The sequence below is a fragment of the Arachis hypogaea genome, chromosome 6 (assembly GCF_003086295.3).
Source record: "Arachis hypogaea cultivar Tifrunner chromosome 6, arahy.Tifrunner.gnm2.J5K5, whole genome shotgun sequence".
Classification (NCBI taxonomy): Eukaryota; Viridiplantae; Streptophyta; class Magnoliopsida; order Fabales; family Fabaceae; genus Arachis; species Arachis hypogaea.
Window position 1 is genome coordinate 6,670,553 of NC_092041.1, and position 124,852 is coordinate 6,795,404.

A 124,852-nucleotide genomic window follows, 5' to 3' on the forward strand; every position below is an offset into this window, starting at 1 on the left:
GGACTACTATAAATGATGCAACATAGAGGGAGACCAAGTGGGATTGGTTCTGCTTTCCCACTTTCACGTGAAACTCACGTGCCCCTTCATCCTCTTGTCTGTACTTTGAATAATCCTGAATGCAACACCACACACAATCACTCACTCACAGTCTTCTTCCGACACCGTATGGACTTTTGTCATATTATTTTATCTATCATTAATTTCTAAATGACTCGTCAACTGTTTCACTACTCAAAGTCATCGTCATAACATGCACCCAAATCTCATGTAACCTTATCTCCTTCCTCTCTTTTTCTTTTCTTTCTTTTTCTTGTTTTTCTCCTCAGCCATACTTCATCAACAATGCATTTTTTCCCCCTTTTTTTTTTTTATTCGTTTGCTACAATTGGCAGAAACGTGCTTCTATTAGTCAGGAAAAAAAAAATATAAAGAATCAACTTTTAGTGCTTGTTTGTGTATTATTAAATTGATAAAAAATATTTTTTTAATATTTTTTTATTTTTTAGTATATTTAGTAAATTTTTAGTGAATTTTGCTAGATAAATAATGATTTTTGTAAATAATGTGAATTTTAAAATTGGCCTAATAAAGTAAAAACACATTACACTCCCAAATTACCCACCTAAATCTTAATATTATGATAACTATTCGCACACGGAAATGGATCCTCTCCATTTTTTTAAATACTTGAGAGAATAAAGTGTGATCTCTCACCTTTAATTCTATAAGTGAGACCAAAATTAGATAGGAGAGAGAGCAATGAATGGTGGAATTAAACACTCAGTTTTTTTTCACTGGAGAGAATCTACTCCCATTCGCACACCTAGTGAATTGAATATCCGATATATTTATTGTTCACAGTAGTAAAAGTATTAGAAAAATAAAAAAAAGGTTTTGCTAGTTAGACAATGATTTTTATGAATAATGTGAACAATGAGTTCTAGAATTAGTGCAATAAAATAAAAAAACGCTCCATTCTCAAATTATCCTCTAAATCCTAATATTAGGATAACCATCCACACACCTAATGAATTGAACATCCACCCATTATTAATTTTGCATGAGTAAACTGAATCAAAAGGAATAACCATTCAATTAAAAATAATGAACATAATCATCTGTATACCTATTAAGTTGAATATCTGACATATCCATTATTCACATTGTTTAGTATTTTCATTTTTTACTTATACTTTTTCATAAAAGAAAATATCTTTTGTGAGAAGCTATAATTTACATATATTTTTTTAAAAAAATATTTTTCACATAATAAATAAATAAAAAAGTACTTTATATAGTTATATCCAAATATAATTGATAAATAAAAAAATTTATTACATAAAATATCTAAACATAAAATTATTTTTATTTATTTTTAAGATCATTAAAAAAAACTTAAAAATATTTTTTTTAAAAAATTAACGTAAACAAATTCTTAGTTAATTAATATTATATAATTTTAGAGTTTAAATTTATAATCTATAATTTAGAATTAATATATTATAATATAAGATCTAAAATTTAAAATAAATAAAATAATTTAAAAAAATTAATTCGCTAACATTACTCTAGTCATATATATGTCCTGCGGTCCTGGTGAAATGATAGGTTAAATTTATAAATTTTGAAGAATTTACATAACGTATTTATATATGATTAGGCTTTTAGGAAAAGAAATTGATGACAACATTATTTAGTTTGTTACTTTGCAAGTTTCCATGCATGTCATGAGTGTATACATTTTTGTGTGCGTTTGTTTTGGTACGATAATAAATTTATACCTATAGATATAATAAAAATATAGATAAATTATAACACGACATATGAATTATATTTTCTACATCAGTAATTAAGTTTTTTTATTTAAATACATATCATATCAATACTTCTACTAAATTATCCTTATACTTTAATAAAAATAAAAAATAATTTTTATTAATTTTTATAAAAAAATTTAAATATCTTTTTTTTATATTGGACAAAAACTACCCTAATCCTTTTAATTTAGTCAAAATTCAATTAACTTTGGTTTTATATTTTTAAATTTCAAACAATTTAAAAATTAAAAGTTCAAAACAAAATCATATAGAAAAAATATAAAAAAATAAAAAAGTATTTTTTTTCTTTAGATTTCGATGTTCTTTTTCTTTTGCTTCACCTCACTGCTCTTCTTTTTCTGATCAAACTCTGTTCGTCTCGTCTCTAGCTAAGAAGAACACAAAATTCTGCTCGAATCGTCTCCCTTTTGCGCATATTTAATGTTTGGTTTATATTTAGAATTGTTAGTTTAATCTCTTTTATTATTTAATATTTATATTGCTTGCTTTCTCTAAAATGTTTAAATCTATACTAGCTATTCATTATCTTTTGTTTTTTCCCATTAGTACTTATTATAATTCATAACTCGTGACTTTTCCATGCCAAGACAAACGTATATTTTTTTGAAAATTATTATCAGTTAGAATCCTTGTCAAATGATATATGCTCGTAAATTATTATACAATTTAAAACCAACTTTACTGGTATTTGTTAAATTAATTAATGATATTTGAAAGTCTCGGATATTTAACTAAATTTATTATTTATTTTGTTCTTTCTCAAACTTCTGATGCTCCAGCATAATTCAAGATTTAATTTTAGTAATATATTCCTTAAAAATTAAACTAAATGCATAATTCTTTTCATGAAAATCAATAACTCTATTTGTTTCAGTCTTACAAGTGATAATATGGAAATGTTAAATAAAAGTCTCACCCAAAATTCTAAACTAGCTAGAATGGATACAAACAGCAAGTAAAAAAAAATAGATATTATCTCCAGAGTAAAATTAAATTTTAATAGAGGGCCACCATTAGTTCTCAATAGTATGATATCATTTTCAAGAAAAAATTAGAGCTCTCTCAGCAACTTGGTCAAGATCCCTTCGTCTGTTTGAAGTTATTCTCCTATGCTTGAATTACAAAAGGAAAAAAAAGAAAAAATTAGCATACAATTAACCAAAGTATCATGGTTTCTCATGCCAACGTCATTTTAAATAACTACACTTCGAGTCGCGTAAAACCAAATTTCCAAATAAAATATACATAAATAAATAAGAATTTTAAAAGTAGTAGCTATCCAATAACTGCTACTACTTTGGTTTGCTCAGTGGCTCAGTGCAGTGAATGAAGTAGCATAATAATAATAATAATAATAATAATAATAATAATAATAATAATAATAATAATAATAATAATAAGACTGCATTCATGAGATTCGATTCTCTTTGAAAATTGAACTTGTAGCATTATTTTATATAATTATGTATTTATTTTAAGTCGTTTAGTCTATGTAATAAGGTTTTATTGTTGTTTGTTAACATTTGTAAATAGTTTTTATGCCCCCTAATTTATTTTGTACTCTCAAGTATTTTTTAATTGATAAGAACTAAGAAGAGAAGAAACTGAACCTCAATGAACCTGTGAAACTAGTCATCTTGCCGAACTTAGTTAATTTTGGCAAAAAAATGCAAGAGTTAAGCATGAACATGTGTTTATCATAAAAATGTACTCAACTTGGTAGAGTCACAAGACTATATGGTAATTATAGATTTTTAATTTTTGTTTGAATCTTCTTGCTTATACTTATTGTAATTTCTGGTAGCAAGGTCAATGACATTTTGCAACATCAATTTGTGAGGCTTTAGAATCATATCCGATGCAAGTCGCATCCTTGTAGTATCATTAACGTACAAAATATAAATATTTTAAGTTATCAATAAAACCATGCACACTAGCATATGAGGTACTATTTATCTTTTTTTTCTAGCAAAAGAAAATTATATTTATTGTATAACTATATATCTTCGTGTAATTTGTCATCCAAGTTGTCACCCATACCTCACAGTCATTATTGTGTTAAATAAGATGCAGTTAATTAGCTTATGCAGATAAACATTTTAGAGAGAAAAACACAAATATAGATATTCTTTACGAGTCAGGAGCTTGTTCTCCTATTTCTGCCATATCCACAAATGCAAATTCAAGTATCTGCGGCTTAAATAGAGTGTTTTATTTATAGAACGACTTATACTTGAGCATATCTTTCAGATATTTAGCCTATTCATGTAGGAAAAAAATTAAATAAATGATGAAATTTGAAACTTTTAAAAAATATCATAATTTAAAAAAATGAGAAAAGTTAATTTACCAGTTTTATAATAGTGATCTCTTTCCCTCTTTATTTGAAACAATCGGTAGGGAGTCTAGCAGAATTGTTTATTTGATGATTGCATGCAAATAAAAAAAGTTTAATTACTGTGTTGGTCCCTATAGTTTTGTGAAATTTTCAATTAGGTCCCTATACTTTTTTTCTTTTTAATTGGATCCCTGCACTAATTTTTTTTCAATTAAGTCCCTCTTAGTAATAATTAGCTTAATTTTATAGGGACCCAACTAAAAAAAAAGAATTGGTATAGGGACCTAAATAAAAGGAAAAAAAAGTGTAGGGACCAATTAAACAAAATTTTGGTGCAAGGACTCAATTAAAAAGAAAAAAAGTATAGGGACCTAATTGAAAATTTCGCGAAACTATGGGGACCAATAGAGTAATTAAACCAATAAAAAACAACTAGATACCAATGCATGTTGTTCTCGTTGACAGATAAAAAGATCTAGTACCAACTTTCACATATTAAGATATTACTAGATACAAAAATTTTAAAAACAAAAAGTATAGCTCAGTTCATAAAGATAAAAGCCATTAAACAATGAAAAAATAAAAAATACAATAAATTATATACCTTTTCTAGACTTTCGTCAACTTTTTTTATGAATTCTTTTTTATAATATTTCAACAAAACTTCAATTTTAGTATTACATTCCAGTATGAATTGTTGTATTTAATAGTTAGGGACTAAGTCAGTGACAATAATTATACAATAAGATAAAATAAATAAAAATAGTAACAAACCTAAAAAGGAGATGGTGTACCGAAAACATAACTGGCAAATACCAATGTGTTTGATATCCTATTCTTTTCTCTTGTATAGTTAGCATAGTAGCCACAAAATCCAACACTTATGTGGTAATTAATAAATTTATTAAGAATTGAAAGTATATTAGAGATAATAACTTAATTATGCACTTACATTCCCATGCACTCATTCCTTGGGAATTAATGACTTGAAATTGTCACAAGTTCCGCTAAACTTGTTTGTTGTCGCCAATACCTCATCACTACAAACATGAAACACATTAATATTGTATCATTTTGTAAAGCTTTAATATTAGATAATGAGATACGTAACCTTCTTTTATTTGGTGAAAACACATTGTCATTTTAATATCTAGGTCATTCAAATCTATGTATGCAAGAGGCTTAAATAAAATTGGGATCTACTGCAAAATAAAAAAATGGTAAGATTACTAAGTTATGTAACCTTAGATGATTGATGCGAATTCTTGTGATATAAAAACTTACAGATGGCCATTCAATTCTCTATTTATTGTGCTCGGCCATTTTGTTGTATAGGGAACGCATGCTAATAGAATATCCACTTGGTGTACTCTTTTTTAAGAGTGTCTTTGGCTCTTTGGTTAGAGATTTGTGTGAGGCCCTCAGTTTAGTTTTTTTATTTTTTAAAAATTTGTCTTTAATGGAGACAGTATTCACACCAATCATATTTTCAGACAAATATGAATTCCAGACAATTCTTCTCTTGGCCGTAGATACCTTCTTATCGTGTACACTTGTATGCTTTGATGCTTTCTTATTTGTACCAGAGTCAAACTGATGATGTTGTGAAGACTTTAGCAGTTTAAGAATTTCATCTGAATCTCTTGGATTAGTAGATTGAAAAAGATATAAGAGAGTAGGAGGCCAAAATTTTGTGACAGTTGAATCTACGATAAATGATGGTGGGAATAGGTTGTATAGCGATGGATGCATGGTTGTCGGAGATATATTGCAGCAGTATAAAAATCGTGGTACCTTAAATAGAAATATTGGGGTATGTGAGGTATGTGGTTGAAATATAGATGATGTAAGAGTTGGTGACCAATAACATTAATGCTAACCTCTCGTGTCTCTTTTTTTCTCGCTACGTTGAGGTTGTCCGAATAATTTTCCTTATCCATGTCAAGCACCCAAGCATATATGTAACACAATTAGAATAATATTGTGAATATAATTTACTAACGACATGTTAAAATATGTCTTTATATATAGTTTAAAGTTTTGCTTGCTCATTCTTTATTTTTGAGAAATTATCTTTTAAAAAGATTTTATTATTGCATATTTATATCATATCATATAATTATAAAGTATGTGCACCTTTTATGAGTGTAATTTGAAAAAAAAATTACTATTTAAAGTAGATATTATTTTTATTTAAAAATTATTCAAAGTAAATATTATTTTTATAATTTATTATTACTCTTTGTGATAATAAATATATAATTTTTAGTAATAAATATATTATTTTTTAACATTATATATTATTGAAAACTTATTATTTTTATTGAGACATTATTCATAGTATATATTATTATTATTCAAATTTACCTTATAATAAAAATATAATTTCTAATAATAAATATATATTTTTTAAATTATATATAACTAAAAGCTTATTATTTTTTTCTAGAAATTATTTATGATATATATCAATAATCAAACTTATTACTACTCTAGTGATATTATCATTTAAACTTGTAATTTTTATATATAATATTGATTTTGATTGAATATATTATTTATTTAAAAATAAAATATGTGTGATTTATTTTGATTATAATAATAATAAGATTGTCAATAATTAGATTGAATTTATATTTAATATAGATTTACCTTAAATTGATATATAATAGTGACTCTCTTTTATCATTGTTATGTATTTTTTCTAAAAGACATAAAATTATTAGCTAATTATAATGGTAAAAACATGTAGAAATAATCAGACTGCTTCTGTTGAGGTAAGTTTTATTCCTAATATGAAGAACCATCAAGAATTAATAGAAATTTTCACTACTAGAAAACTAATTATTACAGATGGATATTTTCGATAGATTTTATCCCACTGAAATACAGACAGAATTTCAGAGGGATTTTTTTGTCGAAAAACAAAAAAAATAGATTAGCATAAATTACAGACAGAAAAGAGAATCCGTCTATAATTCCGTCGAAAAAATTAATTTTTTTCTGTGAAATGGTTACAGATAGATTTCTCGTCTGTAATTAAGTAGACGAAACACGCGTTTTATTAAATCCGTCGGTAATTTCGTAGGTAACCAAAAATTCATCTGTAATAAAGACTAAATCTGTCTATAAATCTGTCTGTATTTATCCATTTTCTAGTTGTGATTTGAACATAAATAATGTAATAATTATTATTTTTATTGTTCTTATTTTATGAATTTGTTCTCAATATTCTTCTATTTTCTTTTAATAATGAGCCTTTTCATTCACTTCTTCAATTAAAAAAATATGAATTATATCGTAATATTAATTAATTTAGTTAAATAAATTTATCTAAAAAAAACGGGGAAACATTTTTTGTCGTTCATAAACCTATCCAAATTCTTGTTATTCTAATCAATCCCATTTTTTGGCATTATTAACATGTTTCTCTTCTTGTTATTTAAATCCAGCATATAAGAATTTTTGGATTTGATTCATGTATGGCCTTTGTTACCATCTCTCTCTTCCTTTGACTTACACGAAAATTCTTTGATTTAAAAATATATGTGCATGGTATTATTTTTTACCTATAAAAAAATATAAAAAAAGAGGATGCCTAAAAATTATAAAATAAAAATATCAGCATACATGATATGATTATGCATTTTGGCAAAAAATAAAAAATAAAAAGGGTTTAGGGTTTGGTCACTCACTCTTTGCCGTCGTGACTCACTCACTCTCACTCTATCACTGTTCTGCCTTCTGCGCCTTTGCCGTTTGTCCTACGCCACCGTTCTCTCTGCTGGTTGCCTGCGTATTCTTCGTCTGATCGGCTTCACGCATAGCTGCACATAATTATGCTATTTCCGTTGCTTCTCTTTATTCTTGCGAATTCGTTCTCTTTTTTGCCTTGCTGTCTTGCCATAGTTTGTTGCATTGTCACCATTCATCGTGTCCTTAACAATTTGCCCTACTGCGCACACATTCGCACACGTCCTTGGGTCTGTTCCAAAGGGGTGACAATGACACATCTCTTATATCTAGACTCTGGTTACGGTAAATTTAGATTTATAATTTGATGAATAATTTTTTATGTTCTAGATTTGGGTGTTTATTGTGAATTTCAATTTGTCATTTGATTAATATCTCACTATTATCTTTATATTTACATTCTTGTTAACCTTTTTTTTTTAACGTTACAGTGAACATTATCCATTGAAGGACAAAGTGACTTTGGATTCATTAGCCAATTCAACTGGTCAATTGATTTAACTAATCCAATCTCTTGTTCAACATTTGGAAAATAATACAAGCTCTCCCTCTAAGGTGTTTAAGGTCTTTGGTTCCAATTCTAATACTCTTACTCAACAAGGTAGTGCGTCGAGTAATCCATTGTTGCTATGTTCTATTAAGAAGGCAAAGACGGATTTGTCTATTGCTAAAGAAAGAAGAGACTCACTTGCTCCAATTAATGTTCCTGAACTAGAGCTACTTATTGTGAGTACTAAGTAATAAGTAGTTTAGTTTTATTATTATTATTATTATTATTATTATTATTATTATTATTATTATTATTATTATTATTATTTCAATAGTAATAGGTTTTTTTATATTTAGTGGGTGCATATATCTTTTAGACCAACAGCTTTGATGGGTTTGGACGATACTGAACTTGCAATTACAGCATACTTATATGGTGATTTATTGGTGGATAAGTAAGTAAACTTAATCAGCATATTGTTTTTGAACAGTGTTGTGGATTTGTTTAACTATTTTTATTTATGTTAATTTATCTTTGGCAGTAATGAGAAAGATATAGTATTTTCAAGGGGTTACAGCTCGCAGAGATGTATTCAGGAATTTGATGCCAAGCAAGCCAATTGATTCTTTTGTGCTACTTTTAGTAGCAGATATGATGACCACATAGTTAAAAAGAGAAAGTGGTTATTGGTTTGTACCTCCATCTTTTGCGGTAAGTATATAGGAGTGTATGTTAAAATAATACTGGTATTTTTTTTTTGTATTGTGCAAATAAACAAGTGATAAAATTAACATAGGCGACAACGAAGACCAAGATAGATCCTAGCTGCTTGGAGTATTATATCACTGATATTTATTTGGAAAAAGTTGAATGCTTAAAAAGAGTAAGGACTGTTGCATAAATCATATACCATAACATAATGCATGTATTTTTAATATACATAAAAACTATAATAAATAACATGACTTTCTCTTGATTAGGTGTTTATCCTTGTATCTGAAACTACTGACGAAGGTCATGAACATTGGTACTTCGTAGTGATCAATCATGTTAAAAAACAAATCATTTTGCTAAATTCGTTTCCCATTGAGAAACAGTTCAAGCGAAAGAGGAAAGCCTTGAAATTAGTAAATATATTTTCTGTTTTTTTGTTAATTATCTAGATATATGACTAAAAAAACAAACTCTGACATACACATAAACATGCCATTTTTTTAGACGAAATATTGGAAAATCGTTCATTCTACGACTTTAAGAGCACTCTAAATCTGATTTCTTCACAATTTGAATTTTAAAAACCAGAAGGCCTTCCCACCCTCGAAGCTGGATCGTAAGATAATATAATTAGTAGTTATTGGTATGAACTTATGCAATTATATAGTGTTCTCTAATATATTTTGCTCGATATGTAGGAATGACACAGGTGTGTGGGTTGCGAGTTGGATGATAGCTTGTTTTGAAGATGATAATTTTAACATAAAAGTAATATTATACACTAATTTTTTTCTCATTATTTCTTTGATATTTAGGTAGTTAAGCCTAATTTTTAAATGTTAATATTTTATTAGGTTGGATATGGGAATCAAATGAAAATTGCAGTCTCATTCATGTCGAAGAATCATAATATGATCGAGTATAAGGTACAAAAATGCCTTTGAAAATCTTAGAAAGCTAAATGATAATTACCATCGTCATGATCATGAATTCCTACAAGATTAGATTTATAACATTCCATTATTTTGTTATTTTTGTTTTTATTATTTTCTTGTAGGCATATAAACCTTCTAGTGACATACGCATTATATTTTGTTCACGTTTGTGTTCTTTTTTGTTTGTTGGATTACTTATTGTTTCGACTTGATTAGAGATATAATATTATTCTCAAAGGTAGGTTTTCTTGGCCATCATTATTACTTCTGGGTTTTATGATCTTTTATGATTTTTCTTCTAGTGGAGCTCGTTATTATGCCATTTTGATATTAGGATTGATTTTATCATAATCAGTAGATTCAGAATAATACATATTAGTAAATAGTAGTTTCTTTGATATATGAGTTGGTTTTTAGGGAGTTAATTTACCCTATGCACTAGGATTTCGAAAAGCTTCATCAAGGGTACCTGACATGGAAATTCTGGTGCCAAACATTGTTTATACTTCATGTTTCATGTTATTCCTATTCCCCCTTTAAGCATTATTTTTTACAAATCTGAAAATGCACAACTAGAAAAACTTTTCACTACAGAACGAAGAATAGAAGAGGAACGTGCAGCGCATAATGCTACCAAGATAGTTTGTATCTTGGTTGCTTAATTCTTTTGATTGTTATCTGAAGTTTTGCTTGCTAAACTACAGGAGTGCATGCTTTACACAATAACTTGTTTACACCCCAAGCTGTTTCTATGCACTCACATGTGCAGACTCTTCTCTCCACTCTGTCCTCAAGACAGGTTTGTTCCCTATACAATTTTCATTTAGATAATGTATTATACATTCTCGTTTTCTGTTTAATCTTTTCTTTGATGCAACCAAAATTATGGCATCTTGCTATGTCAACACTAAGGAAATTAGTGGAGAAATACCCGGTTGGTTCCCGCTCCTTAGTGGTGTTCTCAATATAAAGTATTAGCATACCATATTTTTGTATTGACAGCTAATTTTAATCATTATAGGTTTCCATTATTGTTGAGCAGATTGAAGATAAGTTGTTCTTTATGCTAGATGAAGAAACTGATTCTGAGTATGTATCTTTCGTACTCTTTACAACAAACATGATCCCACTAAGCATTGTTAGTAACATGAATTAATCATCATTATTAGTATTTACAATTTCAATTTCTCATAACATTTTTGAAGCTTTTCCACTTCTCTCTGCCCTTTTTAACATAACTATGAGAATACCTAGCAATTTTTGCAATTGACTGGATATAACTAATATGATTATAAGGTAGTACAAATAGTGCAACCACTTGGATCAAGAAAGAAGCAAGCAGTGTAACAAGGACTATAAGCTTTTGTCTTTTAATTATAATAACGAATATTCTTGTGTACCATGTGATGTGTACTCAGGTGCCACATATCCCAAAGTTTCCGACATCTTCATGTTCTTGTGTTGCATTACAGAAGAGATAGCAATATAGCATGTCCAAAATCTGATAGCTGAACCATAAAACTCAGTGTAGGAACATAAATCAGAAATTAACATGTATGATTAAATTGTCATGTATTGTCTAACCTTAACATTAAAGTTAGAATCGAGAAGAACATTGGAAGATTTTATATCCCTATGAACTACAGGGGGGATTGGAGTGTTCGTGAAGATATTCTAATGCTCTAACAATGTCAAATATGTCAGTCATTAATCATTATAGTATGTATAAAAGACAAGGAATACTTTACTAGCAATTTTTGACAGAATAAGTGTGATAAAATCACCTGGCAACATCAACTGCAATTCTTAAATGGAGATACCAAGTTAAAGATGATCCACGATTATGCCTTACAATTATGGTTAATATAAACAAACAATATAAGACACTTTAGTTCCCAACTATAGATAATTTTTATGTATTTCTTCTGAATCAACATGAATGAAATGAAATCAATGTACCATGCAATTGAGTTTCCAATGATCCATTCTCCATCAATTCATAAATAGGGAATCTTGATTCACCATAAATATAATAGCCCGTGAGTTTTATGATATTTTGATGCCGAATCTTGCTCAGCCAACTCACTTCATTCTGCAGTTTGATGTAACCATCAAAGGCAAATGAGTGCAACAAACCTAGATATTAAATATTGATATGGATATCTTCTAATTTTTAATAGTAACCTCTCATCAAATTTTTCAGTACACCTTTCAAAGAACAAAGATAGACTAACCTAACAGAAAAGATGAATATTAGCACCATCTCTTGACAAGAATCTACAGCAGCAATATTCAACCAAATTACAGGCATCACCATATACAGATTCCGAGACAAGTGCCTAAAAAATTTTCCGAATTTTTTTCCCAGTCAATCCATTCATCCTGAAATCTTATTTCCATTGTGTCAAATAATAATTTCTGTATATCAGCACGAAAGAAATTCCTCAACTAGGTCATAACTTAAATCATAGCTAGCACAAAAGCTACTCATATATTTTCACATCTACTCAAATAATTTGAACACATCCATGTAAATGACCATAATAAATAGTCTCTTATGTCATGTCTATTTCTTTCAACGTCACAAAAGAATATGATTAGAAATTGAACTTGTAAAAGTACAAAAAAATCTATAATTCAAGATCATATACCCTAAAAAATATAGAAAATTTAAAATATAATATATAGATCCTATGGCTTTTTGTTATTGATGACATCATTCAAAAGTCCAACACATGCATTCATATCACTGGGTCCACTAGAATATGGCGAGACATAGGAAAACTGATGATATGATGTAATTCCGGCAGTAGAAGGATAATGGTTGAAGTATGTTGTGCCATGTTAAACTGAATAAAAGGGAATGGGGAGGGCTCCACCATAAGGTTGATAAGGATAGACCACTGGATAATAATGCATAGGATATTGTGGCAATCCTAGTTTCTTGGTTATGGTTGCACCTACAACTTTTGACACTTCTATTCCTAACGTGTTGGTCTTTTCTTTTAATGTTCCTTGGGTTAGAGTGATCTCTTCAGTCTGAACATAAATCAGAATTTTCAAACAATTACGATACAATATTCAAAAAAGAAACTAGTAAGACAAGCTAGAGTTAAGTAAGACTTTTTCAAAGTCTTGATCTCACTCTCCCTTGTTTTCTCAGTTGCACTTATGCTATTGGATTAAAACAATCTAAAGTCAAAATAAGACTATAATTTTTCTTCTTGAACATCCTAATATAAATGATTAGATATGCAAAATATTACATTTTGTCCATCTTTTTTTGCCATTTGCTCTAATCTTCGGTGTAGCTTTCAAATTAGATATAAACTTCTTGCTTTCACTACCTTTGAATCTTTTGTTACAGACAAAAGAAGAAATAATATAAGCACTACGAAAAAAAGAAAAACTTAATCAAAATATAGCATCTTTTAGTAGTTCTATAAAAGATACTAAAATAATAGATAAGCATAAAGTAATTAATAAAAAAAGCATTATATTAATACTGTTAGTTCATCTTCTTTATTTGAGTATTCAACAGGTGAGTCCTCGTTGACGAGGACTAGACATGTCCTAATGAAATGCCTTCTTGACTTACAATGTGAACATCTTCGCCTCTTTTGGCCTTTCGAAACTTTTCTTGGAACACCTTTTGATTTCACAACAGCTGGATCACTTATTAACGTTGACGTGGGGGAAGTGTCGCTTGCGCATCACTTTTTTTTCTACCTTTGAAATTAGCTTAAGTAACTCATTTGAGATTTCTCTATAGTCGGATGAATTTTTTGAAGAAATATCATAAAGCTTCCAACAAATTGATGCCATTGTACTGCATCTAAGTGTGTGCACTATATCATTAGCGGAGTCTTGCTCTCCAATTGAGCATATAAAATTACTCTTTGCATCTCTTGTCCATCTTTTCAGGATAAGAGATGAAGGTATGCATTTTGTGTTGCGATGCTTCAAGACCCAAAAAATGTGGGAGCACGGTAATCCACGAGTCTCAAATAGCCTGCACTCACACACAAACAGATCTTTGTCTTTATTGTAAAATACTTTAAATAGCCATTGCTTGTTGGGAATAAGGAGTATGACCACAATCCAATCAATCATGTGTCAAATAATATGTTATTGTTAACAACAGAGGTTGGTCTCGGTGTGGATACGCATAGAGTCTTCGTACAATCGAAGAATAAAATTTTTACTAAAGCGTCTAAAGTTTTTATTAATATAATAACATAACAAATTATTTGACACATGATTGAATGGATTGTGGTCATACTCCTTATTCCCAACAATCTCCCGCTTGCACAAGAGCCAATCATGATAGATTGGATCTTGGGCATACTATTATCTCAATAATCTCTCACTTGCACTAGAGCCAATCAATCATGTGTATAATTTTTTAATGTACATTTGTGTTTATCAAAACTCTTTTGACCTTAAACACCTTTGCTCTTGAGCATGTTTGCTTGACCTTTTTGTAAAATACACCTAGTGCATAATAAATATCACATTTTCTCAAAACATGAAATCTCTCACTAGAGTAGTGCATAATTTTATTTTAAGGACAATCCTTATTGAACATGATTATAAAAAAGCTAAGTAACCATTAGATCTATCTTTATAAAATTGTATCATGATACAAATAGGCTACTTTTTCGAAAAGTTAGTTTGACGATCAAACCTTTTATACTTTTAGGAGAAAGTATATCCTCTATTGAGTGGTATAGAATTCTAAGAAAAGTAATTGTACTCCCACTCTTTCTTTGTAAATACAAAGTTTCTCTTGACATTGTATAAATCAAACTTTTTGATTGTCTTGACTCTATCAAGTTCTATTTGTTCACCTTATATTTCTTTGGGAGGGAATCTTTTTTTTTTCTAAAAAAGAACTCAACCTCTTATCACAAACACTTTATTTTAAGAAAGGTGATAGAAATAATACTCATTATTTCTTTAGGGTAACCAATAAATCTCATTTATCAGATCTAATATTAATTCTATTATTGTGCAACCTCTTAACACATATAAGACATCTCCAAACTCTAATGTTCTTGAGTTTCGACTTATGCACTTTCCATATCTTATATAGGTAAAAAATTGATTTAGTAAAAAATTTGTTAATTTACCAATATTTCTAAAACATAGTCCAAATATTTAACAAACAGTGATACTCAATCAAATCAAATTCCATGTTTCTTAAACATAATGGAGTACATAGAGAACTAGTATTTGTGCATGGAGAGAATCTCGTCCTCTATTCAATAGAATATCAATTAGATATTAGAGATTTTACTTTTAGCTCTTATAATAAAAATACTCAATATCTTTATTATTGGTCAAACCGATCTTTAAGAGCAATTTTGATTCGTATCCTCAATACTCATATTGAGTTTTTCCAAAAAGATCACAAACCTTAATCATATTAAGGCCAATTATAAATTGTTTGTAACAAAATAAATCCCAAAAAATGCTTGCAAGAACAATTCTCGCAAAAGCCATTTGTCTAATGGCATTCCAACTTCTAAAGTTGTTTAATTCAAAATATATTGTCCAATACTCTCACTAGTTTAAATAAAATCTTTGATAGCCATACTATTTTGCTTTGGGTATCATACATCTTCTCAAGATGTTTAATAATAAATAGTAAGTTGTCTTTAAAATTGGAACTCATGGTTGTCACCTTATTCTATTAACATTTTAATATAATAACAATAACAAATTATTTGACACATGATTGATTGGATTGTGGTCATACTCCTTATTCCCAACATTGCTGATTAAAATACTCACTCGTGCTGTACTCAATAATATCTCCACTGTTTGGACATTCAGTTACATTTAAAGCACCTTCTGCTTCTATCTCATCTTTTACAAGTTTGAAAATATTTATAGTATAAACTTCAGTAGCTTGTTTCTCAAAACTTTTCAAGCACATAGTTAAAACAGGAAACTTAAAGTTTATCAAAGTCAGCAGTAAGATGGTTGTTTCGGTAATGCCTTAATACTTCACTGAATTTATGCATGAATTCAAGGAGACTGGTTTTACTGTCAATATAGTTCTTCAATAATGAATAAATTTGCTCACACTATGATGTAGTTCTTATGCGGTCAAAGAAGTGCTCGCTCAAATATGCGATAGTCCACTTCATTTTGTCATTACAAATGCCCTGGACCTATTTATTCTCAACAAGTCCATATTTCGATATGATCTCGCTCCATCTCTGTTCAAATATTTCTGCAGTAAACTGTACATACAATAATATATTAAAGTCATCCCAAAAATATTTGTTTTTTATATTCTGTACCACATTACGATGGAGATGCCATACACAAAGGCGGTGTGGTATACCAGAAAATACTTCTAAGATGGCATCTCTCATAGCGGATCCCTGTTTGTCATATTGCCTCCAGATAGTTTGTCTGACATGATTTCCAAAAATTCTTTCAGTGCCCACTTGAAAGTTTTTGACTTTTCATCCGAAAGCAAGGCGCATCCAAAGATAGTTGTTTGACCATGGTGGTTGGTCCCTGAAAATATGACCAAGGGCTTGTTGTAGGCATTTTTCTTGTAAGTGGTGTCAAAAGCCAATACATCACCAAAATATTCGTAATCAACAACGATTGCTCTATCAGTCCACACCAAATTATCTAACTTACCATCTTTTAAGGCGAACTTTCCTAGAAATAATGGGTCACTGTCTGCTTTGCACAACAGATAAGCCAATGCAGTAAAAGCATCATCGTCTTTCACTTGGCCATGCCTAGTCTTACTAATGTGGTTATGTAGGTCTTTGCTGGTAAAACCAACTTTATCATATCCACCCTTTTGGAAAATCATGTAACTCATGTGATAGGTTTTAACACCATATGCTCGCAAGCTACCTGCTTGTGTTTTATCAGCATCATTAAGCCCATGATTGTAGCAATAAGATGTCTGTACTTAAGTGGACACAGTGGATGATTGTATTCACTCTCAAAGACGCTGACTTTCCACTTACCCGTCCTATAGTGACGAATGAAACGAATCCTAGCTTTGCAATTAACACGAGTAATTTTCCTATGCTCCCCTTGCCGATTGTCCCTTTTAAGGTGCTTCCAATGTCTTTCTCCTGCTTTATTACAAACCAATTGTCATGTATTAATGTTGTCATTGATATCTACCGTCTTCAAGTCTTTTCGGGACAAAAATCTTTATCACTTGGCATATTTGGCATAAAACTCACAAACTTGAGATTTCATATCAAACACCAATTTCCATATGTTTTCGATGGTCAAATTAGTTATCAACTTTTCAAAACCATCAACATTAATTGTATCAGCCTCTGCCTTATCTACAGTTACATCCATCATATCATCACTTTCATCGGAACTACACTCATACTCAAATTTAAATCCTCAGAGTGATCACCATTCTTATGACTCTTTGCCATCATCCTCCATAACTGAACTTAAATTTTTAACATGTTAGCTACTAAATAAATGCTAAGAGAATGGAATAAGCAAAATAAACTCAATTTTTTATGACTAAAATTATTGGTCAATCAAATTTTATGAAAGCTAGGAATTATTACTGCATAAGAATGTTATTTTTATGACAGTCAAGAGTTACAGAAAAAAATTCTTTGACTTATTAACTTTCTACATTCTTTCTTTTGAAAACAAGAATACAATACATTTAAATAAAAATGATTTGACTTATTAGCTAGGAGAATCATCTTTATCTATATAATTAGGGGACTCATCTTTATCTATAAAATAGATATATATGTCTAATAAAGAAATAATTAGCAGTCTACTCTCATAGTTTCTAGTATATCAAAATATACATGAATGTGCAGTCTTAATGTACATAATACTAACATGCTGATAAGAAAGAGGGCGTATCACTACCCACTGAAAAGAAATAATTAGGAATAATAAAGTATAAATCTTGCACCTGAGATGAAAATGAGAGGAAGGAAAAGGAAGGAAAAGAAACTGGAAGGAAAATAGTTATTTTCCCTTGTTTGGTTGAGGAGAGAAATGGGAGAGGAAGGAAAATGGATGGAAAAATATTGATTGGGCCCACCAATTTTTTTCCCTTCGACAATGAAGAGAAAATGGAGAGAAAACTAATTTTCTCTCTCTATTTCCAATATTACCCATTTACTTTTTTCAATATATTTTATAATATAAGGATAAACTTGTCTTTTTATACCATTTCTTTCCTTCTTATTTTCCTTTCATCCAAACACATCTAAAGAAAATAAAAATTCACTCAATTTCTTTCCTTTCCTTTCTTTCCTTTCTATTTATTTCCTCTCTATTTCTTTCCTTTCAACCAAACATAGCCTAAAAAGAGAAAAAAATTAGCAGACAATTAAGCAATAAATTGAGTTTAATTAATTCAAATTATTAGCTAAATCATAGGTATTAATTTAAATAGATTAAATGTCTATTTACAAAATGTAAATAGTAGGTCATAAAATGCTTCTTAAAGGGGAATATGTAATAATTTACTCTCAAACAAATTGAAAAATAATAGGATTCCATATGGAGTATTTGCATTCATTACGGAGAGGGGTAAAATTTAAGAGGCCTCGTTTAAGTCAACCAACAAAAGAGAAAATTTTTCTAAACTTTCACTATATACGTGCAGAGGTTACAATGAATGGACTGAATTTTCTATATAATTTTCACAAACAAGAAAAAAAATACAGTAATGATTAATGAATAAGTTTATCATCTATCCACACTATAGATCCCAACTAAGCAGAATCAGCATTGATTCCAGCACCCTCCTCTTTTTAAGAAATAAATCAAAATACCAATGGAGACAACACTGCTAGTCCAAACAACTTGCCTCCAAAAGAATATGCATACAGCTCAAAAATCTCGTACCAACCAAACTCCAAACTCCTATTTTCAAATTCTACACATCTATTCTTGCTATACTTTCCTCCTTTCTATGACTATCAGTGCCTAGTGCTAATTCAAGCTTCATTGTTCCCGTTCTTGTCACGTGCAAACCTCTCCATGACTAGTGTGTCTAGAGCCTCTAGCACCACTCGACTTGACTCAGATTCAATAGATGAACAGGTTTCATCCAACAATAACATAGGTGCATTTTTCAAAATTACTGTAGCAATTGCAATTCTTTATTTTTGTCCTAGAGTTAAGTTAGCACTTCTCATCCCAACATGTGTGTCGTAACCATGAGAAAAACTGCTAATGAAATAATGAGCATTTGCTATTCTTGCGGCCTCTTTCACCTGATTTTTACTGGCATTGTGCCTGGCATATAGGATGTTTTCCCTTAAGGTGGTTGAGAAAATAATAGGTTTCTGTTGAACCAGACCAAGATGGCTTCTCAACCATCTCAAATTATATAGTTTTAAATCTCTCTCGTCTAAAAAAATTTGTCCAACAAGTGGATCATAAAACTCAAAAAATTATAACATTAATTTCAGAACTTCAATAAATGTAATTTTATAAGTTCCCCAACAGACGCATACTAATAATAGAAATATGTATCTATGTACATATATACCATAATAAAAATATAGACAACCAAAATATTTTATCACCAATAGAAGTAATTAAATGATTAGACATGAAACTTGGCAAATGACCAAAGTTGAAATCCATAAACAATGCATAAATAAGTAGTACAATCATAAGTAAAGGTAGTATGCTGATTTGTGAATGTAGAATGTTCCAATTTTACTAAACTGAATGCACAATTGTTAAGAAATTTTATGTAAATTGATAATCCTACTTTACTCATGATTTATAGCAACATTTAGATCATCAACAAGGTAAATTAATTTATTAGCAATTTAGCATCATCTTAAAATACAAGGAGAAGATAAATCTGGAAAAGACAGAACAAGAAAAGCGATGATATAGGAACTCACCAACTATCCACTGTGACTTAGTGACGGCGAGGACCCGAAACCAGAAGATGACGAGGAGCTCTGGAAAGGTCGGGAGACGTTGAAATGCCGGCAACAAGACAAGACGAATGAAAAGACGCCGGCGAGTGTGAAGGAGACGAGACTCGAGTGAGACCGAGAGAGACTCTAGTGGGCTAGTGGCATTGAGAGAGAAGAGAGAGTTTTAGTCGAAAAATTGAGAGTGAGAGAGACGTTCTTTGAGAGGGTGAAGGGGAGACGAGAAAATCCAGAAGATAAAGAATTTTTAAATTTTTTTTTTAAATTTTTTAGATGTGTGTTTTTTTTAAATTTGTATAAATAACTACGAGAGATTAGGCTTTATGAGAAGCACCGATAAGATTGAAACAATTATTTTTAGTGTGGATAAATAATTAAATGTATTTTTATTTTATTTTTAAATTATTTAAAGTTAAAATTATAAGATTAAAATTACTTAAATTTTAAAATTTTTTAATTTAAATAGTTAGTTTTGTCTAATAAAAAAGGGATATTTAGATTTTTTTATAAAATTAAATAAAACTATATTTTTATTTTTATTAAATTATAAAGATATTTTAGTAAAAATATTGATATTATATATATTTTAAAAAAATACTGACATAAATATTATAATTCACGTGTTATTTTATTATTTGTCTATATTTTTATTTTGTATAGATACATATAAATTTATTATTGTATCAAAACAAACACCTAATCAAATAATCTGTCTCAAAACTACTTAAGTTGAGTTCCTAACTAAGAATACGAAAAAAAAACTTAATTGAGTGGAGTTTTTCTTTTCTTTTCTTTTTGCGGAATATAAAAAAACGGTTCTGCTACGTTACCAATAACATATCTGCCAACTTCTGCCAACTCTTATTTATAATTGTGTTTCATGAAAGTGTGTTCGTGGATGTGTCTAATAAAAACGTTTTTTTATAACTGTGTTTAATAGAAGTGTCTTTATAGATATATTTTCTGGATGTGTCTCTTTATATATGTATTTAAATATATTAATTACTAGACACATCTACGAACACACTTCCATGAAACACAAATATAAATAAGAGTTGGCAGAAGTTGGCGGATAATATGTTGGTACCCTATACTTTTTCATAAAAAAAAGGATTATGTGAAAAAAAGATAGTTTTAAAGTTTTCAATAACATCAAATACATTAATATATTAACAGACAGTTAGTGAGATTACACAAGACAGTAAATATCTTACATTCTAGTTAAAAAGTCTTTGGTTCAAAACTTCAAATTCAATAAATAACAAAATGTATTATACGTAAGTATATAATGAAAGATATTTTAAAACAAAAAATTATACAACAGTCAACTAAATTTTTGCCTACTAATTTTAGGGAAGGATAAGTTCCTCCTTTTCTCTACAAATTTATATAAAATATAAAAAAAATCATATGAAAAATAACATTATAAAAAATAAAAGCAACATTATTGTTTTTATTTTGGTGGAGCCCAAAACTGCGACCCATATTGTAACGTTACCTGGGCCAAGACCTTGAATAATAAAATAATATATATTCGTTGGCGACCCAATCTCCATTAACATTTGGGCCCACACATTAAACTTCTCTTCCTCAGAAAAAAAAAAAACACGCACACACTTCTCCTCCAGTGGGAGTAAGTAACAGTGTAGTTGGTTCTGAGCTTCTCACCATCCCAATTCCGAAGCTCTCTATTACCATTCGGCGCCATTGCACTGCCATAAACTCCGCCCCGCTGGACTGCGTCGTGGTTGGCGGCGGCATCACCGACCTCTCCTCCAACCACTCAATTCCCAATGTAGTTCTCACGGGACGGCTTTCTCTGGAAAGAAGGTCCCAACAACTTCAAACCCTCCGATTCTATGATCAATTCCTGGTACTCGATGCTCATTCTGAATAGCTAGCTAGTTCAATAAGAAAATTGAAATCTTAGAATCACAAGTTATTACTGCTGGATGAAATTGGTAAAACTTGTCCTATGTATGATTTTCTGCACAGCTTCAAATTTTTATTATAGTTTTGGTGTTGTAGGTGGAGTGTGGTTTGGAAGATGAACTTGTGTTAGGGGATCCTAATGCTCCGCGTTTTGTGTTGTGGGATGGGAAGCTGAGGCAGTGCCTTCAAGACCCTTTGATTTGATGAGTATTGGGGACAAATTCAGGGCTGCATTTGGTGCACTTGGGATCCTCCACCACCAGTTTGTCCTTTAACTTTTCATCCCTTTGTTTGAACATGTCATTGTCAAATTCAATATTTGCAAGGATCAAAGAATAATAACTGTTTTGATTATTGTTTCTCTTCTCATATAATATTATGATGTTGACAAAAGTGACAGGATCATGAGGAATCAGTTCAGGATTTCGTGTGCCGCAATCTTGGTGACGAGGTTTTTGAGCGTTTGATAGAGCCTTTTTGTTTAGGTAAGAGTCAACATCCATTACCACCGAATGATCCACCGATCTTTCTTTTACATAATCTGCGCTTTTTGCTTCATATTAAGTTTATTTTCCTCTTTATGGTTTACATTTTTTTTTCACGTGCAGGTGTATATGCAGGTGATCTTTCAAAACTAAGTATGAAAGCAGCATATGGGAAAATTTGGAAGCTGGAGCAAAATGGTGGTAGCATTATCGGTGGCTCTTTCAAAGCAATACAGGAGAGAAATAAGGTTTCCAAACTGCCTCAAAATCCATAATAATATTGTCTATGGATTTTTACTATCTTTTTCATCATTTATGGGGTGATTTTCTTATCCAAGTAGTCATCTTGTAGGCATCTCCCAAAGCCAAAGGGTCAAACTGTTGGATCTTTTCGAAAAGGGATGGGCATGTTGCCAGAGGCAATTTCTGCAAGGTACTCTATGGTTCTTAATTTATATTGATGTCCCAGTTCTTTTACCACTGTTTTTCAGGATTAAGTTCTTAGTGAATTGAGTTATTCTTGGCAGGTTAGGCAAAAAAGTTAAGTTATCTTGGAAGCTTTCAAGTATTAACAGAGTGGAAAGTGGACATTGTTGCGCCCTTCATCCGTTAGTTTCTTTCTTGAGTTGGATTATATTCATTATCTATGATATGGTTGTTTTGCTTGTGGAATCTTTTTACATTGTGTTTGACATAATCAGATTCTATCTTTTCTTTTATAGAGTTGCAACGAGAATGTAATAATAGAGCACACACACACAATGACAAGAATTAGCCTACATGAAAATACTTTAGTATGTATTTTGACAAAATTATTATGTAGCCTACGAATAAATGATCTAATACAACTAGAATTTTAATAATGTCCCTTGTGGAAGTGGTCTAATAGATGATGGTGGTGGCAGTGGTGGCAGTGGGGTGGTGTTAGTCTTTGCATGTTTCAGTCTGTGTGTACATGCATATGCATGAGCATCTTTGGTTGCACATGGTTTACTTAAATTAATATGAACATGATTGCTTTGATATGCATTTTTTCCCCAAAAAAGAAGGAATGTTATACACTCCATCAAGCTCTATTATTGTTTTTCTAATCTAAATATGTATAGCAACAGAGGCATAATACTGCAGAACATGATTAATGAACATATTGCAGAAATAAAATAAGAGTTGGACACAAGCTCAGTGCACATGTTGTGGGTTGCAGCAAATCAATCTTTCTTTTAAGAATGGGGAACCTGTGAAGTTATCCTTTGTTATGTACACAAGCTCACTGCACATATTGAAGGAATCTATTCTTAATCTTTTAATTCCTCTTTCAGAATGCTGCTGCAGATGCACCTTCAAAGATTTATTACCCCCCTGTAGCTGTTGTTTCAATATCCTATCCAAAAGAAGCTATTCTGACAGAATGCTTGATAGATGGTGAGCTGAAGGGATTTGGTCAATTGCATCCACGATCCCAAGGAGTGGAGACTTTAGGTAAATATTTGTTATAATTACAATACAAGTTGTTGGGTACTGGATAATGTATTGCTCTGTTTGTGAAAATTAACACACGTTGGGTTTGACACTTGACAGGAACAAGATATAGCTCATCAATTTTCCCTAACCGGGCTCCTCCTGGACAGCTTCTACTATTGAATTTCATTGGAGGAGCTACCAATCCTGGAATGTTATCAAAGGTTTGATAACTTTTTTTATATTCAAACAAGTTCAATACGACCATTTCTGTCTGATTACAGGATTTATTTCTTTTCCCTAGTTCCTTTTGATACCTAAAGCCTCTCGTTCAATGACAGATGGATAGTGAACTCATTCAAGTAGCTGATTGAGATTTGCGAAAAATCCTTATAAACCCAAATGCCAACAATCCAACTGTACTAGGTGTGAAACTGTGGCCTAAAGCCGTTCCACAGTTCTTAATTGGCCATGTTGATCTACTAAATGTTGCTAAAGCCGCTCTCAAAGACACCGGGTTTGCGGGGCTGTTCCTTGGGGGAAACTATGTGTCTGGTGTTGCCTTGGGAGCATGTGTTGAAGGAGCCTACGAGTTAGCTGCCAAAGTAAATTATTTTCTTTCAGTGTCTTTAAAAATAGTGACAAACCCAATATTTCTCAACTTCTATGAATTAGATTTATAGACAAAGCTTCTCAATTTTGCTTCTATTGATCATGGGCGGCTTATGTTGCAGACAAATGTAAGTCCTCCTTATATTGTGTTGGTTTATCTATTCTAGACACAAGTAAGAAACTAGGCATCTGTTTGGTTCTGCCACAATACTTCCCTTGTCACACGCATCAAGGAAGTTGACATGTTACATTAAGTAAACTCAGATTTTCTAACATTGCACAACAATTTCTGTATCTTGAACTCTTGTCCATATCTTCTGTGATGACATGTAAAAAGGTGTTGGATGTTGCACCTGGTTACTCAAATTCTTTTTGTAATGAAGTCAATCAGCTATAAATGAAAGCAGCCGCATTGGATCACAATGAGATTACCTGTGCCTAAAATTCTCTGCATATGTTTACTTGTTGGAACCAACCTAGAATCTCTGCATTGCAACTAAAAGTGTTGATTTATTGAGACAATTAATAAGCAACAACGGAAAGTTTGAGTTTAATGGCGTCCATTTCATGTCCCACCACTGTTGTTGTTCAAGTGCTGGAAAGGGGACGACATTCCAACATGGTTATTTATTACTGCATATAGTAACTTTGACTTTGACCAATGAATGGAACTTAATTATTAAAAGCGATTAACAAAGTTGAAGGGATATAGATACCAGGCGTTACAAAAACAGGACCATTTGGTCTTAACATTGCAAGACACATCTACTAACAAAAAGGAGAGGAAGGTGGGTTTGCACACTGCTTTTCTTACAATGTCGTTTTATTTGGGGACCAAATGACAGACTGAAGCAACATTATGGTTGGAGTTGTGGCTAACACTTTGCTTTTATCTTCTTTTTTCTCTCTCTTATTTCCAAACCATCTTCTCTAGTTAGTATTCACCATTGCTTTAAATCCAAGCTAATAGGTTCTTGTTAACCAACATGCGATAAGGGAATCGGATGGGAGAATTAAATTCTATGCCTGAATTGTATTTGTACACGTGGGTGGCGAGAATAAGATACAACAACAATCCTAGACAACCAGAATATCTTCAAAAACATGTCACTCAATTTCGTGTAAAATTGTTGTGCACCCTAGTAAATTGAGACAAGTAGCAGCACTTTCTTTTCCTTGTGCTAAACAAAAAATAAATAGATTTGATTTTCTGTCCCCAGGGTTGGAGCGGGGTATCATTTCGCCGTTAAAAAAAGTTATCAACAGAATCACACTTGTCACATTATTTTATTAATTCCTAATTATTTAGAATCATTGTTAATTTGCCATAGATGCTTGTTACACCAAAGTTTACTCATGCTCATGCACTGCCCAGAAGGGGAAATAAAGGAGAATGATAAAGTAGCAAGCTTTGTCGTGTGTGGATTCTTGAAAAGGAAAAGCATGGACACGTGTCAGACGTTGAATGAGGGTTAGTAATAAGCGCACACAAGCTGTCTCTTCATGAGTATTTTCTACTACAATGTCCTTTTATAGCTTTATTTTCTGTTGAGAGAGAGCATTTCACGGAAGTACATACATGAATATGTTCCTAAGGTATAAAACATTACATTATTTGCGGCATCACTGGTTCCAATACCTTTTATAATGTATGGTATCTGCAACATTGGTCCCTCATGCGCAACACGATGATTATATCCATTGAACGCTCTGTGTTAATTGGGGTTTATACCATTTACCCTGTACAAGGTTTCAGATATCAATGTTCTCTTGTCCACCACAAATGTCTACTATACACTCTACAGTGTCTAGATTCACTCCCTCAAAACTCAAGGCTGTTACTACTCCCTCACATGCCTTGTCTAACATTTGTCTCCTTTCTAATTTAACTGCGCCAATATTATGTTGCATGCATCATAACACCAACGTTTTACACCATCATCCTCTAGTGTAATTAATTTGCATTTGCATAAAGCTTCAACTAAAGTAACAAAAATTTACTATCAATTGAAGTATAGTGCATATATAATATCATAGTGGGTAAATTATGATTTTCATCCAAAAAATTTAAGTTTTAGTTCTCCAAAAGAAAATGACATTTTGATACTATAAAGATGATGTTAGTTTATCGAAATGCACCAAAGATAAAAGTGAAATACTTGGAAAAAGATTTTAGAGATAAGATTTTGACGCTCATATTTTAATTAACAATTAAGATCTTTTTATTTTTAGATTTGATGATTTTAGAACAAATAATTTTTATTTATTTATTTTTATGTGAATGGGAAAAAAATTGACAAAAGAGTTTGGTGTTAGAATGTTTTTTTCTTTATGCATCTTTTAAATAATTTTTAAATTGTTTTAAAGAAAATTGAATCAAATATATGACTTGTTTGCTATTTATAAAAAAATATTTAATTAAACTAAAATCATCTTTCGAAAATCAAAACATTATTATTTATTTTTTCAAAATGTATTTTATTAAAAATATTTTTTTTAAATAAAATAGTAGTTTATTCTATCATGATGGTATACAATAGATTTCATTAAAGGCATTTCCCTTTTTATTAAAATACTTTGAAAAAATAATAAATTAATCATTGATATTTTAATTTAAAAATAAATAAATTATTAACTAATTAAAAATATAAAAATATTTATTATTTTTTAAAATGCGAAGCATCTAAATTTCTTTAAAAATTTATTCATCTTTATATATTTTAGATGGTGTTAACTACTTATTTATTTTTGAGTTAAAAAATTAGAATCTATTTATTTTTTCGAAAATACTTTCCACTTTAAACATTTGATATCCGCACTAACTTTTGGAAGATATCTTGATAAAATATTCATTTTTTTTTTACTTTTAATAAGCAAATATGATAAAAGAAGTAAAAGTATAGGTATAGAAAATAGTAGAAGAGGAGATGAGGTCCAATAGGAATGATGTTGGAAATTGTTTATTATTATAGTAATTGACACGTGTAGTTGTCGGCTGGCAAGACAACATGGAAAAGAGAGGGTGGTGGCGCAGCAGTTTATGTAGAAAAGGCCCTATCAACAATAGCAATAGCAATAGGAATAGGAATATAGGATCTCTGTTTCTGTGTTCTCTTCTTATTATTTAAAGGGAGATAAGAATAAGAGGCTTGGTGCAATTGTGATAGCATTTTTTATTAGCATGGGAAGAAAAGCTGCTACTACTTGTTCCTCTTCCTCTAACATTTCTTCAACTGCTTCCTTGAATCTGAGGCTTGCACTCAGCACTCATGAAGAATGTGGTGGAAGCCTCTTTGTGAAGGTGTACATGGAAGGCATTCCAATAGGGAGGAAGCTCAACATATTAGCACATAGAAGCTACCATGAGCTTGTTAAGAGACTTGAGAACATGTTCGACACTACCATTCTCTGGGGTACAGAGATGGATGAAGTTGTAGTTCAACCTGGTGAGAGATGCCATGTCCTCACTTATGAAGATGAAGAAGGAGATCTTGTTATGGTTGGGGATGTTCCTTGGGAGTAAGTCATCATCATCATCATCATCTAAATTCTCTTTCTTTCTTTCTTTCTTTAATGAAACTAATAATTGATATTATATATTGATGTTGGTGTAGGATGTTTGTTTCCACTGTAAAGAGGTTGAAGATCACAAGGGTAGACACATTCACTACCTCTTGATAATGCAGATCTCTATATGTTTTCGATTAATTAGGTAGCTTCAGAGACACCACTGAGGTTTCCAATTTTGTTCTTAGTACTAGTACTACTACTAGTGTAGTCTTAATTACAAGTGTTGAATCATCAAAACTATGCACAAAGTTAAGTCCTCAGTTATATATACTACTACATGCATAGCTTGCTCACTAGTCACTACTTTCTTCTTTCCTTCAACAACATGTATAATTAATTAATTAATTAATTTCTGTTGTACATTCATTCCTAATTAGTGTATGTCACAGTTTCTTTTTATTAATTAGCTTTTCATAAAGGCAAAAGATAGATTGACATATATACATAACAAATATGAACTAGAAACAAGTAATGGTTATACTCCATGAAATTTCGTAAGTATTTGTTGAGTATAATTAGGGCCAAGTTCACCTAAATTTTAAATAAAAAAGTAAAAGCTACAATTTAATCAATTGTGATAAATTAAGGGCTGTTTATCAATATTTGGAATAAATTGTAATTTTTTAAAAAATTATTTAAGTATTTACGGAGAACCTAAAAAAATGACTTCTTTTATAATACAAATTTTTTTTATCACATTTTTTTTAAAATAAGTATTTTTAGAACTAAAAGACCTAACAAAATAATTTATTTATAAATTATTTTTAATATAAATATTTATTGTTTAAACTATTTTTTAAAAAAGAGTTTAATTAAATTATTTATTCAAATTAGGTTTAAGTAGCTAAAAATAAATAACCAACTTCAACTAAGGGACACAAATCTCGTGTGTGTTAGAAGTTAGAAGTAAATGTAACTACATTGTTAAAAAAATCTGAAAATCCTTGCCAAAACATTGCATAACAAAACAACTTTAAATAACACACAAGATCAAGACATGGCACTTATTTTATCAGGAAATGGTTGGCACAAACATTTTATTTATAAAACAATATTAGAAAATATCTTGATACATTTGGGTCCACTACAAAGGGAATAAAGGATAGGATAGATCCATATATATCGGACAATTATTGAGGAATTTTTTACTAGAAAAAGAATAAATAAAAGAAACATAAATAAAGAGTAGTTAGAATTATTTACAAGGGTTTCTGAAATGCACAATCCAAGTTAGGTCCAGTATCGACGTTGAACAAGTTGGTATATCTTTTGAAAAATCCAATCCTATCGTTGACCCTTGGATCATTGGGGATTCCACATTCAAGTGCACCATTGATGATGTTAGTAACCAAGCCATAACCAGCTGTTCTGTTTGCTGCTATGTCGGCTTCTGAAGGCACATATTTTCCAACCATAACATTGTGGCATGAAAGTGTTCCTCTTGTCTCTCTCATCCAAAACCACAGAGCACTTCTGAATGCAATCACTGAATTGTTTGACACAATCTCAGGCTTCCTCAACCCATCAAATCCCAACTCCTTCCCTGCTGGACCATAATTGTAGTTCCTGCATAAATCCATAAATATGTTACGTACTTTTTTTCAGTCATAGTGTACACACAAAATATCATTCATCAATTAGTCACTATGTGTAGAAATACGTATTTGGTAATCTTATAAAATCTTTTATTATACTACATTCTATACAGTCGTGCAATCACAACTGTTCTCTTAGATAACCATTCACGTGGTCAATATAAAATGTAGTTATTTTTACTAATATGACATTATGTAATTAAATGCACGTGTTACACTGACATTACAGCAAAATTAAATTTCATAAATTTGATTATTTAATAGTTCATTATGTAGTTAGAACAATGAATAAATTAATATGCATAATATATACAAATAAATACAGTTGATTTATTGGTGCACATAGTATTTTTTATTTTTCTAAAAATCAAAACTAATTAGTATATCAATCATATTAGATGTATATCAAAAATTGGTCACTATATTAGAAAATATGTTAAAATACAAAATACACATTTAAAATGAATTGATTTATACAGAAATAATGCATGATTGGTTTTGCTTGCATACCAAGAAAGTTGAATGGGTCCTCTTCCATGGTAAGATTTTCCTGGGAAACAAGGCCATTGTTTGTTAGTAGAATCACAGTAGTTACTCTGAGGATTAATCTCTTCCTTAAAGCAGAGACCCCAGGCATATGGACCATCAGGTGCAGTAGCCCATCCACCAGTGGTCTCATGCGAAATTTGAGCAAGAAATGCAGCAATCTCACGCTTCCGTGTGTCTAAACTGCCGGTGGTGCCGAATTCAGGGAAGGTTTTGGCGGCGCGAATGAAGGCCTTGTAAGGGTAGAAGTTCTTAGCAGGGCATGCATTGTCATCTTTATGTAGGAACATGGTATCAAAAAGCTTCTTTCTAATCAGAGAAGAGATTGGTTTCGCTTCCAAAGAAGAAGCGAAACAGACACAGAGGAAGAGAGTAAAAGAGAGCAATGTTGAAAAAGCCATTTGCTGAATATAGTTCAAAAAACACAAGCATCAAGGAACTTTAATTTATAGATAGTTATAAAGAGGGAATCTTTTCATGTTGCCTAATAGCTTATTGCAATATAAAATTTGTTGTTGACAAATGATGGGAATCAATTGTTAAATTAGATACCCTCCTCCGCCGGCTGGGTTTTAGCCATGTTTTCAATTCATTGGATAAGACGAATCATATAATATATAGTGACAGAACAAAATGAATAATCTACTTTTGTTTTTGGTCAAAAATGAACAGTAATGCACAAAACAGGATTTAAATTTCTAATGTTCTTTTATCAATCCTGCTATAAAATCCTGCTACTTTACCAATAACATTTTGTCAATTTCTGTCAACTCTTTTTTATAATTGTGTTTAATAGAAGTCTCTTTGTAGATGTGTCTAATAACAATGTCTTTTTTTATGGTCGTGTCTAATGGAAGTGTCTTTATCGATATATTTTTTGGGTATATGTCTCTTTATATATGTGTTTAAAAAATAATAATTAATTATTATTGATAATAAGTTGGTAAATTGTATATTAGTATTCTATATTTTTCTTTTATTCCTTTATTTAAATAAATTAGTGAACTACTCACTAAATCCATCTGACTTAATTAAAAATAAATAATCTTTAAATGTAATAAAGGAAAAGGGTCTGAAGCCTTAGCCCACATCAATGTGTTTTTTGTAATTTGTTTGAAGGCTATAACCACCTTAAATGGGCTTGGTATATGTTTGAACTTGGTTTTTGGGTGAAATTATAGGCTTGGGTAAGGGACCCAAGTTGACAATGAATATATTAAAAAATGTTTATTTACATATTTAATTTGTGGAAGTAAAACCTGTCATGTCAATACACAATACAAAAAAAAATGTTAACATTAATTAATTTTTTATGATAAAATTAATATTAATTGAAAAAAAATGATTTGGAATCAAAGTCTTTGAAAATTTAAAAGGCAGAGTGTAATGAAGCAATTAAAAGTTGGAATAATTGAGTGCAATGTTTCCAAGCTGTGAAAAAAGGTGGGGCGTTGTAGCATGTAGGTCATTATCAAAGCAACGGCAATGTTTACTTTGTTTTGGTCAGTGTCTTGTCGCGTTATCCTTCTATATTAAAAGTCAAGTATTGGGCCAATTTTTGACAAAGGGAAAACCCTATTCCGTCAAACACTTGGACCACCATACCCCCCCTACATTTATGCCAATTATGCTCTTTTTTAATTCCTCACAAAATTAAAGAAACTTCTCCTAACATGCATGCTCTATCTATGCTCCATCTTATATTCTTATTTAATATCCAAGCAATATATATGATCCCTTTTCAATAATTTCATTTCATGAATATAAACTAAAATTCCTCTCTTTTTGTATGGGAATACAGATCCCTCATGGTTTTAGGTTATTTATATATATTTTTCAATTAATTTGGATTATTGTCTAGTAATTAGCTCACTGGTCCGTTTAAATAAGTGTAAAAAATTTAAATCCTACGATATGCATACAGTATTAGCTGACAACAAACCCTTGAATAGAGCTCAAATTTACGACGAATTAGTCTTTAATCTGCCGGATTTAGGGATATTGCGAGAAAAAAATATATATTTTTCTAGAAGCAATGGATAAGAGTGTGGATGGATCAATGTGTGGCTTTTTAGCGCTATGCTGAATTCCTTGTATAATATGTAAGTCTGTGTGTTTTGAACATTTATAGTATTTTCAAACTTAATTATTAAGCTAACCACTTTAATTTTACTTTGATTCCCCAATCAAACCCTTAATTTTGGTCTCATCATATGTTTCTCTCTTGTATCTATTATAAAAGAAATTAAATTCAGTTGCAATAAAGCATGAGTTTCTTTTCCTCAAAAAATTTATAATGGAAGCGTAAAATTTTAAATCCAACTCCCTTGCAACTAAATAATAATCCAATTCATCCAATGGATTGGTGTTTAAATTATATTTGTTATATACTTCTTAATTTTCCTACACTTGAAAAATAACATTATTTATTTCATCTCATCTGTAATAATCATTATTAAAGAGAAGACCTAGCTCTGATCTAGAGCGATTATTTCTTATCGAATGCATTAATTATGCCTTTTGAAAATGTCGCTAGCTTGTCGATATCGGTACGTATATATATATATATATATATATACACGTCACGTCGCAATTAATTAACGCCAAGCGTACGTAGTACACCGGCACGTATATGTATACGTATATATGTAGTTATACACTTATACTGTATGTAGTAATTAGTACTAGCTACTAAATTGTGAAGTGAAGTGGGGGCTTGTTGAATTATGGGTCACTCATCATCACTTTCGTTTTCTTCTACTAATTGAGTTCACCAAAATATCAAAGCAAGTGGACAACGGTGCATTCAAAACAAAGAAGACGACATCACTTTGGAAGAAAATAAAGTATATATATAGTCTATATGGTTGAAAATGGGGACGATGTATCCTCTCATCTTTTCTTTTTATTACGGTTATTATATTTTATGTGTTCATTTTATCTAATATTTATATTTTTTATTCAATAAAACATAAAAATGTCTGCGTCCAACTTAATAATAAAAAAACTATTGACTTGACATACAAATTAAAAAATATATAATTGAGTATAAATAAAATAAGAACAATACTATATGACCAGTATATATTATCATCTTTTATCAATAACAATAAATTTTGCATATAAACAGTATATAATTTGTACTTATATTTATCAAAATTTTATATACATGAATCAATACAGTTTATACCCATATTTTTTAAAATTTACACACATGAATTAATAAAATTTATTTGTTAAAAATAATTTAGTATCCGTACTGATCAAATAATGGCCAAAAAGAAAAATACTAAAAGATCATCAGAATTTGTTATTTTTTACTATTAATTAATTATCTCAATATTTAAAAGTATGAGATAAAATATATTATTGAATTACTAAACTAAAAAAATTAAGTTAATGACTAAATAATAACCAAAAATAATAAATTATAATAAGTCCTAATATTTTTTAGCCAAAAATATTAAAAATTATCAACCTTCAAAAATTTCTCATAAAATAATTATTTATGAAAATATATCTAAAATTTATTAAATAATTTAACATATTTAATAAATAAAAATATATATACGTGAGTAATCGCATACAAATAATATAATACATATATATGGAGGTGAATAGATATAACATATAAGTAGGTCGCCTCTATTTCCAAATTGTTAAGAGCAATGAGGGTTGGCGTCTCCATATTGCAAACCGTGACTTTTAGGTTAAAAGTCGCCGCCCTATTTGGCTATGCATACAATTACAAGATATCAAAGAAATCATAACATATTTCATTAACCTTGTATTTTGGGTGCAATGAAAAGCATCTCTTTGTCGGTTTTTTATGACTATTTATTTAGATATATATTATGGTTTTCCTTTAATTCTAATCAACCACGAAATTGGGGTTGCAAAAGCGTGTATTATTATTTTTATTAATAGGTTATTTTTTTATTTTTTATTTTTTAAATCTTGCAAACGACAATGAGATTAGGAAAATGAAAATTGACCCGTACTCAACTATGGTTATAATATAAGATAGATAATTGAAGTTTATTTTACTTACTTTCACTTAGTAATGAATGCATAGCAAGGACAAAAGATACCTAACATGATAATTAATTTTATAATTATGTTTATTATTATAAAATATAATTAATTTTTAAATTATCTTACACAAAATTAGAATACTAAAATAATCATTTAAATAATAACACATTGTTAAAAAATTATTTAATTTTTAAATTTATTTATAGACAATATATGTATTAATTATAATTATAAATTATACTGTTTTAAATTAAATAACTTATATAATGATAATCTCATTTATGATTATAAATGCTAAATTGAATAAATCATAATTCTTTTTTATTTGGAACTAAATGAGAATAAAACTAATAGATACTATTTTGATTTGGACTTTAGAGTTTAATGGGTGTCACATGTTTGGCTAATTTTTTTTGTTATGGAAGTAAAAGTAGTGATATAACTTAACATTGTAATTTTTGGTGTTTTTTAAAACTGTGGAAAGTACATAAATCGGAGGGTCCAATTTTTGTACCTCAAATTTTTTATTTTTTTTTAACACAAATCGGAGGGTCCAATTTTTGTACCTCTAGAAATCGGACGGTCGATTTGTGTACCTCTAGAAATCGGACGATTCGATTTTTGTACCTCTAATAATTCGGACGGTCCGATTTTTACTTCTCTAATTAAACGGTACTACATTTACGAATAACACCCCAACAATCCACGTTAAAAAAATAGCACTACCATTCCAATATTAAAAATAAAAAGTTTGTCATGCTTAAATTTTAATAGTGACTTTATTATGATTTTGGTCTCCAACATATCAAAACTGTTTTCATAGCTCTTTTTCATCAAAGAGTTGTGATTCAACCCTATTAGGAATACAGAAAATTTTGATAAAAAAAATCAAAGAACTAAATTTTTCTAATCACTTTTATAAGTACAGGTACGTTTTTGCACTATAATATATATATATGACAGAATTTATTATCAATGTTTAATTATTTTATTAAAAATACCACTTACAAATTAATATTTTTATATAAAGACTAAATATTAATATTGTGATAAGTCTTTGTAATTAGCCCACTATTATATGAATTTTATTCATATTTTATTCATATAATACGTAGTTTGTGTGAATATATTATTTTACTTTAAAGTTATATCTGTCAATATTAATCTATTTTTAAATAATTTTTTTTGAAATTAAAAAAAAGAGAGACTTTAGTTGATGAATTGTATTTCATCAAATTAATTATTATTTCATATGGTCTTTTGAGATAAATGTGATTGATGACTTATATCAGTTCAGTGAGAGGAATATATTTTATTATTTTTGTATGTCACGCATACAAAAATATAAATAAGGTTATATACTTAATTTTAAGGGAGACAAGTATAGTCTCATTAGGTGCCTCAAAAAAGTTATAAAACTAAAAAAATGCATAAGGTTTATTATACTTCAACATTAATCTAATAGATAATAAATTTGTACATTTACAGTTATTTATATACTTTATTAGTTTAGTAGATATTTGAGTCAATTAAAAATGGATCATAAAATAGTAGACAAACAAATTTTATTAGACCAAAATATTATATGTTTACACATATAAAGTCAGAAACTAAAGTTAGAGATGATTTAATATTCATATTCTAATTTTGTTGAATGTCAAAACAATTTTAATTCATTGCATATATATTTATATGTTCATTGAAAGAATTCTTTAGAAAGGTGTTAAAATAATACTTATTACTCTTTCTACAAAAATAACTGAATATAAAATACCTTTTAAAGGCATCTATTTTTGTAATTATGAATACTTATCGCAAATTATGAAAAATAAATTTAAAAGACTACTTAAATTATTTTGTGACAATGTATTAGTAATCTGTTATTTTAAATTTTTGTTAAACAAGAGAATTCAGAGTGCTTAAGTGTCTTGTGAGCAAATTAACACAAACTCTACAAATGTATGCATATTTGGTTAGTTAGAAACAAACATCCATGATTTTTCACGTGGATACTATTCAAATGGGTGTTATATCATTTTATAATATGTTGTTTCAATGGGAGTGTGCATTTAGATACTCATATAATTTAGACAAATTTACGAATATAGATAATTTTACAGAAATAAAGTATTAAGTTTCATTTTCACTTTGACTCATAATCTCATAAAATTTATCAAAGTTGGACCAGTTGAAGATAAGTATATATGAGGTTATTTTTGCATGTAATTTCTGAATTTTCTCATCTAAATTTGATATATGTCGTTGAGTATATTATAATATGGTCATTATCGTAGTTTTGTCATGACAGTAATGTGATAAAAGCTGTGATAATTTCATAATTAATATATAAGACAGACCAGATTGTTAAAGTAATAAGGGAGATAACATTCAGATGCACGCTGTTTATAAGATGTGATTATTTCAGGAAAGAATATATGTATATTCCAAATGGATATTGTTGAAAAATTATTTAATTTCTTAATTTGTTTGTGAACAATACATATATTAATTATAATCATAAATTATGCTATTTTAAATTAAATAAATTATATAATGATAATCTCATTTATTGTTATAAATACTAAATTGAATAAATCATAATTACTTTTTATTTGGAACTAAATAAAAATAAAATCAGATACTATTTTTATTTGAAATTTAGAAGTTTAATGGATGTCATGTTCAAATATAAATAGTGACTTTATAATTTTGGTCCTAACATATCAAAACTGTCTTTGTAACTCTTTTCTCATTAAAAAGTTGCAATTCAACTCTATAAATATACATAAGACTTTAATAAAAAAAATTAAAAAACTAAATTTTTCTAATACTTATATGAGTATATTCGCACTACGTGATATATATATATATATATATATATATATATATATATATATATATATATATTAATTTAATATGAATAATATGGATTCATAAAAATTATTTATTCTGACACACATAACTTAAATAATTATTTAAGTAATAGTCTGTTAACAATTTAACATAAAAAAATTAAATTTATTAATTAAATATAATTTTAAAATCAATTCATAAAATAAAATAAGAAACCGTTAGAAAAAATAATAATGAAATACATATAACACACTACTACTGTTTGGACTATAATTTTCTTTTATTTGTGATAAAATTAATTACACAAATAAAAAAATGTGTAATAAGACATAAGACATAAGAGTTTTATTTTTTCTACATACATGAACTAACTCTTAATTTATTAAAAAAGACCTTAAATAAAATTATATAATAAAAAAATGAATCGAAGTTATTGAATATTTGAATTTAATATATTTAATCGGAAGACATTAATCTTAGAAATGAAGGTAACGATCACTCACGCAGTCTCCATAGCAAAGCAACATTCGGGAAAGAAACGGATAGTAAAATTGGATATTTGGATTATTTATACAATTGTATGTTAAATAAAAAAAAAGTTAAAGAGCAAAAAGGAAAAGAGTTAAATGAGAAACAGAAGCTTGGAGAAATTGGAATTATTCAAATTGATTATATTATTATTATTATTATTAGTTTTTTTAATTGTTTTTATTAAATAATTAATATAATATTTTATAATATAGTAGAGTCATTTAATCTCTTTTCTTTTCATTTGTGTATGAATGCTCTGAATCCTGTGACCAAAGAGAATAGATAAACTGATGAGTGGGTCAAATTTATTTATTTTGTGGGAGCAAAAAAAATTTTTTTTACTATATATTATATGAAAGATTTTTAAAAATCAGTGGGAGCACTTGCTCCCCACATACTCAATGTAAATCTATCTCTGCTTCCAGATATAGCTAAATGACTTAATTAATTTTATTAAGATATTTTGTGTATATTATAGTTTCTCAAGTGTATATAAATCAAAGTTTCATTTTAAGATTTATCATCATCAACAAATTTCTTGTACTAAAATGAAAGTGTAATTATTAAACTGAAAACAAAATTTTCAAAAGAAGAAATTAATTAGTGGTTTTATTATGGTCCCGTTTCTACAGCATAGCAAATATGCACGTCATGCATGCATTATGCTGATATATAATAATGCATTGAGACAAATAAACCAACTAACGGAGAAACTAACAGTCGTTAATAATTAGGCGCGGTGTTAATTAATTAAATAATTAAAGCTAATGTTAAGGGAGAGGTCTAGTAATTAGTAGGGGGAGGCGTCAATTGAGAAAAGAAGAGTATAGTATAGGAAGCTAGCTAGCTAGTTTCATCATATACAATCCAAACACGTGAAATTTGGGGTTTGGTACTTTTTGTTGTTGTTGCTTTTAATGGATTGAACGTGCGGGTTAACTTGTGTGGGGTCACTCTCGTCAAGCCTATTTTTGCGGCTATTATCTTTTCTTTTTTTTTTTTTTTCCTTTTCATTATTCTCTTCTCTTTTCTTGAGGCTTGTTTGTGTGCGTGCGTGCGACTGCTTAATTTAATGTAATTGTTGTTCATGCATGCAATATTAATGGCCGCTATTCTTTACTTTCGATTCTCTATTTCTCTTCTTCTACCTTACCCTTTTGACTCTCCATTCTATACCTCTGAACGTAATACAACCGCCAGCTAATGAAACAACCTTCCAGATTAACTATATATCTTAACTTTTAGTAGGAGTACTGTTTCCCGATTGAGTCGCATTCGAATCGATCAAAATTTCAATTCGATTTGCACTAAAAATTGAGAATTTGATTGATATGTGGATATAACATATTTTAAATATTTAAAAAAAAATAAACTTTGTTTTTTTATGATTACACAATTTTTCTATATGTTTTATTTCAAAAATATTAGTCTAACATTATTTTTTAAATAATAGAAGTAAGTTAATTAATATAAAAAGAGAAATAAAACAACCTAATAAATAATGTTTATCTTTCTATGATATATTTGCAGATTAAACTGGATAATATTCACAAAATTCAAATTCGATACAGAACAATTTTATTAGTTAGTAAATCAGATCTTTTTTTTAAATCCCTAATCTTTAGTGTTATATTTCTATATATCCATTCCTTAATTTCTTACTAAATTATAGGATAAAATTTATATTTAAATCAAATTAAGCAAAAAATTACACAAATTAACCAAAAGAAAAAACGTTACATAGATCTCCCAAAAGAACATGCATTTTTATATAAATTAAAATGAGTTTCATTCGAATTACTTAATCCAACATTAATTTAAATAAGGCCAATTCAAATTACTAAAGATACACACAAATTGAATTTGACCAATTCAAATTATATATGTACGAAATGTAACGTTTTTTCTTTTGGTTAATTTGTGTAATTTTTAGTTCTATTTAATTTAAATATATATGCATTTTACCCTAAACTATATGTATTTGAATAATTAATTGCACTCATAAAACCTTTTGTTAATTTAATTTTTTGGTCCATGTGGTTTGATGATAATATGTATGTATGTATGTAGGCGTGCGCTGTGCTTGTTTTATTGTGGAATATTAATGTGATACCAATTAGCTTGCCGCTTGGTCTTATTAACTCTTGGAAGGAAAAAGCTGCCTTGCCTTAATTACTTAACCCTTTTGACTTCCGTTCAAAAATAATTATACGTCCAGTGGAGAGATTCTTAAAAAAAGAAATTAGCTAGTATTCAGTTATGTTATAAATGTATCAATTTTTTTAATATGAAAAAAAGAGAGAGATTAATGCATGAAGCGGGTGTCTATAAGTCATAGAATGATAGAATTATCGGTTGAAAATATCAAAATTCTAATCTAAATCTATGGAAAACCTTTGTCAAAATGATGGACAAATAAGGAAAGAGATTAAAAAGAAATTTTATGAACCTGCTGCCATTGACTTCGAAGATATTCAAGGATGTATATTTGTTTGATAAACATCGATTTTTGTGAGTGGATTTTTTTTAGTAAAAAAAATTGAATAATATTGAGTATTTAATTTTATTTTATTTTTTATTATTTTCTCTTATTTATTTTTAATCACACTTATAAAATTAAAAATAAAAAATCACATTTATTCTCTTAAATTTAAAAAAAATAAAGAGAATTTATTTCCTCGATCTTCTTAGTTTAATTTGTAACTCATCACATCAATCGTTATTATATATTTATCAGTCAATAAGTCTTTTATATTACTACGTAGACCGTAGAAAATGCTTGGTTTTTATTTATAAGATGATAAGTTGATAAGATACTTATTAATGAATTAGCTGCGCTAGCTAACAAGTCCACGAGAGCAAGAGTTACGAAAGAAAACCCAGCTGGATATTTATTTATTTATTATTTATATCTAGTCAAGTTGCACCATTATTCAGATCTCATAATCTTGAGTCAATGACTTCATTTTCCATACCTTGACAATAATTAAAACCACACAATTTATATTTCTAACAATTTTTTATACATTATATATATTTGCCCATTGCATTGCTTGACCAAGGCTTCATATTCTACGGTTTTCCGTTTTCGCCCCTCTCTAGAAGTTTTTCTTTTCTCCTCAAAAAAGAAAATAAATAAAAAGAAGAAGAAAAAAGAGTACGCGGGTTCTAAAAATTTTCCAACATAATAATATAACAGCTGGCTTCGGTATGAAAGGTACATGGAAATAACTTAAATTTATTTTATTTAATATTTATTAAATTTATCATAAATATTAAATAAAATAAATTTAGATTATTTAAATTAATTTTTTATTATCTCTTTAACATTATCTGTTTAATTACCCAACTCTATTTCCAAGCAATACTCCGCTAGAGTAGAAATTTGTACCAACTCTGAGATATGCAAATCAAATATGTTGTTGCATAGTCACCAAAAAAATATATATGTTGTTGCATAACTCTACAATTATATAGCTAGCTTTGCGCCCATGCCATATATTAAGTTACAACTTTAAATAAGAACTAATTAATATGCTTGGTCAATGCATGTGTAAAATGCAAAAAACTGTTTTTTCTTTAAAGTCCTTAGATGTAAAATCTTTTATTTTTTATAAAAATCATGGTTTAGGACGACGAGTAGGATCATATGGAATTCAAAATAATTTAATTTTAATTTATCAATTTAAAAAGTTTCTTACAAAATCATAGTGTATTTTCGTTTCCACACCATTAGCGGAGTTTTGTTAGGGTAAGGGGGTATGGCTCCAAAATTTTTGTAAAAATATTAGTAATTCTACTCTAAAGAAAATAAAATTAGTTTATTTGATTAAATTGATATACTTTTAATTTATGTATTTAAATTTTATGTTTATTTTTATTATTTTTTTAAATTTTTTATTCTATCTTATTTGACATAACAAATAGTATATATTTAAATCAACAAAAAATGACATATCTTTAAATCAATGTTACAAATTAAATATCATTATAGAATTAATACTAAATTATATTTAGTTACTCATATAGTTTCATGCATTATTTTATTTTTAAAATAATAAAAATTATAATATAACTAATAGTAATATTAGTTATTAATAAAAAATTATTATTTTATTTTTAAATCAACTTTACAAATTTAATGCCATTATAGTATAACACTGTTTACATTAATAAATTTTGATATTTTTATTTTATTAAAAATTTAAGATTTTATTTTCTTGTATTATATTATTTAATTTGTAATAAAAGTAATAATAAAAATAATTAATCTTAAAATTTTTGAGAAATAAATATTATCAAAAGTAAAATTAATTGTATATAATTTAAATAAAAAATCAATTTTAAAAAAATCAATTTTTAGATAAAAAAATTAATTTTTTAAATAAAAATAGATTTTTATATGAAAAATTAATTTTTTTCATATAAAAATTGACTTTTTATAATTAATTTTTTATTTAAAATCAAATTAGCTTATTAATCTAAACAAAAAAATTTATTAATCAAAATCAGAATTATTTTTTATTAATCTTAACCATATATAATCCTACATATTAATAATAAATTTAAAAATAAAATAATTATATTTATAAATTTTATTTTAATATAAATATTATTATATAATTTTTTATTAAGATTTCTGGTCCCTCCAAAAAATTTTTTCAAACTCCGCCACTGTTCCACATTAAATCTTTTTGTATATGTCCATATGAGTTAGGGTTTTTCAACGATCAATTTTTTTTAAGTCTTTTATATTTTCGAAAAAATATAAACTCGGACATAGAATTATCGATTAACAAATTAATTTATATAAAAAAATTTAGAATTAATATTATACAACTAACATTGGAGTTAGAAATGATAATTTTTTTTGGCAAAACAGATATCACAAAAATTTATACGCAAAAGGATAAATACGAAAAATTAGATATTGTTGCTTGGGGAATTGAAGTATTTGGAGATCTCCTTATTGCGGCTAATTTTTTTTATATTGGGTTATTATTGGTGTTTTTTATTAGTATTATGATATTTTAGTGTAATGCAGTGATATGGGATAAAAAGAAATTATGAATAACGATTTTTTTTGTTATACAAATCGTAAGTAACGATTTGTATTGTGCATCACACTTATGAAATATACTCATTTCAACTCATACCAACGTAATACACCATTTCATCCATCATATAAAAAATAATTAACTCCCTTATTGCAATCGACAATAAAGCGAGTGAGGCGGTATAACAGGATAGCAGTGATGATAGAGATAGTGACAGCAGTGACGTTAGGATCACAAAAGCGGAAATCAGCATGCATGCCGCAATAGACAATTTTTTAGAGGTTGATTAGTGTTGGAGTTAGGAATGGTAAAAAAATCCATACTCGCGGTAATTATTATCTGCGACGGAAAGGCTAGTGAGGATCTACAAAATTCTCACAGGAATAGGGACCGTCCTCACAAATAAATGGGAATGGAAGTGGAATTGAGGTACTCGATTTATGGAAATCTGTAAAATTTTTTAAAAAATTTTATTTAAATGTCTTCATATATATATATAAGTTGTCTAAATAATTCCTAATTCATTTTATTTTTATTGATAGTTAAAAATTTTGTATATATGTATATTATTATATTAAATTTGTATTTAAATTATGTTTGATTTGATATATTTAATTGAATAGCATAAAACTTTATTATGCTTGTGTTAATTTTTTAAAAAACTAATAAAATTTAATTATTCATAGATATCCGCAAATATTCACCTCTTTTATAGAGAAAAATAAATAAAAATTCGTAACAAAGACCGAGAGCATTTTACTAAATGAAGACGGACGAAGGCGGAATGGAGAGAGTCTCCACTTCCCTAGAAACCTGATTAAGGATTTGATAGTCTCAAAACGTTTGGACCATTAAATAGTCTCATAACAAAACATGTTTTTAAAGTTTTTTAATAACTGCTAAATAGTTTTTTTCTAATTTTAATTACAAATTAGTCCCATATATTTTATTTAATTATAAAAATTATTTTTTATTTTATAAATTATTATTTTATCATTCATCTATTATGTTTATTAACAATAAAAAACAAAAACAATAACGAATTAGATCTTCCATTGATCGTAATAAACTTCTTGGCAATCCCAATCGATTAAAAGTTTATCTTTGATCCGTTACATTCATCCAGGGCTGTGAAATCGTGTTTCTTAGAAAATCAATCGATTGGATTAACAAAACAATCGATTGAATTTCAGGTTTTCCATAACTCAATTGATTGGACTTCAGGTTATCACAAAACAATTGATTGAAAATTGTAAGGCAGTATGGTTTTTGCAAAAATCAATCGATTGGTCATATTACCCAATCGATTGAACGATGACTATAATGTGGGTTTTTTATAATTCAATCAATTGTTTATATTACCCAATCGAAAGTTATTTTTATAACCACCTGAAAGTTTGTTATTAGAGTGAAAAAAATGAACACTGCTGATATTTTTGCATTCTCAGAATTACTTGTGAAAAAATCATTTGCTATGCCCAATTTATCCATATAGTAATTTCCTTCCACAAAATCATGGATGATAGAGGAGGTCTTTGGCTGTGGTTGGCTCCCAATTTCATCCATCAGTAAATCTGTCCATAATGGATAGGACATGAATTAATTAAGTTTGAGACAGTTTCATAAATTCATAATAAAAAAAAAAACAGAGACAATAGAAAGGTGCATACTTATAGCTTCTCATAGGGACCAACTTTAAGATTATCCTTGGATTCAACCTTAGCAGAAAAATTACCATTAATTTGGAGCTTGACTCTGACATAAGGAACAATGTTAATACGATTGCTAGGATAAGTGAATGACTCTTCCTCAAAATCCATTATTTCACCTGGATCAATGAAGACATAGATCATACTTTTCTTGCTTGTGTGGTGACAACGAAAAATATTAGACACTGTCCTAATTTCATCCAACGCATTCACATGCACAATTGCCACGAGTTTCTTCTTAAAAGTCATAGATGTACTAAATAGTGACAAAGTAAGAAGATAATCACTGCAACCCAATCGAATGAGTTTCCTACAACAGTAATCATGAACCGGCAGAAAAATTGCACTCAATTGGGCTCTAAATATCAGTAGTGGTCATTTTTTTCACTCCAATAACAAGCTTTCAGGTGGTTATAAAAATAATAATCGATTGGGTAATATAAAAAATCTATTGAATTATAAAAAATCCACATTCTAGTCATCATTCAATCAATTGGGTAATATGACTAATCGATTGATTTTTGCGAAAACCATATTACCTTGCAATTTTCAATCAATTGTTTCGTGATAACTTGAAGTCCAATCGATTGCGTTATGAAAAACCTGAAATTCAATCAATTGTTTTGTTAATCCAATCGATTGATGTTTTAAGAAACACGATTTCACAACCTTGAACAAATGTTACGGATCAAAGATAAATTTTTAATCAATTGGGATTGCCAAAAAATTTATTACGATTAATGCAAGATCTAATTCGTTATTGTTTTTATTTTTTTATTGTTAATAAACATAATAGATGAATAATAAAATAATAATTTATAAAATAAAAAATAATTTTTATAATTAAATAAAATATATGAAATTAATTTGTAATTAAAATTAGAAAAAAATTATTTAATAATTATTAAAAAATTTAAAAATATATTTTATTATAAAACTATTTAATAGTCCAAACGTTTTGAGACCATCGAATTCGATGCCTAAAAACCTATTGTCATCCCTGGTTAAAGTGTAAAACCAAATAAAGAATTATTTATTGGAGCTTGAATTCATGATGCCGGGGTGGAATTGGAACAAAAAATTTTTTTTTTTCAATTTTAAATTTCTTTTTCCAAAAAAGTCTATGAATATCCGCAGGGACTTGAATATTTAGTGAATATTGTGTATCTGTTGTCATCTTTAATTGTAACTAATTAACATTTAACATTAAAAAATCTAAAATTCAATTAAAAAAATCCAAAATTTAAAACTAACAAATTTTTATTTTTAATAAACTTCATATTATCGAAAATGAAGATGTAAAAATAATTTTTTTTGAATACCTTATCTCTTAAACATGTTATTATTAATTTTTTGAAAATTTCTCTATTTTATGTCTTATTACTTTTATACCCTGGTTGCGATAATTATAATCAAATTCCTTTTATTACAATAAAATTGTTATCTTTGAGAAAAAAAATGAACTTCGTATTAAATTATTACTCATTTATTATTACTAGTTTGACTTATCTCTTGATGATCGGATAGTTAACATTTTTGCTATGCAAATTACACTCTCATGACCAGGGATGGACCTATGTATATAGTAGTACGCGTAAGTGTTCCCGTTCAAATTTGGAAAATTACTTAATAGCATATATTTATATATCCTCGCTAGTTTGTTAATTTTTCTTCCACTTTATTAGATGAATATAAAAATTATTTTTTTAGATCTGGCTCTATATATAAAATTATAGTGTTAATTAAATTGATATCATAAAATTATTTTATTAAACTAAATTATTTTATTAGAATTAATTTTAAGTTAAAATATTTTATCAAATAATTAATATATAGATAACTTTATTTAGATCTCAAGTCTCAACCGTTATTTCATAAAAAATATGTTTATCTGTTAGTGATTTTTATTTTGAAGTTATCTTTGATTTTGGCAACCGTAATTGAAAGAACTATTTGCTATAAATATTATAATAAATAATCCATTTTGTGATTGTAAGAAAGATTTTCTTAATAATAATTTAAAAAAAATATGAATTATGCTCGTCCAAAGCGAACATATTGATAAAATAAAAAAAATAATCGACTTTAAATTAAGATAGCTAGCAAACTTGCAGGAACAAAAATTACATGTCTAATATACATACAAATTTTTTTGACTTATAAACTATATAAGTTAGCCCAAATTTAAGAAAAAAATACGTGCATCACTCCTTTAGAATCGAGCGACCAATACACACGCCTTAATCACCCATCCACAACACGTTCATTATGCTGCACTCTTTTTCTTCTTCTTCGATCAAAACATAAACTGTCAAGATTCAAGCGACATTCGAAACAAACTACGATTCTGCAGAAACGTTGCAACTCATCCGAAAATTAGAAGAAATCAAGAAAAAAGATACAAATCTCCATAAAAAATCACCAGAAAAAACGAAAAAACATTATTTAAAGTACTGTTTTACTATTCTTCTAGGTTTTTTTTTTCTAAATTGTCTCTGCCATGTGCCTCATTCTTAACCAGCAAACATTAAAAGATTTCAAGAAGAAATATATTGTCTCTCCCATGTTTTGGGTGTATTTTTTAAATTTTTTGGGTGTATTTCTGTGACCGTTTGGGTGTATTTCTGTATGTTTGGGTGTATTTCTGTAATCGTTTGAGTGTATTTCTGAAGTTCTATTATCTTAAAAAATGATTTCAAAGTTTGATTTCAGAAACCATGAAAATAAAAAAAAACGAAGCAAGAATATAGAGAGAGAAAACGCACGTAAATGATGAAGAAGAAACCAATGATAAACGCAGGTAAAACAACGAATGAAAAGGCAAAGAGAAAACGCACGCAGGAGTTCCAACAAATTTGGCAAGAAACTCGAAAAGAGAAACGAAATTTTTTGAAAAATGGAAGTTATATATTTGCGCATTAATTGATTTGAATTAATTTAAAAGTCTGTTAAAAAGGCACGTAACATAAGCTACGCGTTTAGTGAATTTCGTTCTCTTCAAATTTGTAAAGCTTATAAGTACAAAACACTTGTATATAGATATTAATTCCAAAAATTATTATAAATTTATTAGTGATTGAAATCTTATTTTCTCACTTTAAAAACTCTTATTCTTAAATTGAAGATGTTTGATTGAATTAGCAATAAAATTGTCCAATATATTTAAAATATAAGACAAAAAATAGATACATTTTAAATAATATTTTATAGTTTTTGATTATTAATTAAGTGATAAACCGATTAAAAAAAAGGAAAAACCTATTTTGCAAACCTAATTTTAATATAGACAGTATATATACATAGCAATAGAGAAAGTTTAAGAAGTCAATATTTTTATTAAAATTTGATCAATACTTAATCAGTAAAAGAAAAATAAATAATTTTATATTATTAGATAAAATTTTATATTATTAAAAATATTAATAATAATTAATTAATGATTACAAAACACAAAAATTTACTGATCTTTAACTCTCCTCGTAGCAAATTAGCAATAATGTATACTATATGATGCATGTATCATGCATGTTTATTGTACTAATGAATTTAAGTGAAAGAGTGGTGTAGTTAGTTGACGGGTTTACGAAAATAAATGCAATGGTATATATATGTATATATATTTTCCTTGATGGTTGGTACGTGGTAGCGTAGCAATACATGCATAGTAGAGGAGTATAGTTATAGCCCTTGAAAGTCACTGGGATTAGGTTATTCCAAATCACGCGGGCCCCACCGTCTCTAACTACCGTCCGATACAGAGAGCCGTGCCGTCAACTCCGTTGACCTCAGGGGACTCCCCTCCACGTGCACGTGCACTTCCCCCTTCTCCCATCCCCATACAATGCACAATCTCCTTCCTTCCTTATTCAAATCATCTTTCCATTTTTACATTACAACTTGGTAACAAGAGTACTGTCAAGTGTGAACATAAAACAGGATAAATTCGTTGCAGCCTTGGTGGCCTAAGGTTGACGTCACTTCTGCCCAAAACGGCTGCTCACTTGCCACTTCTTCCTCTTTAAAATCGTTACTTTTCATTCACTAAAATTACTTACTTGTTTTTTACTACTATCATCTTAGAAAAATATTTAAGGTTTAGTTATTTTAATTTATGTTAATCAATCATTTTAATCCGTAGTTCAATATTTTTAGTCTAATAATTTAATAATTAATTATTCATCGAAAATAATGTTATACTGATATTAATATATTATAATATTATTGGGTAAGCGGAGGTGGGGCCCATAGGCCGTAGCTCAAGGTGGAAGGAGTGCGTGTGTGTACGCGCGAGCTACCCCCATTTAAAACCACTTCCCCAGTTGAACCCACCACTTTCTTATTTCTTCTTCTTCTTCGTCGTCGTCCTCCTCTTTTTCTCTCTCTTTCTTTAATTTCTATTCGTATAAGAAATGGATAACCCACACCCCCGTGAATTGACTTTCTTACCCTCTAGGGACGTCAAAGAAGTGGATTTCTTCTCATCATCATCATCAACTGCTGCCGATCAAGATCATACTACTCATCATCATGCTTCATCCTTCCCTCATCACCCTGTAAACGTAACTAACTAACGTTCTATCACTTTAATTTTTGTATCATCCTTATTTGTTAGCTAATTAATCATGCTATATATGCAGACTGGGCTGAACTTAACGTGTGAAACTACTGGAATTTCAACTTCAAAGGGATCACCTAATGCCGATAATACTGAATCCGAGGTTTGTATATAATAAGCGCACGTAATTCACGACTTCCGTGATTATACAATAATTATATATTTTTCAGAGGAAAATGGTGGAAGGTGAATTACGGAGACTGCAAGAAGAGAATCGAAAGCTGAGAAGTATGGTGGATCAGATCGCCAAAAGCTATAGCCAACTTCAGGCACAGCTCTTCATGGCTTTGCAGAAACAAAAGCTTACTCATCATCATCAGGTTTTCAATATTTTCAACATTTAATTTCGTCAAGATCAGTATTAATTTTAATTAATTTCTTCCTCCTTCTTCTCCTATATGACGGAAGCATTATTTGTTTGCTTGTGCCAATTTTTACTCATTTCTCTTCTCTCTCTCTCTCTCTTAGTCAGTGAAGGAACAAGGTAACGTGCCTCACTTAAATTAGAAAGCGTGCGGATCCTCTTCATTCACGCCCATTTTTCAAACTCTTTCTACACTCCTTCAATTCTCTATATATTAATATCCAGTACCTGCAAGTTAGGTGTATTCATTTTTTATCATCACATAACCAATAAATAAAACACCACTCCCTACTATATATAAACCCATCCACTATACATTTCTTATACAGTATATATATAAATAAAATATGTATTCTTTATTTCTACAGACGTATATATAAAACCGTGATTTCAGTTTTCACATGCGTGCTAACCGCTTACGAATATATAACTAATAACCAGCGAGCTGAACTAAGTGATATATATTGCATTCAAATTAATTCATCATAATTATTTGGTCTCATCACTCTTATCTCTTTAATTATTTAAAATGCGATATTTGAACTAAAAAAAAGGTATACATCATGGACTAATAATTTTAAGCTAAGTTTTTGTTGATAAATTTCAAAGGATAAGACAAGAAAAAGAGAGGGCGAGGGGCAATCTATTTTCATAAGAGACAATCAATCATCATTCACAATAACAAGTACGCGCCTCATTCTGGGGTCAACATTGACTTGGTCCTCACATATCAAAAAGAGATCTCAATTATCTCTTTCTTCTATATATGAAGTTCTTCATCGTTTATATAACACGTAATGTGTTCAACAAACAAAGCGAATTTCAATAAATCAAACCTTACACTCACCTTTATTATACGTGGGAAGTGCTAAGTAATTCCAAGTAATAACACATAGTTGTGATTGTTGGAACAGAATACTGGTGTTAAGAGCAATGGGATGATAAGTGGAGAAAAAGCTGTGGAGGGAGATGGAAGGGCGAAAGTAGAGATGAAGAATAACGATGCTTCGGTATCCGGTGATGAAAAGAGAGAAAGAGAGGTATCAGCATCAAACAATAATGGTAATAATGCAGAGGAGGTAATGTCAAAGAAGCATGATGAGAATGATGATGATAACGAAGGTGATGAAGATGGTTTGACTAAGCTTCATTTGGGAAAACAAGTAGCAGCATCTGCTACAGAAGAAGACGTCCTTGAGCGATCTTCTTCTCAGAGTTGGGGATCATGCAAGACTCCCAACTTAGAAGAACCCAAGCTTCCTTCTTCTGACCTTCCTTTCAGGAAAGCCAGGGTTTCAGTTCGCGCAAGATCAGAAGCTCCTCTGGTAATTATATTATCCAACTCTAAACTTTTAAATCAGAAGTATATAAATAGTTATATCTCTAACACGAACAAACGCAGATTAGCGATGGATGCCAGTGGAGGAAATACGGACAAAAAATGGCTAAGGGTAACCCCAGTCCTCGAGCCTACTATCGGTGCACCATGGCTGCTGGATGCCCAGTTCGGAAGCAGGTTCAAAGATGCGCAGAGGACAGTACAGTCCTAATAACAACCTATGAAGGTAACCACAACCACCCTCTTCCGCCGGCAGCCACCGCCATGGCCAACACGACTTCAGCCGCAGCAGCCATGCTACTATCAGGATCAACCTCATCATCGTCCAAAGAAACCCTAGCAACTTCAGCAGCAGGAGGATACTTCTCTTCATCAATGCCCTACACATCAATGGCGACGCTATCAGCTTCCGCGCCATTTCCCACCATCACTCTCGACCTCACACACAACCACCACAACGCACTCCAACTCCACCGTGTGGTCCCTCCTCCCGGTGTTACCTTCCCTCTCCCATTGCATGCAGTTACTCCTCCACATCAGCTTATAGCAGGGCACCCGTTCTTAATCTCTAACCACCAGAAGTTGATGCCTCCTTTGGTTCATCGACAACAACCACAGCCTTCTAATAATTCCCCGTCTATGGTGGAGACAGTGAGTGCAGCCATTGCTTCGGATCCAAACTTCACTGCGGCCGTGGCTGCGGCACTCTCATCAATCATTGGAAGCAGTAGCAATGGTGGAAGTGCTATTTCTGTGTCACCGAATGGGTCACCGCAACTTCCTCAGTCATGTACTACCTACTCTACCAACTAGCTTCTTCCATTCAACACGACACGTGTCAGTGTCACGACTATCCTGCAATTTTATTTTCTTTAAATTTCTCATCATAATTATATTGCCTAGTTAACTTAAAACCAAGGTATATATGTACAGAAATTAAAGAGAAGATTATTAGGCACTCTTTCTATTATGCAAACAGATTAAAGAGTTTGTTACTGCTCACTCTCAGTGCCTAATTAACTCAATAATAACCAATATCTAGCTGGCTAATGAAGAATCAAGAAGCCAGATTTTTCTAAAAAGAGAAAATATTGATTTTGGACTCTCTCTTTATTTGGCAAGGATTCATCAACTAATATTTTGACAAAGAGTTCAAGTCTTGAGGATGATGTTTTAGTCGATGTCATGGTTAATTTATCTTAGACTTATTATTATTTCAAGCGTGAATAAGCTTAACGAGATGAGAGCATGCAATTTCTTCGGACAAATATTGATTCCCCGATTTTTTAAATTCAACGTTCATTCATTCAATGATGAGATATGCAAAATTTGAAGATCCCGAAAGGATATCCATTATCGAGGAATTCTTGGTAGTAACATCTACCAGTTTGTCTAAAAAGATATATTTATATTATTTACAAATGTTTTTCCATGCAGAAATTCGATATATTGGATCTTGAATCTGACCTTTGTTTTACTCCGTTAATCTAAATGCTGGCATGCATTTGATACTGCCTTTCTCTATTGGTACACCATTTTACAACTATGATAGTTACGTGTAAACCAAAATTAACTATCAGTATAAAATATATATAAAATATATGTTAAAATATAAATATATATTAAAAATAAATTATATATATATATATATATATATATATATATATATATATATATATATATGATGTGATTGATTTTAGTGACTAATTTCAATTTACGAATAACATTTTTTCCTAGAAAAAACATCAACGGTTTACCAAAAATAAAAAAAGCTTACCACTATTAATATGAATAATAATTAATATATATTGATATCAAAAAATAATTTTATCAAAATTTTTTATTTAAAATTAAAATAATATATATGTTATCGAAAAATTAATAATAAAATATAACTATAATTATTAACAAAAATTTTGGTAAAATCAAAATTTAATAATTAAAAAATTATTAAAGGATATTTTAAAAAAATAATTTAATTATTAAATTTTTTAAAAAATATTTTGATAAAAATATAATTTAATCAATAAAAAAAGTAATTTATTAAAGAGTATTTTGGTAAGCAAAATTTAATAACAAAAAAATAAAATTTTTGTTAAAAGATATTTTTATAAAAAATAATTTATTTTTTTTTGAAAAATAGATAAAATTAATATTAGTTAACACAAAAAATTTAAAATGAATTAAAAACAAATTTTAAAAATTATAAGAAAGAAGAATATATATTTTATAAATACAATGAAAGAAAATGTCATTTTAATAAAGGAGAATAGAATTTTCTCTAACATTTATTCTTTTGGGGATATGCTACCTAATTTTTGTTTTTTATTCCAACAGGGCCTAACCAAAAGAAAGCACAAAAACTATAGTGGTCTGGGGAATCTATGTTTTCGGCCTAAATTCGAGGTTTATTGTTTCTGGTCAGAGGCCCAAATTCCAAGTTTAATTAAAGCTGAAACTCATGGGGGGTTTCTGAGGCCCAAAACTAAGCCCAATGGACTACGCTGTTTGTTGGCGCTGCATGGCGCGAAGTGTCTCCTCTGTAAAAATTGTTGGTACAATGTTTTTCAGCAACCCATGTTAAAAGAAAATTCTATGGTGCCTCTTGTACCTAACTTATTTTTTATAATAAATTTTGAATATTTAATAATTATTTATTTTTATATTTTTAAAATTAAATATTAATTTTAACCTTTTTGATATGTTAAGTAAACACTTTTAGATACTATAGCAATCACTCCCGTGTTAATTGCAATATGAACTTGAAACATATATTTTAAGGGTGGTTGTGCGTGCAATCATCAACAAAGATGCAACTGAATTCTCTCCTAGATAGATAGTACATACTACATAGCTAAAGTATCTTGAAAATTGGGATTCTAACCTTAATTGATACTACTATATTTCTTGATTCCTTCATTGTTCATTCATCCCTATAATTATATTGATTCACGAGTTCCAAGTGTACTTGGGATGTTCATCTTTTGTGACACTTGAGTTTCTTTATGATTTAAACCTGCCTAGTATTGTTCCAGTCAATTTACTTCTAAATATATGGTTCACCAAACATTTTTATTATATATATATATATATTTGTAAAAAAAAGTTATATATTTTATTAAAAAAAATGATATTTGTACTACTTTTTATATATATCTCCTTTGCACACATTTATTTTATGATATAAAATACATATTATGTAGTATTAGTGTGTTACTATTTGATTTTATCTTCTTTTTTTTTTAATTGATAAAAGAGTTCATAAGCAGAGATCATTAAGCCTTAAATATCCTTCAACCCAAAAAATAAAAATAAAAAACTGAAAAGAAACTGACAAATAGTAAGTTATGTGGTGCTGATGATGACTAATGTGCTTTAATTTTTTTTTTCATTGTAAAGAAGAGGTATGAAATTGATTAGATTCCACTTTTCTAGGAAGCTTGTTTATTGGATTCCTTATTCAAATCTAAGGATGCAGTAAAAGGGAAATAACTACCTAGGACTTGTGCAAATTCTCCAACATCAAATAAAGTTGCAACAGAAAAGGAATTTAGAGTGGTTACAAACTAACTAACAGCATCTCATTCTCTTATCTATCAACAACCAAACACATTCTTTTCCTTCAAAAAATAAATGGCAACACAAAATTTCTTATCTTTCTCTCTCTCTCTCCCCCCCCCCCCCCCAAAAAAAAAAAAAGCCATATGTATCTAGAAAAAAGAAAAGACATGAAATCATTCAATTCAACTTCCTATTTTATGATAAATCACTCAAATTATTGTTTACTGCACACAAGTTACAAGAAACAATCATCTCTCTCAGTATCTTTCCGCAGATGCACAACCACAAGATCAGCAACTCCCAACTCAACATTGTATGTCACCTGAAATTTGTCCTGCTGAAAAAATGCACCAATCAAATTTCAGCTATAAAGTGACCTTTTTTTTTTTGGGTAGCAAGTAGCATATAATGCTATAAACTCCACAATTTACCAAGATAGTAACCAAGCACCTCTTGTTTGATTATTTGAACTTTGCAGGTGATTGGATAAATTGTAACAGTCTGAACAATGCTCTGGGAATATTCTCTCCTTGAGAGGCTTGCAAGCTTCCGGCGAAACGAAATCGGAATATCCTTGGACATTAGAGCAGTTCCATGAATAGCTTGAGCTCACATTAAGGATGATGTTTGATAGACAGATGTTTACAAAGTTGTCTCCTTCTATGCCTTCTAGAAGGCCGGCGCGCTTGATGTTTTGGCCAATCACATCCTTGATTGTAATCTTTTCTATCAAAGGTAATGCATTTGGATCAAATTTATCATCAGGATGATCCCCATATGTACCAGTGAACCTGATAGCAATGTCAACATTTTCTAAAGTCATGTTAGAAACAAAGACATTTCTAACATAACCACCTCTCCCTGGAGAAGTCTTTATTCTGATGGCGCTGTACGAATCGAAGAAGCGAATGTCTTGGGCATGGACTTCTGATACACCACCAGACATCTCACTTCCAATGGCAATCCCTGCACTCGTCGCCGTCCTCCCGGTGAGCCTGTTGATGATAATGTTTGTGCTGGGACGGCCGAACGCTATGCCATACTCGTCCCAGCCACTTTTGATGGCAATCAGATCATCACCCGTGCTTATATAACAGTCTTCAATGCATACATTGTCGGAAGAATCTGTCCACATTTTAGAGTTGTATGTGAGAATCTTAATTACAAGGACATAAACTCTATCACAACTATGCTATGTGTACAAAGAAAAATCGGTTACCAAATCAGTCAATCGTATATAATACATGTTAAAATACAAAATACATGGTGGCTGATTCAGTGACTGATTTTTCGTGTGTACATAGCATTTTTGATTCTCTAACAGGATGGATATTATTAGAATATGTGAGAATCTTAATTCACCTGGATCAATCCCATCCGTGTTTGGAGAATCAAGAGGAGCAAGGATCTTGACTTTCTTAACTGTAACTTGGCTGTTCATCCAGAAAAAGAGTCTCAAATCTCCCCCCTAAGCATCAAAGCCCCACTATTGCACAGCTTTTGAATGGTAATGGAAGAAGAAGTACTTGAAGTGCAGAAGAAAATAAGGAATAAATAACATAAACTCAGTCCTTCCATAGAAGACAAACCTGCAATATACAGGATGTATATTCCAAAATGGAGAATCTAAGAAGGTTAAATTCGAGATGAGAACCCCCGCCGAGTTCATCAATTCTACCAAATGGGGACGCGTATAATCCAAGGTTTTGTTCCTAAACAGGCTCCACCAAATACTCCCTTGACCATCAATTGTTCCATTGTTACCTTCATTGGAACACTTACAGAATCAATAAACTAGCTAACATGTACATAGAAGACAATCATTTGATGAATATTATCAACCTGTTATAACAACATCAGTCAAATCTTGTCCATAAATGAGGCTCTTGTGCCTTCCACCCGGCAACTCCCTTCCTCGCCCATATGACGGTAGAGGATCAACAACTGGCCAATCATCAGGGTTCTGTAATAAGTAGCAGGGCATGCCATTAAGATATCTTAGAAATCACCTATCACTCTACCAACTACTGATTAAGACAATAGATTTTGGATTATCCTACTCCAGCATCTAACCAAATTAAGAAACAATGTCTTACTGTGGATCCAAGAATTACAGCATCTTTGTCCAACCAGAGAGTTAGATGGCTGATGAGATCAAAACTACCGGTCAACCAACGGCCAGCCGGGACAAAGAGCTTCGCTCCGCCTTTGTCTGCAAATGAATTAAGGTAAAATATTGCATTCTGAAATGCTTTTGTGTTGAGAGTGACCCCGTCTCCAACTGCGCCAAATTCTGTAATACTAACGCTGTGAGGTCTAACCTCCAAATTTGTCTGCTTGCAAAGTGAGCTGCTCCACACTCTCCATGGGCCACAGCTGATTAATGTAAGTACCAGAAGCACACCCACAAGCTGCAAGAGAAAATGTTTAGCCATCAGTAACTACTATGAAGCTGCACCTAAAAGTGAGAACCTTCCCCATTTTGGAGTCTTATCAAGCCATGATGACTACATCAATATTTCACATGCTTCTTCAAACAACACTAGCTAACAGGGCAATGATTATTAAACACTGTGAAGTTCAAGCAGGATCTAGACAGGGGTAATAGATTAACTCAAGAATTTCAAATTGAGAAGCTGTAGAACTACTCAGATCAACTACATTTCATCACAGTGCATAAAAAATCTCAAATTTTTCACAGAAAGAACACCACCCAGTTTAGCAGTCAGTAACAAAGTGCAACTTTTTTGAAAACGAGGGATAACAATCAACTAAAAAATGCACTGAACATAAAGAATAGGTGATCCATCTGCAGTTTAATTCTTGATCTGTGGCTTCTAGATCTCAATTAGGCCATCATCCACTAGTAACTACAAAGCATGAGAGTGAATTAAAAGAGTATAAAGCAAGTACTCACTGTAGAAGTTCTCCTCATATGACTGAGATCCACCTTTCCCTTTTGAAGGGCACCTCCAAATTCCAAAATGCTGCTACTATTGATGAAAGAGACCCAGAGAGAGAGAGAGAGAGAGAGAGAGAGGAAGATGAGAGGAAGGGTTGGTTTATTGAATTAGCAAGGTGTGAAATTGATTGGGTGGGTCATTGAGAAAGAGAGAGAGAGAAAGAGGAAGAGAGAGTAAGCAGTGATAATAAGAACCACACAAGTATAAATCATTGACAGAAACTGTTACTGCCCGCCAAAACAATAAGCAGTAGGACCCTCCTTCTTCTGTCTTCTCTTCTTCAAACTATGCAAAAAACTAGCACTCAACTCAAGTACAGTGAACACTACTCTCTCCCTTGAATTGCAAGTGTAACCGGTGATGAATGAATCTTCTGTTTCTTGGCTTGGGACACAGACAAAGTAATAAGTTGTTTTCACACAACAATAATTGACCTTTGCATGCATCACAATTCACAACAGTGTTGTTGTTTTGTTTTACTGTTTATCTCTTCTCTCTAAGAGACTAACTTGTAAGCTCCGTCAGATCCTTTAAATCACTTCATTCTGCTAATCATTTGCTCCCTCTTTTTCTTAGTCAACATAGTAATTAAACACTTCAAAAGCTGCTAAAACCTATGACTACTTTCTTTTCTCTTTATTGTTATTTGTCTAGATTTGATTAATATATGTTAGAGCCATGTGGTGTGGGGGACAGTAATTTTGAAGAAGAAGAAGAAGAATGGATGATGGTCAAATTTAAGAGGGATAAAAATAAATTAAAGGAGGATTGGGACAGACAAATTTTTAACCATAAAAAGCAAAACAGGTTTGTGTTTGTGTCCTTCGGAGTTATGGCTAAGTGTTCCTCTTCTTCATCTTTCTTTGATTTTAGTGTATTTTTTTTAACTAAAGAGTGAATATCCATCCGATCCTAATAATTATCTCGAAAGGACAACGAGATTTTCAAAAAAAAAAATTCAATCTGGCTTCTGATCTTTTTTTTAAGGATTGATTAGTCTCTATATAAAAAAAATAACATTGACTTTTTTTGGCATAGGACTAATCAATTCTATAAAAGTAAATCTCAAGGGTCAAGTTGAATTTTTTTATCTGGACTTCCTTATCTTTTGAGATAATTATCAGGGACTGTTTTGAATTTTTCTCTTAACTTTCTTAGATTAACCAAATAAGTATTATAATTACATTATAATAGTTATTAAAAAATATTTTAGTCAAATAAATTATTTTAAATTTATAAAAATAAAAAAGAAGAGAGTTGTTTAGACATCTTATAATATTTTTTATAATATAAAATTTTATGTCAATATTATCTAATAATTTTTAACTATCAATTTTAGGTACAAAATTTTATTCATGTTTAATATAAAATTCGAGCATGGAGGTTGATTGGACCGGAATGAACTATGTCGTTTATTGAGCAACCAGTAAAAGAAATGAAAATGAGTTTCGTCGTTTTCAATCCTAAAATTAATAAATAAATAAACAATTTCAATGTGAACCGTCCATGATAGCGGTCTTAGCTCGTTTTTTATTTGTTACAGCTTTGAGCTTCGCACTGGGAAACAAGTAACACAAAAATCAAATCACTTTTGCAGTGAAATACTTAATATCATTTTCTTAAGGGAGAGACACAAAGTTTGGTCATAAATCTAAACCTCAATCATGTGAAAAAGCTAAGGTTCCCAAAGTCAGGTATCCTATGCCCCAAAACCAAACGGTAACTAAAACCTATAAACTATGAGTATTTCACAAACCAAAGCAGTATATATATATATTAAGGAATTTCACATATAACATGACGATGAATGAATTTGACAAACACATATGTATGTATCATAAATGAAAAGGTAAACCAACTTGTCAACACCAAAGTGTCATTGATCATGATGCATCAAATATTATGATAATTTACTTCTTTTACAAAATAAATTAGTCAAGTGCATTCAAGAGAGGCCATTTTTTAACTTAGTTATATAAAGTTTGATTTTAATACATTCGTAGGTATAAAATAAAAGGGTTTGATTCTTATTAGATTTTCTTAAAAGGTTATATAAAAACATATATATTAATGAGAAATGATTTTGCAAAATTAGTTTCATTCTCTTATGTATTGGCAAAATCTTAGAGTGTTTTTATGAATATAGTTTAGGAAGGGAGAGAAAGATGATAGAAGTTAAATCCCATTTACGAGTTTTATGATTCAAAGAATGAGGATTTTGGAGGTTATGTTAGTTCTCAAAAACCTTTTAATCCTATAAGCACAACGACATTAATTATGTTTGTTGTATCCTATGCTATCCTTCCATAAAGCACTTCTCTCCCCAACAAAAGTTAGCAGTTGTTTATACTTTCATTATGCACGGAAAAATACATCCAACATGCTTATGTTGCATCATTTGATTAGTGCTTTCTGGTTTGGTAATTGGCATAGTTAGTAGAGTAGTTATCATTCAAATTCAGGTGGGCAATTCATGTTTTGTCACTCTAATTAATGATAGAATCAAGTCACCCCCGACACTGTCCCAACACACATTAAATGGATTTGCAACATTCATATCCTGAGATTAGATGATAAAGTCAATTATCCTTAATATTAATCATTAAGAATTTAGATGTTCTAAAGTGAGAAAGTTGATAAAGTAGTAAAGTGAGAAGTTAATCAACATTAATTTTGTAATTTTCATGAAATATGTGCCGCACTATCTTAATTTAAGAGTGATTAACTGTTCTCTTTATCAACTTTCTCACCTTAGAAGATCTTGATCCAATTATTAAGGTTCACTAAATCATCAACTCTATTAAGTAAAATTTTTTACCATCTTTTTGTCTTTCTTAATTCTCTTTCTAGGCCCTCTATCTAATGACAAAATTGTTAAGTATTATAATTCTATTAAGTCCTATTTCCTCAACTTTACATCAATTAAGATGCTTACATGTTAACCAAAAAGAGTTGTTGCTGTGTCATCCTCAATTGACCAACATATTATTGGAGTTGCACACAAAAAATTTACACAGCTGGATAGAAAAGGTTTAAATTTAATATAATTAGAGCTTTTATAAATCTTATTATTATTGTTGAATAAATCGAAGGAGAAGAATCAATTAGGTTTCCAAACAATTACCAACAAGGGAAAAGACAACAACGCGAGAGTGCTTAGATTAAGATACATTTGTCCTTTTCACTTTATATAGTCATATTATTTGTGTTCCTCTGTTCAAGATGTCACATGGCACAAGAGGTAAGAGCTAGTTTTGAAGGACCATATCGCAATGATCGGACAAAGGAAAAGAAAAAAAATATCGTAATTTAATTAGGTACACTGATAATTGACATAAATATTGAGGAAATATCAGTATGTCGAGTACAGACATATAGAGACCTATCAACTTTTTCCATAAAATATTTGACATATTGAATTGTTGTGCAGGTGTTAACGTTATGGTCTTATATAATAATATATGGAAGCCATTGCCCACCTAGAGAACAAAAAGAAAAAGAAGCCACCGCTAAGTGCTATTCAATATGCATCTCAATTTGATTGGCTTACGAGGGGTTGCTTCTTCTTTTGTTGGCATGTATAGTGCACTTCGTAACGCATTCAATTTTGACAAGGGGATTTTTAATACTTGCTTTCTCCTCCTGTCTTCATTTGGGTTTTGTTTATGCTTTTCTAAAAGGCACATTAAGAAATATATAATTTAACATTTTAGAAAAAAAAATTATGCAAGCAGTTCTATTAAGTTATTTTTAGAATTTTATTTGTAAAGCAGTATAAACTTAAATTACTTTATTTAAAAAAAAAAAGAAGCAGCAATTTTAACTTATTAATAGGGTAAAAGTAAAGAGCTATTTTGATGGTTTGTATTACTTACCTTCCTAAAAATTGAAATTATCCAAAAAGGAAAAAAGAAATTATCCTTCATGCTTACGAGTTTCGATTGTCGTTGATGTTGGAGTAACTAATTGCTGTGAAGTCGAATACAATCATTAATGAACTTGACTAACGTGAAAGCTCAATCCATAAGTTGCCATTTTGAGGAGAGCTCCCAATCTGATTTTCGCTTATCAAACATTACATTCGTCATCTCCAATAAAAAAAATATTACATTCGTGATGATAAGGAGAGAGAAAAGGAAAGAAAATTAAGTTTAACAAATCGAACAAAATCCACGAAGAACAGCTAAACATGTTTGTGGCTAGTAAAAAAGGCTCAAACTCAAGAACGTGGAGTTCATCAATTTGTGTTAGGCTAGTTATTAACAATTAATAGATACTGTATATCAGTGAGTCAAGAAAATGATGCCATGTTCAATTAACTGCAGTTTTTTAAGTAATATGTAGTACAAAATCATCGAACAACCGACAGCTGAAAAAGAAAATAACCAATTGGAAAAACTAAAACTGGTGTGTGCTCAACAAATCCAGACAGGGCACCATTAACACCCATCCATATAAAAAAAAAGTATCACAAACTAGTCATCTAGTAACTTCTGCCCCAATATGACCATTTCTTAGCAGGTTTTTCTGAGGCAAAGCACTTGGTACCTATGTAAAGGCAACATAAGGTGTTACTATGCAAAATAAAAAAATTGTGAAAAAATATCAATACGAATTGGCTAAAAGCTTAAGATAGATTTTAGAGGGCAGTTGCAGAAAACAATTTTAAGATTATTTCTAACACAGATTTGAACGACAAGGCTTATACCTTCTGGGAGTTCTGGCTGATCAAAAGGACTACAAAGTGTCTTAGCTGCTCCCATCTCACCCTTTGTCCTTGCTTTAACATCAGCTTCCACCGCCTGAAGTAATATAAGCCAATAGTTGATAATTGACACCAGAAAAACACCAAACCATCCAGCATGAACAGTCAGACATTTTGAATATTGAACATAAGATGGCAAAATGATGTCCCTTGAGAGAAAAAATATGTATTGCAAAATAGGGTGTCAACAGTATCATCAAGAGATTATAGAGAGCAAGTATTATAGTGTGTTCATTATTAATAGCTAATCAAGTGCATTGTAAGACAATGTAATGGAAGTGATCTAGGATTGGAACGATTAAATGCTTTAATATTTGTAAATCTGACAACAAAGAAAACCTACAAGTACCAACAGATTGGAAGTTTTGAAACAGAAACATATATCGTTACCGTCCTGTAGGGGCAGTTTCGATATATTTTTTCATTCATTTTTTTCTTTTTTGTGACAATATGCATCTTAGTTAATCATGATACACCTGAAAGTACATGGCACAGGTAGTATAGACAGATTAAAAAAGAAATGCCTCAAATCTAAAGCTGGAAAGGTGATCATCAAGACATTTAGAACATAGAATTTGGACAAAAACAAAAAGAACTTCATACCTCCTCGTCACACCAAGGAGCTAATATCATTTTTCTTTGGTTCAAAGCTTGTACAAATTCATCCCAAGTATGTACAACCTCAATGCATTCATCTCGTTTTTGTTTTGCAACATCAAAAAGGTTCTGTTGAACAGTGTCAAGTAACTTCTTAACTTCATCAACCAAATTGTCATTTGCAATGTCTATTTTTGCTCCATTATCACGTCGAGCAGCTCTAGCCTGTGCGAAATTGGAATAGATTTATTTGGTTTTCATCGCAAAACTGAGATTGAAGCAAACATAACATGAGAATTGGTGCAGAAGTACTAAAGAATTGGAAACCTGCTTCTTTGCTAAATCCTTTGGCCCAATTTCAATTCTAAGAGGAACACCTTTCATTTCCCAGTGTGAATACTTCCATCCAGGAGAATAGTTATCTCTAAAATCTGACTCAGCACGAATACCTGCTTCACACAATGTATTTACAGTTGCAGTACAGGCATCAATGATTCCTTGAGTATCAGCATCTTTGTAAGGCACCGGAATCACAATAACTTGGACTGAGGCCACTTTAGGAGGAAGCACTAATCCCTTGTCATCACCGTGAACCATCACCATCACCCCAATCTGTTCAAAACAGTCAAAATCTTAGATGCAATTTGATGTGAAGGAACCCTCAGATGACCGTACATTCAAGATATCAAAGCTTACAGTTCGAGTACTATAGGCCCATGAGTTTTGCCAGACCATTGCTTTTTCTCCCTTTTCATTTTCAAAGTTTATCTCGAACATCTTAGCGAAATTTTGGCCAAGACAATGAGAAGTAGCACCTTGTACTCCACGTCCAGTGTTTGGAATAAATGCCTATCAAAGGGAGCATTACAATTTATATACAAACTTTTTCCATTCAGAAAAATATCAGCATACATGCATGTGTCTCAGACATATACCTCAACACTGGTAGTGTAAAGTCCACCAGCAAACTTCTCCATCTCACTTTTCTTACCCTTAATGACAGGAACGGCTAAAAACTCTTCATATATGCGCCTATATAATTCTAATATCTCAAGAACCTGAAATAGTAATACTTTAGAGAACTTTGGAAGTAGTTTTCAAAAGATGCTACTGAAACTGGAATCGCATTTGCTGAAGTCAAAAAAGTAGGGACTTATCAATGTCAGCATATGATATTGCACCAGATGTGGAATGGTACTACATAGCCAATGTATGTTCTTTTGTTATTTGAAGCATTACCTCAACATCTGCCTCTTCCTTGGTTGCAAAAGCAGTATGTCCTTCCTGCCAAAGGAACTCTCGACTCCTGCAATCAAAATATGCATTTATGTAAAAGAACAATAAATGGAGTTTTGAATGTGATAGCAACAAGGGCCCAAGCTAAATTACTGAAAAATAACTTCATTTAAAGAAATCACTATTGCTTGTATTAACAACCAATTCACCAGAGTCAGCGAGTCATCATTAGAGGAACTTCGATTCATTAAAAAACCATACAAAATTTTACAGTACATCAACATCAGAAGGCTGGATATTTGAAAATTTGAGGCCTAGCTTGGTTGGCTAGTATCATACTTTGAACATCATATTATAATATGGAGAAAGGAGGACAAGCTAAAATATAAAGCTTCTAGCTACCTGATGAATGGTGTGGGGTTGCTGAACTCCCATCTAACAACATTACACCACTGATTAAGTTTCAGAGGCAAGTCACGGTGTCCCCTAATCCACTTGGAGTAGTATGGATACATGACAGTTTCACTAGTTGGACGAATGGCAATCGGAATTTCTAAGTCGGTTTTTCCAGACTTTGTCACCCAAGCAACCTGGCAAAGGGTAGCACATTAGAAAAAGTCCTTCCAGAAGGCAGAGAAGGTTTATAGTTCCTTCTGCCGCAAGTCATAAATAATTCCTCATTTCAGCACATCAAACTCTCATCAGCTATACAATACACGGAGGTTGCTACTTAATATTGTGCCAGTAAATCAGATCATCTAGCCATCTAACAATGGATTTCAGCTTGCAATAATCTTCTATAATGTCCCCAGTTCAGAGGGGGGAAAAAACAAATAATTCAAACAAATCTGAAGAGTATACATTAAATAGCCTAACCAACAAATTAGAAAATTCTCACCTCTGGTGCAAATCCCTCAACGTGCTCCTTCTCCTTTTCCAAAACTCCGGGAGACACAAACAAAGGGAAGTAGCAATTCTTGATTTTCATCTTCTTTATTTCAGGATCGAAGAATCCCTGATATAGTTGATGAAATTATAAAAGAACCATAATACAGCTAGTTGTGCAAATCATACACAAATAAACATGATCTATGTTAGACTAACACCAGTTGTTTGAAAAACACCACTACTGGCATCCAACAACACTGACAAATTGACGCCAGAACATGCATAATGTACACCAATCCGTTCACCTAAAACAACGACGAATTAAGAAACTCACTTGCATGATCTCCCATATTGCCATTGCCCAAGGCCTCAGAATGTAGCAGCCAGAAATGTCATAGTACTCAATCATTTCGGAATTAACAACCACCTATGCAAATTAATTCAAACAACTGAGATGAGAACACAGTGCAATAAGAACAGATCTGGCACAGCAAATTCCACCTAACTCAAACTCCAACGCAATAGAACACGTGAAACTAAGTTTACAAGATGAGGGGTAAAATACCTCGGAATACCACTCTCCGAAGTTATCAGCCTTGCGATTCGTGAGTCCTAATCCAGTCTCTTTCTTCACCTCCTTCTTCTTCGCACCTGCGAGGATTTGGCCATAAGAACGGAAGCTAAAATCCGAAAAAAATGACAAACGACAAAGCGTTTTAACAGTTTCTAGCCAGAATTACCAGATTGCTTTGAGCCAGAGTTTTTCGCTTCACTCCCCGCCATCCTGAACGACGAGAACCTGTAACACGAAAAAACACGAAATGACGATTGTAGCTGAATTGGAATGAATCGAAACGGCATAAGCGTGTTTCTTACCTATTGCCGAGATGCCGCCGGAGGGGGACAAAGCGCGCGAGAGCGATTTTGTGGCGTGAGTCTCTTTAGGGTTTTCGCTTTCAGCGGCTACTAGGTTTTCTTCTTTCAGATAAATCGCGCCTTTCTCTCAGGAATTATTATTTCCTTTTTTTTTTACAGTGAAGTGTTATTCCCAATTCTGTTTACAGTTTCTATGGCTACTACTACATTACTGTATTGTGATTCTGGTCAACTACTCCTGCAACTTGATTACTATTTACTAGTGTACTAATTTAATTAAAGGTAATTAATTATCATTAATTGAATTATTGCAACGAAGCGTTTGATCTGATCTGATCTGTAATCGCTGCTTCTTGTCCAAAAAGTCAACCGAAGTGGCCCGCAAAATTCTTGCCCTTGTTCGAGCTTTGTATCTTTACCAAATTAATAAAATAAATAAATAAACACATCTAATTTTTATTGGTGAGACATAAATAAATGGTAGTAATAGAAGTGATCTCTTTCCACCACTAACTACCAATGCTTAATGAGGTTAATGAGGCCATTGAGGGGGTTGCGTGGGGAAAAAATGTCACTTTATCACAACATATATATTCAAGAATATAAATGTTAAGAGTTTTAAATAATCTATACCCATGAAGGTTTGATAAAGTATTTTTATAATTTAAAGGATTTAAAATGTATAAAAACTTAAATACTTCAGTTAAGTTTCCTTGACTTTGAAAATGTGTAGTTTTAATGTAGTAGTAATCATGTTAGTAAGCATTAAACAAATGTTAAAAGGTTAAATATGATCTTTCAACTCCGTTAGAGTCCATTAAACTTTAGTAGCTTCGTACATGCACACCATAATCTAAAAATGTCAAGTTCAATACTTAGTACATTTCTTCTTTTTCCTTTTGTTTTTTTCGAACATTTCTCTTTTTGTTAACTGCCATATAACAATTCTTTTTAAAATTAAATCAATCCAGCTTAAAAAGTTTGTGGTAAAAAACCATAGACCAAGAGATTAAGGATAGCACAGGCAGTCTAATTGTTATCGATATAAATTAAGTGAAATCCTTTATTGTTCATGTAAATTGTGAAAAATTCTGTGCACCACAATCATTCTCTCCAACCAAAACGAAAAAGCCCCACTATTTTTCTCTCCAATTGCAACTTGCAATTGCATAGATGTTTCTCGGACATGAACAAAATGAAGTTGAACATGGCACTGAAGCGAAAGATTTTGGGACATGAGAAACATCATCATCTAAACAAACTTCGCCTCAAACAACTAAATAAAGAATCAGCAACGAGTACCGTGCTGATTGGAAGCTGCAGCAAAATGAAACCACAAAAATGGCCCTACATCAGCTTGGCTCAGGTGGCACAACTTTCAAGCTTCGCATCCATTCGCAGAAACTAGGATCATCAAAGTGAACAAAACTGCTTTTCAGCTTCGTTCGCTGTTCTGATGTCAATGACTTAAGTTGCGGGAATCTTGCCTCCTGCGAAAACATGCATCATTCAACATGCAATGTATGCCACCATATAATCTAATAATAAGCAAAACCTTAGTTTTGCAACGAAGAAGCGATAGTGATGCTAACCTGCTCATAAGGAGGATCCTTGTGTGCTGGTATGAGGCGAGAAACGAAATATCGAGCCTGCGAGCTACCCTCCTGTTTCAGATATAAATTGTCTGTTATAATTAACCTTCTAAGCAGAAGATGGGAAATGGAGATAAGCAAAGAAAAATACACTTTGTAGTCGGGATTAGTAGAGAATGTTAACCTTAAATGCAAGTATACGAGGCGCTGGGAAACGGAATTCTGTCAGCTCTTCAGCCAATGTCCGGCAAGCTGCTAAAGCAGCAGCACTTCTTCCTTCATCAGCTGCAAGTTCAGCACCCTACAATACACTCATCAGTATTAAATAAATGAATAAATGAAAACAACCCAAGAAAGAACAAAAAAGAACAAGAAAATGGAAAGTTTTCGAAACAGGGAAAAGCATGCCACTAGCTACAGCAGCATCTAATAATGGCAGCCGTGGCCTGGCAGCAGAAAAGGCAGGAGCTGGATGGCATTCCCACTCATAAAAAGGACATAGGAAAGAAGAACGGAAGATGAAAACAGGTTAAAAGGAAGAAAGTATACATGTACATACCCTGGTGCTATTGAAACAACATGAACAACCATGACCAGACACAAATATTGTTTTTAAATTCTAAAATGTACTGATCTTTCAAGTCCACTATGGTGCATATTACCCGCTTCATGTATTACTAATCATATTATATATATGGCACGAGGCTAATTTAAAACATAATTTCTGATCATTGGCACAACAGTGCGTTAGTAATAATAATTGGTTTCAATTAGCACCATAACAATGCCCTAAAAAAATGCAAATCTCTCACTAAGAAAACTCCATGCTAAAATGAATAATAAGAGACATACCAACCAAATGAAGACATCAGTGCCATGGTCAAGTACAACAGCAGCATCAGACTGCATTGCAAGATCATAAGCTGGTAACTCCTCGAACGTTCCTCCCTCCCTGTGCATTAGACAACGAGGAGCAACCATTCGGAGTGACAGATCAAAGGATGCATTCAGAAACAAGTTCCTCAGCACAGACCTTTCATCTTCATGACCAATAATGCTTCCCAATAGTGGTCCTCTCCTGAGATGGAAAAGGATCTCTGGTAAAAGGGAAAGCTCCTTTGGGAAGCAGTGAAGTTTAGATTTGGGTACTTGAGGACCAAACTTTAGAGCAATATCCTTGATTCTTTCATCTATTGTTGCCCGCATATCAATTGCGTCTGAATGGCTTTTAGCTCGTAACAAACTTCTTTTTGCAATTAGGACTGCAGCAACTTCATCTTGAACACTCTCAAGATACCCTGAAATACTATCTACAGTGGGCAGTCTAACAGTGATAACCCTGGATATATCAGCTTGAAACACATTTGAATACTGAATAGCAAACTGGAAAAATACATAATCACTTTTGATATCTCCCCTAGTTTCCATTGAGAGAGAGAAGCTCTGCGTTTCTTCAACACTTAGCATCTGAATATAAATGGCTGTATCATTTTTAAAGGTTTCATGGGTGTCTACATGTGATTCTTCCCCAGGGCCAACAACTTGAGTTATGAGAATATCATCTGATGTGCGCAATTCTAACAAACCATGAGAACCTGCTGACCTGGCAGACGCCCTTTGCAAATTAACACCCAAGGCTTCCCCAAAATCATCATGGAGCACCAAAACACCACCTGATGCTTTAGCAAGAGGTTGTAAGATGGGAACTCTTACGGGACACGTTCCAGCACATAGAATATCAATAACAGTATTGTGTCGATGAGCCTCTCGACCAAGATTCTCCATCCATTTTATTGCTGTCTTTTCCATATATGGATAATTAGGGTGATTAAAAGAATGAGGAACTGATCCAGGTCCGTAAGTATTTGGTCCACCGGCACAGACAACAATTCTACTATTGCCCCCTGATCTTTTAACTACCCCTCGTGACAGATCAGCAGATGGGCCCTGAATTATAGCAAGAGCAACCTCAACAGCAGTTCCAAGGCACCGATCTCTAGAAGCTTCTGGTATGTTTAACTTGTAGGGCCTCAATGATGAAAATATGGAATGTGCTACAGGTAGTGAGGCATGCATTGCTGACAAGTATATGCCAGTACCATAAATCAATCCTTTCAAAGATTCTTGGGTTGGTGACTGGTCCCCGGGAAGCACGTCAGCAGATGCAATTGACTCTTCTGAAAAATCATATATTGACACAGTACGCCCATATAGTACAATTCCTAATCTTGTTGTTGGAGGGAGAGAATCAACAAAAGCATGCAAGGAGCTTTGTAGATGCTGTAAGTGGGGTTCATCTAAGCATTCATCTATAACAAGAACAACCGGGGCAGACATTCTGGAATCTGAAACTGGAACAAAACCAGGTCCCTTGTTCCCAGTTTGAACATAGTCAACCATCGGGGAAGATAGTTCTGGAAATCTGTGAAGATCTTCCTTACTATGCCCAATGTACTCGCCATCACTTCCATTCAATTTCCTACATATAACACACTGCCACTGACCTGATCCAAGCAATATGTTGCAATATATATTTGCATAAGCTCCACAGCTTTGACATCGATGGGGATCACGCTGAATAACTTGAGGGCCTGTTGAGACCTCCCTCCCAGGAGAAACCAATGCCCCAAAACCCAGACTGGGCACATTAGCTTGTTTCTTCTGTTTCAATACCTACTTATCAAATGGAAAGGAGGTTATAACATAATCTGATTACCAAATAATAATATTAAATTAAAAAATGCAAGGCTAGGCTGTAAAACCAAATAAATGATAATGTACCTTATGAGCTGAGAAAAGAACAAAGGATGACTCCCCGGCGGGAAGATGGTCCTCTATGCTATCAGAAACTTGGTGTTGCAACTCAACCGATCCATTTGAAAATCGCGGTGGTGATGAAGTCGGCAAAGATGATCCTGAAGAGAAAGCAAGTGGCTGAGGCGAGGCAGGTGATGTGCGAAAAGGAACAGCTGCCGGCCGGACAGGCGATGTAAAAACAGGAGGCCCCGGCGGGGTGCTCATGTGAGGAACAAGGCTGCCAGATTTAACTCCATTGGCTGGGGACGACGAATTTGGGGGTTTAACCGAAGGGGAAGAAGCTTGATCTTGCTGCAATTGCAATATGGGGGGAGGAAATCTAGGTGGTGATGCAAAAGGTGGAGGGGGTGGTATGGGACTCTTGTCAGGGGTAGGACTCTGTCTATCCGGGTTTGAAGTGGTATACCCAACATTAGGTTGTGTTGGGTTAGCCATTGAAATTCAAATCAGACACAAAACGCAACAATACTTACAAACCCAGTATCAAGAAGTAAACTTTACAGTATTACAGATACAAATGTACGAGTGATACAAATCAAAGACTATACCAAGAAAGAACAGAGACCAGCCTCAACAAGATTCTTGTTTCAGCCCACAGAATTTGCATGAGGAAAACGTAAAACCTTCCTAAGACCTTAAACCCCCAAAAGAGATTATAATGATTTCCAAAGAAAATTCTACTTGACCTGGTTTAATCGGCATCATAGAAGGGGGAATTCTTTCCTTCCCTGAACGAATTCAGGTGAATAGCCAATCACCAACCATGAATCAATCAAATCTCTTCACAATTGAAGCTTCTTCTCTGGTATCCCCCCCTGCAGATAGCAAGTAATCCAGCAGTACCCAATCGAATGAGAAAAAGAAAGGATCCAACAGACATTCAAGAACTGAGCTAGGGTTTTGAATGGAGATCAAGATTTGCTTTCAAAATTGGGAATGATAACGGTAATAAAAAAATAAAGAAAAAAATATCATAGAGAAGTATGTACCTGACAGAGGTGAACATCAAAATTGTAGACTTTATGGTACCGTAAAATACCAAGCTAGGGATTATTCGGAAAAATGGGGGAATGCTATGCTTATGAATGTTATGTCCCCTCCTCACTCTCTTTCTCCAATTGTGTGAGTAATTCGGAAGGGGGTCGTTTATTCTTTATTATTATTATTATTATTATTATTATTTTATTGGTTTTTATTTTATTTTGAGAGACAAGTTAAAAAACCAACAGCGCCTCCTCACAGTGAAACTGAAACCTCCTCAACCTCGGATTGTTGCTCAGGGCAATTGTTGTTGGCACCGCACCTTAGACCTTCCTACGACACTCCTTCACTTCGAGCCAGAGAAGCCACCGCCACTTTTTTTTTTTTTTAAATCACGTGACCCTTCCTATTGTCATGGTCTTATCCTCCTTTTATATTTTAGCGAATTTATTTTTTACTTTTATTTACAAAAAATAGGAGACTCGAACTCGTACCCTCTTAATTAAGTACGAAGAGATGATGCCATTTAAGATATTACTCATTAATAATTTATTTTATTTTTTACTTTTAGCTCGTAAAATAATTATATATTTAATTAATTTAATATTTAATATATAGTTATAATTTTGTATAAAAATTATTGAATTTAAAGAACTAACAAGAAATTAATTGATGATAACTAAAACTTATTATTGGACTAAACATTTAAGAGGTCTCCTATACATACAAGTCTTTTTGACTTACAAGTCTTACAAGTTGCTACACATACGGGCCTTTTAATGTGTTATTCAGTTTCTAAAACGCTACACTCACTGCGTATTATAAACGACTCTTCTTCTTCCTTCTTCTTCTTCTTCCTCTTCCTCTTCCTCTTCCTCTTCTTCCTCTTCTTCTTCCTCTTCTTCCATGTATTTCTTTGTTATTCTCTTCGCCTTTTCATTAGTTATTTTACTTGCGTTTATCATTGGTATTATTGCTTTGTTTTTTTTTTTTCGATTTTCATAATTTCTGAAATCAAGCTTTGAAATCGTTTTTAAGATAATGGAATTTCAGAAATACACCCAAACGATTACAGAAATACACCCAAAATATTACAAAAATACACCCAGACGGTTACAGGAATTCATCCAAAGGATTACAGAAATACACCCAAAGGATTACAAACCTACACCCAAAGGATTTAAGAAATACACCCAAAATTCGTTGAAGTACACCTTATGCATAATTCAAAACTCTTTCTTTTTCTCCTCCTCATCTTCTGCTGTTTCTTCTTCTTCAAAAACGATTTCAGAACTTGATGTCAAAAAATAATGAAAATCGAGAAAAGAAAACAGAGAGAAAAGCACGTAAATGAAGAATGAGAAAGAGAAGCCAAAAAATGAAAAAGAAAAAAGAAAAAGAAGAAGAAGAGGAAGAGGAAGAAGAAGAAGAACGTGCAGTAAGAAGAAGAATAAGGTGCAGTGAAATTGTGCGGTAACGGTTGAAGAAGGAGAAAGAGAAGGCAAGAAACGAAAGAAAAAAAAGAAGAAGATGAAGAGGAAGAAGAACGTGCAATAACGGTTCAATTGCGTTAATATAATGACTTGTATAAAAAAATACTTGTACGTGGAGAATTTCTCAAAATTTAATTATATGTCTGATTAGTTTGCTTAATTATGTAGGAAATTAATATAAAGTAAACTCGTCCAATAATAAACTTCAGACTTACATATATTTATGGCTTAAGAGAATATTTGTTATTTATACCTATAATTTTGTATCAGTAACGAAAGCAAGTATAAGGCTTAAGTAAAAAGAAAAGAAAAAAAAAATCTTGTAATTTAATATTTAATATATAGTTATAATTTGTATAAAAATAAATTTTTAAAATATACATCAAATATACACAAATGTTATATAAGTATTTTTTTAAATTTTATAATCTTATAATAATAAAAATGATACCAGGTATAATATTTTATATTAAATAAAAATAAAATAGCATTTATATTATATTTAAATATGTATATAATTTAATTTATTATAAAATAATATAAAAAACAATTTATTCTTTAATTCTCGAAACACATTTAAATTCTTACATCTTTTAAATATAACTAGTGTATGTGTATATATCACTGCATGTATAAAAAATAATTATTTTTTATTTATGTCTTATATATGTTGAATGAAAAAAATATTTAAGAATATATTAATTTTAAATTAATCTCGTATATTTTTTGTTATCAATCCAAAAAGTAAACAAAGGTTTATAATACAAAAATTAACAAAATACTTTAATTAAATAAAAGACATAGTATGTACTAAACAAATGTCTTAGTTATTATAAAAAAAAATATGTGTATATATATATATATATATATTTGTAAACAATCAAAAATTCAGTTTATATCTCTAATATTAGTTTATATAATAATAACGATAGGATTGATTTACTTTAAAATAGAAAAAAATTTAATTAATGCTAAATTAATTTTATTATATAATTTAAGAAAAAATAATTTTAATTATGTATGATTGGTGTATAATCTAATTAATATATGACAGTTTTCTTTTAATTAATAAGTTTTTTTCATATTAATATTTCTTAACATTAATTTTACTTAATTGATTAAAATAATTCTATATTATACTACTATAGTAATATAATAGGATTGTTATACTTTAAAATAAAAAATAATAATTAATACTAAATACACTTGATTATATATTTTAAGAATAAAAATTATAACTATGCATGATTGATTTATAATATTAATAATATCCGACAATTTTTTTTAAATGATAGTTTTTTTCATGTTAATATTTCTTAATATTAATTTTATGTACTTAATTAAAATAATTATGCGTTCATAGAATAACAGTATAAGAGAAATGATATACTTTAAAATAAGAAAAGAACATTTTAATTAATACTTAATTAATTTGATGATCGATCTTAAAAATAAATAATTATAATTATGCATGATGGGAATAAATAACAATATATGATAGCTTATTTTTAAATGATAATTTCTTTTCATATTAATGTTTCTTAATATTAACTACTTACATATATAATTGAATAAAATAATTATGAATTTATACGATAGTAGTATATAATAGGATTGATATAATTTATAATAGAAAAAAAATATTTTAATTAATGCTAAATTAATTTGATTAGCTATTTTAAAAATAAATAACTATAATTATGCATGATTGGTTCAAAGAAAAATATTAATTAAAAATTTTAGTGCAACTAATAATACATTTTTCTCTTTCTATATAAATATTTTATTATAATATTAATAAAAAATTTTGGAATAAATATACGAAGTAAAAAGGGAACAAAAATAAATTAAATAAAATATTTTGACTCTAAAATTGATATTTATAAATGATAAAAAAAACACAAATATAACATTCAATCGTACGAAAATTTATAATAGAAATTGTGCAGAGAATTTAACATTACATATATTTTGCTAAAACATTATATATTCATGTAAATCTTATTAGTTTTATAGGTATGTTTATTAAAACTAAATAAACAAATTCTGACCCATGAAAAAATCAATTGTTTATTTCCATTAAAATTGACTCATGAAAATTTGAGTAATATTTATGATTTTTATTAATTATTAAATATATAAAATATTATTTATTTTACAATTAAAATTACTATTATTTCTATTAGGTAATACAAGAAAGATATGATTTAGATTTACTAAAATAATTAATAATTAGTAAAATTTTAGTTATTAAATGATATTTTTTATATAATTTTAAAAAAGATATTCTTTTAAAATATTATAAAAAAGATATATATACTATAACATAATAATATTTATCTTTATCTTTATAGTAATACAAATGGGGAGCTTATTTGCTGATGTGGCGCTCAGTCTGAGAGTTCATTTGTTGGCGTGTCATCACTAGAAATTTTTAGATTTATATTTATAAATTATAAATTATTATTTACTTAGGTTGTTATTTTCAAATTTTAAGTTTGGGTTGTTTTACTTGGGTTGTTATTTTTTTAATTTTAAATTATTTTATTTGTTTGGGTTGTTTTATTGTTATTTTTTAAATTTTAAATTTGATTTACTTTAATTTAAACTTAAATTTAAGTCAATCAAATTTAAAAAATTTTAGTTATGAGCCAACTATAAAAATATAAGTTATGAGAGATGTAAAGCACCACAATTTAAAGTACGTCAATCCCTTTCTTTACATATATTCAAAATCTCTCTACTTATTCCAATGATTGGTATTCACAAAATTGCAAACATCAATCCTACCATCGACAATTTGTGTGTACGTATACGAGTGATACAGTTATGGACACTACCAAATTATGAAAATTCTCCATTACCATACTCAATTGAAATGGTTTGGCTCGATGATGAAGACGTGAGTTTCCTATTAATATTTTTCTATTTTATTTTAAATTTATATTATTTATATTTTAAATTTATTTGTTTATTCACATCTAATCGTTCTTTGGTTTTTGTTCACCAATCCTATTTTATTTTATTTTGCATGTTTTGTAGTCTTTGACAATGAGGTAAAACAAGTTCTGGAAAAGAGCTGTGTAGAGATACTTGATCCACTTCTATTGGTAAGTTCTAACCAATATTTATTTCTAAAAAATATTAGTGAAGATATTTTTAATGGTAATTTTTATATTATTTATTATTAATATATTATGTAATACCCTGCAGAAAGGAGATCTATGAAATACACTTACACTTTTTCTTAACCTAATTGATAAGACCTTTCTCTTCATCGTTGAAGTTTAAATATCTGATAATCCACATTTTTCACCTTCTTATAAAGTTAAGAAAATGACTGATAATTCACATTTTTCACTTTCTATTAAAAATCAGTTTATTTTTCTCTTCTTTGGTCATTATTAGAATCTAATTTTTAAATAATAATTAATAACTAATTATAATTTTAGGATGTTGACTACATCGATGGTTTGCTTCCAATTTCAAAGACATCCTCAATCATTGAAAGAAAAAAAGTAGAAGGTGCTAAGGTATTTGTTCAAAAAATGAATCTTTTATTTATTTATTTTCTCAAAGTTAGATCTTTATTTTATTCAAAAAATATTATTGAGATAAAATTAAAGGTGAGAATGAAGTCTTTAATTTAACGTAGTATTTTGTACAGAATTTGTTACTTGAATTCTCCAATGAAGTTGCGGACAATGATGAATCTGAAGTTTTAAAAAATGATATTACACCAGCCAAGCGACTATCGTTGGAGTCGGAAAATTCGAAGGTGCAAGGAGATACCTCAATCTGCAAGAAGATCAAGATTGAGAATGAAACTTAAGAATTTGGATGCACGTGTTTCAAAATCCCTTCTAAAGTCTATCTAATAGAATAATATCAAGTATATGTTTGTTTTGGTAGAAACATTGTTTTTTCTTAAGTTGTTATTTTTCTTTTGGTTTTCTTCGATTTATACGTTTGGAATTTAGAATTTTTTAAATATAAATTGAAGTTATTTGATTATTGCTTGTGGTTTTATTTTTAATTCTATTCACACCGTTGATATTATGTGAATTTCTAATTTAGTATTTAATGTCATAAAGTTATAAATTTCTCATGAATCATTGTTGATACAATTAAGTTAGTTATTGATTTTTAATGTGTATTTATTTAAAAAAATATAATTATAATTTTTAATTAAAGTATTATGTTTAAAATTTTAAATTTAAATTCAAATAAACTTTTTTTAATTTTAAGTAAGCAATTGAGTTTGAAAATATTTTTTAAAATTTTATATAATTTATAAGCTATTATACTAATTACAAAAGATTATATTAAAGTAAATAGAATTACCAGTCTTATTAAAATGTGAGGTTATTTATATTATTTAAAAAAAATTAATTTGACATTCTTCTATACTTAATTCTGTTTCTAATATTGTTCTGATAAAATTGAATTAATTTATAAAATTTTATTTAAAATTTTAAAATTTGTACTAGCTAATTAGGAAATTCTATTTAAAAATTTTAAATTATTTGCTTAGATTGTTTTACTTAGGTTGTTATTTTTTAAATTTTAGGTTGTTTTGCTTAGGTAGTTATCTTTTAAATTTTAAGTTATTTATTTAGATTGCTATTTTTTAAATTTTAAGATACATATTACTCTTTTAAATCATAAATTATTATTTACTTAAGTTGTTACTTTTTAATTTTAAATTATTTTCTCATAAATTAAAATTTTTGAAAAAATTAATTTAAATTTATTAAATTAAATAAATATAATATTTAATTATTTAAATTTTGCTAAGATAAATTTTATTTATAAATTAAGTAACAACTTTTGTCGTATAAGATCTCTACCATGTTTAATACGCCTCAGTTATAGTTAAGAAAACACCTTTTTTAAAATTTGTTGATTTTTTTTATTTGAACGCTATATTTAAAACTTTGAATATTTATTTTATCTACAAATTTAATTCAAATTTAAATTAAAGCCAATCAAATATAGAGAACATTTATCTTTATAGTAATACAAATGAAAATCTTATATGCTAACGTGGCGCTCATATGAAAATCTTTATCTTTGAACTCAATGTGGGTAACTTTATGACTACACATCATGAGTATGTAGTTAATTTAAACCAATATATTGATGTGCACATACTTCCAGAATTATCAAGTATCCCACGAGATGGTTTTAATTTTGTGAGTTTTGACACTCTCAATACTCCTGAGTTCGATTATACGTATTTGATTGGTAAGTTTATTGTTTTAGAAAAAGTATAATTCATGGATAAAATTATTTATTTTATTGATAATTTCGGTTGTATTTTTTACTTAACAAACTTATTGATAACAATTTTTTGTTATTTTAATCCATTCTAGATGTTATTGAATATTATAACAACTTGAGTTTTTGAAAATTGAATAATGCGTTATTCATGATTTATTATATTTGTTGATAATTTTAATTAAAAAAATTATTTTTTAAAAGTAATTAAAATTAAATTTTATGATACTTTAAGTTTAAAATTTATTAAGATTTTTAAACTATTTTTATTATAATGAGATATTTAAAAAAATTAATATTATTATTAATTAAGAGAGAATCATTTACTTGGCTTTCGGTCAATGTGAAAAAAAAAAGCCAAACGTAGCTTATGGTTATCGTATATATATAACACTTCTTTGGACTTCATTCATTCCACCGAATAGAATTTAAAAAAGAAAGAAAGGAGTTGAGAATGAGAGAGACACAAGCTTGCATGAGACAATCGTCAAGATGTTGTTATTTTTTAAAAAATACTTGGTTTTATCTTTATAAAATAAAATAAATAATTAATTATTAATTTTTAAATTGTAACTATTTCTTTAATAAAAAATAATTTATAAAGTGTGTTTAAAATTTTATCAATTTTTAAATTTTTTAATTTTATAATATAAAACATATATGTATATAATTTGGTACCATTTTTGTTGTTGTTATTTTTTAAGTTATAATTAGTTTTTTTAATATAAACACTTATACATATTAGATGAGTAAAATGAAATCTAAAAATTTTAATATTTACTTCGATGTAAATTTATTTATTTAGATTTGTTTCAAGATTTTATTCTATAAATTTAAATTTATTTATTTTAGTATTTTTTATTTAGATTATTATTTTAATTTTATTTTATTATAAATATTTTTGTTATATTATATTTTTTGTGCTTGAAAATTTTTAATTTATTGAGGAAAAAATTATTTTCGGTGAACAAATATTTTTCTATCTTTTTATTTAAAATATTATTATTAATATATTAGTATTAAATATATAAAAGATAAAGCATACTTAAAAAAATGTATTATGAGATTAAATGATTTTATGATTGTGGGTATTTATTTACACGAGAGGTTGTGTGGAGAATTTTGGCAAACAAATTATTTGCCTTTTATTTATCTGAAAAACAAAATATCATCTTTAAATACGATGACAATCTTGAGAAAATCATGGATTAAGAGAAAGAGAAAGATAAAATGTTCTTAGCATGGATGGAGGCCAACAAAGAATTTAAAACATGTCAAACTTTAACGGATACTGAATTTTCAAATCAATTTGTTTATAATATAGAAGAAATGAAATGATATCCACGCAAGAGAGAATATTTTATTAGGAGATTAAACTATATTCCATCGGGTACATGTGATATATACTATATGAAAATTTTGTAATTATTCAAAAACGTTGCACAACATATGAGTCTATTATGATAGTTAATGGGATTACATATCCTAACTTCCAAGATATTTTCTATTTTATGAGACTATTGCTTGACGATAGAAAATTCATTGCAGCTATTAATAAGGTCTGGTCATCAATTAAGAAAACTGTTTGTGATGCTATTGATATCTAATAGTGTTAACAAATCAAATCGTATTTGGAATACAACTTAGATATTATTAGCTGACGGGAGGATACTATATATGAGGAAAAAAATATTGAAAACCAAGGTATTTCACTATGTGGTAAATTATTATCGCATATAGGACTTTATTTGCTAAAATCAGTGTTCACCAATAGACAACTTTACGTTGCTTTGTCAAGAGTTAAGAGTCACAATAGTCTGCACATTGTACTTCTAGATGAAGACAACAATCCAAACTTATCAACAACAAATGTCGTATTCAACGAAGTTTTTAATAATATTTAAATAAGAAAATAGTATTTTCATTTTAGTAACATATTATGATTTATACTTTTGTATAAATATTTGTCGTAGATATCACTAATTTATTAACTATACTTTTAGACTTGAAATAAAATGTGTAACATGGAGCATAACATTATATGTCAATTATTTTTCTAACGAGGTTAGTAAAATACTTGGTCATCGATAAATTTTCATTAACCTTATAATATAAAGTTTAGTATAAAATTGGCATTCTACTATTACAGTTATATATATGTTCTTATTTTTTATGTCTTTTTTTTTATAGTTCAAAAATATTATAGATTTTAAACTGTTTTATTTGTATTTTACTTGAATAAAGATAAAATAACATATTGAATACGTTTATTATATAATAACAATGATATTATTATACTAAACTTAAAAAATGTATAATTATAAAATATTATTTTCGATTTACTGTATCAAATTAAAATATAAGCCCACACTAGTAGCTTAACATTTTAAGTTTTTAATGCAAGAATGCTACATATTGTAAGATAACACAGTATGTGTGGTGTGGTTAGTTGGCTAAGAGGGTCAACTAGTCAAGTCGCAAGATAGGAAAATTTGTTATATTTTAGTCAGGTAATATATTGTATTAATAAGAGTAATTACTTTCCAATTTTATTGACGTAAGTAGAACAATCACATTTATCTCCTCCCAAAATACTCTCTAAACTAAAGTTATTTTGCATTATAATTTACCCAACAAAAATAGGGTATTCATAAATTCGGATAATCGGATTATCCGTTCAAATTCAAACTGAATTAATTAAATTGGTTATAAAATTAATAGGTAATCGAATATAATTAGACCAATTTAATAATATTCAATTATAATTGACTTGAGTATTAATTTTGGAAGAGAAACTCAAACCAACCCACAAACTCAATGATCTTTTAATTAAATAAAAAATATATATTCTAATAATATATATAATTTTTATATTAATAAACCTAACTCTATTATAATTGTTAACTTATAGGTATTTTGTTATTGTTAAAATAGTATTGACTTATTAGTTAATATTATATGTTTATCATATATATATAATTTTTCTAAAACAATTTCTCATTTTTTCAATTTATTTTTTTTAATTTCTATTTTATCGGATACCCAATTATCCAGCCAAACAAATACGTTTTTAATTAGTTTGGTTTGCTTCGGATATATAGACACAAAAAAAAACGTAAAACTAAATCAATTATAATTTAAAATGATCCTTAAATAATTTTAGACTATTAAATGATCTTTGTAATAAAATATGTTTTTAAATAATTACTAAATAGTTATTTTCTAATTTTATTTATTAATTAATTTTTATATATTATTTAATTTTAAAATTTGTGTTCTATTTTATAAATTATTATTTATCATTTATTTTATCTTTATAACTTTATTGTTAATAATTTAAAACGATAAAAAATTAGAACATCTATCAATAGTAATCTTAGTTTTGATTTAATATGTTCTATGAATATAATCATGAATTTGATGTAGGAATAATTTTAACTAATTTGATTTCTCAAACTCAAATGTTATATTGAAAATTAAGATTCAATATTTATTATTTTTATGGATTAAACTATTACTTGGAAAAAAAGAAAAAATAACGTAAACTATTTGAGAATAATTTATATAATAAATTGTATATTTGATATGTTTGTTGGTGTAAACAATAAAAAAAGTGTGTTTGTGGTGAATACAATCGATTAAAAAAAATCTTTAAATCAATTGGTTGTTGTTTGTATTAAAAAAAATAAATTCTGAAGATATTTAGTTAATTATTTTTTTCGATCAATTAATTGAACAATTCAATCAATTAATTGATCATTTTAACCAATCAATTGAATGGGTAATAAAATCGATTATCTAAAAAAAATTAAACTTTTACTTGTAAAATAATTGATTGTTATAAAAAGAAAAGGATTTTCAAACAAGTCAATTAATCACAATGAATAATAAACAATTACCATTTTAGAATTTGACAATTGAAAAAATATTGATGATAGATTAAGAAATTATTAATTTTATGATTGAAAAATATAAAATTAGGATTTTAAATTTAAAATCAAATTGAGAAAGAAACTAAAATACATACTCAAAAAATGTCAAATTATTAATAATAAAATTATAAAGATATGATAGATGATAGATAATAAAATAATAATATATAAAATACAGAACATATTTTAGAATTAAATAACATATAAAAATTTAATTTATAAATAAATAAAAAATAATTATTTATATTTATTAAAAAATTTTAAAAATATTTTTTGATTATTAAAATTATGAGGTAAATACCAACTTGGTATTCGAAAAATTCTGGCGCTGACAAAACGGTAGTTAATTTTGTTATTAATAAAATAGTTCTTGAAAGATTTTAAAATTTGACAAAATTATCCAACCGTAAAAAATATGACGTCACAGTGAATGAAAAATGCTATGTGGCTATCGAAAGAGAGCTTTGATGATGGCAGAGAAGGGGATGCAACAACGAGGTGCTGCTATGACGGAAAGGGATGCAGCAGCATATTGAAGAAGAAGCGACGAACAAGAAGAACGCGACGAGGTGCAGCCGCGTGTCATGGCGGTATTTTATTTTCAGCTGCCATGGCGGAAGGGGATGCAGCATCGTGTTGAAGATGAAGAAGCCGCGAACACGAAGAACAAGAAGAACGCGACGAGGTGCAGCCGCGTGTCATGGCGGTATTTTTTTTCAGCTGCCATGGCGGAAGGGGACGCAGCATCGTGTTGAAGATGAAGAAGCCGCGAACACGAAGAAGAAGATCATTGGAGCTCTCTTTCGATAGCCATATCAGCGTTTTTTCGTTCACTGTGACGTCATTCTTTTACGGTTGGATATTTTGTCAAATTTAAAAAACTTTTAGGACTATTTCGTTAATAACAAGAATCAGATATCATTTGTCACGGCCAGAATCTGTCAAGCACCAATTTAGTATTTACCATCAAAATTATTTAATAGTTATGAGTAGGAGTGGAAACAGGCCAGGTCAGGCCAGGCTTTACTCTTAATAGGCCAGACCTGTAATAGAGTATATTGGCATTAGCCTGGCATGTAGCCTGGTATAGGCTTTTTAATAAGTACTGAGCCTGGCTTGTTGTTAAATCTGGCCTGGCTTGAAGCCTGTCAATAGGCCTATTTTTTTAATAATAATTAAATTTAAGATATAATTTAATTTTTAAAATTATAAAATATAAAATAATAAATTTATGAATAATATTGATACAAAATACATATATATAATTAAAGAGACAAATGGTTGAGTGGATAAAGATATTATTATAAGATAGAAGACCAAAGTTCAAATCCTTCTAATAGCATTTTTACTAGTATAATAAAACTCACTCTTTATATATATTTACAGGCTCAGGCCGGCCTGACAGGTCCAACAGGGGCCTGACCTTTTAAAGAATATAGGCTTTTTTTAATAGCCTGAGCTTGAGCCTATTTTCTATCAGGCCAGGCTAGACCAGGCTAAATACAGGTCAGACTGCAGGCCCCTGACAGGCTGCCTGACCTATTTCCACCCCTAGTTATGAGACCATCAAACTCGAGATAATACTCAATTTGGTCCCTCAACTTGAACGCGAACCTCAATTTACTCCCTGAAGTTTTAGTTTCCTTTATTTAGTCTCCAAACTTGGCATAGATATGAGAGAGAAACCATTTAATGACAAGAGATCATACTTTATTCTCTAAAGTGAAAATTCAAAATTTAAAGGATCCAACTAAAATGGTATCGTTTTACAAGTTCTAGCATAACATTTGGTTGTCCATGTCAGTGTTTCATTAACGTTTTTGTGTCAGAAATTGTCTCAAAGACTAATATGAGTCACATTTACAAAATTTGGGAACTAAAAAAAGATAACTAAAATTTCATAAAAAACAACGCAATTCCTGTCTTAAAAAAACAGAAACTTCAATTTTTTTTTATTTTGAGACAATACGATCCATCTGTTAAAAAATGATTAAACAATAACAAAAATTAGTTTTGTGGAAATTTTATTTGTATTTTGTGGGGAGTTTTAAACCCCCACAAATTTTTTTCAACAATATAATCAATTACTACCACTACTACCACTACTTTATTCGTTGTCATTATTATCATTCCTATTTCTATTATTTTTATTATGTCACCATACTTTATCATCATTATTATCTCTTCTACTGTCATCGTCACCAATACCAATATTATTAACATTAAATTTCTCTTCTTTCATTTCTTATTCGATGTTATTTTTTTCCTTTAAAAGATATTTGTACTACAATAACTATTTTTTTGTGGCATCATTTTTATCAATGGTTTTTCATCATTTAACCACTATTGGTGAAAGAATTTTTCAAAAACAAACTTATTAATAGTTCATAGAGGTTTAAAACTCCCACAAAATTAATTTTTGTTATTATTTAATAAATTTTTTAATAAATAAATCGTATTGTCTAAAAATAAAAAAATTGATAATCGAAGTATCATTTTTTAAGGTTTAGAATTTGGAATTTAATGTTTTTTTTAACCAGAATCGCGTTGTCTTTTGTAAAAAATAGACAAAAATTGAGTTGGGTGTTTCTGAATATTAACTCCAGAAACTCCGAAGTCCAACTTACCCACATCATAAACTTGCAAAATTGTTTTTTGGATTGGATTCAAATGTTACAATAACGCAAGGGCCCAAAAGCTTTCAGAACCTGAAACAGAAATCCAAATCGCAAAATCAGTAAACTCTGTTCGTTATTCTGAATTCTGAGACCTTTGCAGATCGCAAAACCACCATGGCTGAAGACGACTCCGATCGCCCTCTCAGGATTATGAACTTCGTCTCCGAGGACCAAGTAAAATATCTACCTTTCCCTTGCACAAGCTCTTCAATATTCTTTTTACCGCCATGAATTAGGGCAGGGTTTCAAAATTACTTCTTAATTTTGCATTGGAACAGCTGGTGGAGGCTAAACGAACAAGGGGAGAACGAGTCGAAGATGGAACTGCTCAGAGGGATAGACCTCTCTACGAGGTTCGCTCGTTATTGCTAAATTCTCAAAACTTCCCAATTTTCACAATTTTCAATATTTTCCCGGTTCCACTTAATTTCAAAATATTTCCTTGGCAGATTCTAAAGGAGAATAAAGATAAGAAGGATGCGGAGTTTAATGAAAGGTTTAAGCACAGTGAGTGTTCAACAAGCACTGAATATGTAACTCGTTTCTTACTTGGATTAAGTTCAAGCTGTTAATAAATCCGTGCATTATGTTCAAGCTTATCACCCTTTTGAGTGAGTTTACTCATACAGCTTAGGTCTCATATCAAGTTTAATTGAAATTTACTAGAGTTTACCTAAGTTTCACGAGTTTAAGTGAACACTTGAGTTTGATTATTGATTGGCCCTCTTAGACAGGTTTAGGTTGTGCTAATTGTTTTATGCCTTTCTCTTGTGTGCATGTGGTTTTAGTTTCCGTTCCAGATTCGATTTTGACCTGTCTTTAATAATTACAGGACCACCTAAAGCTTTAGATGAAGATGAGACTGAGTTTCTTGATAACTATGAAACAGTGAGTTTCTGATTTTGTTTTTACAGCATCATTCTTCTAGAGTTTTTCATGACTAGAGCCTGGAAGTTTCATTTGGGAAAATTTATCTGATTTGATTTTGATATGTACACAAGCACATTGCTCCAAGGGATGTACAAATAGCTATTTTAGATGGTTCAAAAACAATTTGATGTCCTCAACATTATGTAGAGGTTAAGAAATGCCTGAACACATTGTTGCACAAAGTTTATGAAACTATGAAAATGCTTCTTCTTTTCTTAAGTGAACTTTGTTCATTTTATCTCCAACTTTCAGACTAGGAGGGAATATGAACGGAAAGTAGCAGACGCAGAAGCTGAAGAATTACGTAACTTTCAGGTTGGTCATCTTATCTCTTGTCTTTTTACTTTTCTTTAAGAAGTAGTATACACATTTTTCTTGTACGTCTCAAGGAATATTCACTTGAAAATAACATAATTGGTGAACTGAATTTAATAATACGAGTCTATTATTTAGTCATGTTTATTTTATAAATATTGTTCTTGTATTTTAATTTCAGGCAGCGGTGGCAGCACAATCCAATTTTGTGCATGAAATTAAGGAAAGAGCCCCTTTACCTATGGTTCAGGTTGGTGCTTGAATTTTTTGTTTGTTGCTTCCAAAGTTAAATTAATGTTACTGCTGATTTGCTGAGTTCTCGAATAACATCCTTACTTAATGCCCACCATCAGCATTTTCCTATCCCTAGTTCTATTTTCCATGATTTCAAAGTTTATACGAAATCATTCATGGTGGTTTCCCAAATGAAGACTGTCTTTTTTTTGTGGCGGTATTATAGACTGCTTATATTATCTTATTATTGACATCTGCACATTTAACTGTGTTTATTCAACTACGAAGTAAATAGAAGCCATAAGTTGTAGTGCTGCAAGGGTCAATCTCTGAAGGGATGCCTAATTTGTTGATCAATGAAAGCAATGCATGTGATTTTAAAATGATAACTGTGCATTTAAGAAACACAAGTTGTCATTTGATATGCACATTATATGGCTTATTGCATAATGCATCAACCTATGAAATTAGCATCTAATAAGGTTCTTCATGGATGATTATGCAGCTTTCTGCACTGAGGCATTATAAAAATACTCATTTACTCTGGATTTGATTAATAGATCATTGCTTGATGACTTTTGTGACAATTGAATGTCAGAACTTTGTTATTTTCATGGTTATCGAATAACCTCTTTTCTCTTGCAGGAAGAAAAGTCTGCTGGAGTAAAGAAGAATCCGTCCTCGCGTCCATTAAGCATGATTATAAAAGTCAAGCCCCAAGCTAAAAAGGCCAAGGCGGATGAAAAAAATGCTGAAGAAGTTTCAAAAGCAGAAACCACTCTCGAGAATGATGATAGTGAACCCCAAGCTAAAAAGGCCAAGATAGATGGAGCAAATGCTGATGTTTCTAAAGCTGGAACTACTACTGAAAATGATAAGCCTAAGTCTTCAAAGCCAGCACAATCATTAAATGCCCTTGTTTCCTACAGTGACGAAAGTGACGAGGACTTGTAATTTGATTTTTGTATTGTGATGAGTTAGAGATCTTGTTCCTTATCATATAGCCATAGCCTCTAGTTATCTGTTGTATATCTTTCATGCCTAACACTTCCATTGTGGATGCCTAAAAGGCAATAAGGCATCACAATCACATCCAACTTAACCATGTACATTTTTTATTTGTGGAATAGAAAATTGAGCATGAATAGGATTTGGCTCTTGTTAAAATTTAAATTATGATAGCCGTTTACTTTCAAAGAAGTTTTTTTTTTTTTTTTTTGGGGACTGTTACCATAAAACACGTCTTAAAAATAAAGAAGTTATCATATACAATTGGGTGCAGCGTGATTATCGTTTACATTATTTTCTCAAGAAATTTTTCTAAAATAGTTATTTTCAGTTTCTGTTATATAATAACCTATCTGACCTAACCTTTCGGTGAAATGAATTTTAAATCAAGTAAGCAGCACAAACGGTCCAGCTTTTAATTCCTTCTCCATCTGTATTGGATGAAGGGTTTGTTTGATTGAGCTTTCGAAAAATATATTTTTTGAGTGATTTTTTTTAAAAGATTTTTTAAAAATGTAAACGTAATTTGTTATTTGGACATCTCAGGTAAAATGTCTTTTGATTTATCAATTATGTTTAAAAATATCAATATGAAAATATTTTTTTGTTTATTTATTATGTTAAAATACTTTTTTAAATAAAAAATCTTTTAAAAAATATAAATTATAATTTCTTAAAAAATATTTTTTTATTTTTGCTATTAATTTTAGTTTTACTTTTAAAAATTTGTCAAACATACTAAAAAATAAAAAAAATAATTTTTTTTGTTGATTTTTTTTAACAATTCAATAGCACTTAAAAAAAGCTGATAGTAGATAATTCTAGGTATCACAACACATCCACACTACATATTCATTCACACAACATTTAAAGGTTTATATTCAACACTTGGTGGTACTCATCAAATCTCACCAAGATTTGAACCGGAGTGTAGCATATTAAGCCTCAGCTGCAGCCAGCTTATGTTTTTTTTTTTTTTTGTCGATAAATTGGACAACCCTCAATCTTAGGTTACAGACTCACACACATGATATCATTTTTTTTGATCAAGTTTGCATTATATGAGACTTGAACCTAAGACCTCTTAGTAAGAAAGAGGAGCACAAATCACTTGAGCTAAGGCTCATTGGCGCCGGCTTATGTTCGATACGAGCAGTGTCCATGATGGGCTTAATTTTTTCTTTTTGAAGAGATGATGGGCTTAGTTTCAACTCACTTAGACACTGGCATAATCCGTATTGGGCCTAACATATACACGAACAATGTTGTATATTAGTAGCCTCCATTGGACTCAACATTGATCTCTACATTGGACTTCTACCACCAGGCAGCCCAAATCCAAGACAAGTAAATGGCGGGAAAAAGTTATCGCTATTTTAATTTCCAGTGCAACTAGGTATTAATTTCTATTTTAGTTTTTTCCCCTTTTATTATCATCACCGTCCGGCATTCTCAGTCTGCCGATTTTGCTTCTGGGGAAGAAGAAGACAACGACAATGGCGACGTCGAAGTTCGAGTACCCAAGGCTTTCAAGACCAGAGATAATCACAACCTTAGCGCAATTGCAGATTGCCAACATGATTGAGCAAGACTTCATCCACCCAAACCCTGACTTGATCTTCGAACTCTATACTCGCCTCCTCCTCCACCTCGACTTTCTTGAGTACTAATTAGTTACTCTTTCTTCGTTTTTGATTCTGTTACGAGTTAGTTTTCTTGCGTTTACCTGAATTCTGTTACTCAAAAAAGTTAGTTACGATGCACCATTCTTATTTCCGTTTTGTGTTCTCGAATTTGCGAGTTGGTGTCTCTGTCAACAGGGAAGAGAATGAGCAGCTTGATTTTGAAGCGGTGTCGAATTTCGACGATCCTGAACTTCACATGGAGTCCATCCGCGCTATAAAACTGCACTACAGGATTAAGGAGGTGCTGGCCATACTCGAGTGCCCTGGGAAGTTCACGTTCACGTTCGCTGATCTCCTTATGCCGGACACTCAGCGCACCGAGTTTTTCATCGGCGCTATTGTCAATTTTGTTCTCTATAGGTGGATACTTCTTTGCCCTTTTTATAGAAAGTTAGGAGAAACTGATAAGCATTTCTTAGCACAATAATCCAAGCGATTGCATTCATATATGTCTCTCATATACTTTTAGAGATGGTTTCTTCATAGTTCATAGACTCTGTAGGGAAATTAATCTTTGGTGTTGGCATAACTGCCTAGTTGTCATACTTGTTGCTTGTTTTCAATTCTCATTTTCTTTTCTTCAATTAAAAAATTGTAGGGAAGGGAAATTGGTTGAGATATCAAAAATTGGAGACGAAGTCAGCGCTCTGGAGGAGCAGCGAATAAATTTGGAGGAGAATGAGATTCCTCAGGTTTATTTGTGGATGGATCACATAATCATTATTGAATTTACTTGAGTATTATTAGCCTTTCTTGACCGTTTCTGGTTGCAGGTGAAATCAGAGATTTCCAACTTAAATGAAGCTAGGGAAAAAGAGATGGCTGTTGTTCAGGAGGTTGATGCAAAGGTTGCGGAACTTCGTAACACTATCATGACCCTTAATAAAAATCAGGTGTCACTGAGGACTACTTTAAAGAAGTCAAAGGACCAGGCAGAAGAAATGGATGCGAAGGTGAGTTTATTGTCCCTTATCATATCATCTGTAGCTTTGGTCTATAGAAGCTTATCATTGTGAGTTATCAAATCTTATGCCTCATTGGCTTATTCTTGGTGATTTTGGATGGTATATGGGCAGAACATCTATAGAGGAGTAAAAATTTATTTCCTTTCAATAGATAATGCAACTTCTGAATACATTACAAGCTAATTATAACAATCAGCAATGAATGGTTAACCTTATCATGGGCTTATTCTCCATTTCTTAATGCAGATTTCTAATGCTGAATTTACACTGTCACAAAATGCTCAAGAAAATGAGAATCTACGTTCAAAAATTGCCCAATCACCTGACAAAATTCAGGTACAAGTTCTATCTGTTTCGTATCAATAATTAGCATCGATTGCAAATTAACTTTGTTGATGATGTTCACTTCATTGTTCTTTTATAGGCATCACCTAAGTTAATTGCTTTTATGTTCTTTGCAACCAATATGTTGTCTACTTTTCTCCCTGCAAGCCTGCTTTTGTGAACATTAAACTGGAGATTATTGGACTACTTTACTGTCTTCTTAGTAATTTAAGTATGATCAGATACTAATGCTTTCTATTTTTTAAGTGTCTGCGTGATGAAAATTGCCATGAAATAAGCTACTTCTTTTTAATCATTATTTGTTTATTACTTTTTTGTATTTATGTTAAATTGTGTTTTGTTATGTGAGGTTTGAACTAAACTGTTCTGTTCTGTTTTGTTAATGATGCAAGTTAACATGTTCTGTTTGCATAACTGACTAATTGTTATGTTTCTTTATTGTTGTGTAGAGACTTAAGATATTTTCTCTGCCTATTCACTAATGTAATTTATCTTCTCTAATTTTTGCTAAAGAGGGCTTTAGAAGAGAAGAAATTAGCTCGAGAAGAGGCAATGAAAGCTGAAAGGTTGGCAATGCAAACTTTCCATGAGAAGACTTCTCTCCTTGAAGTTTATTCCAAGGTATATTGTTCCAGGGCAGGTCTTTTTTTTTCCCTCATCTGTATTTTAGGCAGCAGTAAAGTAATCTAGTATAGACATTTTCTTATTTTGTTTTCTTCTTCTTATACTATGAAAAAGCTTAGGTGGCCACCATAGTATTTCTAATTCCTGATTGTTGTTTTCTGTTAAGAGTTCGTAGTTAGGATACTGCTGCCTAGCTTGAAAGAAATCATTTTAGACAGCAGAGCAGCAGACTTCACTTTCCAAAATAAGTTTTCTGTTTTATTATTATGAATTGTGTTTTTCCACTCTATGAAACCAAGATGCCTATATGTTGTCTTTCCTGACACCCCCCCTCCTCCTCCTCCTCCTCTTCTTCTTCAGTGTCATACTCTATGAAATCAATTTATCTTTTTAACTTCTTTTCTTAGGTTGGCAAGAAAATGTCAAAGCACCACAAGCAAATGCTGGCTATAAAGGAACAGGTATCAACGTACTTTTGCCATTGGAGTTCTGCTTTCATTCTGTCTTAGTGATTGAAAATATAATATGAATTCTCCACATTAACATGGTCCATGGAGAGAAAAGCTGCTTCTTTTGTTATATATATATATATAACTTCCTTCAATGATTACTATTGTGCAAAACCTCTTGTAGTCTTGTTTGATATCTGTAGCACTTCATATAGGTAAATTCTGCTAAATCGGTTGAAAAGGAGCTTAAAGCTTTGAAAGCTAAACTTAGCGATGAACAAGTATTGGAGAAGTCCCTTGAGTCCAAATTGGCTGAAAAACAAAGTAAAGGTACATTCTTGGGCAGGCAATGCTTGCATTTCCTTTTCCAATTTATATTGCTATTTTTACAGAAGACATTGCTGAAAGCTGTTCACAAATGACCTAAATTATTTTCACCCAATGCTGTATTTTTCTCTTCAAACTTTTCAATGGCATCTGTTTACTGAAATGCGGCATAACTATATGCTAGATTATTTTGTAATGCTTTTTTAAGTATAAAACCGTGCAACTTCTCTACTTGTTTCCCTTCCTTAGTTTTGCAGATGGAAGAAACGAAAAGGCAGGTAGAGAAAGAGTGCACTATTATGCGGGAAAAATCAACAAAATACTTAAATGGTACAACGTCCGATGTGGAATATAAAAAACGTGATATTGAAACAAGACGGAGAAATGTTGAGGCCGTGTTAGAAGAGGTACAATTTCTGAGTTTCATAATAAAGAAAGTAATTTGTGACGAAAGATTGAATTTTTGTTATTTCTTCTGCAATTGATAGGTGGATGCTACAAATGGTCAAATAAAGTCGGTAAAGGAATCTGGAGCTGCTAGAGTGGAACTGTTAGGTCACAAGTCTGAAGAGATAATCGAAGAGGTACATGGTCAATTGTTTACTTTTTACTATTTGTGTATGTTCTAGTCTCCTTATTGCCTTGAATAGCTTTACAGTGCATCCATAATGCCTCCTTAATCACAAGGAAATGAAAATTAAGATTCATGATTTGAGCTATATTTGTTATACTTATACCTACTACAGAAGTCCAATTTTCTAAGAGCTTAAATCCTTACTCTTAGCACTGATGAGATTGAAAATTTAGTGGTGGTGTAATAATGAATGAGAAATAGCTAACTATAATGCATTGATTGTTGCAGTTTCGAAAGTATGCAAACTCGATTGCACTTGTGGTTGAATCTGGGCCAGAAGGCGTTGGTTTTGATATTTAACATCGGAAGCAATTTGCAATACATCCTTTACTTTTGCTAAAACACAACAGTGAAGCATCTTTATTTCATTTTGTATATATATATTTTTATGAAGATAATATAGACCTGAAGTTTGTGATCTTTGATGAAAGGGCAGTATGGACAAATCAAACTATTTCTTCCTGGCTTCTTTTAGCTTATGCGTTTTGGTTATGGCTCATGATCTAGTTAGTTCTTGTTCATGCATGTCACTTTATTAGAAAATAGGCAGATTTATCCTCTAAATTTTGTATCTTAAATTTGAAATTGAGATATCTGGGATCTGGATGCCTAATTGCCTGACTAGACCAAAAACAAAGTTTTGGTTCCGACATATATTTAAGGCTACTAATAAGATAAAATGCATTTTGGATACAAATAGTCCATTTTAAGTATTGTGTGTAGAAAAAATCACTTATGATATTATTATTGGGCCGTCGAAGGGAACTCTCGATTACCGGAGAGATTTCGGAGAGGAATCAAGTGAGATAATATAAGATGAGAAGACACCACATTTAACTCGAAACTTTAAGATAGTAAATTAATGAGTCTCTCAACTTCTCATTATTTCTTGCTTTCTTTGATGTGGGACTAATTTCATACACTCTTTACACTTGCAACATTAACAAATACATGTATGTGTACGTGTACGTGCGTAACGTAAAATTTTCTCAATACTAACCTTTTTGTAGGATATTATAAACTTTTTTTTGTTGTTTCTAAAATATTAAGGTAGCGTTTGTTTTGAAGTATTGAGACGGAGACTGGGACTAAGTATATTTGTTAGTCTAGAAACTGTTACTAAAATTTTAGTTTGTCTCCAAAATTTCAGTCAGTACCTTCAAAAAGTAAGAACACAGATGATTGAAATTTTAATAACATTTTATACATAAAATATCTCAATTTCAATTAATTAATTTCAACTTTATTTTTTGTGCAAATTAAATTAAAACTTCATTCTTATTTTAATCTTTATTTTCTCACCTTACATCAAACACAATACTAAAACTTAAGTTTTAGTCTCTCTGTCTTTATCTCTCTTTCAAATGTTACCTAATGGTGATTGCATGATCTATTTCCAATTCTTTACTAAGAATTCAACACAACTATTACATTAGTCACACTATGTACCAATTTTCATCTTGGAAATTGGAAAAGATAAGCAAGGATAATGAATTGCCTAGCATCATAACAAAGTTATTGTCATGCTGTTGACGCACTATAATGAAGTTGGACCAAGGAAGCATAAAAACCATCCTCCATGCTAATGAGGGTCTCATGCCTTCCTTTTTCCACAATAACTCCATCTTTAACTACAGCAATGACATCTGCATTTTTAACTGTGGATAGACGATGTGCCACAACCACAGTGCTTCTATTCACAATCACTTTGTCTAATGCATCTTGAACAACTCTCTCCGACTCTGCATCCAATGCACTTGTGGCCTCATCAAGTAGCAATATCTTTGGACTCTTTATTATAGCACGTGCAATGGCTACACGTTGCTTCTGCCCACCAGATAACTGTATTCCCCTCTCTCCCACCACAGTATCATAACCCTATTACACCAAATCCAAAAACCATAACTCAACTGAAAAACACAAATACGAACGAGTTGAGTGTTGTTTTTACCTGTTGTAAGGCACTAATAAAGCCATGAGCATTGGCCAGTTCTGCTACTTGTATGATTTCTGCTTCAGTTGCATTGCCTCCTTTACCATATGCAATGTTGGCACGAATGGTGTCATTGAATAATACTGGCTCTTGACCTACAAGCCCTATCTGCTGCCTCAACCACTTGAGCTGCAATTTCTGAATTTCTATCCCATCAAGTGTGATTTGACCAAAATCTGGATCATAGAATCTTTGTAACAAAGCAATCACTGTGGATTTCCCGCTTCCACTCTCACCAACAAGGGCCACTGTCTGGAAAATTTGATTGAAATGGTTAGTTTGATAACATGAAATGGAGCTTGAAAGAAGAGTGCTTAATTTACTTTGCCAGAATGGATGGTCAAACTTAGGTCTCGAAAAATCTGTATATCCGGTCTAGATGGATACTTAAAGCCTACATGGCGAAACTTAATTTCACCATTTACATTATCCAGTGTTGTCCCAGACTCATCACTTGGATCTATCTTTGACTTCATATCAAGAAGTCCAAATATGGAAGCAGCAGCTGACTTGGCTTTGCTAGAATCAGGTGCAAGTGAGCTTGATTGGGAAATTGCGTTAGCTGCCATAGTTAAAGCAAAGAAAACCTAAGACAAATCCAAAGAAGGAAGCTTTTAGTGAAGAAATATTGAAAATTCAGGTGCAAGTGCTAAAAAGAGTTAGTACTAAGTACCCTTAAAACATCTGAGAATGATGCCTTGCCATCCTTCACAAATCTAGCTCCAGCATAGAAACAGGTTGCATAGACACAATAGAGAAGAAAAAATGAAACCCCGAATCCTATTCCACTGATCAAGCCTTGCCTTATTCCTGTTTTCCTTGGACCTTCACATTTCTTCTTATAGAATTCCATAACTTTCTCTTCAGCGCAGAAAGATGCCACTGTTCTTATGCTTCCAACTGCATCGTTAGCAACCTGGCTCGCTTCCTCATACATCCGCTGCATAAAAATATGCATATTATCATAGGATTTTTCGCTGAGTCTAATAAACCATGAAGTACTTTCATAGCCAAGTATTGAGATGGAAAAAGTCTCACCTTTGCATCTGAACTGAAGCCTTTCAAGAACTTCATTTGAACATATCCATTCAATCCAACAAGAGGGGCTATGACAACAATGATCAACGCCAATTGCCAGCTTGCAATGAAAGCAATGATCAAGCCTGTACATGCTGTTGCAATATTTTGAACTAGTAGTCCTAATGCATCCCCAACAAGGGCACGAACAGATGTAGCATCCGTCGAGAGCCTTGAACCGATTGCACCACTCGAATGATCAGCCTCATCAAACCATGAAACCTCCATGTTGATCACCTTCTCAAAACATAGCAATCTAATGCGCTGGATTAGCTTATGGCCAGCCACAGAGAAAAAGTATCCTCTTGCTATAAGAGCAATTAAAGATGCAAGTCCAAGGGTCACAAACATTAGTGCCCAAAACCTTGAGTCCTTTTTTAACTCATTGAATGGTTCATAAAATGTTTTGATGGCACTAGAAAGCAACAAACCAAACACTGGCCATATAGCACCATTTGCTGTGGCAGCTATAGATCCCATAAGAAGCACTGGAATCTCTGGTTTGTTAAGGGAAAAAAGCCACCATAGTGGAACCTCTTGTGATGGTACATCCTCTTCTCTTGGAGTTTCAACTTTAGGATCAAGGATATTAGCTCCTGTAGGTATGCCGAAGGAAGTCGAGTGGCGGCTACTGCTACCAATAGATGATTCTGATCTTTGAAATGACCACCTTTTACTTTTTGAGAGTTCAGACTTGTTTTGATTGTCTGCATTCTTTAATGAATCCTCCTCTCTTACCTCTTGTAAACGTATAAGCTGAGAGTAAGCTCCTTCGGGGTCCTTGACTAATTCAACATGTGTTCCTGATTGATAAACATGAAGTCAGTTACAAATATATATATATAAAACAATTTTATCATGATGAGAGAATCCATGTCTTATCTTTGCATGCTCTGTACCTTTTTCAACCATTTTCCCTCTATGAATTACAGCAATCATGTCTGCATTCCTCACGGTGCTTAGGCGATGAGCTACAATAACAGTAGTTCTGTTGATCATGATCCTGTCTAGGGCCTCTTGCACTATTCTTTCAGATTCTGCATCAAGTGCACTTGTGGCTTCATCTAGAAGCAAAATCCTTGGATCTTTTAGGATAGCTCTTGCAATGGCAATGCGTTGCTTCTGTCCACCAGATAGTTGTGTTCCATGCTCACCAACCATTGTTTCCAATCCCTATATACACATCACAAGGTTATAAAGCATTTAAATAAGTTTACTTAACGAGTTACAAAGATTATGAATCCAAAAATTCCTTTTATATTGTAGAACCTTTGGCAGTTTATCAATGAAATTAGCAGCATTTGCAAGTTCAGTGGCAACTTTAATCTCTTCAATTGTTGCTCCCTCCTTTCCATAAGCAATGTTATCCTTGATGCTAGATGCAAACAACACTGGCTCCTGGCTGACAAGGCCAACTTTTCCTCTGATCCATCTAACCTGAAATTCTCTAATGTTAATGCCATCAATAAGAACTTCACCTGCCTGTGGATCATAGAATCTTTCTATCAAACTGATAACTGTGGACTTCCCACTTCCACTTTGTCCTACTAAAGCCGCAGTTGTGCCACTCGGAATATGCAGAGAGAATCCGTTGAATATCAGCTCCTCGGGTCTGGCCGGATAACTGAAATAGACATCCCTCAATTCTATATCGCCATGAATATCTTCCAATGTTTTTCCAGTAGGATCATAAGCATCAATCTCAGGCTTTCTCTCAATTGTTTGAAACATTTTATAGGCTGCTGCTTTACCCGAAGCAAAAGCACTTAAGCAAGGACTTGCTTCCCCAAGAGACCTAACATATACATACACAGAATTAGGCAAGCAAATAGAATGCATCTAGTTTTATTCCAAAGGTATCTATATACTTACATGGAAGCACTTAATGCAGCAACCATGACATTGATCACCATACCCCCATTATATCCTTTTTCCATTATCATCTTTGAACCATACCATACAGCTAAAGCATAACCGCAAAAAATGACACAGGTAACAACACCAAAACCCATTCCAGCTGCTATGCCTTCACTAACTCCTGATTTGTATGCATCTTCAAGACGTTTTTCATAACTAGATACTGCTTTCTTTTCCCCAGTGAAGGATGCAACCTTGAAATATATGTTAAAAAGGAAATAATCAATATCATGGCAGAACCTGATATAAGACTCTGAAGCTAACAATAAATTTCAAAGAAATTTTTTTAGGCTTTGATAACATACTGTTCTTATAGAACCTATTGTCTGTTCAACTACGTGTGCTGCTTTTGCATAAGCATTTTGACCTATGGTTGCCATCTTTTCTATCGTGATGGCCAAAGCTGCGCCAGCTATAGCGAGAATTGGAAGAGCAGACAACAAGACAAGAGTTAGAAGCCACCCTCTAACAAATGATATCACATACCCTCCAACAAATGTTGCAATTAACTGCACAAATTTCCCAACCTGTTTATGCAAGCAAGCCTTTTAGTATATGAATGCTGCAGCAGCATATGATACATATATAGATACAGATATAGTAGTATTATTAGTATTATTACCTTCTCACCCATGGCATCTTGAATAAGGACTGTGTCACCTGACATTCTACCTATGACCTCACCAGTGTTTGTCTCTTTATCAAAGAAAGCAATATCTTGTCTTAGAATAGTCTTCAAGTACAAACCCCTTATTCTTGCAGCTTGTCTTTCCCCTGTCACCATCCAACATACCACCTCTGCAGCATGAAACAATGATCTTCATTGCTGAATAACTCATATATAACTGTATTGAGTTAACAAAAATCAGTGACCTAATTATGGGGTACTTACGAAGGAATGCTGCAACACCTATGCCTATTGCCAAGTACACAAATTTCAGACTGATCTGCAATTTTGGTCAGCATAACTAAATTTTATTTTGGTTCTTCACAATTACATACACATTAAGCTGAATATTAGTTTCCTGGATTTTACCTTGGAAACTTGGTTGACAATATCTTCACTGTACAGGTTATCAGCGAAGACGTTTGCCATTTGGCCAAATATTAATGTCATGAGAGGCATTCCCATACCATTTCCAATGGCGGCAATGGTCCCAACAATCATCAACAAGATGTCAGTGGAATCTGCAAACGAGAACAGCTTGAAGTATGGAACTGTTTCTTTTTGGTTCTCTGATGAACTTGTCTCATCATCACGTTTGTAACCGTTCTCACGGCCCATCTCCCTAGTACACTCTTAAGTCCTATGTTATGTAACACTACTACAAAATAACAAAATTATTGAAGCAGTGTAAGGTTGAAACAGAACCAAACAACTTAGAAAAATTCTTATCATGTATATAATAACGTTTTATAGCATACCAAGTTGTGACTAAATGTGAAACTCTAAAGATACGTGAAGGCTAAGCAACAAACAAAAGGAGCACATAGACATATTATTGCGACGTGTGTTTCCTGGAAGTACCCCTAAGGTAGATTCCTTCATGGCCATTCCATAATGATGCAAAGGGTTGATATCCTTTTCTTTTTTAATCTTAGAACATGGACTTATCCCACAGGATTTTCAAAAACAAGAACACCAAATTATAAATACATAAATAAAATGTTAATGAAATAAACCAACTTGGGTTTGTCGAGTGGTCAGCTCACTAGTCCGCTTAAGCAGGTGTCAGGGATTTGAATCCCGCCTTGTGCATGTAACAACCCATTGGCTAGCAGCAGGCCCTTAAATGGAACTTAGATTAGATCCGCGACGGATTAATCTTTAGCCTATCTGGTTGGAGAATACTATGGGCAACCAAAAAAAATGTTAATGAAGTAAATTGAAGTGTGTTTTATTGATTCTCCAATTCAATTAATATAGACTTGAAGGTACTATAATTTTGCAGAAAAACAGCAACACACACTTGGGTTGGTTATCCAGAGACTTGAAAGTACTATATTTTGCAGAAAAACAGAAACACACACTTGGGTTGTTTATCCAGGTAAAGGAGGGACCGAAAATATTTTCCATCTTCTGACCAACCAACTAACTAACTGCCGCAGAAAGAAACTAAACAACAGAATGCCAAAAATTCATGCATTATATATTACTTAGTCATGGTATTGGTCTATTATTGGATAGTAACTTGGTATAGGAGATAAATAAATACTACTGTGAAGATATTATTAATAATAATAACAGGTAAAATTATATATTCACAATTAAAATACCAGCAACTTAGTGGGAGTGTGGATTGCATCACAAAATACGGTAACTTAAACAAGACTTTGATTGACATCATGCATGGTTCCATATGTATTATATATCAAGAGGCCCAAACCACACGCAAAAGTCAAAACTATGTAGTAAAAGTGTAAAAACCCAGAAAAACAAAGGGGTTGACAAATATTTTTCCAGCCATAAATACAGAGCACCTCGCCCACAATATACACATGCATTTATTTATTAATAAAACAGTTTCTAAGTTGTGAGTTTTGGAGGGAAAGAGATAAAAATAAGTTTAGTTTATGGGTTATATTATATTACGAACAACTATGGTTCGGTACATAAAAATCAGTATAGAAATACACCGTATAAAAATACATATCTAATATTTCATAAAAAAAACCATATTATCCTAATGTAAAAAAGTTTGATTATTCCATTAGAGTAGATTTAATTATTCTACTATGAATAATTTAATTATTTAGTTAAAATTTTTTTTATATATATATATATATATAACTAATTTAGTGGCTAATTTTTAACGTGTATTTAGTATTTTTGCATTAAAATTATTTTCCTACAGCTCCCCTTTCATTTAATTATTTGAAACTAGTGATTTTACTTATTTTAAGAAAGACAATAACTTCATTTTTAGTTAGGATTTATACTTTATTCTATGGTGGTAAAATAATAATTGTAAGTAAATATACAAAAAGAAAAAAACTTTAGGATTTACACTTTATTTTATGGTGATAAAATAATAATTGTAAGTAAATATTAAAAAAGAAACTTTTTCTTGATCACAAAAATTTTAAATTATAATACTTAATTGATTTAGAAATTAAAATAAAAAATTAAATAAAATTGTAATGGCTTCTAAAATAAATAGATCTAAAAACAATCATCGTATTTCTAATCACTATATAAAATATAAAAAAAATTATACCACCAAGGCACTCATGTTTATGAGAAATCTTGAACAAGGACCAGAGAGGAAGAAAAAAAATCAACCACGCATAACTTTGTTTCAAAACGATTTAACTAAATTAATTGAAAGTAAAATTATCATATTGCCTTAAGTTATTTTTTCTTAATCATTTTTTCTTCTTTTAGTTTATATAAATTGTTACCGGATATAAGATATTTAAAATTGTTCAAAATAGCATGCAACGTACAAAAATTTAGTAATTCTAATTTTTAATGCGAAAAAGTCTATAGACAGCAATTTTATTAAAATCTAAACCACACTTATTCAGTAAAAAGAAACTAAGCAATTTTATATTATTATATGTAATCTCACACTATTAAAAATATTAATAATAACTAATTAATGACTATAAATTACAAAATGTACTCTCCCTTAACACTTTTCTTTTAATCCATTAAGCTATTAAATTTCTATAGGATAGTGGATATTAGATTGTTTGGTATTATAAATAGATTGACAGATATAATACAATTGTAGGTTTTACCTCAACTCAAAGTGTTAATATAGAATCAAAATTTACGAAATGTAAACCTAACTCGTAAATTTTAAATATATATAATTTGCTGACATAAAATTAATTTAAATAAATAAAAAAATGTGAATCTTAAATAAACTAAATTACTAGAAATAAACAATTAAAATCTCAAGTAAATCATTGATCGATGTAATTTTCACTCCACATTCCACATCTCTGCTTGTTTTACATGCACCTCTTATAACTTAGATAATGAATTCTTATTTTGTATTATCAATGTTTCTCAACGTAAATTTTTTCATACAACGTAAATTCTTCTCTGTATTAAATTCTTCTTCAACCTAATGAAATTCGTTGTTCTTCTCTTTCGTGTTTTTTTTCTCTAGATTATAGATCTGGATTGATTCAACGTAATTATCTTCGTCGTTCATCTTCTTCTTCATTTTCTTCTTCGATCTGCACTTTTGAATTGAAACAATGAATGAATCAACTTCAAATAAGTTGAATAAGTGTGATTTTGATGAATCTTCTCAAACGCATCAATTTGATGAGGTTTGGATTATTGAATTCTGAATCGAATTTAATAGAATGAAATTTCTAATTTTATTTGAAGTGAATTGAATGGACTGAGGTGATCTACATCTGAATTGATTTCAATTGAATTGATAATATGTAACTGTGAGTAATTGTGAGTAATTCTAAATAAATGTGAGTAACTTGTCGGTTCGGTAAGTACTAAAGAGGTGGTTCGTCACTTTTATATTTTCGGTTCGGCCCGCAAAAAGGAGTCTAACAAAAATTAGACTAATATGTTCTGTTTTCTTCCTTAAGCACTATATAATTGTTTCACCGTAATTAAGATTTTGGTTCATCATGAGTACTGTGTTTGGTTCATTCTGCAATATTCAAAACTCTTCTTCCTCATCTTCTACTGCTTCTTCACCAGAGAGAGAAGGAGGAAAAGACAAAAAAATACAGCAGCAACAATAACAAAAGAATGACAATAGGGTTTCAGGGTTTAGGATTTATGGGTTCAGGGTTCAGTATACTGGGTTCAGTGTGTTTCAAACTTTCGGTTCGTCCTGTGTATTAATTTCGGTTCACCGTGTTTATGGTTGATGGTTTAGGGTTTAGGGGTCTAGGATTTAGGATTCAGGGTTCAGGGTTTTAGGGGTTTAGGGTTTACGGTAGGGTTTAGGGTTTACGATAGGGTTCAGGGTTTAGGGTTTAGCATTTAGGGTTCAGAGTTCAGTGTTCAGGGTTCGGGTTCAGGGTTTAGGATTTAGCGTTCAGAATTCAGAATTCAGAGTTCAGGGTTCGGGTTCAGGGTTTAGGGTTTAGGGTTTAGGTTTCAGGATGTAGGATTTAGGGTTTAGGTTTTAGGGATTTAGGGATTTAGGTTTTATGGGTTCAGGGTTCAGTGTTCAGGGTTCTGGTTTTAGTGTTTAGGGTTTAAGGGTTCATAATTTTTTGGTAAACAGGAAAGCGGTTTGGACTACTCTTCTGAAACAAATCAAACTGACAAAGTTTGAATTATTCAATTTTGAATCGAATTTTATGGAATGCAATTGCTAATTTGAATTGAATTAAATGGACGGAGGTGTATTGAATTGAATTGAATTAAATTGATAATATGTAAATTGTAGGCAGAGTTATTTGAATTTGATTTTATATAATGGATTACATTTCGTTCACTCAATACTATACAATTGTATTATTTTCGGTTCACCATGATTACTGTGTTAGGTTCACCATGAGTATTGTGTTCGGTTCATTCTGCAGAAAGCTGTTTGAATTTGATTTTATATAATGGATTATGTTTCGTTCACTCAGTAGTATACAATTGTATTGTTTTCGGTTCACCATTAGTACTGTGTTCGGTTCATTATGTACTATTCAAAATTATTCTTCCTCACCTTCTACTGCTTCTTCACTAGAGAGAAGGAGGAAAAGACAAAAAAATACAGCAGCAACAACAACAAAAGAATGACGATAAGGAGAAAACACGTGAAGAAGAAGGAACGTGAAAAAGGAGGAGAACGAGAAACGCGAAGAAGAAGACGCTCCGTGTATAAACGAGCGTGAAAAGAAGAAGAAAAAGCGCGAGAGAAGAAGAAGAAGCGTGGGGTAGAAGAAGCGTTGGGCGATTTCGTGTGTATTGGGCGCGTGTATTTCACGTTTCATTTAATGGTATTGGATCTTTTTTTGTGTTGGGCCAACTTGGTTACATGGTTACATGGATGTATATAAACTAGGTTAGAGTAAGATTGTAAGAAAACAAGGCAACAAGCAACCACATATTCAACAGAACTAGCAAAAATAAACCGATCGATAAGGAGCATAGAAGAATCTGCAAAGCCAACGGCAGCAACAACAACAACACAGCAGCGAGAAGAGAAATGAAAGGAGAGATTGAGAGAGAAGCAGGACAGGCAGAGTACTGACAGAGGAGAAGAGAGGAGAGCGATGAAGATGGTGCGAAACTGGGAGAGGTTGAGCCACCGCTACGGCGCCAGCAGCACATAAACCTAGGGTTCAAGCCTGGCGATTTGGCGTGCTTAACACTGCTTCTCTGAGACGCAGAGCAAGAACGTGACGAAAGGGAGGAATAGAATGAGAATCGATTTTGCGATTCTAACTGACCGACTGTTAAACTCTTGGGGCACTGGGCACTAGAATGAAGTTGGAGCAAGGAAGCATAAAATACCTCCTCCTTACTAATGAGAGTCTCATGCCTTTCCTTTTCCACAGCAATCACATCTGCATTTTTAATTGTGGATAGACCATGTGCCACAACTCTCTCTCACTCTGCATCCAATGCACTACTGTGGCCAGTGGCCTCATCGAGTTTTGTACCAGACTCATCATTTGGATCTATCTTTGACTTCATATCAAGTAGTCCAAATATGGAAGCAGCCGCTGACTTGACTTTGCTAGAATCAGGAGCAACTGAATCCTGACTGGGAAATTCCCCTAGCTGCCATAGTTAAAGCAAAGAAAACCTGCAAAGTATTTAGAGAAGGAGGCTTCTAATGATTAACAATGTCACTCTGATATGTTTAATCAGATTAAGTGGTGCTAAAAGAGTTAATACAGAATGATGTCTTGCCATCCTTCACAAATCTAGTTCCAGCATAGAAACAGGTTGCATAGACACTAGAGAAAGAAAAATGAAACCCCAAATCCTATTTCACTGATCAAGCCTTTTCTTTTTCCTTTTTCCATTGGACCTTCATATTTCTTTCAGTATAGCTTCATAACTGTTTCTTCAGCATAGAAAGATGCTACTGTTCTTATACTTCCAACTGCATCATGAGCAACCTGGCTTCCTTCCTCATGCATCCGATGCATCAAATTTGCATATTATTATACATAGATATAGAATTACTCATATAGCATTATTGTATAAGAAAGGTTTAATTCTTAAACTGTTTCCTTAATATCCTTCCGTAAAAAGGAAAAAATGCGGTGCTTTCTAAAAATTAAGCAACACTTTTACTTAAAAAATATTTAAAGAAGAACAAAAAAACAACTTTTTGAAGAAATCACAAAACTCTCGATTATCATCCAAAGAAACACAACAATAATAAACTGGAAAAGTTTAGGGGCCAGCAATTTTATTGCATTTTGGCCAGCATATAACCAGCAGAGAAAGATGAGTCATTGGATAAAATCTCACACCAATCTCACACCATCAAATCATCATTAATGGCTAGTTAATGGCTACCAATCACAAATGTTACTGGCCTTCTAGCATTGCTCTAATAAACTCACTCAAAGAATTGGCCACGTAACCAAAACAAGGTCTAAGCAAAGGACCTACATTCATCCTTCCATTTGAATCGATTTGTCAACTCTCCTTTAAGAATAGACAAAGCTAGAATAGAAAGACGAAAGTGAAGCAGAAGCAAGGTATATATATCAGAGTAAGTATGTAGTAGGATTTAATCGAATGTACAATTTAATTATAAAAAAAATACTATTCATACAGATCAGTTATTAAAATCTATCATTATATATTTATATATAATTTAATTTATTTTTACTCAGGTACGGATCCAAAATATTATTATGGGAGGTCAATAATACATATAATATTAAAAATTATGTAAAAAATTATATAATATAAGATATATTACAAAAATACACCGATAGAGAATATATTTTAAAGTACGAAAAATATGTAGGTATTTTTTACTAACGAAGTAGTCGATTTTTCGTATCATAAAATTCATCGATAATAGAATTTGTGTCAAATTTTTCAGCAATTTTCTTTTCAATATAATTAAAAGATAATTAGCAATAAATTCATCTTTATTTTGTTTCTTACTTATTTTTCACAATATTCATAGTTAAAAAAGATCTCTTAGTTGTAGCAGTTAAAACAGAGAGAATTAATACAAAATGAATAAAAAATGATCATCACAAAAAAAGAATTCATTTTATGAGATTTGAAATTTTTTATTTAATTAAAAATATTAGTAATAATATATTTTTTAGTTTTTTAATATTATTACTTATTTTTTAGATATTAAAAATTATTGTTATTTAAATTAGACTGAACTTTTATTTATACTAGACTAAATACTAAATAAATTTTTTTAAATTAAATCATACATAATAACTTATTACTATTAATTTTTTTAAAAAAAATGGGGTCGAGACCTCCACTCGCCCCCTTATGTCCGTCCTTGTTTTTATTGTATATTTTATATTTTAATATATATTTTATAATAATATTAATTTCAATATTTTAATATATATAATATTTTTTTATCAAAGATAAAGAGACTCGAGTATATAATATTTTAAATGAATATGAAGAGATTATACCATTTGTGTTATAACTCATTAATTAATATATATAATATTATTATTTAATTATTTTCAGAACATGCATCTTTACTATATTAACTATATTATAAATATACTAAAAATAATTATTAAAATTAATTATTAATATAAAATATATATTAAAATATAAAATATATCTTAAAATTAAATTAAATAATATATATTTATATATATTAACTATTTTTATGGTTGATTTTAGTATAAATGATATTTTTTATTTCATGGGATCACGTAAACACTAAATAAGTAAATAGGCAAAGACCTTAGCAATTAGCATATGCATTATTGATTGAGAGAGATTAAAAAAGAGCTTATAATAATAATAATAATAATAATAATAATAATAATAATAATAATAATAATAATAATAATAATAATAATATCATATATCCATGAGAGCATGCATTTGATGGAGGAAGGGATGGCGATGATCTTGTTCAACGCACCACGTCATCAAACGAATTCCTTTGTTTGGGAGGAGGGTGAGAGGCATGTACCCCACAATTCCTACGGGGATTATGCTTGACCCTTGTATGGGCACCACGTGTACCGGTGGACCCCACCCGTAGTCAACTTGGTTGAATCCCAGCCTCCCCCACTCCGATATGAAGAGCGTCCTGTAGCTCAAAGGAGGGGCAAAAGGGTCATCCCCGCAGTCACCCTTCAAATACTTGCGAAACTCGGAGGGTAATTTGGTCTTTGCATCTTGTATCATTTTCACCACATCGAAGAGCGATGCGTCTCTGAGCGACTCGTAGGAAGCGGTGATCGTCACTGGGAAGAAACAGTTGCCGTAGAAGCCAGCAGGGAGAGGAGGGTCCAAGATTTGACGGCAGTTAGCGAAGAACACAAGCTTCAGCTCGGCGTTGGGTTCGAAATCAATGGCTCTTGCTCTGCTTGTCCATAATCCCGCGGCTACGATTTCGAAGGAAGAGCAAGCGAGTCCGGTGAGCCGCTGAAATTCTTGCTTGAGGTTGTTGATTCGATGCATGGGGATGTCTACGGTAGCGTGTTCTAGCTTGTAGCTTGGCATGGTTGGTGGTAGCTTAGGGAGTGGAGGTGGCGACGGTGATGGTGGTGGTGAGGGAGCGAAGTGTCTGTGCCAGAGCGGTTCAATGGTGGGGTTGTGAAGACCTCTAGCTAGCTCCCCTACGGCGTTGAGAAATTGGGCAGCACCAAGGCCATCGCATATGGTGTGGCAGAATACGAGGCCTATCACAAATCCTCCACATCCAAATTGTGTCACCTGATCATAAGATGCATGAAAAATCATTCAATCTAACGGGCAACCAAAATCAAAACAAAAAAATACCCGGCCACAAAAAATTTGCCGCTAAATTAGTTGTGGAGCATGTTTTTTTTAAAAAAAAGAGAAAGTACGTGAGAGAGCACTTTTATTAAAATTTAGCCAATACTTAATTATTTTACATCATTAGCACTTAATTATTATATACTATTAGATATCATCTTAGACTATTAAAAATATTAATAATAACTAATTGATAACTATATGTTACAAATTTTATTGTCCCTAACACTCTTTTTTTAAAAATTATAATTTTATTATATTTTATATTTTATATTTTATGTACAATAAATATGTATATAATAAAAGTTAGTTAATGTTATATCTGATTAATGACTCAAAATAAATTAAAGATTTTTATTAATATTAATATTTTTACACTTTTAAAATTTATGATTTGATATTTAAAATTTAATATTTAAGATTTAAAAAATAATGTTTGTTCCAATTGTTAGGCCAAAATTATTGTTGGTCATGTATTGGTCAACTTGAATAATCAAATCTTTTTTAAAAATAATTAATGACTGATTTCAGTATACGAATATTATTTTTAAAGATTTTTTAATGAATTTGAAAAAAATTTAAAAGTCAAAATAAAATATACATTTTTTAGAAACTATAATTGATTTTTTAAAAATATTTTAATATAATAAATAAACAAATAATATTATTATATTATTATATTAAAATATAATTAATAAAAAATATTTTTACATAAAATATTCAAACATCAAATTATTTTTTTATTTTTTAAAAAACTTGCCCAAAAAAATCCGTTATGTATTTGCATTGTATAAATACATGTAATATTTATTTTGTACTTTATATTTTATATTTTAACATATATTATATATACATAATTAATTTGATAATTGATTTTTTTGTGTACAATTAATATGTTTATAATAAAAATTAGTTCATATTATCAAGATTAGGTTATATCTGATTAATGACTCGAAATAAAATTAAAACTTATTAATATTAATATTTTTACACTATTAGAATTTATAAATCTGTATTTAAAATTTAAAATTTAATACTTAATTAAATTTTAAAAAATATTATTTTTTCCAAGTGTTAGGCCAAAAATATTGTTGGTCATGTATTGGTGAACTTGAATATTCAAAATCTTTTATATAGTTAACTAAATAAAGTTTATCAAGTCAAAGACATATATATATACCTGCATTTTGACAAGGGGGTCAATGCCTTCGGTTTGAGGAACATCATCAGGAAGAAGAAGATCATATGGAATAGACTGAATGTCATCAAAGAAATGAAGAGATTGAAGAGTGCAATCAGTAGAAGCCTCAACAAACCAGGCACCGTCCCCGGAGCATTGAACTTGGAGGCACCCTGCTTCATCATTTTGTTCCGATTTGTGAATGAGGCGCCCAGCAAGAGGGTAGTAAGGAACCAATGCTCTAGACAAGGCTTCTCTTATGACACTTGCAGCTTCAGGGCCATGCCTGAACACATGCAACGTTCTGGCATCGCACCTTAGAACAGGTATCTTATCGATCAATGATAGGTCTAGTGTGATCAATGGTGTCTCTTCAGCTGGCTTAACGACACTACGTTTTGTTCTTATCACACACATGGTGCCCATCAAGGTTGCTATGGAGATCCAATTTTTGGCATATCAATATGAATTCTGACTAATGTTTATTTATAATTGATCAAATCTTTATACTGGAATATTTTTCTATTTCAGGTTCTTGGCTTTTAAGTCTGAACTTTTTGTTTGGTGGATTAAGTACAAAACTGCACTCCTCCGCCAAGCATTTTTTATTTTTTATTCTTCTTATTCTTGTTATTATTACTAACCATATTAGATATCCAACAAATATTATTTTTTATTTTGACTAACAATAATTTGTATTTATATTTACAGATATTTTACATATAAAAAGTATATAGTTTATTTGTACTTATATTTATCAGAATTTACACACATAAATTAATACAATTTATATTTAAATTTTTTAAAATTTACACACATAAATTAATAAAATTTATTTATTAAAATAATTTATTATTAGTATTAGTCAAAAATAATAAAAAATACTAAAAACTACTTGTTTCAAAAATTATTCTTATTATTATTATTCTTATTTGCTCTGATATCTCTGCATTTGTTTCAAGGATTTTATATATGCTAGTGTACTATTTATTAATTCATTTTTTTATAAATTAAATATAAGTAATAGTACTAAATTTGATATTAAGCAAAATAGTTAATGGTTATCAATAGCTAAAAGAAGGGGTTGAATCTTAACCCTTTTTTCACCTAGTAATGCTTGTTGTCTTTTAGAACTTTTTGAGGAGATACTTTTGTTTTTTGTCTCGTCACTAGTAAAGAAATATTTTCTTTTTGTCTTGTAATCAATGAGGAGATATTTTTCAATTTTGTCTCATGTGCAACAGAATCAGAAATGGAGTAGAAGAGAAGGAGAAAATCACACGCCAAGAAGTATCCTGGTTCAGCTGCTAAGTGCAATGCAGCCTACATCCAGTCTCCATCACAACAATGATGGAATTTCACTATAATCATGCAGATTACAAGCACCAATTCTCCCTAGAAACTACCCTTCCTATCCGGGACAAGTCCAGAATCTATCCCCAATCCTGAACTTGACTTGGTTACCTACCAAGCTTTCAACTGCTAAGTGTTAACCCAACTTGCAAGCAGATTCCCACAAAATCATGATACACAACACAGATGTACAAATGACCTCTAAGAATATCTATGGCTTTTTCTTTTAATTTTGTATACTCTGCCTTTTTCCGCTCTATGACTTTTTCATACAAACCTCACTGTTTGCCTTTTTTCATGAGACTCAAGATAGACAAAACTAAACAGAAAAATACAACATGAAACACATTGAAGGAGAAGAACTTCTGTTAGTTTGGGTAGCTATGAGAACTCTGTGCTTTACACTCTTTTCTCCTTGCTTCAAGCCCTGACTGTTCACCCTTATTATAGAAGGGGAAGCCTCCAAAGTTAAAACAGTTAAACCGAGCCAACTTCTTCTTCTTCAAACATCAAACTGGTTCGGACAAAGAGAGAAGAGAGAGCACCGAATGCAAAAACCAACATGCAATTACCTCTACTTCATCCATTCTCACCAAACTTCATCAATCCGGGCCTTCCATCTTGACTTGCTCTCCAAGAAGGATTCCTGACCCTTGATGAGTCCTTGATGCTTGACAGCTCCATCTGCTCTATCTTCTGTCTCTTCCTCCACGTAGCTACAGTAGCTACCTTCTGTGATGGTTGATCAGAGAGTAGAGATGAGCCATACCCAGGGATCTTCTTCTCTAACCGAATTTGATTTCTGTCATTTTTGGGTATGGAGAACTTGAGACTTCTTCACCACATCTTACCCTTAGTGGCAAAGATCTCAGCCACACCATACTATAGACTTTCTTTTTGCTAAGGACATCATCACTACCTTAGCCCTTTTCTTGCTTCTAGCTTCACTGCTACAGTATCTCAACTCTGATAACTTGCTTCTTCTTTTTCTCTATGACATGACCGAAATAATAAGAAAGAATATAGAGAAGAGAGAAAACTTTCAATGTAATTGAAGAATGAAATTAAAAATGAATTAATTTTCCACTTCCCTTTGCTTAGTAACGTATGAGAGTAATGATGGTAATCAAATCAATGTGAGCTTTCTCTCTTATGTTACGAAGGCATGCAATAAATTCAAGTTAATCGAAATTTGAATTCCACAACCCATTAAGAAAGGCATCCGTAAAAGGCATGCTTTTCATTTAATACAAAAATGAATTTCACCATGTTAAATGAGTAACCGAAACATTGTGTCCCATTTTCTTTTTTATTTCGGACCAACTACTTTGTTGGGCTTCAATTTGATTTTTCTGGCCCAACAAGCATAGCAATAATTCAGCCACTTATGTTTAGATAATTTTTCATAAGGCTGAAAATTAACTTTATATTGAGCTTGTCATTTTTGACCCATAACTAAATATGCACAACATAAAATTATTAATTAACAAATGTGAATTAAAAATTTAATTTAATAATTTTGTAATTAATTATTTTAATAATGTTTGATCATTATTAAATTAATTTGAAATTTTTCAAACTCATCAGTAAGCATATTACATTAAAGCTACAAAATTATGGATTCGAATTTGATAATTAACAAAAAACATTTTATAAATTATATTTAATACAAAATATTTTAAAAAATATATATATACACTAATTTTGTCCATATTCTCTTTATATATATATATATATATATATATATCAACATTCAAGAATATTACAGAATTTTATGTTATTATTATACCTGTCTATGAAATGTAATGAGATATTATAGATTGAATGAGCTACCAATTCAGTTTTTGTCTATTTTTTAGAGTGATATTGCGACTCCTTAAAATAAAAATAATTTTTTTTGTTCATATCCTCTATTTTTGCGACACAATACGGTAGTTTTTGTGGGTGTTTTTTTTTGTTAACTCTAAACGAAAAAACACTAACATATGAGGTTTAGAAATGGACATAAGCCTAATTGTCTCTAAATTCAAATTAATTAGGAGTTTATTTGTCTTTATTTTTTAAATAATTTTTTTTAAATTATTTTTTATTCATTATATTAATATTATTTTCAATAAATTATTCAATACATAGTATAATAAGTACAAACTAATTAATAAATTATTTAAATTTAAAATATAATTTATTAGTGTTCGGTAGGTCAGGTACCGGACGATTCGGAGGGATCCTCAGGTGGATAGGTGGGGTGTGGCCTAGGACCGAGTCGCGAGGGTGGAGCTGGAGTAGCCGACGTCTTGATTTCCTGATGTAGAGAAAAGGGGGGTGTCACCTGCAAGAACACTCCGACGCTCTAGCCAGTCACGTGTGCAGGCGAAAAGTGAGAGAGTGGTATGTGACGTACTTTGGGGGAGGGGTAGGACCCTCCCCATATATACCGTGTCAGAAGTGGGTCCCGCAAGGGCATACCCACCTTTCTCGAAACTTCCTCATATAACTGTAGTGGAGAGTTGTCAAGGATGCGTGTTCGGGTTGTTGGTTGAGCTGCTGGTACCCGACCGTTCGGGTCGGATAATCAGTGGGTCGGGTCGGCCCGCAAATGGTCTGGGCCGTGCCGTAACAATTAGGAAGCAAAATAAATAATTCTCAAATATAATTTTTAAATATATAAATAATAAATATTAAAATACGGTTAATACATTAATAATAATACTCTTATGATATATTATTAGTATTATGATTTAGATCATTTTCACAATAAAACGAAAATTAATAAACTCATTATTTGATATATAGCAAAAAATTTTTGAGTAATAACAAATTTAATTTTTTATCTCTTTAAACTAAATTAAAAATTCTATTTGATATCTTTGCACTAAAATGCACTATGAGTAGGCTACTAATACTATACGAAATAAAAACATAATATATATTATAGAGACCACTTATAAACTCAACAAACTCAAAGTATCAATAATATTATTAATCCATTAATGATACATATTGTCATAAAATTATAGATCAACAAAAATTTATCAATATAAGAATAATGTAGATTAATTAAAATTTTAAGTATATTAAAATTCAATTAAATTTACATATATTTTACTCAAAATATACGTAAAATTTTAATTGATTTTGAGTAAAATATATGTAAATTTAATTAAATTTTAATTAATCCACATTATTTTTATATTGATAAATTTTTATCGATTTGTAACTTTATGACAAAGGAGACACTCAGATCAAGATGTTTTCTAGTAATTAAAATTTAATACATATAATCGATTAAATCGTATTATTTTGTCAAAATTGGATAGACAAATTAATTTGGCCGAAAAATCGATAAACCAAACTTGGAACTGATCTACATTAATATTTTTTTATAGAAAATGATTAAAATACTTCTTATATATATATATATTGAAAACCCTAAATTCTAATCCTATAAGGACAGAGAGAAAAGAGAGAAGGGTTAGAATTTAAGATTCTCAAAATTTATATATAAATAAAATAAAAATAGTATTTTAGTCATTTTTTTAAATAATAATATTATAGTTATTTTTTATAAAAAATATTAATTTAGACCGGTTCAAAGTATTGTTTACTGATTTTTTGGTCAAATCAATTTATCTGATATAATTTTGATAAAAATAACATAGTTTAATCAATTATATATATCGAATTTTAATGACTAAAAAATATCTTTAGAAAAAGACGTTTTAAGCGTCTTTATCTGAGTGGCTCCCTTATGACAATCTGTATTATTAATTGATTAATAATAGAGGTAAATACTAAATCGATACCTGAAAGATTCTAACACTTACAAAATGGTATGTGACTTTGTTATTGACAAAAATAGTCTCTCAACATCAACAGCAACCAAAACCTCCATCACTCTCCCTCCCTAAATGCACACTCTGCCCTCCCTCTTTCAATACCACCACAGCTAGGGATGGAAATAGGCTAGGGGCCTGCTAGGGAGCCTGCAACCTGGCCTGATGGGAAATAGGCCCAGGCTCAAGCTATTAAAAAAGCTTATATTCTTTAAAAGGTCAGGTCTAGGCTTTTGAAATAGCCTGTTGGGTCTGTCAAGCCGGGTTGAGCCTGCAAATATATATAGAGAGTTTTATTATACTAGTAAAAATGCCATTAGAAGGATTTAAACTTAGGTCTTCTATCTTATAATAATACCTTTATCCACTCAGCCATTTGTCTCTTTAATTATATATGTGTATTTTGTATCAATATTATTCATAAATTTATTATTTTATATTTTATAATTTTAAAAATTAAATTATATCTTAAATTTAATTATTATTAAAAAAAAGCCTATTGACAGGCTTCAGGCCAGGTCAGGCTCAATACTCATTAAAAAGCATATACCAGGCTACAGGCCAGGCTAAGGCCAATATACTCTATTACAGGCCTGGCCTGTTAAGAGTAAAGCCTGACCTGCCCTGTTTCCATCCCTACTCGCAGCAACAACAACTTCAACATCAACAACAACAACAACAATCTCAACCATCAAAGACCACCACCACCACCATCATAGCCACAATAAGACCTGACAACGAAATTCATAAACAAAGCAATGTTTTTAATTGGACAACGTGGTCCATAGATCCTTGCAACAAAGAACGAAAAACCGTTAGCGGAAGCAACAACGTTGGCCTGTGGCGTATGCAACGGGGAGGAAAGAGGAGAAGTGTGACGGAGAGGGATCTAGCAGATGGAGCCGATCTAGTGAGATCTGGCGCTGATGATATGCAAATCGCGGTTCGGACTAGGGCACCGAATTTAGGTACTTCTGGAAGTTGTGGTGGTGTTGACGGAGGGAGGGAGGAGTATGCATTGGGGAGGGGGCTGCGATGGGGAGGGAGAGGAAGGGGCAATATACGTTGAGAGCGAGGCTGCGGCGGGGAGGGAGAGTGTGTGCTGGAGAGGGGGCTTTGGTGGTGGTTTACCAGGTCACCAAAACACGGTGGTCATGTCAGCATTATGTTTGTTGGAAATTTGCTCTAGCAAGCTCGAGGACACACTTGTAAAATTTTAAAAAAATTTTAGGATTATTTTGTCACTAACAAAAGTCAGGTACTATTTTGCCAGCGCCAAAATCTTTCGGATACTGATTTAGTATTCACTTCTTAATAATATTATTGATGCTTTGAGTTTGTTGAGTTTATAAATAGTCTCCATAATATATATATATATATATATATATATATATATATATATATATATATATATATATATATATATTATAGTGTAAAGGTATTAAATAGAATTATTAATTTAGTTTAAAAAGATAAAAATTTAAATTTGTTATTATTCATAATATTAAATAATGTGTTCATTAATTTTTACTTTATTATAAAAATAATCTAAATCATAATACTAATAGTGTATTATAGAATTATTATTATTAATGTATTAACTGCATTTTAATATTTATTATTTATATATTTAAAAATTATTTAATTAATTTGATAATAAATAATAAGTGTAAATTTGAATAATTATAATAAACAAATGAATAAATAAAAAATATAATCTATTTTGTCACAGTGACTCTGCCGGCGGCGCAGGAACGAAACAATCAACCTACCAAACTCATCGAATCCATTCTAGAAAAACCAGTGCTTTCTTTTTTGGAGCACAACAAAAACTAACCACACCCATCCAATTGGTCTTATTTTAATCCACACATACCAGAAATATATTAGTCCTTCTTCTTTTGTATGATTGCCTTTGAACTTTACTTTAGCACGCAATTCATAATGATTTTTCCTTTTTCATTACTTTATATTCCCGAAACAGAAGCAAAACATTGCACCCTAACCCTTCTTCCTTTAGCTAGAATTAGGAAAATAATATGAGAATCCACAATCTTTTATTTTACTTTTGCAAATATTTATTAGGTTATGTCACATTCATCTTGCGTGGCATTGGGGTCCCCTCTTATTTGCCCAAACAGTTAGCTCTCTTGTCACTCCATTGGTGCAATCAACCAAACCAAATAAATAAAATTATAAAATTTAACTCATTTTGAATTATTCAGTTAATCATTAAGAGATATTTGAAAAAATAAAAATTAAATAATTATAATCAATTCAATAATTTTCTCCGCACACCAACCACAAACCTCAAACCTCATCTCCTCCACTCAAAAACACAAACTTTTTTTTTATTTCTTCTCTCTCTCTCTCTCTCTCTCTCTCTCTCTCTCTCTCTCTCTCTCTCTCTCTCTCTCTCTCTCTGCCATGGAGTGTGAACCTTTGTTAAGCACCTCCAAAATCATGGACAACCGCGATGTACAATACTTCGGACCTTCAAAATCCTTCAGCGATGTGGTAACCCTGACCCTGCAGAACACAGAGATAGAATCCTTGAATCAAAAGCAGCAGCAGCCGCCATTGCCAGCTTCTTCGAAGAAGAAGAAACTGAGTCGTTGCAAAACTGCTCCAGCCATGATCACAATGAAAGAAGTGAAAAAGAAAGAAGCGGAAGTTCCAAAACCGCAAAGCAGCTCGGTGATCAGACAAGGGCTTATCTTGCTTGTGATATACCTGTCTATTGGAGTTGCCATATACTCCTTCAACAGGGAACGTTTCTCCGGCATTGAAACACACCCTGTGATCGACGCACTCTACTTCTGCATAGTCACCATGTGCACCATAGGGTACGGTGACATAGCTCCTCTGACCCCAGTCACAAAGGTCTTCGCTTGCGTCTTCGTCTTAGTTGGGTTTGGATTCATAGACATACTCTTAAGCGGTCTCGTCAACTATGTCTTGGATTTGCAAGAAAACACCATCCTTGCTGGCTTACAAATGGGGTCTCCAATTCATCAGGAACAGCAACAAGAAGCAGGGTTCTCAGCAAGGAATTACATTATTGACGTGGCAAAGGGGAGGATGAGGATAAGATTGAAGGTTGGTTTGGCTCTTGGTGTGGTTGTTCTTTGCATTGGGATTGGGGGTTTTGTGCTCTACTTTGTGGAGGGTTTGGATTGGGTTGATTCCATTTACTTGTCTGTTATGTCTGTTACAACAGTTGGTTATGGTGATAGAGCTTTCAAGACTCGTCAAGGTCGCTTGTTTGCGGCTATTTGGCTCTTGTTTTCGACCTTGATGGTTGCAAGGGCATTCTTGTATTTGGCTGAAGCTAGAATCGATAGAAGGCATAGAAGAATGGCTAAGAAGGTTTTGCATAGAGATATCACTGTTGATGATTGGCTTGCTGCTGATATCAACAACACTGGTTTCATCAGGTAATCTTCATTAATTACTCTCCTAATTTTTCATTCATATGCTTCTGGATTTAGATCAGTACTTGATGAATAGAATAGGAGAATCTAATCTGATCAAATTGCCATCCTTATTAGCTAATATAACATGGCAGGTGATTATTGATGATTATTATTATTATATTATTGGTATTATTGGTTTTGACAGCTAGCTATAAATGTGTAGCAAGACATTTTTTAGTAAGCACAATGAGACATTAGCTCTTGGCTTGGATCTTGTATCATACATGTGACGGTTACATGTCGTTTTCTTAGAAAACAAAGGGAAAAGAAGAAGAAAAAGTTGTCTTAGTCCTATGAAGTTGTATTTACTATGCAGTTATATAGGTAATGACAGATAGTATTAGGCATAAATAATGCATGCATTTATGCAACTTTTTCTGTCTGGTTATTTAATAGGACCAATAACAAATGTGTCATTCTATTTTGATTTTTTTCTTACTGAGAATTATTTTTTTTTTGAATTTTTTATTGCAGTAAGTCAGAGTATGTAATTTTCAAGCTGAAAGAAATGGGTAAAATACAGGAAAAAGATGTAATGCAAATATGTGACCAATTCAGGAAGCTTGACCCTTCTAACTGTGGCAAGATTACACTTCCTCATCTCTTGGGGGATAACTCATGACACAGTATAAGAAGCACTTCAATTCAGCCTATATCATAACATTCATGTGTATATATGCATAATTTTTCAGCAAAGGAAAGAGGATAGGAAGCTCTGCAAGAATTATGCAGATGTACCTTATCTTGATGTAGTGGGAGGTATGATTCATGAAATTATTTGTAAGTTTTGTAAAAAAATAAAAATCAATCAATTTGTAGAAAGGTTCTCTAGAAAGGAGAAAGCTTGAGACCCATATCATTCCATACCCAACACCATACCATGGAAAAGATTTTCGCATTATTACTTCATTATATTATACAATATATTGTCATCATAAGTCATAACACATTGAAAATTTTAGGTTGATCAAATTAAAATGTAATGCATCTGTAATCAATGGCATTCTGTTAAGCCAAATGGCACTCATCTCTACAACTAAGATTTATTGGAGTAAATTTAAAGAAATTATGAAAATTAAAGTTTGTAGTCAACTTACTCGTCTGTTTAAAGAAGTGTCACAGATTCGAATTTTGTCGTGTATAAATTAATTGCAGTCTGTTGGGAATGGATTTTGTTTAGTGGAAAAAAAACTGGATGGTGTCCCTTGTTTAATTTCACTATTCATTGTTCTCTTTTTCTTATTTATATTTAGTTCCACTTATAAAATTAAATGTGAGAGATCACATTTTATTCTCTTAAGTGTTAAAAAAATGGAGAGAATTTATTTTCCAGTTCTGTCATGGTTTTTTCCACTCTAATCAGCTTCTCATTGGGCTTTAGAGCTAAGGTGGACCACTATTTTTGGACTTTATATGGTGGACAGAATACAAAAGGGTCCACACACTCAACGAACACTGAAAAGAAAAAGAAGACGACTTCATGCAAAGTAAAAGTAGTTAATTTCAACACCAAAAAGAAAAAGTTGTAGTTAATTTATTCTGTTCACACTCCATATATACAAAATTACAAATTCATCAGAGATTTAGGTGCAGTAATTTTTATGTCAAATTAATAATTGACATAAAAATAATTATACTTGAACCTCCAACACTGCTTATGATAAGTGTGATTACAAAATTGATAGGTGTAGATATTTCCTGTGTACTAATTTGCTGAAATAGTACACATCACACGTGTTAGACCATAAGGCACTAAGGCATGTAAAAAAGAAAATGAGTAAAAGTACTGAATTAAAAATAAAAAAGTGATTAATCAGACTTAATAAATTTGAGAAAAGCCATGACAATACTTAAATATTAAAAGATTCTAAAAAGTGGGATTGTTTTTAAATTTTAATATAAAAATGAAGAACCAAGTGCTAGAGCCTAGAATGGCCTTTCTTTGTTACTTGTAAATAATGCCAAGTTTTCCAACCCAATATTATTCCCTTGTGATTTATTTCTATTTTTATCTGAGTTACATGAGAATCTGTTTTAGTTTTTTCATGGAGTAATATTATAGGTACAAGTTCTTTTTCAATTAAATCTAATTAAATTAGTTTAACATCAATAAAATCATTCTCATTATTTTCATTCACCCACTTATAGGTACAAGATTTTATGGAGTAATATGTTTTTTTAATATGAAAATTGGAATATAATTTCTACATATAGTTGGGACCCTTTAATTAATTCCTTAAAATTGACAAAAATGATACACCAAATTTTAATTTGTAGACAATAAAAACAAGTCCTTCACAAAATAAAAAAACTTAAAAAGCAGTAGAAACTAGAAACGTAAAAAAGTTAGTTATGTGAGGAATTGTCCTTATAAATAATGCTGGAGAAGAAAGTGCTAAGTGATGAAATTATTGATTCTCACTAAATCTTAAAGATTTAAATAAAATAAAATATTTAATTTTATTTTTATTTAAACTCAAATCAAAAGTAATAATAACTTATTATTTTATTTAGTATTTATAACAAAAAGATCCTTCCAAATCAAAACCACCATGATGAAATGCTACATTAGACCCTATATCATTGTCTAGTGTGCTCTAATTTTGAGGCACACATGAGAATTATGGATAAGCAGTTGCATAGGTTGTTTGTGTTGATGAATGTTCTTATTGTGTTCAGCTTCTTTGATCTCTCAACAGTAGCAGAGAGTGAGAATCATGTTTCTGCAGTAGGAGATCCAGGAATGAAGAGAAATGAACTGAGAGTAGCATTTGAAGCTTGGAATTTCTGCAATGAGGTTGGGGAAGAAGCTCCTCACATGGGTAGCCCAAGAGCTGCTGATTGCTTTGATCTTTCAAGTAAGTCCAATTCACACAACAAAATATAGATCTTTTTGTCTTTGGTTAAAGAATCTGGTTCTAAATTTTATGATGCATTGGTTGCAATGTTGTCACAGATTCTCTCAAACACAAGGTAACAAAAGATGATAACAAACTTGGGGTTGGAAAACCAATTCCTGGTATAAAATCAGATTCAATTGATATAAACAACACAGACCTTTATGCTGTTGAAAAAGAACTGTATCTTGGTTCATTGTGTGAAGTTGAAGACACACCAAAGCCTTGGCAATTTTGGATGATAATGCTGAAGAATGGAAACTATGACACAAGCTCTGGTTTGTGTCCCATGGATGGGAGAAAGGTTCCACCTTTTGGTAGTCATGGGAGGTTTCCTTGCTTTGGGAAAGGGTGCATGAACCAACCTATCTTGTGTCATCAACAAACAAGGATAAAAAATGGAACAATGCATGGAATGTTTCATGGTACATATGATTTGGATTCTGATTGCAAGGGTGAGAAAGATGGCTTGTCTTACTATGAAGTTGTGTGGAAGAAGAAAGTTGATGATTCTGGGAGTTGGATCTTCAAACATAAGCTCAGAACTTCAAAGAAATATCCATGGTTGATGCTGTACCTTAGAGCTGATGCAACCACAGGATTCTCTGGAGGGTATCATTATGACACAAGAGGAATGCTTAAAATTGTAAGTATATAGCTTAATTTATCTTCTCTGTGTTCAATAAATCATAAAATTTGGTAAAGTTGCTCAATTTCCTTCGATACTTGCATGTTTTTAGAACATATTTAATGTCTGCTCTAAGAACATTTACAACCGCTCGTTTTTATTTATAATAATTATAAGATGGATGATTAGGCACTATTATTAACCATTTGAATCCATGGTTCAGCTTCCAGAATCACCAAATTTTAAGGTCAAGTTGAGCTTAGATATCAAAAAAGGTGGGGGTCCCAAGAGCCAGTTCTACCTGTTAGACATAGGTAGCTGCTGGAAGAACAATGGTGCTCCTTGTGATGGAGATGTTCTAACTGATGTAACCAGATACAGTGAGATGATCATAAATCCTGAAACACCAGCCTGGTGCAGCCCAAAGGGTTTGGAAAATTGCCCTCCATTTCATATCACACCAGACAACAAGAAAATCCATAGAAATGACACTGAAAACTTCCCCTATTCTGCTTATCACTTTTACTGTGCTCCTGGTAATGCTCAACAATTAGAGCAACCTGTTAAAACTTGTGATCCTTATAGCAATCCTCAAGCACAAGAGATTGTTCAGTTGTTGCCTCACCCTATATGGGGTGATTATGGCTATCCAACAAAAAAAGGAGATGGTTGGGTTGGAGATCCAAGAACTTGGGAACTTGATGTTGGTGGACTTTCAAGTAGACTATACTTCTATCAGGTATGTTAATGTTATTTGAGTTTATGTTTTGTTACATAATAGAAAAATGAATAATGGGCATGTTTTAATTTATCTGAAGTTCTTATGTTGGTATAGGATCCTGGAACAGCTCCTGCTAAAAGAATATGGACTTCTGTGGATACTGGAACTGAGATATTTGTCAGCACAAAAGATGAAGTAGCAGAGTGGACTCTTAGTGATTTTGATGTTATTCTTACAGAACCAAAGTCATGAATCAAATTTCTTTATTTACTTATTTATTTATTTTTATTTTTTTCCCTGCTTTTTTTCTGTTGTAAGAGTTAGATTGATTGGCAGAAACTAACTAGCAAGGAGGAATTATCTGACTGAGACAAAAGGGCAAGGCATCTTAATCTTGCTAATAAGCTTTCAGAAATCACCAAAAAAAAGAGATCAATTTTTAGTTTTTAACTTTTACTTTTTTTCTTCCCCTTCTCTTCTAAAGAAGCCACAGAGCTAATTCAAAAGCCACCTATTGGATCATTTGATGTAATGTTAATAAAAGAACTTAGTTTTTAAATGCTGCTTATTATATTATATATCTAATACTCGATCTATAAGATGATCAATTAAGAGAAGAAATCACCTAGAATTATCCATTTGCAAAACAGCTAATTAAGAAATTAAATTCAAATAATTGGAAGGGAAAAAAAAAGGTTCACACTCACATATGAAGTTAGGATGAGTCATTCCACACAATTATCACGGTCCGTGAAGGACTCCATGTAATTATGTAAAGCAATAGCAGATAGTTGAGCCCAAAGGACCTACCACCATGTGCCCTCACCTAACTTTAACTTGTCAACCTAAGTTCTTGTCTTTGAACAAAAGATACCATGAGCTTCATGGGTTCTAGCTAGCAACTCCTTGTTTTTTTTTTTTTTTTAATTTAAGGTGAGTTTTTGGCAATTGAAATTGATTTGATTTAGAAATTAGCTTTTTCCGTTTAAAATATATATAAAAAAATAGAAATTGATTTGAGCTATAAAATTTATAGATTTATTTTATAACTAATATCATACTCTCTTAATTTTTTAAAAAGATTTCAATGAAATTGAAATGAATTATATTGTAAAAATATAAACCGTCAACTTTATACTTAAATATAAATTTAATTTTAATATATCACTAGTATAAAAAAATTTAATATGTACATTTAATTATATAATATTATACAAATAAAATAATTATATTTTATATTAATTCTGTGAATAATTATATAATTAAATGATTGTATAAAATATCAAATGTATTTTAAAATAAATTATGAAGATTGCGCGTTGACTTTCATTTGATTATGAGAAATATAAATACGGTGGTAGATATTATGACAAAGATGACGATAAAGTTATAATTTTTACATGTGGAACTTCTTTTATTTTGGGAGGAATTTAAGAGTAGTCTTAAACAAAAATGTTGTTCTATTTAAACAGTTTCTTATTTTGTTTATTTTGTTTTTTTTATTTAGTTTATTTCGATAAAAAAAATAAATCATGATGATAACGATGACTGTAACCATTCTACAACCACCAAAATGGACTTGGATAATTAGGACTTTATGGAGGGGAGGGGTAGATTCATGGTACTATTTTATTATTTTATAGTAGCATGTATCTACATAGGGCGATTAATTAATTCTTGCGTTTTAATTTTGTTCGATGTACAGAATAAATATTACCGTGACCAATATCTATATTAATTTTACCACATGCAGTGGAAGATTCTATCAATCTCTATCTTAAACTCTTAATAGTTAATACACACCTAATAAGTAATAAATACTAACCACTAAGGATATGTTTGGAAAACTTTAAAAATTTATTTATAAAAAATAATAATATTAATATCAAATATAATTTTTAAAATTAAATTATAATTTTTTAAAAAATTACTTAAAAATTTATAAAAAAATAAAATTTTTTTATAATATTATTATATTTTATCATATTTTTATAAAATAAATATTTTTAAAATTAAAAATTTAAATATAAAATAATTTATTTATATATTATTTTTAATATAATTATTTATTGTTTAAGTTATTTTTTTAAAAAAATTAATTAAATTGTTTATCCTCGTAATTATGGAATTTGAATGTGCGGGCGTGTGGCTTATCCCTAATTGCTCTACAAGCTACAACCACCCATCACTCTTTCTGCTTCCTTTTAACTAAATCCATTAACTACTTACCACTAATTATGACTGGATCCCCACTATTCATGTTTCGATGAATTGGAGTTTGTCTCTCTTGAATTGCACATGTTTTAAGTAAGGCAGAAACTCACCTGCAGTTGCAGGTGAAGTTGCTTTTGGATGACTGACACGTGTTATTATATGGTTTAAAAAAAATCGGTTTATTTTATATAAATGGTTTATTTAAAAAAATCAGTTTGAGTTGAACTAAACAGTTACTTTTATTATCTTCTTCTTCGTTTCGCACGTAAAATTCGTTCTCTTTCAATTCCTTTTTCAGAACTAATATGAAACTTTTAATTAAGTATGTTCCTTTTATTTATATTTCTTAATCAAATTTATTATTTCAAATGTATTTCTTAATTTATGTTTTTATTTATTCCTCTGTGAATGATGAAAATTATTTAATAAATATGTACATATTTATGTCATCACACCATTTTGATGTTCAGGATCATAAATGCCAAGATAATTCATGGCAATTTCATGTGATGGAAGACAAAAATGTAATTATGGTATAACGTAGACTAGTTTGATAACATGAATATTGTTGAAATTTTGGCATGATCTCTTTCATATTTGTTATATGTCTCTTTAGTTGGTGATGTTATAGTTTATTGTGATGATATGATGGTAGTTTAATTGTATGAGTTAGGTCATTTTTATTTAGTTGAATTTTTTCTATGGCTATCCTATTCTTGATGGCAATGTCAAAATAAATATTTTCATTAGTTGTTCTTTTTTTTCTCTATTTTTGAATCAATTTTATTTTCAAAAAATTTATTAAAAATCTTTGTTGTAGACAAAATTAATATTATGTTCAATTATTTAAGGAGACCAAATTAATATTTTGATTAGATACTTTTGTTTTATTGAAAATAAATTCTAATTTCATTAAAAAATAAATTCTAGTTGATAAGGAAAAACACAAAAACGTGCATGATAGTGAAATCATAATTTCTAGACAAGTAAATTATAGCCTTATTATCTTAAAAAAATAATTTATTTATAGAATAATATTGAAAAATCAACAATAATTTGCATGAAAATAGTTTATTAGTAAAATAAAAAGTTAATTGATTGATTACCATAAAATTTAATTTAACGATAAATTTGCAATTGAACATATTTTTACAACTTAATTTAAAATCTGTTTACAGCTTAATTTAAAAGCAACTGAAAATGTAAGTTATGGGAAAAAAACAAAACTCATCAAGAAAATAGAAACAGAGACACAAAAAAAAGGACAGATAATATCATTTATGCCATTTTTATAAAAAAAACCGTGAATTTTGTTTCTTTCTCAAAATACTAAATTTTACTTTTCAAATAATTTGTATACATATATTTGACAAAAATTAAATAAAAAAAAAGTTCAGATAAATTTAAAGAAAAATTGGTCAATATGAATGAAGAAAAAGAACATATCAAATTCATCTGTTAGGAATTTAGGAATAACACGTAGAAAGAATTTAAATTATTTTAAAAGTAGTTATTTGGTCTATTCAAATTGGTTTTTTTAAATAAACCATTTGTATAAAATAAATTGATTTTTTTTAAACCATACAGTAACATGTCAACGATCCAGAAGTAACTTCACCTGCAGTCGACTGCAGGTGAGTTTCCACCTTTAAGTAAACATGATGGAGCAATTAAGTTAGACGTTTTTTTTATTCTATGGTCATGCAAAAATACTATTTTCAATTCTTTTATTCTCTAAAATTAGACTATTAATAAAAATACTCACAATTCAATAGGAAAA

The 124,852-nt window shown here is 30.6% G+C and overlaps 12 protein-coding genes and 1 pseudogene across 21 annotated transcripts; 7 read left to right on the plus strand and 6 right to left on the minus strand.

The window, feature by feature from the left end:
- Window positions 1-19,092: 19,092 nt before the first annotated feature.
- LOC112805223 (protoporphyrinogen oxidase 1, chloroplastic-like) lies at window positions 19,093-24,919 on the plus strand (annotated as a pseudogene).
- A 2,640-nt stretch (window positions 24,920-27,559) lies between these two features.
- Window positions 27,560-28,432, plus strand: LOC112695655 (auxin-responsive protein IAA30). The gene is made up of 2 exons (XM_025748085.3): window positions 27,560-28,015; window positions 28,111-28,432. The coding sequence occupies exons 1-2, from the start codon at window positions 27,678-27,680 to the stop codon at window positions 28,172-28,174; spliced, it is 402 nt and encodes a 133-aa protein (XP_025603870.1). The 5' UTR covers window positions 27,560-27,677; the 3' UTR covers window positions 28,175-28,432.
- Window positions 28,433-29,073: 641 nt separating this feature from the next.
- On the minus strand, window positions 29,074-30,624 carry LOC112695657 (chitinase 10). Its single transcript, XM_025748086.3, has 2 exons — window positions 30,172-30,624; window positions 29,074-29,632 (listed from the first exon to the last, which is right to left on the minus strand). The coding sequence occupies exons 1-2, from the start codon at window positions 30,606-30,608 to the stop codon at window positions 29,266-29,268; spliced, it is 804 nt and encodes a 267-aa protein (XP_025603871.1). The 5' UTR covers window positions 30,609-30,624; the 3' UTR covers window positions 29,074-29,265.
- Window positions 30,625-48,465: 17,841 nt separating this feature from the next.
- On the plus strand, window positions 48,466-51,712 carry LOC112695658 (probable WRKY transcription factor 47). 2 transcript variants are annotated; one of them, XM_025748087.3, is made up of 5 exons: window positions 48,466-48,951; window positions 49,030-49,110; window positions 49,178-49,327; window positions 50,286-50,696; window positions 50,774-51,712. In XM_025748087.3, the coding sequence occupies exons 1-5, from the start codon at window positions 48,802-48,804 to the stop codon at window positions 51,521-51,523; spliced, it is 1,542 nt and encodes a 513-aa protein (XP_025603872.1). In that variant the 5' UTR covers window positions 48,466-48,801; the 3' UTR covers window positions 51,524-51,712. The 2 variants fall into 2 exon arrangements, with proteins under 2 accessions (XP_025603872.1, XP_025603874.1); XM_025748089.3 differs by having other exon boundaries at window positions 48,721-48,945.
- Window positions 51,713-54,438: 2,726 nt separating this feature from the next.
- Window positions 54,439-58,072, minus strand: LOC112695659 (probable polygalacturonase). 8 transcript variants are annotated; one of them, XM_072197925.1, is made up of 8 exons: window positions 57,189-57,578; window positions 56,593-56,682; window positions 56,368-56,483; window positions 56,114-56,234; window positions 55,861-56,035; window positions 55,634-55,704; window positions 54,722-55,396; window positions 54,439-54,605 (listed from the first exon to the last, which is right to left on the minus strand). In XM_072197925.1, exons 2-8 carry the CDS (start codon window positions 56,636-56,638, stop codon window positions 54,577-54,579), a joined length of 1,233 nt encoding a protein of 410 aa, XP_072054026.1. In that variant the 5' UTR covers window positions 56,639-56,682; window positions 57,189-57,578; the 3' UTR covers window positions 54,439-54,576. The 8 variants fall into 8 exon arrangements, with proteins under 8 accessions (XP_072054026.1, XP_072054025.1, XP_025603880.1 ...); XM_072197924.1 differs by having other exon boundaries at window positions 54,439-54,608; XM_025748095.3 differs by having other exon boundaries at window positions 54,439-54,608; window positions 54,703-55,396.
- A 3,439-nt stretch (window positions 58,073-61,511) lies between these two features.
- Window positions 61,512-66,043, minus strand: LOC112695660 (proline--tRNA ligase, cytoplasmic). Its single transcript, XM_025748096.3, has 13 exons — window positions 65,597-66,043; window positions 65,461-65,519; window positions 65,286-65,371; window positions 65,055-65,147; window positions 64,731-64,847; window positions 64,235-64,422; window positions 63,836-63,902; window positions 63,532-63,654; window positions 63,293-63,445; window positions 62,924-63,208; window positions 62,603-62,821; window positions 61,943-62,036; window positions 61,512-61,782 (listed from the first exon to the last, which is right to left on the minus strand). Exons 2-13 carry the CDS (start codon window positions 65,501-65,503, stop codon window positions 61,718-61,720), a joined length of 1,533 nt encoding a protein of 510 aa, XP_025603881.1. The 5' UTR covers window positions 65,504-65,519; window positions 65,597-66,043; the 3' UTR covers window positions 61,512-61,717.
- Window positions 66,044-66,629: 586 nt separating this feature from the next.
- LOC112695661 (protein transport protein SEC23 A) lies at window positions 66,630-71,393 on the minus strand. Its single transcript, XM_025748097.2, has 6 exons — window positions 70,995-71,393; window positions 69,970-70,820; window positions 68,041-69,861; window positions 67,373-67,489; window positions 67,189-67,260; window positions 66,630-67,086 (listed from the first exon to the last, which is right to left on the minus strand). Exons 2-6 carry the CDS (start codon window positions 70,438-70,440, stop codon window positions 66,949-66,951), a joined length of 2,619 nt encoding a protein of 872 aa, XP_025603882.1. The 5' UTR covers window positions 70,441-70,820; window positions 70,995-71,393; the 3' UTR covers window positions 66,630-66,948.
- A 12,836-nt stretch (window positions 71,394-84,229) lies between these two features.
- On the plus strand, window positions 84,230-87,021 carry LOC112695662 (uncharacterized). Its single transcript, XM_025748100.3, has 7 exons — window positions 84,230-84,543; window positions 84,648-84,722; window positions 84,819-84,876; window positions 85,202-85,257; window positions 85,552-85,614; window positions 85,796-85,864; window positions 86,494-87,021. The coding sequence occupies exons 1-7, from the start codon at window positions 84,484-84,486 to the stop codon at window positions 86,800-86,802; spliced, it is 690 nt and encodes a 229-aa protein (XP_025603885.1). The 5' UTR covers window positions 84,230-84,483; the 3' UTR covers window positions 86,803-87,021.
- A 1,239-nt stretch (window positions 87,022-88,260) lies between these two features.
- On the plus strand, window positions 88,261-92,359 carry LOC112695664 (kinetochore protein NUF2 homolog). 2 transcript variants are annotated; one of them, XM_025748101.3, is made up of 11 exons: window positions 88,261-88,519; window positions 88,677-88,901; window positions 89,140-89,233; window positions 89,315-89,494; window positions 89,753-89,842; window positions 90,365-90,472; window positions 90,883-90,936; window positions 91,140-91,254; window positions 91,501-91,658; window positions 91,740-91,835; window positions 92,114-92,359. In XM_025748101.3, the coding sequence occupies exons 1-11, from the start codon at window positions 88,353-88,355 to the stop codon at window positions 92,183-92,185; spliced, it is 1,359 nt and encodes a 452-aa protein (XP_025603886.1). In that variant the 5' UTR covers window positions 88,261-88,352; the 3' UTR covers window positions 92,186-92,359. The 2 variants fall into 2 exon arrangements, with proteins under 2 accessions (XP_025603886.1, XP_025603887.1); XM_025748102.3 differs by having other exon boundaries at window positions 88,381-88,519; window positions 88,658-88,901.
- Window positions 92,360-93,250: 891 nt separating this feature from the next.
- Window positions 93,251-98,440, minus strand: LOC112695665 (ABC transporter B family member 11). The gene is made up of 12 exons (XM_025748104.3): window positions 97,909-98,440; window positions 97,765-97,819; window positions 97,495-97,670; window positions 97,178-97,399; window positions 96,828-97,066; window positions 96,225-96,750; window positions 95,855-96,128; window positions 94,917-95,758; window positions 94,552-94,818; window positions 94,202-94,465; window positions 93,837-94,130; window positions 93,251-93,763 (listed from the first exon to the last, which is right to left on the minus strand). The coding sequence occupies exons 1-12, from the start codon at window positions 98,155-98,157 to the stop codon at window positions 93,407-93,409; spliced, it is 3,765 nt and encodes a 1,254-aa protein (XP_025603889.1). The 5' UTR covers window positions 98,158-98,440; the 3' UTR covers window positions 93,251-93,406.
- Window positions 98,441-105,790: 7,350 nt separating this feature from the next.
- On the minus strand, window positions 105,791-108,409 carry LOC112695667 (acyl transferase 4-like). The gene is made up of 2 exons (XM_025748106.3): window positions 107,951-108,409; window positions 105,791-106,707 (listed from the first exon to the last, which is right to left on the minus strand). Exons 1-2 carry the CDS (start codon window positions 108,374-108,376, stop codon window positions 105,844-105,846), a joined length of 1,290 nt encoding a protein of 429 aa, XP_025603891.1. The 5' UTR covers window positions 108,377-108,409; the 3' UTR covers window positions 105,791-105,843.
- Window positions 108,410-115,134: 6,725 nt separating this feature from the next.
- On the plus strand, window positions 115,135-117,434 carry LOC112695668 (two-pore potassium channel 5). The gene is made up of 2 exons (XM_025748107.3): window positions 115,135-116,573; window positions 117,087-117,434. Exons 1-2 carry the CDS (start codon window positions 115,564-115,566, stop codon window positions 117,232-117,234), a joined length of 1,158 nt encoding a protein of 385 aa, XP_025603892.1. The 5' UTR covers window positions 115,135-115,563; the 3' UTR covers window positions 117,235-117,434.
- Window positions 117,435-118,981: 1,547 nt separating this feature from the next.
- On the plus strand, window positions 118,982-121,417 carry LOC112695666 (uncharacterized). Its single transcript, XM_025748105.3, has 4 exons — window positions 118,982-119,470; window positions 119,569-120,155; window positions 120,361-120,876; window positions 120,973-121,417. The coding sequence occupies exons 1-4, from the start codon at window positions 119,227-119,229 to the stop codon at window positions 121,108-121,110; spliced, it is 1,485 nt and encodes a 494-aa protein (XP_025603890.1). The 5' UTR covers window positions 118,982-119,226; the 3' UTR covers window positions 121,111-121,417.
- Window positions 121,418-124,852: the final 3,435 nt, after the last annotated feature.

Bases quoted from the DNA above. Each gene is read 5' to 3' on its own strand.
- LOC112695655 (XM_025748085.3), top strand. From the start codon at position 27,678: ATGGGAAGAAAAGCTGCTACTACTTGTTCCTCTTCCTCTAACATTTCT. The intron at 28,016-28,110 runs GTAAGTCATCAT...ATGTTGGTGTAG, and splicing joins GTTGGGGATGTTCCTTGGGA to GATGTTTGTTTCCACTGTAA.
- LOC112695657 (XM_025748086.3), bottom strand. From the start codon at position 30,608: ATGGCTTTTTCAACATTGCTCTCTTTTACTCTCTTCCTCTGTGTCTGT. The intron at 29,633-30,171 runs GTATGCAAGCAA...GGATTTATGCAG, and splicing joins GGACCCATTCAACTTTCTTG to GAACTACAATTATGGTCCAG.
- LOC112695658 (XM_025748087.3), top strand. From the start codon at position 48,802: ATGGATAACCCACACCCCCGTGAATTGACTTTCTTACCCTCTAGGGAC. The intron at 48,952-49,029 runs GTAACTAACTAA...CTATATATGCAG, and splicing joins TCCCTCATCACCCTGTAAAC to ACTGGGCTGAACTTAACGTG. The intron at 49,328-50,285 runs GTTTTCAATATT...TTGTTGGAACAG, and splicing joins AGCTTACTCATCATCATCAG to AATACTGGTGTTAAGAGCAA.
- LOC112695659 (XM_025748091.3), bottom strand. The intron at 56,235-56,367 runs GTAAGACATTGT...TACTTATTACAG, and splicing joins CTGTAATTCTTGGATCCACA to AACCCTGATGATTGGCCAGT. The intron at 56,036-56,113 runs GTTGATAATATT...GTTCCAATGAAG, and splicing joins GACTGATGTTGTTATAACAG to GTAACAATGGAACAATTGAT.
- LOC112695660 (XM_025748096.3), bottom strand. From the start codon at position 65,503: ATGGCGGGGAGTGAAGCGAAAAACTCTGGCTCAAAGCAATCTG. The intron at 65,372-65,460 runs GTAATTCTGGCT...AAATCCTCGCAG, and splicing joins CTCTGGCTCAAAGCAATCTG to GTGCGAAGAAGAAGGAGGTG. The intron at 62,037-62,602 runs GTATGAAGTTCT...ATATTACTTCAG, and splicing joins CTCCTTGGTGTGACGAGGAG to GCGGTGGAAGCTGATGTTAA.
- LOC112695661 (XM_025748097.2), bottom strand. From the start codon at position 70,440: ATGGCTAACCCAACACAACCTAATGTTGGGTATACCACTTCAAACCCG. The intron at 69,862-69,969 runs GTACATTATCAT...TTTGATAAGTAG, and splicing joins TTCTTTTCTCAGCTCATAAG to GTATTGAAACAGAAGAAACA. The intron at 67,261-67,372 runs GTTAACATTCTC...TATCTGAAACAG, and splicing joins CTCGTATACTTGCATTTAAG to GAGGGTAGCTCGCAGGCTCG.
- LOC112695662 (XM_025748100.3), top strand. From the start codon at position 84,484: ATGGCTGAAGACGACTCCGATCGCCCTCTCAGGATTATGAACTTCGTC. The intron at 84,544-84,647 runs GTAAAATATCTA...GCATTGGAACAG, and splicing joins ACTTCGTCTCCGAGGACCAA to CTGGTGGAGGCTAAACGAAC. The intron at 85,615-85,795 runs GTTGGTCATCTT...TTTTAATTTCAG, and splicing joins AAGAATTACGTAACTTTCAG to GCAGCGGTGGCAGCACAATC.
- LOC112695664 (XM_025748101.3), top strand. From the start codon at position 88,353: ATGGCGACGTCGAAGTTCGAGTACCCAAGGCTTTCAAGACCAGAGATA. The intron at 89,495-89,752 runs GTGAGTTTATTG...TTCTTAATGCAG, and splicing joins CAGAAGAAATGGATGCGAAG to ATTTCTAATGCTGAATTTAC. The intron at 90,937-91,139 runs GTATCAACGTAC...CACTTCATATAG, and splicing joins TGCTGGCTATAAAGGAACAG to GTAAATTCTGCTAAATCGGT.
- LOC112695665 (XM_025748104.3), bottom strand. From the start codon at position 98,157: ATGGGCCGTGAGAACGGTTACAAACGTGATGATGAGACAAGTTCATCA. The intron at 94,131-94,201 runs GTAAATTAAGCA...CAAATTTTCCAG, and splicing joins TGACCATCCATTCTGGCAAA to ACAGTGGCCCTTGTTGGTGA. The intron at 93,764-93,836 runs GTAAAAACAACA...TTGGTGTAATAG, and splicing joins TTATTAGTGCCTTACAACAG to GGTTATGATACTGTGGTGGG.
- LOC112695667 (XM_025748106.3), bottom strand. From the start codon at position 108,376: ATGGGCACCATGTGTGTGATAAGAACAAAACGTAGTGTCGTTAAGCCA. The intron at 106,708-107,950 runs GTATATATATAT...TCTTATGATCAG, and splicing joins ACCCCCTTGTCAAAATGCAG to GTGACACAATTTGGATGTGG.
- LOC112695668 (XM_025748107.3), top strand. From the start codon at position 115,564: ATGGAGTGTGAACCTTTGTTAAGCACCTCCAAAATCATGGACAACCGC. The intron at 116,574-117,086 runs GTAATCTTCATT...TTTTTATTGCAG, and splicing joins AACAACACTGGTTTCATCAG to TAAGTCAGAGTATGTAATTT.
- LOC112695666 (XM_025748105.3), top strand. From the start codon at position 119,227: ATGAGAATTATGGATAAGCAGTTGCATAGGTTGTTTGTGTTGATGAAT. The intron at 119,471-119,568 runs GTAAGTCCAATT...ATGTTGTCACAG, and splicing joins TGATTGCTTTGATCTTTCAA to ATTCTCTCAAACACAAGGTA. The intron at 120,156-120,360 runs GTAAGTATATAG...TCCATGGTTCAG, and splicing joins CAAGAGGAATGCTTAAAATT to CTTCCAGAATCACCAAATTT.